General features: G+C 46.1%; 2 protein-coding genes across 4 annotated transcripts; both read left to right on the forward strand.

Annotated features, from left to right (window-relative positions):
- The first annotated feature begins 3527 nt into the window (after window positions 1–3527).
- PRRT3 (proline rich transmembrane protein 3) lies at window positions 3528–80900 on the forward strand. Of its 3 annotated transcripts, none has more exons than XM_040359007.1 (4): window positions 3528–3778; window positions 40020–41518; window positions 48532–48678; window positions 78258–80900. In XM_040359007.1, exons 2-4 carry the CDS (start codon window positions 40105–40107, stop codon window positions 80297–80299), a joined length of 3603 nt encoding a protein of 1200 aa, XP_040214941.1. In that variant the 5' UTR covers window positions 3528–3778; window positions 40020–40104; the 3' UTR covers window positions 80300–80900. The 3 variants fall into 3 exon arrangements, with proteins under 3 accessions (XP_040214941.1, XP_040214943.1, XP_040214942.1); XM_040359009.1 differs by having other exon boundaries at window positions 40020–41389; XM_040359008.1 differs by lacking the exon at window positions 3528–3778 and adding an exon at window positions 23293–23495.
- A 24759-nt stretch (window positions 80901–105659) lies between these two features.
- LOC120945128 lies at window positions 105660–118982 on the forward strand. Its single transcript, XM_040359010.1, has 7 exons — window positions 105660–105741; window positions 107707–107741; window positions 111424–111545; window positions 111789–111916; window positions 113967–114026; window positions 115967–116156; window positions 118675–118982. The coding sequence occupies exons 2-7, from the start codon at window positions 107738–107740 to the stop codon at window positions 118783–118785; spliced, it is 615 nt and encodes a 204-aa protein (XP_040214944.1). The 5' UTR covers window positions 105660–105741; window positions 107707–107737; the 3' UTR covers window positions 118786–118982.
- Window positions 118983–123966: the final 4984 nt, after the last annotated feature.

The following is a 123966-nucleotide window of genomic DNA, read 5'->3' on the forward strand; positions in this document are numbered from 1 at the left end:
TTTTTTTTTATTTTACTACTTTGCTTACTATACTAGGGGTCCAGTAAGTTTTTGATGCATTCAGTGTGTTTTTTATGCGATTTACAGCCTTCCAGTACAGCCCAGTGCAGGAAAAATGCAACGCGTTCTACTTATTTTTTCTGGAACTGACCGCACACAGGGGTCTCTCTCCCGGGGTCCGGTGTAGAGGGGCCCCTATGCTGATCCCTCGGTGTGAACGCATGAATGAAGCGGAATCCCTCTGCTCCAGGTACCAGCGCCAGCCGTGTGTTGTGTGCGCCTCCTTCCCTCCTTCCCTCCCTCCTCCAGTAATCTGAACACTCTGGGGCAGATTCATGTAGATCTGCGGATCTTTAGATCCGCTAGATCTACCTGGTTTACGATCCGCCGGTGCAATTTAGCGAGGCAAGTGCATGATTCATCAAGCACTTACCTCGCAAACTGCACCGTCGGATCCTAACACCCCCCGGCGGAATGCAATTTCCGCGGCTAGGGGGAGTGTACAATTTAAATCAGGCGCGTTCCCGCGCTGATTTAACTGCGCAATGCGCCGGGGCGAAAAAGCCCAGTGCGCATGCTCCAAATGACGTCGCTACGACGTCATTGTTTGCGGCGGGTACGTCGTTTGCGGCCATCGGTATTCCCGATCGCGGTACGCAAACGACGTAGAAAATTTAAAAATCGGCGCGGGAACGTCGGCCATACTTAACATTAGCTACCCCTTATAGAAGCAGGGGTAGCTATCCGCTGGAAAAACCCGAACGCAAACGACGTAGAAAACGAGCGACGGGCGGGCGTACGGACGTGAATCGGCAGTTTTCCTCATTTGCATATGCGACGGGTAAATCGCAACGACACCTAACGGCCGGCGGGAGATTACAGCCTAAGATTCGACTGGTGTAAGTCACTTACACCAGTCGGATCCAAGGGAGATCTATGCGGAACTGATTCTTACGAATCAGTCGCATAGCTCCGACGGTGGGATCTCACAGATCCGACCGTCGGGTCTCACAGATACGACGGCGGATCAGGAGATCCGCCGTCGTATCTATTGATGAATCTGCCCCTCTGAGTAATAAAGCTCAGAGCTGCACCTCCCCATCCAAGCAGAGAAAAGAGAGAAGAGATGTACCTGGTGTGAACTATTCCACTGAAAACCATATAATCTACTTTTCATGCGTTTTTGATGCAGAAAAAAACGCACTGGGTGTGAACTGGCTCCCCCAAAAAAAACAATGCATCCAGAAACGCATGAAAAATGCACAAAAAATGCACATCAACAACACATTAAAAACACGCATGCAGAAACGCATCCGGAACAAATCTGGAGTGCAGTTTTGTGCCCTAAGGACGTGTGCGTTCCGGTGCATTTTGGTGCGTTGTTGATGCGTTTCTGGATGCATTCCGGGTGCTTTTTTTTTTTCTTTTACTACTTTTCTTACTATACTAGGGTCCAGTACGTTTTTGATGCGATTTACAGCCTTCCAGTACAGTCCAGTGCAGGAAAAATGCGGCACGTTCTACTTATTTTTTCTGGAACTGACCGCACTGGTGTGAACTATATCACTGAAAACCATATAACCTACTTTCCATGCGTTTTTGATGCAGAAAAAAAAAAGCACACTGGACTGCATGTGGTGTGAACTGGCCCTAAAAAAAAAAGAAGAGAAAGAGCACCTGGAATGCATCCGGAAACGCACCAGAACGCATTAAAAATGCGTTAAAAACACGCATGCAGAAACGCATCCGGAACGGATCTGGATTGCGTTTTTGTGGCGTGAACTGTGCGTTTTTTTGTGCGTTTTACAGCGTTACAGTGCAGGAAAAATGCAGCACGTTCTACTTTTTATTTCTGGAACTGACCGCACTGGTGTATACCACTGAAAACCATATAACCTACTTTCCATGCGTTTTTGATGCAGAAAAAAAACTAACTGGACTGCATGTTGTCAGGGCCATCTTAATGCAATGTCACTCCTGGGCACTACCCAGGGGCCCCAGCTTCATGGGGGCCCCACAGGGCCGCCATCAGGGGGGTACAGGCAGTACACCTGTAGGGGGCCTGGAGGTCCCCATGGGCCCGGATGGCAACCCCCTTTAAAAAACAAAAAAAAATTTAGGGGTCCGGAGGTCCCCATGGGCCTGGGGGCCCCCAGGGCCGCGGATGACAACCCCCCTTTTTTTATAAAAAAAAAATATTATTTTTTATATTTTATTTATTTTTTTCTATTATTTCTTTATATATATATATATATATATATATATATATATATATTTTTTATTATTAAAGGGCTCAGAGGTCCCCAGGGCCCCATGTGGCAAACCCCCTTTTTTTTTTTTAAATGTTTATTTTTATTTTTTTGTTTATTTATTTATTTTTATTTTTATTAAAGGGCCCTGGGAGGCAATCCCCCTTTTTATAATTTTTTTTATAAATGTTTATTTTTATTTATTTTTTTATTTATTTTTTATTAAAGGGCCCAGAGGTTTCGTTTTTTATTAAAGGGCCCAGAGGTCCCGGATGGCAATTCCCCCTTTTTTTGTAATTTCTTTTTATAATTTTTTTATATATATATATATATATATATATATATATATATATATATATATATATATATATATATATATATATATATATATATATATATATATATATAGTTTTTCTTTTTGTTCTTTATTAAAGGGCCCAGAGGTCCCCAGGGCCCCAGATGGCAACCCCCCCTTTAAAAAAAATATATATATATATTTTTTTTTTATATATATATATTTTTTCTTTCTTTTTTTTCTTTCTATTAAAGGGCTCAGAGGTCCCCAGGGCCCCCGGATGGCTACCCCATTTTTTTATATATATATTTCTTCCCCTCTTCTCAATTCGCGGCAGCCCCCGCTTCTCAATTTCAGGTGGCAGTACCCCCCCCCCCCCCCCGGGTTCCCTGCTCCAGGGGTCCCTTGCCTGAAGCTGTGTAAGGGGCCCCATAATTCCTGATGGCGGCCCCACAATAATCTTGCATTACATCATACTTGCCAACTGTCCCGGATTTGGTGGGACAGTCACGCTTTTTTTACTAAACTGTCCCGACAGGGTCGTGTCCCAGGCAGCGTCCCAGAACCTATACTCTGCCCTCCTGACTCTGCATTACTTTGCCCAGGGGCCCGTGATGCTATTAAGTCAGCCCTGCATGTGGTGTGAAGTGGCCCTTTAGACAATATTGACTTATCCCGAGGCTCGGTGAGAGGTGAAGGGATCAGTAAGTGCCGAAGCTGCTGATCAAACGACAAGAGCGCTGCGATTGCTCCATCGTCTCCCTGAGTCCAACAACACTTCACAAAGGCGACATTGATGCGTTTTCTTTTTTTTGTCACACACAACAAAGGCAGACGAGAAGGAGACGCAGCCGCCGGGTCTCTCTTGTGTTCTGCCAGATCTCTCCATCGCAGGAAGAACTTTTCCCTCTTCCTGGCATAGAAATCGGAGAGGTTGGGAAGTGCGGAGAGGAGTCGGCCCGCCCGCTCGCTTGCTCTTCTCTCTGCTTGGATGGGGAGGTGCAGCTCTGAGCTTTATTACTCAGAGTGTTCAGATTACTGGAGGAGGGAGGGAAGGAGGGAAGGAGGCGCACACAACACACGGCTGCCGCTGGTACCTGGAGCAGAGGGATTCCGCTTCATTCATGCGTTCGCACCGAGGGATCAGCATAGGGGCCCCTCTACACCGGACCCCGGGAGAGAGACCCCTGTGTGCGGGGAAGGAGCCCAAACAACACACACCGTTCCTATAGAGGTGAGTCTGATCTCCAATGGCAGCGCAAAGGAGAAAATGGATCCAAATGTCATGGAAAGTAACAACTTCCTATAATATAAGAATTTCATATTCTGCTGCTTACCGGTCCTTAGATGTGACGGCTGCATTCATTTTATTTTTATTTATTTTTTATTTTTATTAATTTTTACTTTTATTTTTTTATTTTTTTTTACTTTTATTTTTTTTATTTTTTTATTTATGTTTTATTTTTATTTATTTTTTATTTTTATTTATTTTTTATTTTCTTCTAGTGATCCTGCCAGTAACACACTTCCTGTCCTAGGGTGACAACGCTCCCTCACCCTTCTATATATAGAGAAGTGTTGTCAACCTCGTCTGATTTGGACTACAAATAATCTAGAACATTGTTTTATGTATTGGAGATTACCAGTCTTTAGATGTGACGGCTGCATTCATTTTATTTTCATTTATTTTTTATTTTTATTTATTTTTTATTTTCATTTATTTTTTATTTTGTATTTTTATTTATTTTTTATTTTTATTTATTTTTTTATTTTTATTTATTTTTTTTTTTTATTTTTTTTTTATTTTTATTTATTTTTTTATTTTTATTTTCTCCTGGTGGTCCTACCAGTAACACACTTCCTGTCCTCGGGTGACAACGCTCCCTCACCCTTCTATATATAGAGAAGTGTTGTCAACCTCTTCTGAGGTTGGACTACAAATAATCTAGAACATTGTTTTATGTATTGGAGATTACCAGTCCTTAGATGTGACGGCTGCATTCATTTTATTTTCATTTATTTTGTATTTTTATTTATTTTTTTATTTTTATTTTATTTTTATTTTTATTTATTTGTATTTATTTTTTATTTTTATTTATATTTTCTCCTGGTGATCCTGCCAGTAACACACTTCCTGTCCTAGGGTGACAACGCTCGCTCACCCTTCTGTATATAGAGAAGTGTTGTCACCCTCTTCTGCTCTCCTCATTTGGACTATAAATAATCCAGAACGTTGTATTGGAGATTACCAGTCTTTAGATGTGATGGCTGCATTCATTTATTTATTTATTTCATTTATTTTTTTGTATTTTCTCCTGGTGATCCTGCCAGTAACACACTTCCTGTCGTAAGGTGACAACGCTCACTCACTGTACTGTATCTATGGAGAAGTGTTTGATCTAAACCATTCCATTGTAGCTCTGGCTGTATGTTTAGGGTCGTTGTCCTGCTGGAAGGTGAACCCCCCCCCCCCAATCTCAAGTCTTTTGCAGACTCTAACAGGGTTTCTTCTAAGATTGCCCTGTATTTGGCTCCATCCATCTTCCCATCAACTCTGATCAGCTTCCCTGTCCCTGCTGAAGAAAAGCATCCCCACCACATGATGCTGCCACCACCGTGTTTCACAGTGGGGATGGTGCTCAAAATTCATCAATTGTAGCCTCACTGTGCCAATCAATTGTAGCCTCACTGTGTCCATCAATTGTCGCCACTGTGCCCATCAATTGTCGCCACTGTGCCCGTCAATTGTCGCCACTGTGCCCGTCAATTGTCGCCACTGTGCCCATCAATTGTCGCCACTGTGCCATCAATTGTCACCACTGTGCCCATCAATTGTCGCAACTGTGCCAATCAATTGTTGCCACTGTGCCATCAATTGTCACCACTGTGCCAATCAATTGTCGCTACTGTGCCCATCAATTGTCGCCACTGTGCCCATCAATTGTCGCCACTGTGCCCATCAATTGTCACCACTGTGCCCATCAATTGTCGCCACTGTGCCATCAATTGTGGCCACTGTGCCCATCAATTGTGGCCACTGTGCCCATCAATTGTCACCACTGTGCCCATCAATTGTCACCACTGTGCCCATCAATTGTCGCCACTGTGCCCATCAATTGTCGCCACTGTGCCATCAATTGTCACCACTGTGCCATCAATTGTCGCCACTGTGCCATCAATTGTCATCACTGTGCCCATCAATTGTATTCACTGTGCCATCAAACGCAGCCACTGTGCCTATCAATTGCCGCCAGATTTCCCCATCTAATACCGCCAGTTTGCCCCCCCCCCCCTCCCCCGCCCGGCACTTACCGGTAACCAGACCCTGTGAACCTGATTGGCTGAGACGCGGGTCAGTGTTAAACAGGGAACGCACAGCCTGTGCGCCCTCTGGTTAACCATTTGAAAGCCAATTAGCGCCCACAGGCTGTAATCGGGAAGCTGGCTCTGATAGACACTTCCAAAACACACCCACCGCTGTTATTCAGATGGCCGGCGCTCAACAGGGGGCCGGCCATCTGAATAGGGGGTGGCAGCGGCGACAATACATAGATTCATGCAATGCATGAATCTATGTATTGTTTATTGACAGGTGCAGGAAAGAGGGGGTGGTGCTCCTTCACTCACTATGGACGCACCGCCACTGGTCACCACCATGTTTCACGGTGGGTGGGGATGGTGCGTTCAGGGTGATGTGCAGTCTAAAAGACCGCCGATCCCTCCATAAAGAGTACCTGTCACCACCTATTACTGTCACAAGGGAAATTTACATTCCTTATGACAGCAATAAAAGTGATCAGAATTCTTCTAATTATTATTATTATTATTATTATTATTATTATTTTAAAGCGACAATGTAAAAAAAAATAAAAAATTTAAAGCGTCCCTATGAGCTCGAGTAGCAAAGAAAACGCACATGTATGTCGTGCCACCATATGTAAACGTTGTTCAAATCACACATGAGAGGTATCGCCGCGATAGTTAGAGCGAGAGCAATCATTATAGGATAAAAAACTTCTCTGTAACTCTAACCTGGTAACCGTTACATTTTTTTAAAGCATCGCCTATGGAGATTTTTAGCTACCGTAGTTTGCTGCCATTCCACAAGTGTGCGCCATTTCAAAGCGTGACATCATCTTTCACATTATATAAATAAATTGGGCTAACTTTACTGTTTTTTTTTTACTTAATGAAAATGTATCCCCCCAAAAAAATTGCATTCGAAAGACCACTGCGCAAATACCATGTGACATAAAATATTGCAACAACCACCATTTTATTCTCTAGGGCAGTGATGGAAAACCTTGGCACCCCAGATGTTTTGGAACTACATTTCCCATGATGCACCACTACACTGCAGTGTAGTGGTGCATCATGGGAAATGTAGTTCCAAAACATCTGGGGTGCCGAGGTTCACCTTCACTAATCTAGGGTCTCTGCTAAAATATATATATATATAATGTTTGGGGGGTTCTAAGTCATTTTCATGCAAAAAAAAATACAGATTTTAACTTGTAAGCAACAAATGTCAGAAATAGGCACTAAAAGGGTTAATTTGTAGCCAGTTCTTCACATAGAGATCACAGTACCATACCTCCCAACTTTCTGAGATGGGAATGAGAGACACCAATCAGCAAAAGTATGCAGGCATAGGACACACCCCTTGTCACGCCCCCTTAAAGGAGAATTGTACAAAAAAATAAGATTGGTTAAACCCACAAGAGCTTTTTTTACCACTACTGTTCCTTTATATTGGCTTCTGAAATTTACAAATGCAGCAATTTAGAAATCAGATGAAAGGTTTAGCGCTGGGAAACACTTTTTGATAGATAAAAAGTGCATTTTATATACAACTATAGCGATCAGACCGAAATGAAGGACAAATGAGGAGAATGAGGGACAGAGGGACATTGCTCCAAATCAGGGACAGTCCCTCGAATTTCCGGGACAGTTGGGAGCTATGCAGTACTCCCTCTGACAATGCTTAACAGGTTCACACTGGGTACGATTTGGTATGATTTGAGATGCGATTTCACATGTCAAATCGCATCTCAAATCGGCGGCATTTACGGCAATTGTCGGCAATGGCACTGTCTTACTCGGTGCGAAGCCGCATCTGCGGCGCTGCAACGATTTCAAAAAGTAGTTCCTGTACTACTTTTTGCGACTTCGGGCCGCGATTTACATTAAACCCTGCACAGATGTCTCTTAAATCGCGGCCGAAATCGCGGCAAAATCGCAGCCGCGAAATCGCGGTAAAGAACCTAGCCTTCATCTTATTTCCTCTCCAAAAGGACGGCACCGTCTTTGTTCCGGCGTCATTTAGGTTCAGCAGCTACTTCCTAGACTGAGATGACGGCACAGAGATGTCACAACCCTGGTGTCTATGCAGTTCATGATTGTGTATACAAATGTCTGACGCGGATCAGCCCCAGGGCTGGACTGGGACAAAGATTTGGCCCTGGACTTCATCCAGACTGGCCCACTTTGATAGGTCTTTCCCATGGCGGCCGGACAAATCCTGCACCCCCCCCCCCCCGGCCCCCTCTCCCCCTTCACTAGCCACTAGCTGTTCTACTTTATTAGAGTAGAACGGCTGGTACTGGTATTCCTTTAGGCAGTACCAGTGGGGAAGCTAGACATTATTTCACCCGGGGCAAAGAATCAGTTCGGTGCCCCCCCCCTCATGGGACAAGATTAGGCAGAAGTGAGAAACTCCCAGGCCATAGCTGTTGAGTCAGCTGTCTGTCCTCTCCCCCCATGCTCCTCTGCCCCCCCCCTGCTCCTCTGGTCCTCCCCCTGCTTCTTTGTTCCCCCCAGGTGAGCGCTGCGGGAAGGGAGAGACAGAGGAGCGGAGGGGGCGGCGGTCCACTGTCACTGAAGCCGGCCCACTGAGCCATCGGCCCACCGGGAAACTCCCTGTAGTCCCAATGGCCAGTCCATCCCTGCCCCCATGGGACAAGATTAGGCAAAAGTGAGAAACTCCCAGGCCATAGCTGTTGAGTCAGCTGTCTGTCTGTCCCCTCTCCTGTGCTCCTTCTGGTCCCCCCTGCTTCTCTGCCCCCCCAGGTGAGCACTGTGGGCAGGGAGAGGAGGTGAGCGCTGCAGGGAGGTAGAGACAGAGGAGCGGAGGGGGGGCCGCGGTCCGCTGTCACTGAAGCCGGCCCACTGAGCCATCGGCCCACCGGGAAACTCCCTGTAGTCCCAATGGCCAGTCCATCCCTGATCAGCCCCCTTTGCTGCAGCCTCCTACTTTACGACAGAGTTACAAAGCTGCAGTCTGATCACTGAGGGGGGGGGTGGAGATTAAGGAAATGCTTCCTCCTGCCTGCAGCAGACTGGTGACATCATCTCAGTCTAGACAAAGTCACTGGAGTGGAGTGCAAGGCGCGATGTTTAATGATAATGTTGGAGGTTTTCTGAAAACTGACACTGTGCTGATGATATATATGGTGATCTGTCAGGAATTTCTTCCCGCAGACTTGTAGAGTTACTGAAAGTGGAACTGAAATCCATTCACATATTTTACATCATTTTACTCATAGGTCTTCAAACTACGGCCCTCCAGTTGTTCAGGAACTACAATTCCCATCATGCCTAGTCATGTCTGTGAATGTCAGTGTGTTACAATGCCTCATGGGATGTGTAGTTCTACAACAGCTGGAGGGCCATAGTTTGAGGATCCCTGATTTTACTGTTTGCAGTGACAGGTGCACTTTATCAGATTCTGCATTTTTTTTTAGAGGTTGGATGGAAATAAATATGACCGATCGATTAAAGTGATATTGATTCCAAAAGCAAACATTTATTATATTGCAGCTTACCAATTCTTAGATGTGATGGCCGCATTCGTTTTCTTTTTAGGCTTTCTTTCTTCTATTTTCATCTGGTGATCCAGCCAGCAAGTCTGTTGTTTCTCAGAAGCACAGGCTCTCAAGCAGAATGTATCAGTTTACATGGATGAAACAAATCACTTACCACTGCCAGGGGTGCTTATAACAATCAGCTTTTATTTATTTATGCAAAATCTTTATCCCAAAAGGAAAAAAACTGTTTGCTGTAACTGATTATAAAGTGTGAGCAGCCCCTATTAGCTGCTCGGCGAGATGACGTGGATCTACGTGAACTCGCCCAGCAGAGCCGACCTGCCGCCGTATAACTGCGGCGGCTGGTCGGCAAGCGGTTAAATCTACTACTCCTTATAACACTCCCCTCCCCCCCCCCCAGGCTGACAATCTTGACACAATGGGTCCACAATAGTGGTCCAATGACACCAGGAACCAAGAATAGTGGTCTTCCAACACAAGGAGTCCAGAATAGTGGGCCACTGACACCAGGAACCCAGTGGTGCTCTGACACAAGGAGCCCAGAATAGTGGGCCGCTGACACAAGGAGCCCAGAATAGTGGGCCGCTGACACAAGGAGCCCAGAATAGTGGGCCGCTGACACCAGGCACCCTGAATAGGCAGCCCAGATTAAAAGTCCGCTAGCCCAGAAATGTAGTCCACTGACACAGGGAGCCCAGAATAGTGGTCCACTGACACAAGGAGCCCAGAATAGTGGTCCACTGACACAAGGAGCCCAGAATAGTGGGCCACTGACACAAGGAGCCCAGAATAGTGGGCCACTGACACAAGGAGCCCAGAATAGTGGTCCACTGACACAAGGAGCCCAGAATAGTGGTCCACTGACACAAGGAGCCCAGAATAGTGGGCCACTGACACAAGGAGCCCAGAATAGTGGGCCACTGACACAAGGAGCCCAGAATAGTGGTCCACTGACACAAGGAGCCCAGAATAGTGGTATTCTGACATAAGGAGCCCAGAATGGTGGTCCACTGACACCAGGCACCCTGAATAAGCAGCCCAGATTAAAGGTCCGCTGACACAAAGAGAGCAGAATAGTGGTCCTCTGACACAAGGAGCCCAGATTAGTGGTCAACTGAAACAAAGAGATCAAAATAGTGGTATTCTGACACAAGGAGCCCATAATAGTGGTCCACTGATACCAGGAACTCAGAATAGTGGTCCACTGATACCAGGAACTCAGAATAGTGGTCCACTGACACCAGGAACTCAGAATAGTGGTCCACTGATACCAGGAACTCAGAATAGTGGTCCACTGATACCAGGAACTCAGAATAGTGGTCCACTGATACCAGGAACTCAGAATAGTGGTCCACTGATACCAGGAACTCAGAATAGTGGTCCACTGATACCAGGAACTCAGAATAGTGGTCCACTGATACCAGGAACTCAGAATAGTGGTCCACTGACACCAGGAACTCAGAATAGTGGTCCACTGATAACAGGAACTCAGAATAGTGGTCCACTGATACCAGGAACTCAGAATAGTGGTCCACTGATACCAGGAACTCAGAATAGTGGTCCACTGATACCAGGAACTCCGAATAGTGGTCCACTGACACCAGGAACTCAGTATAGTGGTCCACTGACACCAGGAACTCAGAATAGTGGTCCACTGATACCAGGAACTCAGAATAGTGGTCCACTGATACCAGGAACTCAGAATAGTGGTCCACTGATACCAGGAACTCAGAATAGTGGTCCACTGATACCAGGAACTCAGAATAGAGGTCCACTGACACCAGGAACTCAGAATAGTGGTCCACTGATAACAGGAACTCAGAATAGTGGTCCACTGATACCAGGAACTCAGAATAGTGGACCACTGATACCAGGAACTCAGAATAGTGGTCCACTGATACCAGGAACTCAGAATAGTGGTCCACTGATACCAGGAACTCAGAATAGTGGTCCACTGATACCAGGAACTCAGAATAGTGGTCCACTGACATTGATGTGTTACAAAGTTTTGGTAAATCTAAAAAAGGACTGTAGAGAAATTGTATGGCCAGATTTTAATGTGTATGGGGAGCCTAAGAATAGACTTTATGTTCTGTTGATCTTTTATTTGCTCTCAAGTGACCTGTGAAGGGTTCTGTCTGACACATCGCCGTGTCTCCTAACCTGCCGATCAGGAATGATGAGTACACCACATGTCCTTGTTGATGTTGCAGACAGTATAGGTTACATTGTATACACTGTACAGGTGACACCGTATCTCTCCGATCTTCCGGGAAGATCGCTCAGTACACGGGTGACGTTCACAGTCTCACTAAAGCTGCTTATCTGTTCTGAAAAGATCGTGGCTGGCCGTGTTTTCTGTTGCCAAGGCATTATGAGCGCGATAAGATCATGTTACCGGATGTGAGCAGAGCGCGGATGTCTCCGCCGATGACTCTATACGCTTCCCTGGTCACCTTCCAGCAAACTAGAATGTCATTGAACCAATCCACCTTACCGTTTCATGCAGGGCCGTTTGAAGGAATTTGGGGGCCCCAAGCAAAATGGAGGCCCCCAAGCGCCCCCCCCCCCCCCGCACGCAAAGCCTACGTTAGCGCTACACTAATTTTTTACACCCATGTTCTTATTCCTCCCCCCCCTCCCTAGTCCCTATGTTTTTCTATTCTCACCTCCCCTTCTTCCCTGTAGGCAGCCGCTGTAGCATGGCGGAGCACCTCTTCCTCCTGTCAGTCCGGTGTTACGACATTATGGGTCCCCAGTCCCCTCTCAGATAGTACCCGGGCCGGGTACCGCGCAGTACAGGAGATTCAGTTTCCTGTGAGAACTCAGTGTGCACTTCCTGTCAGTCCGGCCGGGAACAGGAAATTGAATCTCCTGTACCACGCACGGTACCCGGCCGGACTGACAGGACTCCAGGAGGAAGGAAGAGGAGCTCGGCCACACTACAGCCTGGGAAGGGGAAGTTGGGGGCCCCAGGCCAGCTCGGGGGCCCCAAGAAATTGTTTGTTTTGCCTGTCCTATAGCGACGGGCCTGGTTTCATGGCCGGGAGCTTCCAAGGTAACCTGTCACCACCGGGCCCATTCAAGTTTCTCAGCAATAAGTCCTAAAGGTGAACATCCCAGTAATCAGACTACAACATTGTAGCTTTGCCTAGGCTCAGATGATGTCATCACTCTGCTGCAGCCAGGGGGAAGCATTTCCTCAGTCACAAAGTGGGGGGGGCTGATCTGTGTCAGACATTTGTGCACGAGGCCAGGATTTGCAATTGTGCTCTGGCTATAGACTATACCCTATCAACCAATTAGATAACGGCCTTTCCGATCAATAAAGGTGATTGGGATGGTTTGCCCTTTTCATAGCCTGTGAGGATTGTGGGAAATGCACCTGAACACCTGGAAATCCCGCCGCTGTCATGTTTATATACATTGCCGTGTGAACAAGAACCCCCGCATGTGGGTTTAAACAGCCCATGCAGTGTTCTGCTCCACATTCCATCAGCCGGTGTGCCCGGGCCGGTCTGAACTTGATCTGACGGAAAAGGTTGAAGTGGGGCCCACATGAAAGGATTCACATGGAGAACATCAGAGGTGGCCGGCTGGTGGAGCAGTGCAGGCGGCAGCCATGTGCCAGATCTGTTCATTGTGAGCAGAGGGAGGGAATTCCTGAATGACTGTCATGGTCCTTGGTCATATAGGAAGCAAGCTCCCAGTGTTGTAGAATAGACTCCAGAGACTGGGCCAGATTCACACAGGTTAGCGGATCTTTAGATCTGATTTACGATCCACCGCCGCAAGTTTTTGAGGCGAGTGCTTAATTCACAAAGCACTTACCTCAAAACTTGCGGCGGCGTATCGTAAATCCCCCGGCGGAATTCAAATTCCGCGGCTAGGGGGAGTGTACTACTCAAATCAGGCGCGTCCCCGCGCCGATCAAACAGCGCATGCGCTGTCTGGAAATTTTCCCAGCGTGCATTGCTCCAAATGACGTCGCAAGGACGTCATTGGTTTCGCCGTTTACGTAAATTACGTCCATCCGTATTCGCGAACGACTTACGCAAACGACGTAAAAAATTCAAATTTTGTCGCGGGAACGACGGCCATACTTAACATTGGCTGCGCCTCATAGACCCAGGGGTAACTATACGCCGGAAAAAGCCGAACGCAAACGACGTAAAAAAAAAAAGTGCGGGCGGTCGTTCGTTTCAGAATCGGCGTAAATGCTCATTAGCATATTCAACGCGTAAAAGACGCGGAAGCGCCACCTAGCGGCCGGCCTGGAATTGCATCCTAAGATCCGACGGTGTAAGTCACTTACACCTGTCGGATCTTAGGCATATCTATGCGTAACCTGATTCTATGAATACGACTGCGTATCAGGAGATACACCGTCGTATCTCTTTGTGAATCTGGCCCACTGATTGTGCTGATCACATCCATACAGCTAATGCCGAGCAATCAGGAGTGGAAAATGAAACGTTTTTGGCAATTTTTGGTTTATTTCTACCACCCTATAGCACATGGGTGCTCAACCTGTGGCCCTCCAGCTGTTGCAGGACTACAAGTCCCATGATGCATTGCAAGTCACTGACAGTTACAAGCATGACTCAAAGGCAGGGGCATGATGGGAATTGTAGTTCTGCAACAGCTGGAGGGCCAAAGGTTGAGTTCCCATGCAGTATAGCAGAAACCTAGAAACTCTGGGCTAGATTCAGAGAGAGTTACGCCGGCGTATCAGTAGATACGCCGTCGTAACTCTGAATCGACGCTGTCGTAAATTTAAGCGTATTCTGGAAACCAGATACGCTTAAATTAGGCTAAGGTACGAGTGGCGTAAGTCTCCTACGCCGTCGTATCTTAGGGTGCATATTTACGCTGGCCGATAGGTGGCTCTTCCGTTAATTTCGGCGTATAATATGCAAATGAGCTGGATACGCCGATTCAGAAACGTACGTGCGCCCGGCGCATTTTTTTACGTCGTTTACGTTAGGCTTTTTCCGGCATAAGGTTACTCCTGCTATATGAGGCGTCTCCAATGTTAAGTATGGACGTCGGGACAGCGTCGAATTGTGCGTCGTTTACGTCGTTTGCGTAAGTCGTTCGCGAATAGGGCTTTGTGTAAATTACGTTCACGTCGAAAGCATTGACTATTTGCGACGTGATTAGGAGCATGCGCACTGGGATATGTTCACGGACGGCGCATGCGCCGTTCGTTAAAAACGTCATTTACGTGGGGTCATGTTTTATTTACATAAAACACGCCCACCTCTTCAGAATTTGAATTCTGCGCGCTTACGCCGGCAGATTTACGCTACGCCGCCGTAACTTAGGGCGCAGGTTCTTTGTGAATCCAGCCCCAGCCTCACTAAGTTACGGCGGCGTAGCGTATCTGAGATACGCTACGCCCGCACAAACTTACGGCGGGCTAGCTGAATTTAGCCCTCTGTATAGTGCCCCAGGGTGGACCCCACTGACCGCTACCCATAATGCATTGTTACATTGTATCAGTAATCTGATGGATAACAGAGGAAGCAGAGGAAATACAGTACTATAAAGCAGCCCATAGAACAGGGATCCTCAAACTACGGCCCTCCAGCTGTTGTAGAACTACACATCCCATGAGGCATTATAACACACTGACAGTCACAGACATGACTAGGCATGATGGGAATTGTAGTTCCTGAACAACTGGAGGGCCGTAGCTTGAAGACCCATGCCATAGATTATGCAATTTTCTTTTTTTCCACCAGGGGTGCCAATTGCCTGATCCCCCCCCATCAACATTGACTGATTGACATTGAATCCCCCCCCCCCCCCCCGCGCAGCCGTTCCCCACCGGCAGAACACAATGGTCACTGCTGGCGGCTATAGCTGCTGACAGTGATTGCCTGCAAAAAGAATCAGACAGGCTGGTTGTACTGAAGTCGATCGATGGATCAGCTTGAGTACAACCAGCAAATGGATCGAATCTCTGCTGAAGAGGCTGAGATTCGATCCATCTACAGCTGGCTTAGGACCAGTCGACGCCAGAATGCAGTGCGGGAAACCTTTGTTGCGTACGCGTTTCCTTGCGTTCTACAGCGGGTGTCAATGTTAACTGACAGCGTGAAGAGAGAAGAAGAAAACCGATAACCGGCTTGCGTTAAAGGGGTTGTAAACTTTTTCCTATTCTATGCATTAGGGTGAAAAACCTTCTGGCAACACCCAAACCAGACCCCCCCCACTGCTTTTTCTTACCTGAACCTGGTCGTTCCAGCAACAGGGACAAGCACAGCAGCTCACACCGCTGTCTCAGGTCCTGATTGGATAGATCGATAGCGGCAGAAGCCATTGGCTCCCGCTGCTGTCAATCAAATCCAGTGCCATGTGGGCGGGGCCGAGTACTGTTGTCTGTGTCAATGGATGCAGCAGCAGCAGGACTCATGAGCGCGCTCGTACGAGTGCCCCCCTAGAATGCGACTCTCCTTGGGGGCACTTGAGAAGAGAAGGAGCACCACTGGGGGACCCCAGAAGAGAAGGATCGGGGATTCTCTGTGCAAAACCATTGCACAGAGGAGAGAAGTATAACAAGTTTGTTATTTAAATAAAATAAAAATAACTTTACAACCCTTTTACAGGGTAATCAGCACTGATAGTCAGTGTTCTGATTATCAGTGAAGTCCCAACAGTGCCCTCTAGTCCTGCCAATCAGTGCCTCATCATCAGTATCACCTATCAGTGCCCTTCGGTGCAGCCTCAGGGCACATCAGTGAAGTAGAAAAATTACCTGTTTGCAAAAAGTTATAACAAACTATGGGGCAGATCCACAAAGATCTGCCCCGGCGCAGCGTATCTGAGATACGCTACGCCGCCGTAACTTACTTTTTTTTGTTTGAATCCTGAAGGAATTCGCGCCGTAACTTACGGCGGTGTAGTGTATCTCTCGCGGCGTAACGGCGCCTAATTCAAATCGGCGAGTAGGGGTCCGTGTTTCATTTAAATGAAGCGCGTCCCCGCGCCGAACGAACTGCGCATGCGCCGTCCCTGAAATTTCCCGCCGTGCATTGCGCTAAATGACGTCGCAAGGACGTCATTGTTTTGACGTGGACGTATTTTACGTCCAGCCCGATTCACGGACGACTTACGCAAACGGATTTTTTTTTTTTTTTAATTATACGCGGGAACGCCGGCCATACTTAACATTGAGTACGCCACCAAACAGCAGCTTTAACTATACGCCGAAAAAAGCCGACTAGAGACGACGTAAAAGAATGCGACGGCCGCACGTACGTTCGTGGATCAAACTGACTGGAAACTGTTAACTCTTTCCTTTGAAGACTGAAGGCTCAGGGAAGCAGCACTGAGAAAGCAGGATCCAGCAGCATTAAAGGTTGTAAACGGCAAGTGCTTTTAATAGTTTAGCGGGCCCCTCAGCGATTCCGCTTGCAATGGTAAATTTTGCATGAAGATAATTATTACCGGTTTCACAATGGATATCTTCTTTGTTATCTATCCACCGAGAGACAAAGGAGCAATTAAATGTGTGACTTGGCCAAACAACGCTCAGTGTCAGTGACTAACTCCCCGAGACAGGGCGGCGGCCCTTTACACTCCCGATCCTCCAATGGAACGCGGCCCTTCACACCCAGATAATACTTAATTGAAGGTATGCAGATTTCTTGCATCTTTACATGTAATTGTTTTGTGGTAAAGTGAGGACGCCTCGCCATCTCGTTGTCTTCATAGGAGGCCGGCTCTTCCCGAAGAACACACAGGGAAAATTATTTAAAGGAGACAAAGCATTTTCTATATTATGTGCAGGGCTACAATGTGCCTTCATTTATGTAGAGGCAGTGCAAAGCTAGACAGTCTCTCATCTGGGGCTAAGACTCAGTCCCCCCCCCCCGGGTTTAGGGGTGCGCTACATACAGAGTGCAGGGTTCAGGGATGCACTAGGTACAGAGTGCAGGATTTAGGAGTTTTCTACTTACAGAGTGCAGGGTTTAGGGATGTGCTGTGTACAGAGTGTAGAGTCTTTGGGCTGTACTATATACAGTGTGCAGGGTGTAGGGGTTTAGGGGTGTGCTACGTACAGAGTTCAGGGTATAGCGGTGTTCTACGTACAGAGTGCAGGGTTCAAGAGTTTGCTGTGTACAGAGTGCAGAGTTTCGGGTGCACTACATACAGAGTGCAGGGTTTAGAAGCGCGCTACATACAGAGTGCAGAGTTTGGGGGTGCCATGTGTACAGAGTTGAGGAGCACACAACGTACAGAGTGCAAAGTTTAGGGGTGCGCTGTGCACAGAGTGAAGAAATTAGGGGTGTGCTACATACAGAGTGCAGAGTTATTGGGTGCACTACATACAGAGTGCAGAGTGAAGCTGTGCGCTACATACAGAATGCAGAGTTTGGGGGTGCCATGTGTACATAGTTGAGGAGCACACAACGTACAGTGTGCAGGGTTTTCGGGGTGTACCATAAACAGTGTACAGCGTGTAGGGGTTTAGGGGTGTTCTACGTACAGAGTGCAGGGTATAGGGGTGTGCTACGTACAGAGTGCAGGGTTCAGGAGTTTGCTGTGTACAGAGTGCAGAGTTTTGGGGTGCACTACATACAGAACACATAGTTTGGGGGTGTCATGTGTACAGAGTTTAGGAGCACACAACGTACAGAGTGCAGAGTTTAGGGGTGCGCTGTGTACAGAGTGAAGAACCAACCCAACCCTTGCAGCCAGGGGGCCAACCCCCCTCCCCCCACCATCCCTCTTAAGCTACAAAGGCAGCCAGACAAGGTTGTACACATTACGTATTACATGGCTGCATCAAAAAATATACCCCTGCCATCTTTGCTGGGCAGTACCACCACAGAATGCAACCCATTCCAGTGAATGGAGCCTTGCCGCAACCAACCTGCAACTACATGCACTTATATGGGCTTTTGAGGGTTAGAAGAGGTGGTGAGAAAACATGATGCCTCCTGCCACCTGTCAATCAACCTCTGAAATACAATCTAATGAAGATCACTTTTCATAGGGGCAGCAATGGGTAAACAAGCCCTTAGGGACTCCTAGGAATTCGGATTTTGGGTCATTCTTGGCTCCCTCCCGAGCCGCGTATCCTAGGAGGCATTTCCACAATGTTAGGATAACCAGATAGACAGCTGTGTGTGAGGTCAGATGATTCGGTGAGGAGTTGGGCATCATTCATGGTAAGATAGTCACCAGAAGACAACCCAGAACAGATCTCAGCACACCTGTCGCAGCCTCGCCCTCCATGATTGGCCCATCAATTCTTCTCTATTCATTGGGCCCCCGGAGCCTCTCTAACCCAGAATCCTGAATGTCCGAAATATTTCATGGTTTGTAGTAATATAATCCTTCCCTGGGCACCGTCCATGCTGAGAGACCAACTATAATCCGGGTGATTCAACCCTTGGCATCACCACCTTCTATTATCATCCTCAGTATAATTATATGTGACACCAAATCACCCCCCCAGACTGCTTACCCAGCCCGATAGAAGACAGAAACTTCTACCCGGCCTTTCCGGGGGGGTCACCATCTTCCTAGAGATCATGAGAGATTATTTCTAATATCTAATGTACTAATCTACATTATTTTACTGCATTTACAGTACAGAGTCATTACAAACATTCACTCCTTTCTATTACCTGATAAAATATTCATCTCATTCATAGTGAGATTCCTTCCAAGAGAACAAGAGAGATAGATAGATAGATAGATAGATAGATAGATAGATAGATAGATAGATAGATAGATAGATAGATAGACAGACAGACAGACAGACAGATAGATAGATAGATAGATAGATAGATAGATACAGACAGACAGACAGATAGATAGATAGATAGATAGATAGATAGATAGATAGATAGATAGATAGATAGATAGATAGATAGATAGATAGATAGATAGATAGATAGATAGATATAGGTAGATATATAGGGATGGATAGATAGAAAGATATAGGTAGATAGATATATAGATAGATAGATAGATAGATAGATAGATAGATAGATAGATAGATAGATAGATATAGGTAGATATATAGAGATAGATAGATAGATAGATAGATAGATAGGTAGATAGATAGATAGATATAGGTAGGTAGATAGATAGATAGAAAGATATAGGTAGATAGATAGATAGATAGATAGATAGATAGATAGATAGATAGATAGATAGATAGATAGATAGATATAGGTAGATAGATAGATAGATAGATATAGATATAGGTAGATATACAGGGATGGATAGATAGATAGAAAGATATATATAGATAGATAGATAGATAGATAGATAGATAGATAGATAGATAGATAGATAGATAGATAGATAAAACATTATGCTGATCTCTCGCAGCCCCTTCCATGCCCCCCAGTGATGACTGCTTGCCATTCCTCCGGGTGGAAGGTGATCCACAGAGGGCGATGCCCGGGTGATGACTTCTGGAACACCCCATGGGGTGACAACGCACAGCTGAGATAGAGGGACACAGCGTTGTCACCTTCATGCAGGAAGTGTCTATATAAGGACCTTCATGGCAGGATCACCAGAGATTATTTATAATAAAAGCTGCAGATTTAAGGGTTCCATTTTTCTTGTGAAATGACGAGAACATGAAGCTCCTATGAGAATGTAGGGATTGGGGGGTTTGCATATAGTTTAGGATTCTGTCGGTCTGACAGCGGCAGGAAGCTCACCAGCCATCTGTTTTTTATTCCCATCAAACTCCTACGTTACTCCGATGTCCTGGATTAAAAATAAAAAAATCTTCCCGGAGTCATTTTTCTCGGTCATAATGGATTGCACAGCCTCCGGGATCCGCAGAATTCTCTCCATTACTCTTTTCATTGTGATTGTCTTCCTATTTATTATCTCTAGAGTTTGAGATAATCCGGGTTGTCTCTGTGTATATCACATGTGATGATCCTGACATTTCATTCTGTGTCCTCCCATGTGATCCAATCATCGCCAAGAAATACACAGAATATATAAAAAAAATAACATTACTTTAGATCAGAAAAAGCTTTTTTAAAAAGTATTTTAGGAGCGTATTGACATTTAGGCACAATGGGCCAGATTCACATAGAAATACTTTACGCTGCGGCGGCGTAACGTATCCCATTTACGTTACACCGCCGCAAGTTTACAGCGTAAGTGCCTGATTCACAAAGCACTTACCTGTAAACTTGCGGCGGCGTAGCGTAAATCCGCCCAGCGCAAGCCCACCTAATTCAAATGGGGCGGGGACCATTTAAATTAGGCGCGTTCCCGCGCCGAACGTACTGCGCATGCTCCGTTCCTAAAATTTCCCGACGTGCATTGCGCTAAATGACGTCGCAAGGACGTCATTGGTTTCGACGTTAACGTAAATGGCGTCCAGCGCCATTCACGGACGACTTACGCAAACGACGTGAAATTTAAAATTTCGACACGGGAACGACGGCCATACTTAACATGGGTTACACCACATAGAGGGCATGCTTAGTTTTACGCGACGCATCTCTACGGAAACAACGTAAATTTAGATCGACGGGCAAAGCGGACGTTCGTGAATCGGCGTAACTAGTCATTTGCATACTCTACGCCGACCGCAATGGAATCGCCACCTAGCGGCTGGCCTAGAATTGCATCCTAAGATCCGACGGTGTAACACAGTTACACCTGTCGGATCTTAGGGCTATCTATGCGTAACTGATTCTATGAATCAGGCGCATAGATACGACAATCATATCTCTTTTGTGAATCTGGCCCCTTGTTCTGACCCATGTTTATGTGTTATATTGAACTGCATAAAGTTATCATTTTTCTGTAGTATGCTGACATCTAGTGGTGATTTTGGGCCACTGCAAATTGCTTACTCTGATTTTGGTATCTTCCCCTGTCCCCCCCCCCTCCTCTTTAGTGCTAGTTAGTTTGGTTAGGAGCTTTAACTGACATAGATCTCTCAGAAGTGAATTCTTTGCAGACCTTGGAATAACGGTCACATGTTTTACTGCTAGTATAAGTCAAATAAACCTCTTGTGCAAGCTGGGGGGGTGTTTTCTTTTCCAGAGAGGGTTAGAATTCAGGAGGATAGAGATGTTTCTGAACCTCCATAAACCAAAACAAACACGGCTCACTTCAAGGGCCGGGGCGCGACGAGTGAAGCCCTAATTATCTTTAGCCAGGGCAGTCATGCGTACGAAGTGCAGACATGGTGGGCCTCATGTATACAGTGCCGGTGTCACAGGGCGGGCATTATCCGACGGGGGACCCATCTCGTCAGGACACCGGCCACACCAACAAGCACACCAAAAATTGAGAGTTTTCACTTTGCTGAAATAAATATGTTTTGAGGGTAAGAAAGCTTTAAGTATCCCAAACCTTCAGCCTTCTTATTAGCTACAAACATGACTGTAGATATTGCAATAAACGTGGCATGTTTGTTGTATGCCCACTTGTTGCCCATGTTTTGTACTATTGCCCATTTCTAGGGATGAGCCGAACACCCCCCCATTCGGTTCGCACCAGAACCTTCGAACGGACCGAACTTTCGTCCGAACATTTAGAACCCCATTGACGTCTATGGGACTCGAAACGTTCGAATTCAAAAGTGCTCATTTTAAAGCCTAATATGCAAGTTATTGTCGTAAAACGTCTTTGAGAACCCGGGTCTTGCCCCAGGGAACATGTATCAATGGAAAAAAAGTTTTAGAAACGGTCGTTTTTTTCAGGACTCCTGAAAAAAACTACAGTTTTTAAAACTTTTTTTCCATTGATACATGTTCCCTCGGGCAAGACCCGGGTTCTCAAAGACGTTTTCACAGGCATACTAGGTGAGGGGGGTGCGGTCCGCACACCATGCCGTTTTTTTTTTTTTAGCTGACATGCCCAGCCTGCCCTGTGCAATCCCAGCCTTCCCTGTACCACCCCAGCCTGCTCTGTGCCATCCCAGCCTGCCCTGTACCACCCCAACCTGCCCTGTATTACCCAGCCAGCCCTGTATCACCCAGCCTGCCCTGTACCACCCAGCCTGCCCTGTGCCACCACAGCCTGCCCTGTACCACCCCAGCCTGCCCTGTACCACCCCAAACTTTCCCATGCCACCCCAACTTGCCCTGTGCCACCCTAACTTGCCCTGTACCACCCCAATCTGCCCTGTGCCACCATAACTTGCCCTATACCACCCCAACCTGCCCAATGCCACCCTAACTTGCCCTGTACCACCCCAACCTTTCCCATGCCATCCCAACTTGCCCTATGCCACCCTAACTTGCACTATACCACCCCAACCTACCCTGTACCACCCTAACTTGCCCTATACCACCCCAACCTGCCCTTTGCAACCCTAACTTGCCCTATACCACCCCAAACTACACTATATCACCCCAACATACCCTATACCACCTTAACCTGTCCTATACCACCCCACTACAGCAACCTGCCACTATACCACTCTATACTACCCTAACCTGCCACTATACTGCCCTATACTATCATTTACAGGGGCTGGTTTGGGGTGCGCCCCGTGCCCGTGCGCTGCCTGCTTGGTGCTGGGCAGCCTAGACAGAGGGGGGGTTGACACCATGTTTTACCGCACCGGGTGACACCAACCCTAGTGACGCCACTGTGTACGGGGCATGAGTGTAGCCAACTATTAAAAAAAAAAGCGAAATCATTCCAACCAACATTATTCGGGTGACGTCAGCAGAAACTTCTCCCGGGGGGGGGGGGGGGGGGGAGTTAAACGGCAGAGCGTGTCACTTGGAATAATTAGCTATAGAAGGGAATAGGACAACTGCCAATAAAAGAATATTAGACAATCCTGCCTTTGTCGGGATCCCAGTTCTGCCCCGGGAAAGGAATGTTGTGTAGGGAATGTTGTGTAGGGAATGTATGTTGAATATAACAAGATGTAGGATCTCCTCAGCTGAATTCTATTAGCTGGGTCTGAACATCCCCCCGCAGCAGAACGCGTGCAGCGCGCAGGAAGATGCTGTGCTGGCGAGGAATTGCAGGGACGTTGCTAAGGTGAACTCAGCATCAGCAGCAGCAGCAGCAGCACCGAGGGCCCCACCGCACACACGTGCCCACCGCAGACAGCTGCGTCCAAACCGCTGCAGCCCAGCGAAGCCCTGCAAAGATGTAAGTGCCGATCCCTCGCTTCCTCCGCCGCGCAATCATTTCACCTTTTTCTTGCATGCAGCGAAGACCGGCGAGACCGGCAGTCTTCACTGTCTAGTTAACTGTCATGACAGCTGGGAAAAACCTAGGGGATGCGTTTCGCGGGCTGTCATGTCCAATATACGGGACGGGAGATTATAAATGGATTGCGTTTAACCCCTGTAGTGCCAGATCTGCAGCAGATGTGCCCGGCAAGGATCAGTGGTTGGAGGATGATCAGGCTCTGTAGTGCTGCATCATGAATGGTATTCTAGGTTGTGGGTGGAAGACGGGAGATTCCGCAGCAGGTCCTGGGTGTCCTGGACCGGCCATGGTGCAGGGAAGGCTGTCATGCAGCGACTGCTCTGCCATGCTGTGGCATGCGTTGGTGCGATCAGCCTGGGGCACTGCAGACCACGTCGGTGTCATTATGCAATCATCAAGGTGACTGCGTCATTTTCGGCCCACCTTGATCTGCAAGCTTGCTAAACTCCGGGCATTTAACCACTTCCATACCGGGCACTTACGCACCTTCCTGCCCAAGCCAATTTTCAGCTTTCAGCGCTGTCGCACTTTATATGACAATTGCGCGGTCGTGCTACACTGTACCCAAATGAAATTTTTATCATTTTGTTTCCACAAATAGAGCTTTCTTTTGGTGGTATTTGATCACCTCTGCGATTTTTATTTTTTGCGCAACAACTAAAAAAAGACCGACATTTTTAAGAAAAATTAAGTTTTTATTTTTTTCTGTTAATTTTTTTGTAAATAAGTACATTTTCTTCTTTAATAATGGGCACTGATATGGCGGCACTGATGGGTACCGATGAGGTGGCACTGATGGGCACCGATGAGGTGGCACTGATGAGCACCGATGAGGTGGCACTGATAGGCACCGATTAGGTGGCACTGATGGGCACCGATGAGGTGGCACTGATGAGCACCGATGAGGTGGCACTGATGGGCACTGATAAAAATGTTTTGAATAAAGACATCGTTTTTTGAGGAGTACGGCGATCCAGGATTTTTCTTTCATCCCAGGCGGCACTGATAGGCAGCACTGGTATGCTGCACTGATGGGCATTCATAGGCGGCACTGTTGGGCACTCATAGGCATCACTGGGCACTCTTTGGCGGCACTAATGGGCACTCATGGGTGGCACTTATGGGTGGCACTGATGGGTACTTATGGGTGGCACAGATATGCAGTTGGCATAGATGGGCACTAAGAGGTGGCACTGATGGACACTGGGCAGCACTGATGGACACTGAGGGGTGGCACTGATGGCATTGCTGGGCATTATTTCAGCCAGTGCCCATGTTGCCAGTCAGTGCCCATCTGTGGGCACTGATTGGCAACGATTGTGTTAATTTTATTTTTTTATTGGTGTTTTTTTTGTTTGTTTTTGTTTCTTGCTCTATTGAGCACCGGGGGGCACTCCCTGGTGGTCCAGTGTTGGCATCCGAGGGGGGGCTGCGCTGATAAATAGTCAGCGCGAACCCCCCCTGTCAGGAGAGCCGCCGATCGTCATTACTCTACTCGCGTCTGTCAGACGCGAGTGAGGAAGAGCCGATCAACAGCTCTTCCTGTTTACATCGTGATCAGCCTCCGCCGGGAGCTCTTTACCGAGATCGGAGATGCAGGGTGTCAGACTGACACCCCGCATCACCGATCGCCACGCTGCGCGCCCCCACGGGCGCGCGCCGGCATGTAATTCTGCAGGACGTCAATAGAGGTCCAGTCAGGATTTCACAACCACTTCCCACACGTCAATTGACTATTGACCGGGCGAGAAGTGGTTAAAGAGCAAACTGATTTTCTTTAATTTTTTTTTGGTGATGGCAACTTTTTACAATCTACAGCAAGAGAGGAACAATGACGTCATTTGTGGCTGTAAAAAAATGTGCTTTGCCTACACATCACCTCCGGAAGATTTACCCCCCTTCATGACCAGGCCATTTTTTTGCGATATGGCACTGCGTTATCAATTTCAAGGGGTATAAATACTTTTTCAAGGCATACATATATACATTTTTTTCTAATACCCAAAGTAATCTGAGCGCTCACGTGACCCTGGGTACTAATACAGCCATTCAGGATGTCCTTATCTTAGGTGTAAGCGGCATGTTGGAGAAGAATAGGAGACACATATTACTTTCCTGCATGAAAGATGAGATGCGCAGTTGACATTTCACGCTTCACATGTGACACATGAGAATTTTCGGATCATTATCTGCCACCTTGTGGGAAAATTTGGGGGCGGGGGGGGGGGGGGTGCACTTTGCAGCGACGGGTTGCAGACTTTTTCCTCCAGGCAGCAAATACAGATCAATGCAGAGACCACGTTCTGTCTGTCCAATGCCGGGAAATTGCGGTTTGTGATGATCAATACACATATAGGATTATTTAATAAAGGGCAATGGTGTTCAGGCCCAGCAGCCAATCAGGAAGCACCTGCAGAGTGGAACAGTGTAGTTGGGATAGTGAAAGTTTATTGATTGTTGCGGATTGCTATCTACTATGCTCTACTTACAATATTTAATTAAAGGAAGTCTGTTAGGGCAGCAGTTACCTATCATACAGTGGGGATCAAAAGTTTGGGCACCCCAGGTAAAAATTTGTATTAATGTGCATAACGAAGCCAAGGAAAGATGGAAAAACCTCCAAAAGGCATCAAATTACAGATTAGACAATCTTATAATATGTCAAAAAAAGTTAGATTTTATTTCCATCATTTACACTTTCAAAATGACAGAAAACAAAAAAAAGGCGTCTGCAAAAGTTTGGGCACCCTGCAGAATTTCTAGCATGCACCGCCCCCTTTGCAAAGCTGAGACCTGCCAGTGTCATGGATTGTTCTCAATCATCGTCTGGGAAGACCAGGTGATGCCAATCTCAAAGGTTTTAAATGCCCAGACTCATCTGACCTTGCCCCAACAATCATGGGTTCTTCTAAGCAGTTGTCTAGAAAACTGAAAGTGAAAATAGTTGTCGCTCACAAAGCTGGAGAAGGCTATAAGAAGATAGCAAAGCGTTTTCAGATGTCAATATCCTCTGTTCGGAATGTAATTAAGAAATGGCAGTCATCAGGAACAGTGGAAGTTAAAGCAAGATCTGGAAGACCAAGAAAAATATCAGACAAAACAGCTCGCAGGATTGTGAGAAAAGCAATTCAGAACCCACGTTTGACTGCACGATCCCTCCAGAAAGATCTGGCAGACACTGGAGTTGTGGTACACTATTCCACTATAAAGAGATACTTGTACAAATATGGTCTTCATGGAAGAGTCATCAGAAGAAAACCTCTTCTACATCCTCACCACAAAAATCAGCGTTTGAACTTTGCAAATGAACATATAGACAAGCCTGGCGCATTTTGGAAACAAGTTCTGTGGACCGATGAGGTTAAAATATAACTTTTTGTCGGGAATGAGCAAAGGTACGTTTGGAGAAGAAAGGGCACAGAATTTAATGAAAAGAACCTCTGTCCAACTGTGAAGCATGGGGGTGGATCAATCATGCTTTGGGGTTGTATTGCAGCCAGTGGCACAGGGAACGTTTCACGAGTAGAAGGAAAAATGGATTCAATAAAATTTCAGCAAATTTTGGATGGTAACTTGATGCCATCTGTGAAAAAGCTGAAGTTAAAGAGAGGATGGCTTCTACAAATGGATAATGATCCTAAACACACCTCAAAATCCACGGGGGATTACATCAAGAGGCGTAAACTGAAGGTTTTGCCATGGCCTTCACAATCTCCTGACCTCAACATAACTGAAAATCTATGGAGAGACCTTAAAAGAGCAGTGCGTGACAGACAGCCCAGAAATCTCAAAGAACTGGAAGACTTTTGTAAGGAAGAATGCGCAAAGATACCTCAAACAAGAATTGAAAGACTCTTGGCTGTCTACAAAAAACGTTTACAAGCTGTGATACTTGCCAAAGGGGGCAGTACAAGATATTACCTCTGCAGGGTGCCCAAACTTTTGCAGATGCCATTTTTTTGTTTTCTGGAATTTTGAAAGTGTAAATGATGGCAATAAAATCTAACTTTTTTTTTACATATTATAAGAATGTCTAATCTGTAATTTGATGCCTTTTGGAGATTTTTCCATCTTTCCTTGGCTTCGTTATGCACATTAATACAAATGTTTACTTGGGGTGCCCAAACTTTCGATCCCCACTGTAGCTGGTCTGGATGCTACGATTACCCATGGACTATTACCCATTGACAGATAATACGTTCGTGAATCGCCGTATTTCCCTCATTTGCATATTTGAATCGCAAATCAATGGGCGCGCCACATTCGTCCAGCCTAAATGTGCGCCCACGCTACGCCGGGCGTAGGCAAGTTACGTCGGCGAAGCCTATTTTTAGGCGCATCTTAGTTTGTGGGTCAGGCGCACAGATACGACGGTGCACATTTGCACTTACGTCGGCGTATCTTGTTCTACGTCGGCGTAAGTGCTTTGTGAATCCGGGCCATGATGTTTGGGTGTTTTAACTACTTGCCGACCGCCCACCGTCGTTATACGTCCTCACTTTAGAGATGAATATCTCGGTAACGGCCGTGTTAACGATAATGGCGGTCTCCGCGGCGGATTCGCCGCGAGATCGCCGTTATCGGTGGCGGGAGAGGGCCGCTCTCCCGCGCCCTCCGCCGCTTACCGTAGCCGTCGGTAGCGGCGGAGGAGATCGCGACCATCCGGCAGCTGAGCGGGGACGAGACTGAAGGAAAAATCTCCTTCGCCCGTCCCCATAGGTCTGCTGGGCGGAAGTGACGTCAAAACATCAGTCCCGCCCAGCGTCTTTAAGCCCAAATATGAGATCTGAGGTCTTTTTGACCCCAGATCTCATATTTAAGAGGACCTGTCATGCTTTTTTCTATTACAAGGGATGTTTACATTCCTTGTAATAGGAATAAAAGTGATAATTTTTTTTTTTTTTTTCAGTGTTAAAAATTCTAAAATAAATAAAAATAAATGCGAAAAGCAAAAAAATTTTTTTTTAAAACGCCCCGTCCCGACGAGCTTGCGCGTAGAAGCGAACGTATACGCGAGTAGCGCCGACATATGAAAACGGTATTCAAACCACACAAGTGAGGTATCGCCGCGATCGTTAGAGCGAGAGCAATAATTTTAGCCTTAGGCCTACTCTGTAACTCAAAAAATGCAACCTGTAGAATTTTTTAAACGTCGCCTATCAAGATTTTTAAGGGTAAAAGTTTGACGCCATGCCACGAGCGGGCGAAATTTTTAAGCGTGACATGTTGGGTATCATTTTACTCGGCGTAACATTATCTTTCACAATATATAAAAAAATTGGGCCAAATTTATTGTTGTCTTATTTTTTAATTTAAAAAAGTGAATTTTTTCCAAAAAAAGTGCGCTTGTAAGACCGCTGCGCAAATACGGTGTGACAAAAAGTATTGCAATGACTGCCATTTTATTCTCTAGGGTGTTAGAAAAAAAATATATAATGTTTGGGGGTTTAAGTAATTTTCTAGCAAAAAAAATGGTTTTGTCTCGTAAACACCGACTCTGAAAAACAGGCCCGGGGCTAAAGTGGTTAACTAATCTTCAGGCCTAAAATGTTTTTAAAAAAAACCTGCAAAAATGTCACTGGCAGTGAAAGTGTTAAAGGCGTCAGCCTCAAGCATACTGCCGCATGTACGTTCTGCATAATTGAACTGCCGTGTTGTGGAACGGCACAACTGTCTTTCTGTCCAAATTCTTACTTTGAACTGACAACCGCAATGTTGTCCTATTTACTCTTCATTAAAATAACAAGGGAATTCCTAGAAGGCGTTGTCACGCCCGGTCCCTTAAAAATGATACAAAAATGTATTCTGTTTGTTGCTGTTGAGGAGTTCCCCTCACTTCCTGTCTGATCAAACGTTGTTAGCATGACAGGAAGTGAGGGGAAATCTCTCCACCAAGTAAAACCCAACAGGGGTTCTAACACCTCCACCACTCTATCCAAAACCAATAACAGTTAAAAATGTTTGTTACCCCAGCATTTCAATTTCCTGATGGGCAAGATTCAAAAAAATGCGCGCATCTTTCTGTGGGCGTAACGTATCTCCGATACGTTACGCCGCTGTAACTTTGGGCGCACGTTCTGTATTCAGAAAGAACTTGCGCCCTTAGTTACGGCGGCGTAACGTATGTGTGGTGGCGTAAGCCCGCCTAATTCAAATGGGGATGTTGGGGGGCGTGCTTTATTTAAATTTTACTTGACCCCGCGTTTTTGAATTTTTTTTTGAACGGCGCATGCGCCGTCCGTAAAATATCCCAGTGTGCATTTCTCCAAATTACGCCGCAAGGACGTATTGGATTCGACGTGAACGTGAATGACGTACAGCCCTATTCGCGAACGACTTACGCAAACGACGTAAAAATTTCAAAACTCGGCGCGGGAACGACGGCCATACTTAACATTAGCTACGCCTCATATAGCAGGGGTAACTATACGCCGAAAAAAGCCTAACGTAAACAACGTAAAAAAAATGGGCCGGCGGGACGTACGTTTCTGAATTGGCGTATCTAGCTCATTTGCATATTCCTCGCGTAACTATACGGAAGCGCCACCTAGCGGCCAGCGTGAATATGCAGCCTAAGATACGACGGTGTAAGACACCTACACCAGTCGGATCTTAGGGAAATCTATGCGTAACTGATTCTCTGAATCAGGCGCACAGATACGACCGGCCGGACTCAGAGATACGACGGCGTATCAGAATATACGCCGTCGTATCTCCTATCTGAATCCAGCCCCTTATGCGCCTGCTGTACCTTGTACTTGTATGAGAAAGCTTTCTGCCAGCCCCTCTGCTTTCCTATTAAAAGCTGACCACACTTAGCAGGGCAGCACACCATTGTCAGTTTTCTAGCTGTGCTGGGAGCTCAGTGGACTCTCCTCCAATGATCAGACGTATCCTGACACGCCTCCTCTGCACAGCCGTTCACTGGGAAGATCAGTGTGCTGTTGCTTCTCCTCCCCCAGCTCTTTATGCAGCTGAGAACAGAGGGAATGTGATCACCTATAAAAAAGGAGGAAAAAGAGATTTATAATTATAATTTTTTTTTATCTATACACAAATGTTTTTGTACTTAATTTCAGTTTTAAACCGAATGGGTTGTTTTACAAGGTAATCGTTTACAACCACATGTTTTTGCACATTTATTTTAAAGACGTAGTGAGAATTCCCTTCGTTCTTGTATGTTATCATTGGAATAAATTGTGAGGATAGAATGAACAAGGAGCAACCGCCAGCCCCCCCCCCTTTCTCCTAAAATGTTTCCCTCCATCCAGTTCTTGTAAAGAAGCCGCAGATAGCAAAACATGAAATAACTTTGGTGTCCCGGGAATCTGAGCCATCCGTCACCCGCCTATCATAACATCCTCCCCATTATTACCCGGAACAGCGCAGCTAATGACCCGATAATACGCCCGTGTCCCCGGACTGAACTGCTGCAAGTTGGTGGTCGCCGCAGTCCAGGTCTGCGCCGACTGTTATTTCTGCCCCGGCTCCGGGCCTGCCTGTTAGAACAACATGGACTGTTAGAGACAAACCGCGCACCAGATGGTACAGTCTGTGTAAGCTGAGATGTGAATGGAGCGCCTTACCTTTGTGTGACTTCCAAAAGGCCGACACCTACAGCTAAACCTCACAAATCATCTTCACATTGCGGCACGGTTTACGTTGATAGTTCTTGCTAGATGTTGGAAAGTAATTCTACAGGACTGTTTTCTTTGTCCCCCCCTGGGACTCTACTTCTGATTCACATCTTGTCTCCACCCCCTACCCCCCTCTGAGCAACATCCCTTGGTTCCACCCCCTACTCACCTCTGAGCAACATCCCTTGGCTCCACCCTCTACCCACCTCTGAGCAACATCCCTTGGTTCCACCCCCTACTCACCTCTGAGCAACATCCCTTGGTTCCACCCCCTACCCACCTCTTAGAAAAATACCTTGGTTCCACCCCCTCCCCAACTCTGAGCAACATCCCTTGGTTCCACCCCCTCCCCAACTCTGAGCAACATCCCTTGGTTCCACCCCCTACTCACCTCTGAGCAACATCCCTTGGTTCCACCCCCTACCCACCTCTTAGAAACATACCTTGGTTCCACCCCCTACCCACCTCTGAGCAACATCCCTTGGTTCCACCCCCTACCCACCTCTAAGCAACATCCCTTGGTTCCACCCCCTCCCCAACTCTGAGCAACATCCCATGGTTTCACCCCCTACCAAACTCCTAGTAACATTCCTTGGTTCCACCCTCTACCCACCTCTGAGCAACATCCCTTGGTTCCACTCCCTACCCACCTCTAAGCAACATTCCTTGGTTCCACCCTCTACCCGCCTCTGAGCAACATCACTTGGTTCCACCCCCTACCCACCTCTGAGCAACATCCCTTGGCTCCATCCCCTACCCACCTCTGAGCAACATCCTTTGGTTCCACCCCCTACCCACCTCTGATCAACATCCTTTGGTTCCACCTCTGAGCAACATCCCTTGGTTCCACCCTATACCCACCTCTGAGCAACATCCCTTGGTTCCACTCCCTACCCGCCTCTGAGCAACATCCCTTGGTTCCACCCCCTACCCACCTCTGAGCAACATCCCTTGGTTCCATCCCCTACCCACCTCTGAGCAACATCCTTTGGTACCACCTCCTACCCACCTCTTTGCAACATCCCTTGGTTCCACTCCCTACCCACCTCTAAGCAACATCCCTTGGTTCCACCACCTATCCACCTGTGAGCAACATCCCTTGGTTCCACCCCTACCCACCTCTAAGCAACATTCCTTGGTTCCACCCTCTACCCACCTCTAAGCAATATCCCTTGGTTCCACCCTCTACCCACCTCTAAGCAACATCCCTTGGTTCCACCCCCTACCCACCTCTGAGCAACATCCCTTGGTTCCACCCTCTACCAACCTCTAAGCAACATCCCTTGGTTCCACCCCCTACCCACCTCTGAGCAACATCCCTTGGTTCCACCTTGCAGGTTACTTCAGTTCCTGAGTTCCCTACACCAGCGTTGAGCCCATAATGAGGGGTTTCTACCATCCTTGCCCTGAATTCCCGGGTCTTTTACATATGCTGTGCTCATTATGAGAAGCTCACCATCCTTGCACTTAGTTCCTGAGTCTGTCCACCTTTTGTGCCCATTATGAGGGGCACCTACCATCCCTGCATGGTGTTTCTAGGTCTGTACACCAGTTGTGCCCATTATGAGGGGCACCCACCATCCCTGCATTGAGGTCCTCGGGTCTGTACACCTGTTGTGCCCATTACGGGGGTTTCTTACCATTTCTGCACTGAGTTCTTTTATTTTTTTATATCCGCCTGAATTTCGGCTTTTAAGTGTCCTGGATGGGCAAAGCACAGATTCCCTTTAAGTGCTGTGTAATGAGTCAGCAGTAGCGCCATTAAACTTCCAACAAGGAACTGAACGTGACATACTGTAATCTTGTTAGTTAGCTCGGGGTAAATTGTTCTGTGTACTTTCTATTTTCAGCCCTGCCTGGCTTCCTATGGCTTTCAACAACCGCACAGACGCACGCACGCAAAAACCGACATCAAAACACTTGTGTGCATTCAGTGCTCTGCCTGCCTACAATCACATCCTTATTATTCCAAATATTTGACTATTAAAGACTTTCTGATCATTTTGCATGACTGACATCCGCTAATCAAATCTGTAAGCGTAATCAGGAGAGGGCAGCGCGGGCAGCGACAGTTGGCAGTGACAGTGCTGCAATTTATATTCCGTCATGGTAAACAACATTATACTGATTTTGTGTTTTAAAAGCGTTCTAAACGGAAAAAAAAAAGCATTTACTTATTTAACCACTTCCTTACTGGGCACATACACCCCCTTCCTGCCCAGACAAAATTTTAGCTTCCGGCACTGCGTCGCTTTAACTGACAATTGCACAGTTGTGCGACGTGGCTCCCAAACAAAATTGGCGTCCTTTTTTTCCCACAAATAGAGCTTTCTTTTGGTGGTATTTGATCGCCTGTGCGGTTTTTATTTTTTGGGCTATAAACAAAAAAAGAGCGTCAATTTTGAAAAAAAAAAACACACAATATTTTTTACTTTTTGCTATAATAAATATCCCATTTTTTTTTTACCTCAGTTTAGGACAATACGTATTCTTCTACATATTTTTGGTTAAAAAAAAATCGCAATAACCGTATAGTGACTGGTTTGCGCAAAAGTTATATTGCCTACAAAATAGGGGACATAATTATGATTTTTTTTTTTTTTTTTTACTAGGAATGGCGGCGATCTGCGATTTTTTTCGGGACTGCAACATTATAGCGGACACATCGGACACTTTTGACACATTTTTGGGACCATTCACATTTATACAGTGAACAGTGCTATAAATATGCATTGATTACTGTATGAATGTGACTGTCAGGAAAGGGGTTAACCACTAGGGGGCGGGGAAGGGGTTAAATATGTAGCCTAGTCAGTGTTCTAACTGTAGGGGGAGGGGGGTGACTGGGGGAGGTGACCGATCTGTGTCCCTATGTACAAGGGACACAGCATCGGTCTCCTCTCCCTGACAGGAAGTGGAGCTTTGTGTTTACACACAGAGCTCCACGTCCCTGCTCAGTGACTGGGCAATCGCGGGTGCCCGGCGGCCATCGCGCAATGTGTTCCCAGTAACGCGAAGGGTGCGCGTGCCCCCTAGCGGCTTTAAATGACAGGATGTCATATGACAGCCTGTCAGAACAACAGAGTATTCCGCCCACCGTCATTTGACGGTGGGCGGGTGTTAAGTGGTTAATACAGGTACTTACATAGTGCCGTCAATTTACACAGCACTTTACATACATATTGCACATTCACATCAGTCCCCACCCTCAAGGAGAGTGCAATCTAAGGTCCCTAACTCACAGTTATACATACACATACAAGGGCCAATTTAGACAGAAGCCAATTAACCTACCAGCATGTCTCAGGAATGTTGGAGGAAACCGGAGTACCTGGAAGAAACCCACACAGGCACAGGGAGAACATGCAAACTCCAGGCAGGTATTGCCGTGGTTGGGATTCAAACCAATGACTCTAATGCATCCACTTAAAGCAGAGTTCCACCCAAAAATGGAACTTCCGCTTTTCAGAACCCTCCCCCCCTCCGGTGACACATTTGGCACCTTTCAGGGGGGAGGACGGTGCAGATACCGGTCTAAGAGGTACCAGGTATTTGCACCCACTTCCGGGCATAGACTCCCCGGATTTCATTTTAAAAATCTGGTCACCTTACTGTACAGAGTCCTGACCTCAACCCGATAAAACACCTTCGGGATGCATTAGAGTGGAGACTGTGAGCCAGGCCTTATTGTCCAACATCAGTGCCTGACCTCACAAATGCGCTTCTGGAAGAATGGTCAAACATTCCCATAGACACACTCCTAAACCTTGTGGACGGCCTTCCCAGAAGGGTGGGCCAACTCAATATTGAACCCTACGGACTAAGACTGGGATGCCATTAAAGTTCATGTGCGTGTATAGTAGGGTTGCCACCTGTCCAGGATTCACCCGGACAGTTCGGGTTTGGAATCATGTGTCCGGGTTTCAGAAAGCCTGAAACCCGGACACATTATTTAGCCTGGACTATGGCTTGCCAGCGGGGTTTATGGCTGCAGTTGTCTCTTTCACACTGCCTGAGAGAGGGCTCGATCTATACCTATTCCCCCCCCCCACCCCCACCCTGTCCTCTCTGTGTCTGCCCACACTCCAATCCTCAGTGCTGTGCCTCAGAAAAGGAAAGTTGGGGCTGGAAATTTGAAGTCCAGCAGCCTCAGATACATCTGGATGAGAGGTGCTGACTGCCAGGGGGTAAGTGAGCTCACCATCCATCCCTGTCTGTGAATGTCTCCCTTGTCTCTCCTGCCTCTGATTGAGTACACAAAGGTGAATCAGGGTTCTCAGAGCACCCCTTACATCGGAGTTCCCCTTTACACCAGAGGCCACAGCTTTCCCCCTTACATCAGAGTCTTCTCCGTACATCAGAGTTCTCAGTGTTCCCCCTTACATCGGAGTTCCCCTCTACACCAGAGGCCACAGTGTTCCCCCTTACATTAGAGTTTTCTCCATACATCAGAATTCTCAGTGTTCCCCCTTACGTCAGAGTTCCCCCTTACATCAGAGTCCTCCTGTAAATCAGTGTTCCCCCTTAGATCATGGTTTCCAGAGCATCCCTTATGTTAGAGCTCCCAGAGTTCCCCCTTACATCAGAGTCTGCAGAGTCCCCCCCTCACAGTGAAAGGGAACTCTGAGGACTCTGATGTAAAGGGGAACTCTTGGTATTAACTTCATATGATCCGAAATGGTGTTTAATAGCAAAATATATGTATAGGTTATACTATAAAAAAAATTGCCATGGGCCGCTAAAGTGTTCGGGTTTGACTTGAAGAAAAGGTGGCAACCCTAGTGTATAGGCAGGCGTCCCAATACTTTTGGTAATATAGTGTATGTATTTCATCTGCATATTTAGTTGTTTTCTGGGAGTTAAGTGGGCGGCTGGTTTTCCCTGTTTAAATCTACAAGTCCTAGTAGCAGTGGGTGCATACATAGAGCAAAGTTGCTACTATTGGCTGTGTATTCTGGCAGCAATACAACCAGAGGGACACACAATGGAGGCCTTTATCTCTCTCCAGCTCCAGTCCTCGTAGTTAAAAAGAAAAAAAAAAAACTGTCGGCCGGTCTTTTGGAAAGCTGCAGTTTCACTTAACCGTAAGTTCAATAGAAGATGACTGATGTGAAGAAAAATGATATTGTCTATTCCTCCCGTCTAAGTTACTTTGCACCACCCTGCATCTCTAACCGACCGAGTCGCTGGCGTGCAATTAACCTTGCTTTTATAGAAAGGCCTTCTCAAGGTCAAGTGCGTTTACTGAGCCTCAGAAGGCTTTTGTGACTGTGCGCAATAGCATTGATTGTTACTTTGAAGCTTGTCTTTTTTTTTGTGTGTGTGTGTGTTAAAGAGACACTGAATTTCCTTCTCCCCGCGCCGAATGAACTGCGCATGCGTCGTCCCGAAATTTCCCGCCGTGCATTGCGCTAAATGACGTCGCTAGGACGTCATTTTTTTAACTTGGACGTGAGTTACGTCCATCCCAATTCACGGACGGCCATACTTAACATGGCAACTTGGACGTGAGTTACGTCCATCCCAATTCACGACGGCCATACTTAACATGGCAAGTCTATCTATATCTTTTTTTTGTGTGTGTGTTAAAGAGACACTGAATTTCCTTCTCCCCGCGCCGAATGAACTGCGCATGCGTCGTCCCAAAATACCAGCTTTAACTATACACCGGAAAAAGCCGACTAGAGACGACGTAAGAGGAATGCGACGGCCGCGCGTACGTTCGTGGATCGTCGGAAATAGCTAATTTGCATACCCGACGCGGAAAACGACGAGAACGCCACACAGCGGACGCCGAAGTATTGCATCTAAGATCCGAAGGCGTACGAAGCCGTACGCCTGTCGGATCGAACCCAGATGCCGTCGTATCTTGGTTTGAGGATTCAAACTAAAGATACGACGCGGGTAATTTGAAAGTACGCCGGCGTATCAGTAGATACGCCGGCGTACTGGCTCTGAGGATCTGGCCCTTAGATGCAATACTTCGGCGTCCGCTGGGTGGAGTTTGCGTCGTTTTCCGCGTCGGGTATGCAAATTAGCGATTTACGACGATCCACGAACGTACGCGCGGCCGTCGCATTCTGTAACGTCGTCTCTAGTCGGCTTTTTCCGGCGTATAGTTAAAGCTGGTATTTTGTGGCGTATAGATAGACTTGCCATGTTAAGTATGGCCGTCGTTCCCGCGTCGAAATTTTAATTTTTTTTATTTTTTGCGTACGTCGTCCGTGAATCGGGATGGACGTAACTCACGTCTAAGTTAAAAAAATGACGTCCTAGCGACGTCATTTAGCGCAACGCACGGTGGGAAATTTCGGGACGACGCATGCGCAGTTCATTCGGCGCGGGGACTCGCTTCATTTAAATGAAACCCGCCCCCTAATCGCCGATTTGAATTCCGCCGCCAGAAATACACTACGCCGCCGTAACTTACGGCGCTAAATCGTTGAGGATTCGAAATTCCGCCAGGTAAGGTACGGCGGCGTAGCGTATCTCTGATACGCTGCGCGGATCTAAATCTATGTGGATCTGGCCCTCTGTGTCCAGCTTCCCCGGCCCTATTATGTGTACATCACCCTGTGCCGGGTTCATCACAGGTCTTTTATAATGATATTTCTCACAGCAGCTGAGCAGACACTCTCAGTTTTTTAAGCTTAGATTAAAAAAATACAAAAATAAATGATTATACTGTATCTGTCTATTTGGACACGCAGGAATGCGAAAAGAAATTCACTTATTTCCTAAAAGACAAAAATAGCTGCCAATGCAGTAGATGAAAAGGGATGGACTCGGAACAGCCCTTTCCTTCAGAATGTATGTTTATTAATATTACAATTCCCAGAAATAGGAAAGGCTTTCAACAAAAACGAAGGAGAGGAAATGTCCAAGGATCTTGATGGGGTTCCAAATTAATAGACAGCTCGCTGGCCCCGGGTTGTTGGAAATCTTATCTGACGTGAGTTTACTTTCCCAGTCACATACTGGGATCAACCATTGAATTGTCTCATGGAAAAAATTATGCTAAACACATAAATGGGTTTTACATCTGCTTTGTCTTTCTTCGGAAAAAAGTTCTATTTTTTTATACATACAATTTTAAAGTGATTCTAAAGGCAAACTTTTTATTTAAAAAAAAATAGTATGTTATACTTACCCTCTGTGTATAGAGCAGCCCCAATCCTCCACTCCTTAGGTCCTCATGGGGCGCTCATGGCCCCTTCCCTCTGCTGTGTGCCCCCATAGCAAGCCACTTCCTATGGGGGTGTGTTTGCTACCCGAGCTAGCTTTTTATGTCCTTAAGACACACAGAGCACCCCCCAGTCCCTCCTTGCTGGCTTTGATTGACAGCAGCAGGAGCCAATGGCTCCTACTGCTGTGTCTGAGCCAATGAGGAGAGAGGGAGCCAAGAGAGCCTCTGCTCTTGTGCACATTACTGGACTGAGATCGGGCACAGGTAAGTGTTTAGGGGGGGCTGGGGGGAGCTGCTTGCAGAAGGCTTTTTTACGTTAATGGGTGGTATGAATATTAAGGCCCCGTACACACGACCGGATCGATCCGCTGGGATTGATCCACTGATCAGTTCCAGCAGATAGATCTGGTCGTGTGTACGTCCGAGCGGACATTTCCCAGCGGATAAAAATCCAGCCGACGGATTCCCAGCAGATAAAAATTTCTTAGCATGCTAAGAAATCTATCCGCTGGAATCCAGTCCAGCGGACTGATCCGGTCGTCTGTACAGACTCACCGGATCAGTCCGTCCGCTCCCATCCCTCGCATGCGTCGTAATGATTGCATGCGTGGAAGTATTTACCTTCCAGGGTCGCGCACGTCGCCGCGTCATCGGCGCGGCACGTCACCGCCGGGATTTTGATCCGATGGTGTGTACAGCCATCAGATCAAAATCCGCCACAGGATTTATCCGCTGGAAACGGTCCGGCGGATCGTTTCCAGCGGAAATCCTCTCGTGTGTACAAGGCCTAAGGGGAACAAAAATGTAAAGAAAAAATTGTGGGGGTCCCCCCAAATTCCATACCAGGCCCTTCAGGTCTGGTATGGAAATTAAGGGGAACCCTGCGCCAATTATTTTTAAAAAGATGGCGTAGGGGTCCCCCTCAATAGCCATACCAGACCCTTCAGGTCTCCATACAAGACCCTTCAGGCTCGATTCCCCCCATCAATGCAATCAGTGTTGATAGGGGAATCCCTTCTACAGAGCTATTGTGTTCTCCTGTTGGGTGGCCTGGGGAGCCGTCTCGGGAGAACACAATGATTACTACTAGGGGCTATAGCCACTGTCAATAATGGCATGCTAAAAATCAGACATGCTGGTTGTACCCAAGTTGATTCATAGATCAACTTGGGTATAATCAGCCTGCCCATAGATGGATTGAATCTTGGCCAGTCCCTTCTGGAGCGGTAGAGATTTGATCCATCTATGGCCGGTTTTAGTTCTACCTTAAAGCGGAAGTAAACCCATCCATAAAACATTTTCATTTCCGGCACGTCCGGGAAATGTAACACTCCCATTGGTTGTGCTCTCAACCAAACTGTCAAACCATCCAATAGCTGGTGTTATAACGGATCACATGTGCAGCATCATGGCCGTTGTAGATTAAACAGAGGCAAAGATGGCAGCTTCCTTGGCTGAAAACGATAGGGGGAGTTTACTTGCACTTTAACATAGAATCTGTGGTTTTCAGTGAGCTTTATTCAGCCTAAACAATGTTAATGTTTTCATCCTTGTGACAAGTTCCATAGCCTTCTCAAATGGCTTTGTGTTTATATAATCATTGCTATAAATAGTCCTCTTCTTTTTTTTTTGTTACAGGTTTCCTGGGTGTTTTCTTCTACACGTAGCAAGCTACATTTGCAAAGCAAAGAAATAGATACATTCTAGCACACCTGGAAAAAAAATGGCTGATCGTTTACATCTACGAGTTGTGGCATTGCTTGCCATTTTGGTCGTCGTTGAGCCTACAACATCTTTATTTGAAGTGGATGCCGATGACTCGAAAGATATTCATAAACTTGACCAGGGAAACTCATTTAAGAATACTTCTGATGGGATTTCAGAGAGTGAGTTGGAAGTCCAAAATCTTCATAACCCAAATGTTTTCTCCAAGGAGGAAAGGAATCACGAAGATGTATATCATCCCAAACTGCCTGGGAGAAGGGTTGGCGGCTTGACTTCAACAGCTGCGTCAATTCCGGGAGAAAGATCTGAAGAAAATATAGAGGAGTCTTTTGAAAATATCTCAAATGAATTTCCACCAAAGGAAAGCAAAAAAATGCTGGACTCTGATGAACATAAACACAACAAAATGCTTTCACGGACCACAGCTGGGAAAAGTTCGGAAAAATCTGGACATATTCTTTCCAAAATACAGCCTACCATTTCGAAAACGGTTGAATCTGATTTGGAGACAAAAGACAGCAAAGTCCTATTGAAACAAGACAAAATGGTGGAGATGCCGTCTTCTCAGTTAGAAGAACAATCCCTACCAAAGGGAAACGATGTTGAATCTGATAACATTGGACTTGTGGACTCGTTGACCACTCTTCGCCCAGTGGTCTCCACCATAGCATTGTTGACCGGAGTGCTGAATGGCATGCACACTAATGATAATGAACCATTCACTCAACTTCAAAAGCTTCAGATAGAGAGCGCAGATGAACATGAGAAAAAAGCAATACTAAGAAATGCTGTAGAATCCCAAGAAAACTTTATAAGAGCAGAAGACAACTTTCTTGATGAAAATGTAAATCCGAAGGTTAACATGCCGCAGCCTACAGAACAATATCAGGCTGCCGTAAGGGTCACAGACCACTCAACTTTACGAGAAGCAGGACCCGAGGGGAATGAGGTTATATCGGCAGACGTAGAGTTTCTTCATGCAGATGGGTTGCATTATCAAAAAGATGGAAACATAATCCCAGAAGGAGCAACAGCAGCTGAAAATGAAACGGACAACACACACATTTTATCGTTTAGTGAGCCGAGAAAAACATTGGATGCAGTTGTTCAAATAAACTACCCAGAAGCCAACACCCAACCCTACCCTTCAACTCCACTGCCTACAATGTGGCCTCATTTTGTAGAGTCTGACCTTCCACATGGTACTGCGGTTATCAAGGATTATGTAACCCTGGAAGCAAAGGCCAGAACAGAAACAGAGAGGATATTAATGGCTGGTGGAGGTAAGGATGGGGAGGCATCAGGTGGTACCATTCCAATCTCTACTAGTAAGACAAGTCCTTCAGAAGTTTTATCAAGGTCTCCACAAGCTCATGAGACCCCAAAGCCAGCAATGCAAGTTCAGGGAAAAAGTGAGTATGTGTGTTCCAGACTAGTATAGTATTCTGAAGACCATAGCCAGTTTATTTAGTAGACATGTGCACACTGAAATATTTTGTTTCGGAATCTCGTTTTCGTCCAAAAAATACAGTTATTTCGTTACTCACGAAATTCGTTTTTATTTATTTTGTTTCGTTAAAAAATGCATTCGTCCGAAAATCTGAATTATTGAAGTGGAGGTTCACCCAAAAAGTTAATTTTTAACATTAGATTGATGCTCGTTTTGTCAAGGGGAATCGGGTGTTTTTTTTTATATTGAAGCAGTACTTACCGTTTTAGAGATAGATCTTCTCCGCCGCTTCCGGGTATGGTCTTCGGGACTGGGCGTTCCTATTTGATTGACAGGCTTCCGACGGTCGCATACATCGCATCACGATTTTCCAAAAGTAGCCGAACGTCGGTGCACAGGCGCCGTATAGAGCCGTACCGACGTTCGGCTACTCGTGACGCGATGTATGCGACCGTCGGAAGCCTGTCGATCAAATAGGAACGCCCAGTCCCGAAGACCATACCCGGAAGCGGCGGAGAAGATCTATCTCTAAAACGGTAAGTACGGCTTCGATTTTAAAAAAAACACCCGATAACCGTTGACAAAATGAGCATCAATCTAATGTTAAACATTTTTTAAGTTTGAATCTGTCATTGAAGGCTTATGGTGTCCGTTAAATGTTCTAAGAAGATTAAACAAAGCAACTAAACCAGGGGTCGCCAAACTTTCTAAGCAAAGGGCCAGTTAACTGCCCTTCAGGCTTTAGGGGGGCCGGTGGGAGTAGAAAGGGCCCCGGCAACAGTGCTCCATCATTGGTTTTAATGGGAGAAGTAGTGCCCCATTGTTCGTATGAATGGAAGAATAGTGCCCCATTGATGGTGTCGGTAGAGGGAAAGGGAGAATGGTGCCCCTTCATTGGTGTCAGTGGATGGAAGAGTGCCCCAAGGGCCAGATAAAAGCAAGCAAAGGGCCACATCCGGCCCTCGGGCCGCAGTTTGGAGACCACTGAGCTAAACTGTATGATGCCGTGATCGTACATTTATGGTCGAATGCTCCGCCATCAAGCTATAGAAGAATTCTAATGTTGTATGACTAGTAATAATTATATTTATTAATTATTATTACTAGTCAACCAACATTAGAATTCTTCTATAGCCTATGGGCGTAGCATTTGACCATGAATGTCCGTTTGTGGCGATCGTATGTTTTTAGCTGCTTCATCGAATCTTCATGTCTCTATAATGTCGAATCTTTTCTCTCTATGTCGAATCTTTTCTCTCTATGTCGAATCTTTTCTCTCTATGTCGAATATTCTTCGACTGATAGAGTTAGGTTAGGCACATTCGACCGCAGGTTCGATACACACAGATCGCTATTGTCACCGTCATGTCGAATCTTCTATCTATATTGAACTGTTGTCGCAACGAAAATAAAATAAAGCATTTTTTATGTCGGACCTTTCGGATTTCCGATTCTGCGCGTTCGTTATCGTTTGTTAAAACGAACATGAAAATCCATGAAATTCGGACAAAAACTAATGCACATGTCTATTATTTAGTAGAAACTATTGAAGCATATCTAAAGCCAGTTTTGAAAGAAGAGAAGAGTGAACATCTCTACCATTTAAAGTAGAACTATAGGCAAAACTTTTTATTTTTCATTTTAGATTTAGGGTAATGGAGGGCTCCTGTCAGATTTTTTTTTGTTTGCCATCTGTGTGCCATAATGGAAATTTACCTTCACTTCCTGTCCCATAGCCAAAACAGGAAGTGAGAGGAAATCCCTGCACATTATGTGAAAAATGTCCCCTCTATTACTTTTCTGGGGGCAACCCAAAATGTAGGATTTTCTTTTACTTTCACCTTCAATATTAACGGTAAACAGGACAAAGAGGGAGGACGAGCCTCGCTAACTGGGACACAGACAGCAATAAAAACATGACAGTGGTTCTAATGCATCTCCAGTCTATCCAGTTTTACCTTTAGTTATACTTTATTGCTGTAAAAAAGAAAAAACATTAAGAACTCACTGCAAAAGGGGAGAAAATCCTCACTCTCTTCCTGGATATTTGCATCTCCCACCATGCACAGTGGTTCCACTTGCCAACCACTGAATCACTATGCTGGTGACAACTCTTTGGGACAAGATTTCCACCTTTCCCTTCCTGGACTGTGTCCAGCGTATCTCTGTAACCTAACTCCCAGTAATAGAATGGGGCTCTTTCCTTCACAATCCTTGTGACCAGGCCATGGGTCTTCGTAACGTGGGTTCAGATCCGGTTGCTTTTGATTTCCCGACTGCTAGGAAGGGATCCAGACATCAACCCCCTCACTACCGGAGGACCTGTCACTCTTACCAGGAATCACGCCTAACGACTGGTTGCTTTGTGTCTCAAACTCGTACTTTGTTACTCTTAGCAACTGCATTACTCTTCCTTGTCCTGCCAACCCTTTTGTAGTGGTGTTACTACGTACCCCGTTGTGCTTTTACAGACCCTGGTTCTTTAGATATGCCAAACCAACATGCACCCCTCTAAGTAACTTCAGACCAGGTTCAGAATACTTAATGTAACTTTACTGAACAAGTTGTAGCATAACAGTTCAATATGAACAGCGTCCCTTTTCCTGAACTAACTACTGTAGTGTGGCTGCCCAGGCATACCTCCATGAGGTGAGAGTCCATCTTGGTATTCTCCATGGCTTGGATGTATGCAAGAGTCCTTGTGCCTTAGCAGGCTGCAAGAATCAGCAGTCCCAGTACCTTTTAGTGGGAACAGAACCGAAACTGAAACAACTACCAAAAGGCTCCTGGGCCTCAGTTCTCCCCCTCTTTATAACACAGGTGGGCGGGCTACGACCAAAAAGCCTGCGAACTGAGGTTACGACAGTTAACTCTTTCCCCCAGTCTGGGCCAGCCGCTAACTCGCTAGAAAAAACACATTTCAACCTGAATACTTGTAGACCTTCGCTAAATGAACTATTCAACTACCTAAAGCGTTTAATTACAAGACGTTTTACCCAACATCTATATTATTGCTTTTGTTATTTAGAAAAGTCAGTTTGGAGGAAAAGCAGTGGTGAATAAAGCAGTGGCTACTGGGGGCAAATGTACAGGGGTCGCCATTGCGACCCAGCCCCATGCTCCAGGGAGCCCGTGCGGCCCCCCTGTGTACCTGGATAGGAAGGCAGGGCATGTAGAGGAACCAATCCGATAGGGTCCGGTAAATGTGTAATTTACTGGCCCCTTCTTTGTTCTAATGAATAGTCAGTGATTGGTATCGATCACTGACTTTTTTTTTAATGAATTCATTGCTGAGGCATAGTAAACTGTATATACTATGCTTCAGTTTAAGAATGAACAGGAAGCTCTGTACAGAGCTATTCCCGTTCGTTCATTTATTACAGCTGAGGCTGCAGAGAAAGGGACTGATTAATCTGTCTTCAGTCCCTTTCTCTGTCTCAAAAGTGAGACATCAGGGGGTCTGTTTAGACCCCTGATATTTCATCAAAGCCCCCAACAGGGTCCTAAACAATAATAAAAAATGTAATTGTAAACAAAAAAATAAATAGACACCAGTGGCTGAACTGTGACCCCACAATAGATTAGTGTGCTGCTCAGGCTCAATCAGCATGTAGAGTAACACAAGTTGCTCTGCATCCATTGTGGGAGCGAAGGGAAGGGATGGAGTTTCTGTAATCACTGAGGGAAAAGGAGATAAATGGCTCCAATGCCGCACATCCACGGAGTCCTGTAGTGGTGGTAGTGAGAGTGGCAACCACAGCCTTGGCTCCCGCCAGGCCACGTCCCCAATGCGTTTCGCCCCCACCCCCTGGAGCTTAGTCATGGGCGGAACTACCAGGGTCACAAAGGTCACACTGTGCTCTGGCATTCCGCCTCCACGGGGGACCCCAAGACAGCAGGAAGGTGTCCCACGATGGGAGTAAAGGACCCTTGGATTAATGGGAAGGGCCCCTGTCAGGGGCCAGGGGGGGGGGGTGACCACATTTCCAAACTACCATTCAGGGACACCCTCCCTTCCCAAAAATCAGCTTGTGCTGTAACGAATCACAACACAGTGATTGGACACAAGAGGCGGGATTTATGATTTCTCCAATCACAAGCAGGGGGCGGGATTGTGCTCCTCCAGACATTCCCGGCCAGGACAAGTACTGTCAGTGAGTAAAGCGGTGATGTGGCAGCCTTTTTTGGGGGCATCAGATTGGCCTGGGGGGGTGGCTGTGTCAGTTTCTTTCCAGGACACTGTGTTGTCCTGGAATGAATGTGCCCGGGACAGACCTGCAAAATGCGGGACTGTCCCGGGCAATCCGGGACACGTGGTCACCCTAGCCAAGGGGGCCCTTTATGGTTTCTTGCACCGGGGCCCTAAAGGTTTTAGTTACACCTCTGTCTTGAACTTTAATGTAGGGCAAAGTGACACAAATCTGCGCCCCTTCCTGTTGTGCTCTACACAATGTTACCCTCTGGGTCACGGTTCGTAAAATGACCGAGATGTACAGGTAAGGAAAGTGTAGGAACCATTATTATTCTTACAAGACAGGAACAGCAGTTGATTTACAGTACAGTATGTGCCAGATGACTTTTTTTTTCTGGAGGGTGAGCAAAAACAAAAAAATAATTAGATCCAGGTGAATAGATTTTCACTTTCCATGTTGTGTATTGATTGATGTGTTAATGATGGAGTCTCAGGTATGGTGACTCACTCTTTTCTATGGCATGAGCAATCCACTCCAGACATGGGAGCATTTAGAGTGCTTTGTCCTCCTGCATGCCCTGTGATGGAGGGGGTGAATCATACTGAGACCCATCTACATGTGTACTGAGCTGCTGTTAGATTTGTGTAACTCAGGCAAAATAAATACAATAAAATTTGAATTTCTTGGCCATTTTACAAAAGCATAGAACAAGGGGGTGGGCAACATTAGACTCTCTGGGAGTCATCTCTGGGGTTGGCAGAGTCTTGCAATGCCTCATGGGACTTAAAGTTCCACAACGGTTGGAGTGTCGAGGTTGGCTATCCTGTCACAGCTACCACAGATTGACATTCAAAAGTTTATTGACCTTTGGAAGATTTACCCCCCCTTCATGACTAGGCCATTTTTTGTGATACGGCACTGACATTAACTGATAATTATGCGGTCGTGCGACGCTGTACCCAAATAAAATGTATGTCCTTTTATTCCCCACTAATAGAGCTTTCTTTTGGCTGTATTTGATCACCTCTGCGGTTTTAGACCCCTTTAACACTAAGCCGCCCATAGCGTCGGCGGTAAAATGCCGCTATTTTTACAGCCGACGCTATGGGCGGATTTGTGACGCATTTTGTCCGCTAGCGGGGTGCATTTAACCCCCCACTAGCGGCCAAGCAGCGCATTGCGGGCGGTATAGCTGCGCTGTCCCATTGATTCCAATGGGCAGAGCGGTGGAGGAGCTCCTTCACCGCTCCAAAGATGCGGCTAAAAGGACTTTTTTTACCGTCCTGCTAGCGCAACGCTCCAGTGTGAAAGCCCTCGGGCTTTCACACTGGAGACAATAGAGCAGCACTTTAAGGGCGGATTGCAGCTGCTATTTTTAACACTATAGCGTTTGCAATACGCCCTCAATGCGAAAGGGGTCTTAATGTTTTTGCGCTATAAACATAAAAAGACTGATAATTTTGATTTAAAAAAAAAATTGTTTTTACTATATACTGTATTTACTATACGCAATGATGTCACTCCCACGTATGCATGTGGGAACCGCTGGTTACAGCACCAGCCCTGAAGAAACAGCACGAGCAGGCTGCTGGGTGACATCAATTGGCGGGCATTGGAACTACAACTTTCCACTCTGGGAAGCACAGTGCCTCCAGCAGTTGACCCAAGTCCTGACAATGTTTTACCACAAATGCGGGACAGCTGATTGGCTGCTAGCGCCGGCCACTCAGTATCTGCCACTCAGTATCTGGCAGCAAGCAAATCAAAATAATGGACAAGGTGTATTAGCAGAAGAGGGACTAAGTACCCCCCAGCAGCCAGCATCAGGTAGAGACTGATTCCTGGGATCTACTGGCTGCTGGGTGACATCTACTGGTGGACACTGGAACTACAACTTTCCACTCTGGGAAGCTCAGTGCCACCAGCAGTTGACCCAAGTCCTGACAATATTTCACCACAAATGCGGGACAGGTGATTGGCTGCTGGCGCCAGCCACTCAGTATCTGGCAGCAAGCAAAGCAAAATACTGGACAAGGTGTATTAGCAGAAGAGGAACTAAGTACCCCCCCAGCAGCCAGCACCAGGTAGAGTCTGATTCCTGGGATCTGATGGCTGCTGGGTGACAACTACTGGTGGACACTGGAACTACAACTTTCCACTCTGGGAAGCACAGTGCCACCAGCAGGTAACCCAAGTCCTGACAATATTTCACCACAAATGCGGGACACCTGATTGGCTGCTAGCGCCGGCCATTCCTCTCAGTTTAAGAACTGCTTGACTACAAGAGGATGATATCTAGATAGATTCATGTACTTTCGCTAGCTATATTTAAAAATACATGTCATGATGTTTTAATGAATACCTAAGTGCATTCGATATGAGCAACTATGCTGTTATTTAAAAACAAAAGGTTGCAAAATGCCTGCCTGTTTCTCTGCCTGCACTGCAGACCTTCTCTCTCCTGCAGACCTAAGCATGCTCCGTATCTGACACATTTCTGGGGTTGTCAGGTTCTGGACCCCCCTGTTGTGAGCCGCATGCAGCTCTTCCACCAGCCTGTACATCACTATTGTGTCCTGTAGTGATGTGGGGCCGATGGATGAAAGCAATGCATACAGTGGGGGGTCAGGAACCCAACACTCACAAAAGTGTGTCAGATGCTGAAGATTATTCAGCAAGCCTATCTTTGCAGCAGAGCTAAGATCAGCAGGATGGGCAGTTGGACAGGTGAGAATACCTCCTTTTTTGTTTTTAAAAAAGCGTACCATTTTTTTGTTGACAGGTATAAAACAGACTAATGATCAAGAAAGACCATCTGCACAGCCAGGGAAAGGTCCATCCATCACTCAGAAGAACGCCATCATTGGAAGTGCTCCACCGGGGCTGGTAATGTCAACAACGGTGAGGGCACCAGTGACCAAGCCACAAGGTAGGACTTGATGCTTCTCCAGTGTGGATACGTATACCCAATCTGAATAGGGTGGTCAACTGTGTTTATCAAAAAGTATGAAAGAAGGACTCGCTGGCAAATTCAAAAATGTGTCCTCTGCAACCCTTTGGGTCAGAGAAAGGGCTGCTGAGCCAAACAATGGCACGGAGAGCGGCACAGAGGGGGACAAGAACGCACAGGGGGAGAGCGGCACGGAGGGGGACAAGAACACACAGGGTGAGAGCGGCACGGAGGGGGACAAGAACGAACGGGGGGAGAGCGGCAATGAGAGGGAGAAGACAGCATGGGGGGAGAGCGGCACGGAGAAGACTTGTAACTCCCCCCACCACCCGATACCTGACTGCCCAGGTATCAGGTGAAGCATCTGAGCATTTCAGCCGAGTACAAGTACTCGGGAAATGCTCGGTATCGGTACCGATACTAGTATCGGTATCGGGACATCCCTACTATAGACATTTTGTAGCTTTTCCAAGCCATTCCTTAAGTTCTAATGAGTGTCAGGAAGATACCCCAGAATTTATATCCACACAGGTAGAACCAACACGTTTATACAATATCCATGTATTGTGTCAAGGCAGATGTTGATTGTCAAAGAACAGGATGGGAAGTGTGAATGTTATGGAACCATGCCAACCTGGGGCAGCCATCCCTGTACAGGGGCGACGGCCTTCAACACCATCTGTCTTTCACATATAATGCTTTTTTAACATCTCTACTTCAACATTTGACAGTTCACACCTTTAGCCATGTAAATTGAGGAATTATCACCTGAACAGGCTTCCTGACACCAAGGATTGGATTATGTAACCAGAACAGTGGGGTTCCACCACTTTGCGCATGTATGAAGATTAACCTGCAGTGAATCTTTGTTGAATGTCACTGCTTTATAAAAATGTCCTTAATTGCCTCTAGTCCATCAGCATTGCCTATACCAGCCAATCAAAATTAGATTTTTCTAATGCCAAGAATTGCACATGTGGGACTAGTGTGCCTTACTTCTGGCGAATCCTCATCGGAATAGAGTGGCTGGATAACCATGTCCATTTTGGATGGATAACCAGATCCAATTCTGGCTAGACAACAGTGTTCAACTTTGGCTGGATAACCATATCCTATTTTGGCTGGATAACCATAAACAATTCTGGGTGGAAAACCATGTCCAATTCTGGCTGGAAAACTTAGCTATGACTAAGCATTGTATAACAATGTGAAACGCGTCAACTTTATTATCCCACCGTTTGCTGTTTCTCTGTTTGTGCAGTGTTTTTTTACTGGATTAAAGGCTTTTATTGTTTTTTTACATTTATCGGAGTGCGGCTGTCCATACCTTTTTGCTTCTATTTATGCTTCGTGCATTGCCTGCACCCATTGGATCTCTCTGAGTTCAGACTCACCACCGAAGTGCACTTATCTGGAGCTGCGGTCTCTTTCCCCTACATTTCTGTCTGGATAACCTTGTCCAATTCCGGATGGATAACCTTGTCCAAATCCAGCTGGATAACCTTGTCCTATTCCGGCTGAATAACCTTGTCCAATTCTGGCTGAATAACCATGGCCAGTTTCTAGTGGATACCGTGTCCAATTCCGTCTGGATAACCATGTCCAATTCCGGTTGGATAACCTTGTCCAGGTCAGGCTGGATAACCATGTCCAATTCCGGCTGGATAACCTTGTACAATTCTGTCTGGATAACCTTGTCCAATTCAGGCTGTATAACCTTGTCCAATTCCGGCTGTATAACCTTGTCCAATTCTAGCTGGATAACCTTGTCCAATTCCGGCTGTATAACCTTGTCCAATTCCAGTTGGATAACCTTGTCCAATTCCGGCTGAATAACCTTGTCCAATTCCGGCTGAATAACCTTGTCCAATTCCGGCTGGATAACCTTGTCCAATTCTGGCTGGATAACCTTGTCCAAATCCGGCTGGATAACCATGTCCAATGCTGGCTGGATAACCTTGTCCAATTCCGGCTGGATAAACTTGTCCAATTCTGGCTGGATAACCTTGTCCAATTCTGGCTGGATAACCTTGTCCAATTCCAGCTGGATAACCTTGTCCAATTCCAGCTGGATAACCTTGTCCAATTCCGGCTGGATAAACTTGTCCAATTCTGGCTGGATAACCTTGTCCAATTCCGGCTGGATAACCTTGTCCAATTCCGGCTGGATAAACTTGTCCAATTCTGGCTGGATAACCTTGTCCAATTCCGGCTGGATAACCTTGTCTAATTCCGGCTGGATAACCTTGTCCAATTCTAGCTGGATAACCTTGTCCAATTCTAGCTGGATAACCTTGTCCAATTGCAGTTGGATAACCTTGTCCAATTCCGGCTGAATAACCTTGTCCAATTCCGGCTGAATAACCTTGTCCAATTCCGGCTGGATAACCTTGTCCAATTCTAGCTGGATAACCTTGTCCAATTCCGGCTGTATAACCTTGTCCAATTCCAGTTGGATAACCTTGTCCAATTCTGGCTGGATAACCTTGTCCAAAATTCCGGCTGGATAACCATGTCCAATGCTGGCTGGATAACCTTGTCCAATTCCGGCTGGATAAACTTGTCCAATTCTAGCTGGATAACCTTGTCCAATTCTGGCTGGATAACCTTGTCCAATTCCAGCTGGATAACCTTGTCCAATTCCAGCTGGATAACCTTGTCCAATTCCAGCTGGATAACCTTGTCCAATTCCGGCTGGATAAACTTGTCCAATTCTGGCTGGATTACCTTGTCCAATTCCGGCTGGATAAACTTGTCCAATTCTGGCTGGATAACCTTGTCCAATTCCGGCTGGATAACCTTGTCTAATTCCGGCTGGATAACCTTGTCCAATTCTAGCTGGATAACCTTGTCCAATTCTAGCTGGATAACCTTGTCCAAATCCGGCTGGGTAACCATGTCCAATGCCGGCTGGATAACCTTGTCCAATTCCGGCTGGATAACCTTGTCCAATTTCGGCTGGATAACCTTGTCCAATTCCAGCTGGATAACCTTGTCCAATTCCGGCTGGATAAGCTTGTCCTATTCTGGCTGGATAACCTCGTCCAATTCTGGCTGAATAACCTTGTCCAATTATGGCTCAATAAACCATGTCCAGTTTCGGATTGATATCACGTCCAATTCCGGTTGTATAACATTGTCCAATTTTGACTGGATGACCATGTCCAACTCTGGCTGGATAACCATGTCTAATTCTGGCTGGATAACCATGTCCAGTTTTAGCTAGATAACCATGTCCAATTATGTCTGGATAAACCATGTCCAGTTTCGGATAGATATAATGTCCAGTTCCCGGCTTGATAACCTTGTCCGATTCTGGCTGGATAACCTTGTCTAATTCTGTCTGGATAACCATGTCCAGTTTTAGCTGGATACCCATGTCCAATTCCGGCTGAATAACCACGACCAATTCTGCCATGATAATTTAAAAATATCCATACTGATCTGTTTAAAATCCATTGACTTACTGTTTTTCCTGCAGATCTGACATCTGCGTTATATATGAATCCACCTTCCATTGATGCATGGAGGTTTGTGGCTCATAGCCTGAAATCCAGACGCACTGCTGCATTAGCTTTCTCTATATGGGCAGCTTTTACGTTTCTTCATGACCAGCGGCTGTACAGGGAGTGCCGGCACAAACCAGTAACAAGAACCAGATGGAAGAGAGGGAGCCTAGAGTTGGGGAGGAGAGGGACTTAACCCTTTAAAAAAGAGCTGGGAACCTTTAAAAATCACATAGGCCGCCTTTAGATCTGTGCATTGCAGTAATGGCCCAACAGTAAAACGCATTATGTGATAAAGCATTTTAAATCTAGGGCGGCCTTTCTCAACCTTTTTTAATATGGGGGAACCCTTGAAACAACCTTTAGGTCTCAGGGAACCCCCAAAAATAATTACTATATCTACAACTCATTGTGTACATTAGTGTAGTGGTCAGTGGGAAGAATACTCCTTACATTGGTGGTCAGTGTCAAGAATTCTTCTTAAATTGGTGGTCAGTGGAAATAATACTCCTTTCATTGGTGGTCAGTAAGAAGAAGGCCCCTTACCATTGGTGGTCAGTGCAAAGTATATATGTGCATTGGTGGTCAGTAAAAATAATGCTGCTTACTTTGCTGGTGAGTGAAAATAATGCTTCCTACATTGGTGGTTACTGGAAAGAATGTTTCTTAGATTGATGGTCATTGGGAAGAATGCTTCTTATATTGGTGGTTACTGGGAAGAATGCGCCTTACATTGGTGGTCAGTGGAAATAATGATTCTTACAATGCTGGTCAGTAGGAAGAATGCCCCCAATATTGGTAGTCAGTGGAAATACCCATGTAATTCCTTTTACATTAGTAGTTACTGTGAAGAATGCTCTTTACTATGGTGGTTGCATTCTACATTGGTGGTCAGGGGGAAGAATTTCCTTCACATTGGTGGTCAGTGGGAAGAATGCTTCTTAGATTGGTGGTCAGTGGGATGAATGTCACAGATAGCTAAACAGATCATTGGTGTCAGAGGTTAACCGATGGTCCCATAGGCTTCACCCCCATCTAGTTCTAGTTATGACAACCAGTCCCCCAAAGCCAATGCTGTTGCTGGTCTCTGACCCGTCTTATCATTCCCCTCTCCCAAATGACATATTCACATACATTGCAGGGACAGTAGCCACATCCTGCATTGTACATGATGACATAGGAGTGGCTGACAACATTCCAGAGCTGGACACAGGAGGACTGGACCACTGGCTGTCACGGGACCATGGTAAGTAAGGCAAGTCCTCCAGCCAGGATATGAGGAAGGTTTTATCTGAATCACGGCAGCTTCTAATGCACAGAATTACTCAGATATGGTAAGGCCTTCTTTCTCTAGTTGGCAGAAGACTGTCACCTGGAGGCATAGGGCCAGATTCAGAGAGAGAGTACACCGGCGTATCTACTGATACGCCGGCGTACTTTCAAATTACCCGCGTCGTATCTTTAGTTTGTATCCTCAAACCAAGATACGACGGTATCTGGGTAAGATCCGACAGGCGTGCGGCTTGGTACGCCTTCGGATCGTAGATGCAATACTTCGGCGCCCGCTGGGTGGAGTTCTTGTCGTTTTCGCCGTCGGGTATGCAAATTAGCTTTTTCCGTCGATCCACGAACGTACGCGCGGCCGTCGCATTCTCTTACGTCGTCTGTAGTCGTCTTTTTCCGGCGTAAAGTTAAAGCTGGTATTTTGCGGCGTATAGATAGACTTTCCATGTTAAGTATGGCCGTCGTTCTCGCGTCGAAATTTGAATTTTTTTTATTTTTTTCGCAAGTCGTCAGTGAATCGGGATGAACGTAACTCACGTCTAAGTTAAAAAAAATGACGTCCTAGCGACGTCATTTAGCGCAATGCACGGCGGGAAATTTCAGGACGATGCATGTGCAGTTCATTCGGCGCGGGGACGCGCTTCATTTAAATGAAACCCGCCCCCAACCCGCCCAATTTGAAATCCGCCGCCAGAAAAACACTACGCCGCCGTAACTTACGGCGCGAACTCGCTGAGGATTCAAAAATACGCCAGGTAAGGTACGGCGGCGTAGTGTATCTCTGATACGCTGCGCCGATCTAAATCTATGTGAATCTGCCCCATAGTGTCTATAAAACATTGATGATTTTGATATCTTCTATGTACTGAAAATTCTGTTCTTGCAAATAGGACCTCAGAAAAGTTTTGAGTTCTTTACCTTTTGGTTGTGCTGGCCATTTGGGTGCCTTAGGTTTTGCTGTATCACCGTTGACCATGCAACCTACCAAAGGCCATTAAAGGAATGGTGTGGGATCAATGTATGCTCACGTTTGTAGGTCCTTATGTAATTTTACAATTTTGCTTTCTAAGATGTAGTTTGCAGTCATGATGATAAGGTAAGCAAATGAGGCCCATAATATATAAATGAGAGCCATCTGGAGATACCTAAGTCACACCAAATATCCATCAGCATTTCGCATTCCATATTCAGCAATGGAGACTGCTATGTGTGCAGAAGAAAGTCCTTTTAAAAATGTCAAACAGAATTATGAAAGGAGTTAAACTTCATTTTCTGAACGCTGTCCCAGATTTGCCGTCTAGGGAGCTGAGAAAGGGGAGTTATGGAAACTTAAAACAGACAATTGAAAGAACACAGAAGGACTGTGTAGACGCCGGGCAGGTGTTAGCTAGCTGCAGTTCCAACGTCTCTTCAATAGGAAATGACTCACAGAGTCTGGACGGAGGGGTAAGGCCCAGGGGGGGGTGGAGGCCCAGCTGTAGTTGAAAAGGGGTCCACTGTTTACGGAGTAGGTAAACCTTGTTCATTCCGCTTGCCGTTTCACCTTGGACTGTGGCCAAATATCACCTTCAAGGAATTATATGAAAATAGATATTGTGTTTATATTATCTACACGCACCCTTTGTTTTTACTAGTCGGAGATATGAAGCGGTTCCACATGTACACAAGGAACTGGGGGCCCACAGATAGAAAGGGGCAGCTGGACTTTACGCAGAATGATAGGCAGGGCTGGACTGGGACAAAAAGTTGGCCCTGGACTTCATCCATTAAGTAAATAAATAGTGCAGCGCAAAAACATAAAATCTATAACAAAATTAATCACAATTAATAACAATGAATAAAAGTCCATAAAGTGCAAGGTGATAAAAGGTGCTCCAAAAAACAAATAGTGACGAGTCCCATAATAGTTGAGGCAGACAGCCAGAATAGAATAAAATCACACTCCAAACAGGGATGGACTGGGACAGAAATTTGGCCCTGGACTTCATCCAGACTGGACCACTTTGACAGGTCTCTCCCATGGCGGCCGGACAAATCAGTCTTTTAAAAATTTTTTAACAAAAAATAAAAACCCCAGAGGTGATCAAATACCACCAAAAGATTCTATTTGTGGGAAAAGTGTTTGGGTACAGTGTTGTATGACCGCGCAATTGTCATTCAAAGTGCGACAGCGCTGAAAGCTGAAAATTGGTGGGCAGGAGGGGGGTTTAAGTGCCCAGTAAGCAAGTGGTTAATCCACCACTGCTTAACCCCCTGAAGAAGACCTTACGAGTTGAAACACATTGGGGCTCATTTTTACTAAATAGGCGCTGAAGATGGTTCTTGCTGGCGGTTTTGCTCATTTTAAAAGTCGGCGTGTATATGTGAACAGGTATCATAATGATTAGAACCCTTTGGGTTTCTTTTTAATGTTAGTATAACAATAAAATATAGTTGATTGTATACAGATTTTTTGCATTTTCAAACTTTTATGCCTCAAAAATCCAAGGGCCAGATCTGCTGGCGTAACATATGTCATTTATGTTACGCAGCCGCAAGTTTTTCAGGCAAATGCTTTATTCACAAAGCACTTGCCTGTAAAGTTGCGGCGGCGTAGCGTAAATCACGCGGCGGAATTCAAATTCGGCGGGTAAGGGGCATGTATCATTTAAATGAAGCGCGTCCCTGTGCCGAACGAGCGGCGCATGCCCCGTTCGTAAAATATCCCAGTGTGCATTGCTCCAAATGACGTCGCAAGGACGTCATTGCTTTCGACGTGAACGTAAATTACGTCCAGCCCCATTCACGGACGACTTACGCAAACGACGTAAAATTTCAAAATTTCGACGCGGGAACGACGGCCATACTTAACATAGGATACGCCACCTAGGGGCCAGCTTTATCTTTACGCCGGCATACCTCTTACGGAAACGGCGTATCTTTACTGCGACGGGCAAGCGTACATTCGTTATTGGGGGAAACTACTAATTTGCATATTCTACGCCAAACTCAATGGAAGCGCCACCTAGCGGCCAGCGGAAATATTGCACCCTAAGATACGACGGCGCAGTTTGAGCATACACTTAAACATGCGACGGCCTTAGATTGCGAGTTAAGTTGGTGTATCTACTGATACGCCGGCGTAACTCTTTGTGAATCTGGCCCCAAGTCCATATGTACCATATTTTCTTAATCAAAGCCAATAAACAATGGGCCGGATTCAAAGAGATTTGCGCATTTATTACAGAGGCGCAGGGCAACGATTTTGCCCTGCGCCCCCGCAATTTTTTTGTGCTGCCCTCGATTCACAGAGCATAAGCTCCGTAAATTGCGTGGGCGCGCCGGCAAAATGCCCGGCGCAAGAGCACACAATTTAAATGATCTCATAGGGGGCGGGAATCATTTAAATTAGGCGCGTTCCCGCGCCGAGCGTAGGGCGCATGCTCCGTCGGGAAAGTTTCCCGACGTGCATTGCGGCAAATGACGTCGCAAGGACGTCATTTGCTTCAAAGTGAACGTGAATGGCGTCCAGCGCCATTCACGATTCACTTACGCAAACTACGTAAAATTCAAATTTTGCGAGGCGGGAACGACGGGTATACGTAACATGGGCTGCCCCTGCTAATAGCAGGGGCAGCCTTGCGCGAAAACCGCCGTACGTAAACGACGTAAATTGCGTACGCAGGGCTCGCGCAACGTTGTGAATCGGTGTTAGTATGCAATTTGCATACTATACACTGAGCACAACGGGAACGCCACCTAGCGGCCATCGCTAAAATGCAGCCTAAGATATGCGGGCATAAGAGCCTTATGCCGCGCAGATCTTAGGCTGCAGTCGGCGTAACGAGGTTCCTGAATCAGGAGCATTCGTTACGCCGGGGCAAGTAAGCAATTGCGCTGTGTAACCTATGGTTACACAGGCGCAATTGCTTCTTGAATCCACCCCAATGAGTATCTGAGACCACATACCTGTTGGATTACCCACATTGGGGATAGATTTCTGATGATTGTATATCTTTATCCCGTGAGACCTTTGGAGTACATACTTATCTGGCAGACATCGCTTGTTTTTGAATGCGGCTTCTTTGTTGTGTGATCTGAATGTTTGTGGCAGCTTATGGAAATGTTTTTATGGAAAAATGAATAAACTTATGAATTTTTATGTATTAGTGGGTTTCTTTTCTCACTATCTGAAAGCCCTATGTTGGTATACTGTTGTACTTTAAAGCAGAGCATGGACCTAAATAGGATTTCCCCAATATGATGGCTTTGTGGCTCGGAACACCCAGCTTTAATGGGTAACTGGGAAGAACAATGACATCATCCTTTGGCCCAATGTTTGTCCGCGACTGGTTTAGATCAGCGCATTTGATGGATGTTAACCTCGCCAGCCAAATAAACGCTTGTCAGATCTATGAAGCCTTCATGGAGCTTTTCCCAAATATGAAGCAGATGCTGGAGGAAGGGGGTTTTCCATCCCTGCAGGCCGTTTCATGAGCTCCCGTATCCCAGAATCCTCTGCTTCCCGACCTCTGTGTCAGCAGAGCCAATTATATGGACTGTAACCCTCCAGGTTGGATATTTCATTTCCTAAACAAATATAAAAATAACGCTCTTCCTTAGCCTGGGATTTGGTCGGGAAGTACGGCTTCCAGGAGCAAATCTTCCATCTGAAGATAGTGTAATACTTTCCAACAGATTATATAACGTAGGTAAGATTAAGAGCAGGTTCAAGTTTTTCATTTTCATATTTGCTGGACTTTTAGGGCCAGATTCTCATAGAATCGGCGGCAGCGTAGTATAAGCCATTTACACCACGCCACCCCAACTTACTGGAGCAAGTGCCGTATTCTCCAAGCACTTGCTCCGTAATTTGCGGCGGCGTAGTGTAAATGGCCCAGCGTATGGCCGCGTAATTCAAAGGGGGCGGCTTGTATTCAAATTAAGCGCGCCCCCGCGCCGATCGAACTGCGCATGCGCCAGGTGGAAAAATAGCCCAGTGCGCATGCTCCAGCTCACGACGGAAAACGTCAATAAACCGACGTGAGCGTCATTGACCTAAAGTCGTATTCGCGGAGTAAGACGACGAAAAAGACAACGCTGACCCGACGCCATACTTAACATGGCATACGGCGGACTGGCGTAAGGTTACCCCTCATATAGCAGGGGTAACCTTACGCTTACGGAAACGACGTAAACGATGACGCCGCGGCGCAAATTCGTTTGGGAATCGGCGTATCAGGCTCATTTGCATAGTCAAATGAGAACTGAACGTAAACGCCACCTAGCGGCCAGCGTCGAATTACATCTAAGATCCGACGGTGTTAGTGACTCACACCTGTCGGATCTACGCTGTATCTATGCGAAAATGATTATAGGAATCATACGCATAGATACCTGGGGCCAAAAACAGAGATACAACGGTGTTTCCTGAGATACACCGTCGTATCTCTTCTGAGAATCTGGCCCACTGTTTCCAAATAAAGGTGGTAAGTGGGCTTCGAGGCTTGAGCTAAACATAGACATTAGCATGAGTCAAGAGGAGAATAGGGGACTACCAAGCCCCGTACACACGCATGTTTTTTTTCGGCAAGAAAACTGCTGGCAGAACTTTCTCGCCGAGTAAACCGCGCGTGTGTACGAGGCTTTGAGGCTTCTCGTAGAGAAAACTGCCCAGAATAGGATTTTTTTTTCGTCTGAAAATTTGAGAACCAGCTCTCAATCTTTTGTTGGCGGAAATTCCGACAGCAAAAGTCCGATGGAGCCTACACACGGTCAGAATTTCCGTTCAAAAGCTCACATCTGACTTTTGCTGTCGGAATTTTCAATCGTGTGTATGGGGCATAGGTTCCTCCAGAGGTTACTTGGGGTTCCTTGGGCTGTGACTGAATATCCTCCCATCTGATGGTGCCTGCGTAATTCTAGGGCAAACATAATTTGTCAGGGTTAACTGCATGACATCAATAAACCTTTTAGCTGCATGACATCAATAAACCTTTTAGCCATCTGGCCACCACTCTAAGGGTTGCATTCTTCCTACTAACTCCAGTACCCTCCCTAGCGCAGGATGATAGGTACATTTTGTTTTTGGTTCCTTCCGTAATCAATGGATCAGAGATTGTTTGCTTTGGTCTGTTCAGGGTTTTATAGGCTGGGAGTTTGATTGCTACCCCCTGCCTCTAGAAGACATTTCTGGAGCCTGGGAGGAAGAATTACAATAACCAGCCTGAATATTGATCAGGGCTTAGCCAATCCCTGAGGAGGTGTGCCCAGATGGTGGCTGAGAAACTGGTAAATAATCTGGAAAACTGGAGAGATTGTCTTTCCCCAGGAAGGAGAGTTCCAAGCCTCCAGGGGCTCTTGCCCCTGAGGCAGCCTGTGGACTGTGTTGCTGTTCTGTGAGGTCTCAGTGGTGGCAGAGTTGGGACTTGGACATGCAGGACTTCACTAAAGGGGGAAGGGTAACTTCCTGGGGACCCTGAGACTTGCCTCATGGTCCCCAGTTGTGAGGCCTTAGACTGTCTATTATTCACAGTGTGAAAGTAGGGTGACCACATTTCCAAACTTCCATTCAGGGACACCCCGTCCTCCTCACCTTCCCCAAAAAAAGATAAGGGGGGGACGGGGGAAATGTAGTCTCGGGGTTGATGGGGAATTTGCCAGCTGAATGTGCCACTTGCCATCAGATGCAGTGCCGCTTGCCACCCATAGCCTGCCGCCGGATGCAGTACTGCTGTCACTCCCTTTGCATGAGCCCCGTGCATTACAGGAAAGGAGTGGAGTCACTATCTGGAGAGTGAAGATCACACCAGTCCCTGCTGCTTGCCGCTAGGTGCCGGAGAAGGAGGAGGTGCGGAGGTGGGTGGGGATAGTAGCGCTGCACTAGGCGCAGGCCTCGCTCCCGGCCTCACTGTCTGAAAGTAAATTGTCACTGGTTGCAAGATGCCAGGCAGCTTCAGCCCTAGGAACCAGTTCCGGAAATGTAGTTATTAGTTAGTAGGGGGTAACTGTGTCCTCTATTTCATTTCGAAGGAGATTGTGGCGCTGAGAATTAGTGACACATGGGTAAAGAAAGAGTCCGCTGTATGGGTAATGAGTCCTTGTTACAAAAAATAAGGAGAATTCAGAGAATAAAAAAATAGATAAAAAATGACAAAAATAAAATAAGAAAAATCCGATGGCGCCAGCTTTGAAACGTCGTCGCATTTGGTGACGTCACCGCGGCCTACGCTGAGCTCCGGGCCTCGTTTCCACTATCCCTCCGGACCAGCTGTTTTCACAGCAAAAGGACTGACTGGCTTAGGAGAGCTACCAGAGAGCAAAACAGCATATCAACTAGCCCGGATCGACGTCCCTTCTACCCGCCCCCCCCAGCATTGATCGAGTAAACTTCCATACTGGATTTTAAGATTTTACTATGTAAGTTAACACTGTTGTCTGTGTATTAAACAAGCTTTTTAAACGTTTAACCTGGAGGCGCCCTCTGTTTTTTATTTTTCCTTATCCTGTATCTATTTCATTCCGGGACACTGTATTGTCCCGGAATGAAGGTGCCCGGGACCAGGGACAGACATGTCAATTGCGGGACAGTCCCGGGCAATCCGGAGCACGTGGGCACCCTAGTGAAAGGGGCCTAACATTAAGAAAGTTTGGTATAGCGTGTCACTTGATTGACAGCTCTGCGCCTGCAGGGGTTACTTACACTACATCCAAGATGGCCGAACCCTGCAGCAGTCTCCGGGCTTTTTAGATGTCTACACAAGGGAGGTTTTTACTGGTAAATAAATCGTATAAAATGTGTTCAATGCACATACCATGTTATGGGGAGATTACTGTTGAAACGAATGGTCTAGTGACAGGTTCCCTTTAATCAGGACAATCCTGCATACTCCATTCATTTTCCTGGACAGATAATCGCATTTCATTATAGATCCTCGCAGTTTTGTCTCACCAGACTGCCTGTTTTTCTCCGGTTTCACGTTTCTTATAAACAACGTCTGTTTTTTCCTTTTTTCTTTCGGTGACTCATTGCAAGTATTGAACGTCTCCATATGTTTATAAAAATGATTTTTGAATGATTGCCATGGCTGCAGTGTGATTATGTCAGGCTTAAATGGAAAACAGCTTTGTAAAGCCACAGAATAAAAACAGAGCCACATTTGTGTTATGAATTCTAATATTAGACGGGTCCCAATCAAGTCAAACAAAGAATTGCTATTAATAATTGTTCTATTTTACCATGGAAGGGGGTCTGTACATTTTGGGGTCTATAATAAAACATTTGCTGTGGGAATGCCGCAGCATATTAATCCCCATAATGTGCCCAATTTGTACAGTGCATCCAGAAAGTATTCACAATGCTTCGCTTTTTCCACATTTCGTTATTTTTGAGCAAGGGTGTCAAACTCAATTTCATTGTGGGCCGTATCGGCATTATGATTGCCCTCAAAAGGGCTGCTTGTATCTGTAAGATTAGATGTCCAGTGCCCCCCCCCCCCCTTAAAGCGGATGTCCACTGAAAAAAAAAATATTAAAAGTCAGCAGCTACAAATACTGCAGCTGCTGACTTTTAATATCGGCACACTTACCTGTCCTGGAGTCCAGCGCCGTCCGCAGCAGAGGACGAGCGATCGCTCATCACTCTGCTGCCCCCCCGCCATCCTCGGTGAGGGAACCAGGAAAGTGAAGCGCTCCGGCTTCACTGCCCGGTTCCCTACGGCGCACGCCCGAGTTGCACTGCGCCTGCTGATTGGCTCCCGCTGTGCTCTGGGAGGTCCTGCCAGCAGTCTGCCCCGCAGAAGCCGAACGTCGGTGCGCAGGCACCGTATAGAGCCGACTCGCAGTCCGGCTTCTTTCGGCAACTCGTGACGCGCCGTATGCGCCGGTAGGAAGCTTTTGTCATACGTCAATCACTAAGCCTGTGAATAGGAACGCCCACTCCCGCGGGATTCACTACCCGGAAGCCGGGGGGTAAAATAGCGAAAAACGTTATGTACGAAAAAAAAAGATCAGCTTACAGGCAGTCTCAGAAGTCAGCTCAATGTAATGTTAGAATTTTTTTTTAGGGTGAACCCCCACTTTAATAGGAAGACGGTTCTATTGTCTCTTTCTCCAAGTGGAAGCTCAGGCTTTTGATCTGTGTAAAGGGAAAATAGCTCATAGTACCATGCCGCTCCGTGTTTACACAAGTGGTAATTCATTCAGCCTCTGTTGTTCTTCTGCTTTACCAAAAATCTGTTCCAACTTGCCCGGGGCCCCCCGTAGCTGAGCGCATTTTGTTCGATCAGAAGAGCGGAGCATGAATTGACAATTACAGTCTGTAGGCTTGGAATGTCCCAGCCCGTCGGCGGCCTTGTGGGACGCTGCTTGCAGGGTAGCTCAGGCTACTTAAAATGGATAGGCCACATAATTCTTCTATTTATTTTTTTCGTTTTCAGCCCTGAGGACTGACTGAGGACTAGTACGGTTCACTTTAACTGATCTAGCTAATGTACTGTAAGTCGACATCAACAACAAGTTACTGGCACAGCCAAGTTTTTACTGGCATTTCCAAAAGTTACAAAATTGCAGTTTTAAGTGCAAATTTCAGTATTTAGGCTACAAAAAGTACAACAGGCCATATTTTTTACTGGCAACCTTTTCCCTCTTACTGGCTTTTACGGGCAGGAGAAAAGTGCAATTTTTTTTACTGGCTGCCAGTAAAAATACTGAAGGCTGGCAGCACTGTCTGGTACCAGTATATCTTTTTTTCTGATAATTATACAATTTCCATGAATATTCCTTTCTATGAAGCTATGAATCTTAAAACAAAGGCAATCTGGTATAGCATCACGCTATTTTGCCCATCTGTCCCCAAAATACTCTACCATGGTACAAGAGGGACCTAAAGGAGAACGTCTCTCCAACCTTTTAATTTGTTGTTTGCCCCTCTTATCTTGACAGCTGAGTTGCCCATAAAAAAATAAGCTCAGCCCCGTTCAGCTCAGCAAATCTAGTTGCCGTTTCATCCCAGCAATCCGGGTCCCTTGCCACCATCCGGCCCTCTGATCACACACAACAGCACATGTGCAGTATGGTGTTGTAGATTGACTCAAAGCCTCCTGAGATGCATGGTGTCAGTATCCCAGGAGGCTTAAATAAAGGACAGGGTGGGGGGTACATCATCTCGGCTAGGCGAGAAACCCAGGAGTCAAATCATGGAGATTCATAGATGTGGTTGATCGTCCAGTTTAAATTTACAAGCACTTTTGCAGCCAAATTTGGGTAACGGCTACCTAGCTTTCCCCTCCCAGATAGCAAGCACTTGTGCTGCAAGTTTGAAAATGACTTGCTAAGCTATTGTTAGACTTGCCAGGCTTCCCCAATTTGTTGTACAATATCAGCAAGTACACATTGCATGACTCCATATTTTTTACTGGCAACCTTTTCCCTCTTACTGGCTTTTACGGGCAAGAGAAAAGTGCAATTTTTTTACTGGCTGGCAGCACTGTCTGGTACCAGTATATCTTTTTTTCTGATAATTATACAATTTCCATGAATATTCCTTTCCTCCACAATGACCAGTATACCGTACACCGTCAGCGCGTTGTCTGTTTGGACTAAAGCTGGTTTATCAATCCTCAACATTAAACATCGCCTCTTATTTCTGTACCACTTTGTATTAGGATAGGTGACAAGTACATTGTTTGGAGGACACTGCAGACCTTGTGGTGCAAATTGCTGAGAGCGTTGGCATTCTTCCTACCGCTCTTCCATGGTAGATGTAACACTGGATCTGGAAGTTGCTGTAGATCTTGACACAAGGCAGTAGGCTACAGCATTCCTTTACTCTATATTACAATTGGATTACAGATTATATTATTGAGCAGATGGCTGTGTAGAAATCTGAAGTTAGCTGTTTAAGCTTAGACGTGACGACTTGTAGCTTTACAATTACCGGACACTATCTGCAAGCTGTTCCCATCAGTTCATTAGAACGGATAGGATCCACCCAATCGCGGGGGAAGAGAAGAAAAAATTGATTCCTGCAAAAGTCTTGGGAATGATCAGGAAATATTTGAGGTGATGACCATGTATAAGAAGATATTATAGTAGTGTAGTTTACCAAGGTCACCAACCAAGATGGTTGCAACAAAATATTATGGATTAGAAGAGGCGTAGCTTCTTTCTTCTGCTGAACAAAGTATGGAACACATATGAGGACCTTACTGTGGGCTGTGATAACGCCTTATAAAAGGTTTTCCATCTGTACTAAATATGGAAAATCGAGGGCGCTAGACCACCCAGTGAAAAATCAATAAATCATTGGTATAAGTGATCATAATAAAAAACTAAAAATAAATAATATAAATATAATCCAATAATAATAGTGTCTCTGTGTCATGAAGTGCTCAATGACAACAAGTCCCAATAATAAATAGGTGAAATGTCACAAATAGATGATAATAAATCTTCTTAATTTGCTGTATCTTCTTATGTGAAAGTAAAATACCACCACAAAACTTCAATCTTCTTTAACACCCAAAGATGTGCTGATGAAAAATGGATGCGCTTACCAGATTAAATGGACTACTTTAGTTAAAAAGTTAGTCATAAAGGCTTATGCAGGATTGTGCCTGCACACATAACGACAGGATAAATTTGATGTATGCCTCATCACCAGGAGTCCCAAACAAGGATATGCAAAAAATCAATAGAGAAGCCAATAGCGTAATATTGCTTTAATAAAAATTGATTAAAAACAACGGAAAAGCCAAATGGCCTCTTACTGTATTGGTGCCTACCCGGCACTGGGGCTGCAGACGTTTCACCGCTTGTTGCGGTACGAATGTTTGGGTCGTCCGGGATCTCTGCTACCGCCGTAGCACAGCCTCACGTTCCCAGCTGTCAGCTCCACGAGTCGGGGGGCACGTCACGTGACCGGGTACCGCCTCCGACGTACGTTTCGTTGTATTGAACGTTATCATCTATTTGTGACATTTCACCTATTTATTATTGGGACTTGTTGTCACTGAGCACTTCTTGACACAGAGACACTATAATTATGGGATTATATTTATATTATTTATTTATTGATACCAATGATTTATTGATTTTTCACTGGGTGGTCTAGCACCCTCTATTTTCCATATTCACTCATTACAATCAGCATTGTTTAAGAGGAGCAGCTTTATATAATTTAATTAATTTCTTTGTATTGTTGGCGCTGAATTCACTGTTTTCACTTTCCATCTGTACTGCTTTGACCACTTGTCTACCTGAGAATTTTTTCGCCGGAACTCCACTTTAATCGGGCAGCGCTTCAACATAAAACCCTATTGCAGGCTAAACAAATTTAAACACAATCCATGTTCAGGCACTTCCTGTTATAGGGTGACGTCGGTGTCTCTGTCTCCAAACTATCCTCTTGCATTGTCAACCTATCACATGAACAACCAGCATAGACTACAAGTGGCCATGCTGACACAGATGCCCGGAGACAAGTATGCAGATTAGGACTTTTGGTTTTCCTGATCTGCATACATTTCCAAGGCCAGTGATTGAGAGTACTGAGGCCAGTGGGAAGAAAAACAGTCAGGAAACAAGCATTTTCAAAAGCAATTGTGGCATTGGCAGCCATTTTTCTTTTATATCGTCACCTTAAAAGTGATCTCCTTATCCATCAGTCAGTTTGACATTTCGATGTTTTCTAAAATACTTTGCTTGTCAAAAATGGCTATTTTCCAGGTTTCCATGGAAACTGTTGGCATGGCTCTCGCTGAGGGTCCATTTTAGGACATCCTTCCAAGATTGCTCAATTCTGCATCAGCCTCCCTTCTTACAGTCACATTCTCCCAGCTATGAATCTTAAAACAAAGGCAACCTGGTATAGCATCACCCTATTTTGCCCATCTCTCCCCAAAATACTCTACCATGGTACAAGAGGGGCCTAAAGGAGAACGTCTCTCCAACCTTTTAATTTGTTTTTTTGCCCCTCTTACCTTGACAGCTGAGTTGCCCATAAAAAAATAAGCTCAGCCCCGTTCAGCTCAGCAAATCTAGTCGCCGTTTCATCCCAGCAATCCGGGTCCCTTGCCGCCATCCAGCCCTCTGATCACACACAACAGCGCATGTGCAGTATGGTGTAGATTGACTCAAAGCCTCCTGAGATGCATGGTGTCAGTATCCCAGGAGGCTTAAATAAAGGGTGGGGGGGGGGGGGACATCATCTTGGCTAGGCAAGAAACCCAGGAGTCAAATCATGGAGATTCATAGATTTGATAGTCCACTTTAAATTTACAAGCACTTTTGAAGCCAAATTTGGATAACGGCTACCTAGATTTCCCCTCCCAGATAGCAAGCACTTGTGGTGCAAGTTTGAAAATGACTTGCTAAGCTATTGTTAGACTTGCCAGGCTTCACAAGTTTGTTGCACAATATCAGCAAGTACACATTGCATGACTTCAGATCAACTTGCTTTGCAAACATTCTGCAAGTCTGCTGCAAGTGCTGGTTCAGTTATGGTGTGCAATAGTCATCCCACCACATGGGGTCACTGTGGCTGAATTTTTCATGCTGTAGCCTTGCAGAGCTCTTGCTATAGACTCACCACTGCAACTTTGCTCTTGCTAGAGACTTGCCACGCAAATTTGCTTCAAATTGAAAAAGTGTCAACAAAACTTGTGCTTCAAGTGCCCTGCAAGTGTACAACTTACAAGTAAAAATGTGCAGCAAGTTAACAGACTTACAATTCAATACTGCCACAAATTTAGCATATACACAGTAGTAAAATACACTCCCGTCCCTCCCTCCTCCTCTATGTCCTCCCTCCTCCTCAAAGTCCTTCCTCTTCCTCCATGTCCTCCCTCCTCCTCCAAGTCCTCCCTCTTCCTCCATGTCCTCCCTCCTCCTCCAAGTCCTCCCTCTTCCTCCATGTCCTCCCTCCTCCTCCAAGTCCTCCCTCTTCCTCCATGTCCTCCCTCCTCCTCCAAGTCCTCCCTCTTCCTCCATGTCCTCCCTCCTCCTCCAAGTGCTCCCTCTTCCTCAATGTCCTCCCTCCTCCTCCAAGTCCTCCCTCTTCCTCCATGTCCTCCCTCGTCCTCCCTCCTCCTCAGGGCCGCCATCAGGAATTATGGGGCCCCTTACCACAGCATCAGGCATGGGCCCCCTGGAGCAGAGAACTGGGGGGGGGGGGTTGCTGCCGCCGCCTGAAATTGAGAAGCGAGGGGGCTGCCGCGGATTGAGAAGCGGGTGGGGGCCCTTTACAAAAAAAAAGAAGAAATAAAGAAAAATATATATAAAAAAAAGGGGGGGTAGCCATCCGGGGCCTTAAATAAAAAGAAAAAAATAAATAAAAAATATATATTGATTTAAAAAAAATATATATATATATATATATATATATATATATATATATATATATATATATATATATATATATATATATATATATATAAAAAAGAAAAAGAAAAAAAATAAATAAAATAATATAAAAAAAATGTTTTTTTTGTGGAGCCCTAATTATCAGTGAAAAAACATACAAGACTTTAGTTCCTGGTGATACACATCCTGATTGGCTCCTTACAACTTGACTGTGAGGACTCCACCGGTACTCATATTTTTAAATTGAACCCTGGGTGGCCCCGTATTTTGTCTGCAATATAGAGCCCCTTCCTCTCTTTGGCTGACTATAAACTCCTCCTTTCCCTTTGGTATGGTGAACTGGGCACACCATGTTTTCCATCATGATTGTGGCATTACCAACAGGATTCCCTGAAGAAGCCTTTGGCGAAACGCGTAGTGATCTATTGGTGCTATAACAGTGACTCTGGAGTTGGCCCCCCACATCCATGTGTAGGATTTACACACATGCCTTATAGTACGTGAGATTGACGTGTGGGCCAATCCACATAGGGGTCTCTGTGTAGCCTTGTGATCCATACATATGGGGAAGATACATTTAGACAGCACTTGCACATTTCATTGTTTTAATATGTAATGTTATATTTGTCAAATAAAATGTAAATTTTATACATACATATGTGAGCAGTTTCTTTTTTTTTTTTTTTTCAATTCAGGACTATAGTGGCACCTTTAAAGTCCATTTTTTACATCCTCCCCTTCTTTTTGCAATTAGTCTTGGATGTGGTGCCACACATAGTAAATCACATCTGAACATTTTTGCATCTTGTGGGAAATTTCTTTTGCAAGTGCAATACAGCCAAGAGTTGTGCAATACAGCCAGGAGTTGTACAGTGCAACCAGCCAGAAGTTTGTGATTTGCAGCCAGAGGTTGTGCAATACAGCCAGATGTTTATGCATTCCAGCCAAAAGTTAAAGGGACACTAGTGCCCCGTACACACGATCGGGATTTCCGTCGGGATAAACTCCGACGGATTTTTCTGACGGAATTCCATTCAAGCTGTCTTGCATACACACTGTCACACCAAATTCTGAGCGTCCAAAACGCGGTGACGTAAAACACTACGACGAGCCGAGAAAAATGAAGTGCAATGTTTCCAAGCATGCGTCGACTTGATTCTGCGTGTTTTTTTCTCCATCAGAGTCCCATACTGAATTTCCGATAGAAATTTTTTTCATCTGAAAAAAAGAGAACATGTTCTCTTTCTAAGTCCGTCGGAATTTCCGATAAAAAAACTCAGATGGGGCACTCACACGGTTGGAATATTCAATAAAATCTTTCCATCGGAAATTCCAATCGTGTGTACAAGGCATAAAGGTTCCCTTTTTTTTCTTATTATAAAAAACATGTCATACTTACCCCCACAGTGCAGCTCGTTTTGCACAGAGTGGCCCCGATCCTCGTCTTCTGGAGTCCCTCGGCGGCTGTCTCGGCTCCTCCCCACATCAGCTAACCCCCTTCATGGGAAGCTCTCTCCCAAGGAGGTTAGCTTGCGTGCGCGCTCCCGTGATACAGCCGGCGGCTATAGTCAGGTAAGTAAACGGGGGAGCTGGAGGGCCGCTAATCCTCAAAAGTTTTTTCACTTTAATGCATATAATGCATTAAGGTGAAATAACAAGAACCTTTACATCCCCTTTAACTGCTTGCCGACCAGCCGCCGCAGTCATACTGCGGCAGGTCGGCTCTGCTGGGTGAGAGCACGTAGCTATACGTCACCTCTCCCAGCAGCCAATAGGGGCGCGTGCGAGCAGCCAGAGGCGCGCACTCTCGCCCCTGACGCCGATGCACTGCCCGGCGGTCGCAATCACAGTCGGCTGAAACATTGCGTATACAGAGGCTCAACGCGTTTCGTGGAGTATTGAAATCCACTCTTCAGGAGCAGCAATGTCTGGTCTGAAATAAGACATGAAATGTCTGTGTCACTATGGTGGGGGAACAGCGGGTACCTACTGTAAATGAGGATGGCATATATCATAAGAAGATCTTCATCTAATCTAACCAGTTATGGTCAAATCGGAAATGCAGAGTTCCCTGTATCCAAGATTGTTCATAAGAGTAAGCTCTTTCTCTGATTCAGACTCCCTTGCATGCACTCTCTCCTCCCCATTGCAGTAGCTTTGAGCTCAGAGATCGTGGGACAGTTGAGATCGTGGACCACGCATGTGCGCACGCCTATTCGCAACACCCACTGTTCGCCTCCCTGTTACTTTGTGCAGGGGCCCATGATGCCGTTAAGGTGGCACTGATCAGGAGACTGGCTGATCAAAGGATTATTTGCATGGCTAAAGAGGTGGGGGGGTTGTTGTCGATTTTCAATTTTTATGTTTCAATAATGTTTATTGAAATTTCTTCAAAATTTTAACAAAACAAGGTGGAAAATTCAATTTACAATTTTTATACGTAAAAAGTCCTAGCAAAATTTGCAAGAGAAGCTCTAAAACAATAACTGGGAATATGCGCTCGTTATACTTTTCCTTTTCGGTAGAGTTGAGAAGGATTAATTGACTATGAATGGCCCTCAGTAAAATAACGGCATTATTGTTTGCCACCCAGACAGTCCTAATCCCAGTTAGATAAAGTTTTCTCTTCTGGTGGCCTAGACATTGGATCACAATGCCCTTGAATAAAACCGATGACCTCATCCCTCCGCGTTTGATGTGCTTCTTATAAACATTTGTAACAGACCCAGCGACCTGTGATCTCCCGCTTCACCATGGCTGGTCGGTTACCTTCGCTACACTGAACTCCCAACAAACAATATGGAGACAATGTGCAGCCAGCAGGAAAAGCAAAAGCCTGCAGCCATTCCGATACAGCGGATGAGAGTGCACTGATAATGTGATCATCAACACATGCTTGGAATGCTGAAGAATGAACTCCAGCCAGAGAAACATAGTGGAGCTCTATATGTATTAATGCATAAGTGTTTTTTTTTTTTTTACATGCAAGCTGAGCAAATATCCAAATTAAATTTGGTATCAGACTCTTGCACCCCCTGTACAGCAGAGCTAAGATATTAACCACTTGACAACCGGGCCTAATTTGGCACTTCTCTCCTTCATGTAAAAATCACAATTTTTTTGCTAGAAAATTAATCAGAACCCCCAAACATTATATATTTTTTTAGCAGACATCCTAGGGAATAAAATGGCAGTCATTGCAATAGTTTTTGTCACACCGTATTTGCGCAGCGGTCTTACAAGCGCACTTTTTTGGGGAAAAAATCATTTTTTTGAATTAAAAAATAAGACAACAATAATTTTTGCCCAATTTTTTTATATATTGTGAAAGATAATGTTACGCCGAGTAAAATGATACCCAACATGACACGCTTAAAAATTGCACCCGCTCGTGGCATGGCGTCAAACTTTTACCCTTAAAAATCTCGATAGGCGACGTTTAAAAAATTCTACAGGTTGCATTTTTTGAGCTACAGAGTAGGTCTAGGGCTAGAATTATTGCTCTCGCTCTAACGATCGCGGTGATACCTCACTTGTGTGGTTTGAACACCGTTTTCATATGCGGGCGCTACTCACGTATGCGTTCGCTTCTGTGCGCGAGCTCGTCGGGACGGGGGGTTTTTAAAAAATATTTTTTTGTTTTCTTATTTATTTTTATTTATTTTTATAATTTTTTACACTGAAATAAAAAAATAAAAAAAATATCACTTTTATTCCTATTACAAGGAATGTAAACATCCCTTGTAATAGAAAAAAGCATGACAGGTCCTCTTAAATATGAGATCTGGGGTCAAAAAGACATCAGATCTCATAATTAGGCTTAAATGCAAAAAAAGAAAAAAAAAATTAAACTGTCATTTTTTCAAATGACAGAAAAAAAAATGTTGCTTTAAGACGCTGGGCGGGACTGATGTTTTGACGTCACTTCCGCCCAGCAGAGATATGGGGACGGGTGGGGGCGATTTTTCCCTCAGTCGCATCCCCACACAGGTGCCGAACGGACCCGATTGCCTCCGCCGCTACCGACGGCTCCGGTAAGCGGCGGAGGGCGCAGGAGAGCGGCGGGAGGGGGGGAGGCCCTCTCCCGCCACCGATAACGGCGATCTCGCGGCGAATCCGCCGCGGAGACCGCCGTTATCGTTTACAGGACCGTTGGCACTAAAGATGGATACCTCGGTTGTGGCAGCAGCTGCTGCCGTTACCGAGATATCCATCTTTAAAGTGCCGCCGTTAAATTACGTAAGGCGGTCGGCAAGTGGTTAAAAGTGAAAAGCAGCACAAGGAACCAATCTGCTGTGCTGTAGTGCAACGTGCATGCTGATAGGAGGAGAGCCCAGAGTGATGGAGAGATGAGTTGATCAGTCTGCTGCTTCTCCTTTCACTGTCTGGTCACAGGCTGAGGGAGGCACAAGACCTGAAAGTGTTACTTAAAGCGGAGCGCCGCTGAAAAATAAATATTAAAAGCCAGCAGCTACAAATACTGCAGCTGCTGACTTTTAATATCAGGACACTTACCTGTCCTGGAGTCCAGCGTCGTCCGCAGCAGAGGACGAGCAATCGCTCGTCACTCTGCTGCCCCCCCGCCATCTTTGGTGAGGGAACCAGGAAGTGAAGCGCTCCGGCTTCACTGCCCGGTTCCCTACGGCGCATGCGCGAGTCGCGCTATGCCTGCCAATTGGCTCCCACTGTGTACTGGGAGCCGACAACGGGGGGGATGGGAGGTGACGTCATGCCCGCAGTCTGCCCGAGACTGTGTGGCCGGAAGTGGGTGCAAATACCTGTCTTTAGACAGGTATCTGCACCCCCCTCCCCCCTGAAAGGTGTCAAATGAGACACCGGAGGGGGGAGGGTTCCGATCATGGAGGGTTCCACTATAGGGTGGAACCCCTGCTTTAATAAAGTGTTACTGAACCCACAACGGTAAAATCGTTCTGTATATGCAGTAAAGCATGCTTGTTATACTCACTGTGGAACCTAAGGGGTTAATCCTCTGCATTGTGTAAAAAGGTTGTTTGATCCAGTCTAGAAATGTGCAATTAATTATGTTCCAAATTCGTTTTTTAAGCAATTTTAACAAATTCGTTAATTTGGAAATATCTGAATTAACGAAAACCCATTACATTTTTTCCAAATATCCTTAAATTTGAAAATAAGAATGGAAATTCAAAAAAATGAAAATCCGAAATAATAACTAACTTATAATAACTTAACTATTACCAACTATTAAATTATTAGGTATTGGAATTTCCTTTTAAATTTGGCTGTTAGAGAACGTAACTAATGCAAATTTTAACCCGAAGTTACAAATTATCCAAAATAACGAATGCTGTATCTAAATGAATAGAACATAACAAATTAATAATAAATAATAATAAAAACATTTTATTATTATTATTATTATTATTAATTAATTCCGTTCCATTTGTTTGGATGCGGCATTTGCTATTTCGGATAATTTCGTAACTTTGGATATGTTAGTATTCGCTACGTTCACTAACAGCCAAATTTGAAAGGAAAATCCAATACCGGGCTTGATGTCTGGTTATGGATTTTATATAAAGTTTGGTTTAAAGCCCAACTCTGGGATAAATCTTTATTTTTTTTAAATAGCTCCCATGATAGTGTAAAAAAACATTAATCCATAGGTTTTCACGCAGTATATCTTCTTCGCAACAAGATGTCCTCAGTGTTCCAGGTTGAATGACGTGTCACTCAATATATAATGGGAGTGCAGGGTGTCATGGCCCCACCCTCTGTGGAGGGCAACACTCAGAGGCGTTGCTAGGGGGGTGCAGGGGGTGTGGTCTGCACCCCCCTAGAGGGGTGACACCATCCCGTTTTTTTGGGGTTTTTTTTGCCTGCCCTGTGCAATCCCAGCCTGCCCTGTAACACACCAGCCTGCTCTGTGCCACCCCAGCCTGCCCTGTACCACCCCAGCCTGCCCTGTACCACCCCAAACAGCCCTATACCACCCAAGCCTGCCCTATACCCCCCCAAACAGCCCTGTACCACCCCAGCCTGCCCTGTACCACCCCAGCCTGCCCAATACCACCCTAACTTGCCCTGTACCACCCCAACCTTTCCCATGCCATCCCAACTTGCCCTATGCCACCCTAACTTGCACTATACCACCCCAACCTGCCCTGTACCACCCTAACTTGCCCTATACCACCCCAACCTGCCCTATGCAACCCTAACTTGCCCTATACCACCCCAAACTACCCTATATCACCCCAACATGCCCTATACCACCTTAACCTGTCCTATACCACCCCAATAAACCAACCTGCCACTATTACACTCTATACTACCCTAACCTGCCACTATACTGCCCTATACTATCATTTACAGGGGCTGGTTTGGGGTGCGCCCCATGCCCGTGCGCTGCCTGCTTGGTGCTGGGCAGCCTAGACAGAGGGGGGGGGTGACACCATGTTTTACCGCACCGGGTGACACCAACCCTAGTGACGCCACTGGCAACACAGCAGCACCCTTCATTCACCCTACATCAAGTCATATGACTGGCCTGAGGACTTTAGAAAAGGCCACAATCTCAGGGGATTGTGGAGTCCAGAGCTGAGTTTTAAAGGGGTTGTAAAGGCATCCTATGCAATGAGGTGAAAAAACACCTGGCAGTCACCGGCCCCCCAGCCCCCACGTTTTACTTACCTGAGTCCTGGAATTTCCCTCTGTCCGAGGTTCTCGGCTCTTGATTGGATAGACTGATAGCAGCGCAGCCATTGGCTCCCGCTGTCAATCAAATCCAATGACGTGGCCACCGGGGGGGCGGGGCCGAGTCCGGCATTCGTGTCTATGGACGCAAATGCTGGACTCGGGAGCACGCCCGCAAGGTAACCCCCCCGGGAGAGCGCTTCTCCTGGGGGGTTATCTGATGCGGGGAGGAGCCGCGAGAGCTGCCGAGGGACCCCAGAAGACAGTGTTCGGGGCCACTCTGTGCAAAATGAGCTGCACAGTGGAGGTAAGTATGATATGTTTGTTAATACTCAAACCTTTACTACCCCTTTAAGGTACCGTATTTATCGGGGTATTGCTCGCACCTGCGTATAGCGCGCACCCCCATCCTGGAAGGGAAATTTCAGAAAAAAAAAATACTTACAGTTTGAATGCCCCTCGTCGGTGTCTTGCCCGGCGTCCATCGGCGGCCTTGTCCAGTCCGGCGTCCGTCTGCGGCCTCGGTGGTGTCCTCCAGCGCTGTCTCTGAGTCGAATCCCCGCTTCCCGCGATGTGTTTGAACACTCGGGCACGCTCGACTTCTCACGCATTAAGGCTAGGAGGCGTCACAGTGCGTGACCACGAGCGAAGCCGAGCCTGGCCGAATGTACCCGAGTGTACTGCGCTCGGTATATGTCGGCGGCGCAGTTCAAACTCAGGGGAAAAAAGTGCGCGGTATACGCCGATAAATACGGTATTTACAAATCCATAGTGGTGACCTGTACTACCATATCAACATATCCTTTTCATCAGGAGACTGTTTGGTCTTGACCAATCAGCCCTAGAGCACAACATAGAATTAAGTTACATTATGTCAACAGCAATACCATGACCTGTCCCATGAATGTGTCTCATTGTAGTGTAAGCCGGTGACTAGAATGTTCAGGAATGCAGACATTCCATAAGTACATTAGAACCGTCTCAGAGCTTTAGGGATCTGATTGATCACGGCTAGGATGAATATACAATTCCTGATCATTAAAACATCTAAAAGATTTCTCGTCACTTACAGTCACAAAACCTTTTGATCATGGCAGGAGCAATCGTCTGTCTGCTGCTAATGCCACAATTTACAGTTCTGTGTCATCATAGCGCCAATCTATTATACACAAAGCATACAAATGGAACCTATATGCATTTTTGGATGAGGTTAGAAAAATGAACTTTCGCTCTTTTATGTCTAAAAATAATTATTGAATGTGAAAAGTTTTTCTTCAGTTTATTCTTTATTGAAACTGGTGCCTGTGAAAAGTTTGCGGCATGTTAATGGAGGATGTAGATATAGGGCTAGATTCAGAAAGCCCGCCGTAAGTTTGTGCGGGCGTAGCGTATCTCAGATACGATAAGCCGCCGTAACTTAGTGAGGCTGGGGCTGGATTCACAAAGAACCCGCGCCCTAAGTTACGGCGGCGTAGCATACATCTGCCGGCGTAAGCGCGCCAAATTCAAATTGTCAAGAGGTGGGCGTGTTTTATGTAAATAAAACATGACCCCACGTAAATGACGATTCTCACGAACGGCGCATGCGCCGGCCATGAACGTATCCCAGTGCGCATGCTCCTAAAAATTTGACGTGGGAACGACGTCCATACTTAACATTGGCTATGCCTCATAGAGCAGGAGTAACGTTACGCCGGAAAAAGCCTTACGCAAACGACGTAAAAAATCCGACGGGCGCGCGTACGTTTCTGAATCGACGTATCCAGCTCATTTGCATATTCTACGCTGAAATGTCACCTAGCGGCCAGCGTAAATATGCACCCTAAGATACGACGGCGAAGGAGACTTACGCCGCTCGTATCTTAGCCTAATTTAAGCGTATCTGGTTTCCAGAATACGCTTAAATTTACGACGGCGCAGATTCAGAGTTACGACGGCGTATCTACTGATACGCCGGCGTAACTGTCTCTGAATCTAGCCCATTTTGGATATATTTTTTCTTTATAGGTTCAGGGCTAAAAAAGTATTTTAAAAAAAGTGTTTTCTTTATGTCCAGTAAATAGGAAATATTAAAATTCATAACAGCCAGTAGATGGAGTTTTAGCGTCTCTTTTAAAAAAAATCTTTCCTAGGCTGATCTTAGCTGCTTTGTTTAAAAATTACCGTATATACTCGAGTATAAGCCGACTTTTTCAGCACTTTTTTTATGCTGAAAAAGCCCCTCTCAGCTTATACTCGAGTCTCCCGATGTGTCATGCAGTCTTAGCTGCAGTCGGTGGCCGCCCACTGTAACAAAGCCCCGCCTCCTCCTCGTCCGTGATAGACGGAACACTTAACAATGCTGGGAAACTGAATCAGTGTTCCGTCTATCATGGACAAGGAGGAGGCAGGGCTTTGTTACAGTGGATGGCCGCCGACTGCCACTGCATGACACAGCGGTAGATCAAAGGTACCTAAGGCTGCAGATGGGCACAGTGAGGCTGCAGATAGGCACTAATGAGACAGGTAGGCACAGTAAGGCTGCAGATGGGCACAGTGAGGCTGCAAATGGGCACAGTGAGGCTACAGATGGGCACAGTGAGGCTGCAAATGGGCACAGTGAGGCTGCTGATGGGCACAGTGAGGCTGCTGGTGGGCACAGTAATGCCGCGTACACACGATCGATCAAACCGATGAGAACGGTCTGATGGACCATTTTCATCGGACCAAACCGTTCATGTGTGGGCCCCATCGGTTATTTATCCATAGGTTAAAAAAAAGCAATCTTGTTTTAAATTTAACCGATGGATACCTAACCGATAGAAAAAAAACGATCTTTTTTATTCACGTCCATCGGTTAAAAATCCACGCATGCTCAGAATCAAGTCGACGCATGCTCGGAAGCATTTTTTTCAGCACGTCGTTGTGTTTTACGTCACCGCGTTCTGACACGATCGTTTTTTTAACCGATGGTGTGTAGGCACGACTGATCATCAGTCAGCTTCATCGGTTAAACGGTGAAAACGGTCCATCAGACCGTTTTCATCGGATGGACCGATCGTGTGTACAGGGCTTTAGGCTGCAAATGGGCACAGGGAACCTGCAAATGGGCACAGTGAGGCTGCTGATGGGCACAGTGAGGTTGCAGATGGGCATTGTTGACCCTCTTTTCCACATTTCCCACCCTAGGCTTATACTCGAGTCAATAAGTTTTCCCAGTTTTTTGGTAAAATTAGGTGCCTCGGCTTATTCTCGCATACCTCCCAACTGTCCCTGATTTCGAGGGACTGTCCCTGATTTGGAGCAATGTCCCTCTGTCCCTCATTCTCCTCATTTGTCCCTCATTTTGGTCTGATCTATAGAGTTGTATATAAAATGCACTTTTTATCTATCAAAAAGTGTTTCCCAGCGCTAAACCTTTCATCTGATTTCTAAATTGCTGCATTTGTAAATTCCAAAAGCCAATATAAAGAAATAGTGGCGGGAAAAAAAGCCCTTGTGGGTTTAACCAATCTTATTTTTTTTGTACAATTCTCCTTTAAGGGGGCGCGGCAGGGGTGTGTCCTATGCCTGCATACTTTTGCGGATAGGTGTCCCTCATTCCCATCTCAGAAAGTTGGGGGGTATGTACTTATAGGGACTGTAATTTGAGGATTTCCTCCCCTTTTCTGTTCCAGGGACAACTGTCCTTTTAAAAATCACTGTTTAGATGTAATCTTAATGGGCGTGTTTATTAAATCAAGACTCCTAATTATTACTATCAATTTTGTTTTTCAGACCCTGTGGCAGAAACTCAACATCCACAACTAGCAGAGTCTGCAACAATCAGAGTCTTCCCAAATGGGTCCAAAAAGAACGGGCGCCGTGGGGAAATTAGGGTCACAACCCAAAGGGCATTTCGCCGGCCACAGCTGATTGATGTCCCAACCAGCTTCACCTCTATGAGATCGACACTAGAGACTCCGATCTGCAACAAGAACGGTGGCACGTGTGAATTTGTTGGCACCAATAAGACACTTCTAAAGTGGGATGACCTTCGGCACACTCTAAGTTTTGCTTGGGATATGCACGTTTATGGCACAGGTTCCCTTTTTCTTCTTTTATCTTTAATTGCGCTTGTCAACCTTATCGGATCTCCCATCCTACAAGTGACCTACCTCCCGTATGTTATTGTTGCAAATGGCCTCTTGTTTGCGATTGGAATCCTCAGAGGTGTATTTTTCCTCCTGGATCCTTACGGAACAAAAGGGAAGATTTCGCGGCCTATTGCTCTTGTCCTTTGCAATGTCACCTTCCCACTTATGATCTCCACATTCGCGACCTTGGTTCTTTTGGTTTTGAAGATTGCCCGTCTACAGCTGCTGCCTCCAAAGTTTCAGAGCCTGGCATTGCTGGCTGTTATAGCAGTTATCCACTTTATTGTTCTCCTGAGCGCTGATCTTCTAACCCATCTCCTGAACCCTTCCGTAAACATGGTCTTGCAGATCCTCTCCATCTCCTGGGGCATATTTCTCATGGTGGGTAACTTTGTGGCCTATTATCGCCTGAGAAAAAGCAGCAAAGATATTGTAAATGAAACGCAAAGAGTATCTCCTGTTGAAGACATAGCAGTGGTTCAAACCCAAGGACGAAGTATAAAGTGTATGTTTACATCCTCCAGAGTGTTATTAGTCAGCAGTGTTTTTGGACTCCTTTGCTGTGGCATGCAAGTGTATGCCATATTATGGCTTTATGGGCTACTTGGTCAGAAAAATGAATTTTTCTGGTCTTGGTGGTTCCTCCAGTTCTGGTACAGGATCTTTGAATTAGTTCTGTGTTTCTCCATGATATTTGTAGCCTCACACAGCTTCTGTCTACAGTGCAGTAGCAGCGATCACACGTGCTGGTCCAAGATCATCAGCTACTTTTGCACCTACAAAAAAACAGAGGCACCAGAGTATCCGAACAACTGCTACGATTGGACAAACGGCCTCCAGGACAAGATGTCCAACAACAACATAAGTAAAAGCATCATCAGAAACCAGGCTGAGAACGTTCCTCTTAGAATCATCAAAGAGAACAACGAGACAAAAGGTCCCGGTATCGGTAACAATAGTCGTTCTTCCTCACCTCTTTTCAGACCTAAGCCAGACGTGGTGTTTGCTGCGAAATCTCAAAACGTAACTATGGGTCGCTCTTACACAAGTATTTGTTTTGAAAAAGAGTCTATGCTGTCGCTGGCTGATTTGGAGTTTCGACCTCCATCGCCCATCAATCTGAGCAGAAGCATCGATGAGGCTTTGTTTAGAGAGCATTTGGTCCGAGACAGCATATTTTTGGATTCCAGTCTACAGTACCCAAGTTACTTAACAAGACAAGACTCATGCTCTTCACTGAAAGAATGTTCCGCCATGAACCAAACTATAGACCCTTTGATTTCCGCAGACCTGAAGATGAGAAGATGCAGCAATCCAGACTACCTGTACAGCTTGGCTGATGGTAGTTCAACGACAGAGTTGGACTCCCAGAGTGAAAGTACACAGCAGAGCAAAGAGCTTCCTCGAGATGTCACAACAGAACCTGTGGCTTCGGTTAGCTCCATAGACAGCATTTCCAAAGGGTCCATCAAAATCAGCTGGAATCCTTGGCGCCATGGCCTATCTTCAGTGGAAAGTCTTCCTCTCGAAGACTCGCCTTCGTCTCAACTTCTAAAGCAAGGATCCCAACCTAGCATCATGTCAAAAAGCAGCGAGCCTGAGAAATCCTTTGGCAGGAGGTTTATGGAAAAAAGTCAGACCACAGATTCTAACAGCATTGCTAGCGAGACCATCGAACTGTGATATGCCGAAAAAGTGTTAACAAGCATAGACATGTTACAAAGAAAAAGTTTGCCATGTTTTAAAAACTTTCATTACTAGGGGGATTAATAAAAAAAAAAAAAAACATTTGAGGAAAAACGGATTTTGGGAAACCGACAAAGATTATACACATACCAAGAACCCTCTGTTTGGTTACTATATATAGTAAATCTCTATAATAAGCACATTGCCTATCCGTGTTTATAGGCAACAACATTGCTTTACTTTTTTTTTATTTACTGATTTTTTTTTTAAGTATTTATTTTGAACTGTCAAGGTGGTTTTCTTCAAAGGCCAAATACAAAGGCTTAAGCCATTACCTAAAAGGACGACGAAAAGTATATTTGTTATTTTATCTAAAACACAATTGTATGGACAGGGTTTTTGTCCCTGATGGATGTTAACAAGTGGAATATCATTATACGGAAATCTAAAACTTATTAGGAATGATATGTAAAATGTGGTACTACAAGGTACGTGTCAAGCAAGCCAAGCAGAGCCAAGACATTGGATGTGCACCAGAGGTCTCCATGGAAACTGTCTGAAGTCTACACTTTTGTACTGGAATAAAAATCCCAATCTAGACCGCGAAGGTGTTAAATCCTTCCGTTGACTGTGTTTAATGACAATCAGACACATCCTTTTGAAGAAACATTTAGAGCGATGTGTTGAAACACACGGGTAATGGGCACCACAAAGTCCAAGATGTAGTCACTATGCCTGTGTCTACTGTACAGACAAATCGAGTCTGATATGTAAAAACTTAAGGGAAGAAATGTATTGCCACAACAGCCAATAGATGCACTTGAAAACCAACCAGCACTAGAAAAATTACAGCTGAAATGTAATTGATTGCTAATGTACCACAAAGGCACTTTTAGGGCAGCCCAACTGTAAATTTCAACTTTCGGTCTATAACATATCTGATAACAATTCAAGGGTTTCTGTAAAAAAGAGTCAGGCCCCGTACACACGGCCGAGAAACTCGACGGGCAAAACACATCGTTTTGCTCGTCGAGTTCCTTGTGAAGCCGCCGAGGATCTCGGCGAGCCAAATTTTCCCATTGCCGTCAAGGAGATGGAGAACATGTTCTCTTTTTGGCCCGACGAGATCCTTGGCGGTTTCCTCGTTGAAAAGTGTACACACCACCGGTTTCCTCTGCAAAAAAAACAAACCAGCAAGCTTCTTGCTGGTTTTTGCCAAGAAACTCGGCCGTGTGTACGAGGCCTGAGTCCATCTAAAACGATTAAATCAGTTTTAGGACTTGTGTAGATTGGCATTTCTTCTTTGGTTTGAAGTGCACTTGAAGGCCACTTCAAACCAAGGAAAGCAGATTGCTAATGGTGCAGTATGGATACAAGTTCCGTGGTTGTGTTTGACCTGCTGTGCATTGCATTTCTTTGGATGCAGCATGTCCTATTGAGATACATTCACGTAAAGCAGGTCACTTGCAGCCCTTTGCTGTGTTTTTGCTTTCAAAAACATTTATTTGACCAGCACTGCTAAGGCAAAAGGGCAAAAGGCCCGTCTTCATGAGACATTAGACAGATGATGGCATTGTAATGAACCCTTGTCCTCAAACAAAACTTGGTCCGCCGTCAATGCTTCCTCTGTCCAGAACCAGCACTATCCAGGACTCTTTAGCCCCCCCCCCCCCCAGTCACCAGCCGTACTTCAGTGTAGGGTAAAAACCAGCAGACTACTTTATTCGAGCACATGTACTCTTCAAAACACTTCCCCAACCCTTCGGAAAACATGGCAGGTTAAACTGTCCAATGACAATGGACACACAGGTCAGGTGTGTTCAAACTTCTCATCAGTAAACAGTCTGGGGGCTGCTGGAGGAGTCCCCCTCCCTCTTTCCTCACAGCAAGACACTTACACATCCCATAATAGTCAAACGATCTCAGCCAAGGAGTCCACAACAGCATGAGACAACACACAATGGGGTAGATTCACAAAGAATGGCATTTCTTTGTGCGGGCGTAACCTATCCTATTTACGTTACGCCTCCGCAACTTTTACAGGCAAGTGCCGTATTCTTAAAAGAAAGTTGCGACGGCGTAGCGTAAATAGGCCGGCGTAAGCCCGCCTAATTCAAATTGTGAAGAGGTGGGCGTGTGTTATGTAAATCAACCCTGACCCAACGTGATTGATGTTTTTCACGAACGGCGCATGCGCCGTCCGTGGAATTTCCCAGTGTGCATTGCTCCAAAGTACGCCGCAAGGACGTCATTGGTTTCGACGTGAACGTAAATGATGTCCAGCCCCATTCACGGACGACTTACGCAAACAACGTCAATTTTTCACATCTCCTATGCCGAACGCCGAAGCCGCCTGAAAAAAAAGGGTCCGGGACTTGTTTTGAGCTTCAGGCGTTCGGCGTTTCGGCGTTCGGCGTGGAGATGTGAACCATCTCCATAGAGGGCAATGGTATTTCTCCCCTCCAGCGTATCGAGCGTCGGGCGTCGGGCATAAATACTTACTGCTGCCGCACCATGCTGCACATCCCCGCACGGTGACTCAAGAAGCTGTGAACCTGTTAGTCCAGGATATCTTTAGAAAACATTTTGTAGCAAAGAATGGCCAATTTTTTTTGTCAATAAAACTTCGTTGTTGTGTCCAAGTGCATGAGAAAAACTGTGAAAAGTCAATAGTTTAGGAAAAAAGTGAAAAAGTTGAAAAACCCCATAGAATGCAAACTGTAAAAAGAGAATTTGTTTTGATAGATATTTCAGCTGTCATTTTTCAGAGCAGTTAGAAAATTTAAGGGAGCCAACATTTTTACTGCTTGAACTTTAGAAAGAATCATTGGGACTGCCATTGCTGACAGATTTTTATTGGTACAAAGAGGTAAGAACTCTCGAAAACCCTAATTGCTTGTTCATAGTCAGCGATGCTCTAAACATTGAAAAAAGAATGAGCATACCGGCACCATCAAAAACAAATTAACAATGGCAGTTCATTTACTTTTAACCAAGTTCCCTTTATTGCCCTTTTAGAGTGACCATGTAAGGTTCTTCCAAAAAGGCAGCTGTGGTCTAACCGAGAGAAAAGGTCTTCTACTCTTGTCTTCTACTTTTCCTCCATTCCAGCACTGCAGCCTCCTTCATTCTCTTAAGTATTTGGCATTTCCCGGCAGTGTTGGATGCCAGTGTCCAGAGGCGTTGCTAGGGGGTGCGGGGGGTGCGGTCCGCACCGGGTGACACCCGCTAGAGGGGTGACACCATCCCGTTTTTTTTTTTAGCTGACATGCCCAGCCTGCCCTGTGCAATCCCAGCCTGCCCTGTACCACCCCAGCCTGCTCTGTGCCACCCCAGCCTGCCCTGTACCACCCCAGCCTGCCATGTATCACCCAGCCTGCCCTGTACCACCCCAAACAGCCCTATACCACCCCAGCCTGCCCTGTACCCCCCCAAACAGCCCTGTACCACCCCAGCCTGCCCTGTGCCACCACAGCCTGCCCTGTACCACCCCAGCCTGCCCTGTACCACCCCAAACTTTCCCATGCCACCCCAACTTGCCCTGTGCAACCCTAACTTGCCCTGTACCACCCCAATCTGCCCTATGCCACCATAACTTGCCCTATACCACCCTAACCTGCCCAATGCCACCCTAACTTGCCCTGTACCACCCCAACCTTTCCCATGCCATCCCAACTTGCCTCATGCCACCCTAACTTGCACTATACCACCCCAACCTGCGGTGTACCACCCTAACTTGCCCTATACCACCCCAACCTGTCCTATGCAACCCTAACTTGCCCTATACCACCCCAAACTACCCTATATCACCCCAACATGCCCTATACCACCTTAACATGTCCTATACCACCCCACTACACCAACCTGCCACTATACTACTCTATACTACCCTAACCTGCCACTATACTGCCATATACTATCATTTACAGGGGCTGGTTTGGGGTGCGCCCCGTGCCCGTGCGCTGCCTGCTTGGTGCTGGGCAGCCTAGACAGAGGGGGGGGGTGACACCATGTTTTACCGCACCGGGTGACACCAACCCTAGTGACGCCACTGCCAGTGTCTGCCATCATGTGCTACAGTTCCTTACTCCAACTCCTACATCAGTACAGGGACTTAAAGTGGAGTTCCACCCAAAAGTGGAACTTCCGCTCATCGGATTCCTCCCCCCCCTCCAGTGGGACACAATTGGCACCTTTCAGGGGGAGGGGGGACAGGGTACCTGTCTTTGACAGGTATCCTTTTCCACTTCCTGGAGTCCAGGCCGCGGCCCATGACATCAGCGCGGGGCTCCCTCCTCCTCCCTCCCCCCGGCCGCTGGGCCAGTAGGAGAGAGGAGCGGGCCTCGCGCATGCGCAGTAGGGTTCCCGGCGTGAAGCAGCTGTAACCCTAAAAAAAAAAAAAAAAAAAGATCCTGTTCCTTTAAGGCATGATCTAAAGCACAGTGCTTGTGTTTTGTAATTTGTCCCTTTCTATGTTGTAAAATGCCTGGTTGATCCTGCCTGTTCGTGTGTCCCCCTGTGTGGCTGCTGATACCATGATACCGTGGTCAGTTCACTTGCCTCTGTTATCCCACTTTGTGTTATGAGTCTCTCCCCTCTCCCCTTCCCTCCCTGGCTGTCAGTGTAAGATCCAATCTCCTCCCCGCCCCTCCTGCCACTATTCTGCTGCAAAATGCAGCAAAAATACTTGTATCCCCTCTGGTTTATATAGTCATAAACGACAGTGTGTGTGTTTTTTTTTTTTTGATAATGTTACCACAGGCGGTGGTCTCAGCGGGGGGCATCGATAGTTTCAAAAAACGATTAGATAAGCACCTGATCGACCACAACATACAGAGATTTACAATGTAATACTGACATATAATCACACACAGAGGTTGGACTTGATGGACTTGTGTCTTTTTTCAACCCCAACTATGTAACTATGTAAATACCTTTTCTCACACCGCAGCTGTGCGGTCACATGACCTCCCTCTGCTGGATGGCTGATATCAGAGGGGGATCACTTGAGAAAAGGTATTTAGCATTATCATTTAAAAAAAACACACTATAGTTTATGGGCCAGATTCACAAAGAGATACGATGGTGTATCTACAGATACACCATTGTATCTCTGACTTACACTGGTCCTATCTATGCGCCTGATTCATAGAATCAGATACGCATAGATAGGGCTAGATCCGACAGTGTTACAATGTGTTACACTGTCGGATCTTATTTTCGATTTAAAAATGGCGCCGGGGGCGTTCCCGCTGATTTACCTCGAATAATAAGTAAATTAGCGAGATACGCAAATTCACGAACGTACGCGGACCCGACGCAGTCTTCTTACGACGTTTCCGTAGCGGCTTTCCCGTCGTATACTTACCCCTGCTTTTATCAGGCGCAGCCAATGTTAAGTATAGCCGGCGTTCCCGCGTCGAATTTGAATTTTCTAACGTCGTTTGCGTACGCCGATTCACAAACACGCGCGTCGCAAGTCACGCTCACGTCGAAACCACTGACGTCCTAGTGACGTCAGTGGGAGCAATGCACTCCGGGAAATTCCCCGGACGGCGCATGCGCATTTAAATCGGCGCGGGAACGCGCCTGATTTAAATAGTACACTCCCCCTAGCCGCGGAATTTGAATTCCGCCGGGGGATTTAGGATCCGCCGCCGCAAGTTTGGAGGTAAGTGGTTTGTGAATTACCCACTTGCCTCCCAAACTTGCGGGAGCGGATCTTAAATCACGTAGATCGAGCGGATCTATAGATCCGCTGATCTACGTGAATCTGGCCCAGAGGTTCTACTTGATGGACTTGTGTCTTTTTTCAACCTCACCTACTATGTAACTATGTAAATACCTTTTCTCACACCGCAGCTGTGCGGTCACATGACCTCCCTCTGCTGGATGGCTGATAACAGAGGGGGATCACGTGAGAAAAGGTATTTAGCATTATCATTTTAAAAAAACACACACTATAGTTTATGACTGTATAAACCATACTGCATAGAAGCAAAGTCACAATGTGACTCTACAAACACTTTAACTGTCACCAGAGTGCCGACACTTGCCAATGAGTACCAATGGAAAACAGGCCACGCCCTGGACTAAACCCCACCTTTTAATAAAATATTTCTCAGACTGATAAACCACTCCCATTTCTTGTGAAGTCTTATGACACAGTCGGAATTTCCGACAAGAAAAGTTCGGTGTGAGCTTTTGGTCGGAAATTCCGACCATGCGTAGGCTCCATCTGACTTTTCGGAATTTCCGACAGCAAAAAATTGAGAGCTGGTTCTCAATTTTTTCCGACAAGAAAAGGTATTTTTGTCGGGAATTCCGATCGTCTGTACGCGCAAAAAACCACGCATTCTCGGAATCAAGTCGATGCATGCTCGGAAGCATTGAACTTCATTCTTCTCGGCTCGTCGTAGTGTTGTACGTCACCGCGTTCTTGATGGTCGGAATTTTGTGTGACCGCGTGTATGCAACACAAGTTTGAGCCACTATTCCGTCAGAAAAAAAATCCACGGTTTTCTTGTCGGAATTTCCGATCGTGTGTACGTGGCATTAGTCATTGAAATATATTTGAGAATTGTTGGCAAGTATGTAAAAAATGTACCATTTATATGTCTATACAACAATATATCCTTGTACAGAAGAATGTGAGAGATTGAGACTATCCAATGGGAAGTTCTACTCAAAGTTCTAAGCTTCACCTCCTTCATTTATCCACTGGTGTCCACCAAGACTTTCATGTAGCTTTCAGACCACAGTGGCTCATATATGTGCAGGGCTGGACTGGGACAAAAATTTGGCCCTGGACTTCATCCAGACTGGCCCACTTTGACAGGTATCTCCCATGGCGGCCGGACAACTTCCGCCCCCCCGGCCACCCAAGTCCCCCTCTCCCTCTTCACTAGCCACTAGCCATTCTACTTTATTAGAGTAGAACGGCTGGTACTGGTACTTTTATAGGCAGTACCAGTGGGGAAGCTAGACATTATTTCACCGGGGGGCAAAGAATCAGTTTGGTGCCCCCCCCCCCCTTATGGGACAAGATTGGGCAGAAAAGAGAATCTCCCAGGCCATAGCTGTTGAGTCAGCTGTCTGTCCCCTCCCCCATGCTCTTCTGTCGTCCCCCCTGCTCCTCTGGTCCTCCCCCTGCTTGTCTGTTTCCCCCAGGGGAGGGAGAGGAGGTGAGCACTGCGGGAAGGGAGAGACAGAGGAGCGGAGGGGGGGCGGCAGTCCACTGTCACTGAAGCCAGCCCACTGAGCCATCGGCCCACCGGGAAACTCCCTGTAGTTCCAATGGCCAGTCCATCCCTGTATAGGTGTAGTCATCAAAGCCTCCACCAGCAGAGGAACTACCTCTGACACGAGCTTGAATTTTAGGGGAAGAGCTGGTCGAAACTTTCTTGGCGTAATAAATTACAGGAATTTTTGTAGGTATGTGAGTGAAGTTTTGGACGTGGAGAGACACAATTGTCCTGATTCATCAAGCTGCATTAGCAGTTTAGGAATGCTAACTAGCACTCAAGGCATGCCAACATGGCATACAATGATACTGTCTGAATGGCCACTTTAGCATGCCTTAAGCTAATTTAAAGTGCTGCTTGAGCCTTGATTAATCGGGGCCAGTGTGTCCCTCTTAGAATGTAAGCCCTCAACGAATCAATATGGGTCACAATTAATGCGAGATCCGGCCTTACTTGGCTGACCTCTCTATTACACAAGTGTCAGTATTTGCAGAGATGTTTTATAGTTCGTATTTAAAGGGTCACTCCACCTCCTATTTCAGTTTTTTCTAGATGCTTGTGCGTTAGATCACCCTTCTCCAGAGCTGGAGTTCCTGCATTTCATTTATCAGATCTTCCGACCTAAATGTGGTGTATCAAAAACCGGGGCTTGTGTATATAAACCTTATGAAGTGAAAAGCACCAACTAATTTTACTATGAGATATTTATCATACTTAAAACAATGTAAACCAGTTGTGTTACGCTAATATAAAAAAAAAAACATATATCTTGTCATAATCGTGAAAAAAGAGGGCCAGATTCACGTACTTGCGCTTTGGCGTAACGTATCCCCTTTACGTTACTCCGCCGCAAGTTTTCATCGTAAGTGCTTGATTCACAAAGCACTTGCGGCAGCGTAGCGTAAAGCCGTCCGGCGCAAGCCCGCCTAATTCAAATGGGGCGGGGACCATTTAAATTAGGCGCAATCCCGAGACGAACGTACTGCGCATTCTCCGTTTTGAAATTTCCCGCCGTGCTTCGCGCGAAATGACGTCGCCCCGACGTAATGTTTTGAATGGCGACGTGCGTAACGTACTTTCGTATTCCCGGAACGACTTACGCAAAAAAAATTGAAATTCGACGCAGGGACGACGGCCATACTTTAACATGGGCTGTCTATTGTTACACCACCTAAATAGCAGCCGTAACTTTGCGACGCGAAAAGCCGACTAGCGACGACATAAGAGAATGCGACGAACGCGCGTACCTTCGTGGATCTCCGTAAACAGCTAATTGGCATACCCGACGTGGAAAACGACGCGATCTCCACCCAGCGGCCGCCGAAGTGTTCCATCCTAAGATCTGAAGGCGTACGAAGCCGTACGCCTGTCGGATCTTAGCCAAATGCCGTCGTATCTTGTTTGTGAATTACAAATTAAGATACGACGCGGCAAATTTGAAAGTACGCCGGAGTATCAGCAGATACTCCGGCGTACTTATTCTGTGAATCTGGCCCAGAATGTCCCAAATTACAGTGGAATCTCGGTTAGCGAGAGTTTCGCAATACCGAGCGCTGTATTTTAAAATATCCTAACTCGGTTTGCGAGTGTTGTCTCGCAAAACGAGCAGGATTCAAGCCAAAGCTCTGACAAAGCTTTGACATTCAAGTACTTTGGATTACGAGCACTCTCCTGGAATGGATTATGCTCGTAATCCAAGGTTCCACTGTATAGTGCAAAAGTCCACACTGTGAAAATGTTCCACCATAGCAGAATCACTAAATGTCCACAAATGCAGGCCCACCAAACTTATGTGACTCTCTTATTATACAGAAGTCATAAATAGAGTGTGATGTAAGGGTCCATGCAAGCCACGTTTCCTACACTCTTCACCAGATTCAAACATTGTCTGGAGAAGATAAAACTCATATAGACCCTTTCGAGATATGAAAAATGTGTTGCGCAGTATTCAAAACAGTTCCGGCCAGCACATAGATACCCTTCCCGGTCACTTGTGATAATGTGGTGACGTCAGCATGTAGCTCCATCCTATGTGTCTTCCGGGGCACATATATCAACATATGACGAAACACGTAGGGAGGAGCTACATGCTTAAATCACCATGTTACCGGAAATGGGCCTTTCAGCCTATCCAGCTACCAACACAGGGTCCCTCCGAAGCAATTTAGGGGAAGGAGATTAACAACACAATGGGGAGATCCCACTAATGAAGTCCCCTTAGAAAATGGTCCCCGTTGGTAATGACTAAGATTCAGCCAGGGCCGGACTGGCCTACCGGGATCCCGGGAAATATCCCGGTAGGCCGCCTGCACTCAGTGCCCTGTGGCCGCTATTGGCTTGGAGCTTCTCCGTTGCCTGTCAGTCGGTAAAACAAAGAGCAGCGGCGCCCGCCGCAATGCCTATTCTGATCCGGCGCCGCCCACTGAACTGCCTCCTCTCCTGCGTCCCTCAGCTCCTGTTGACTTCAGTGGGGTTTGGATTTGAATGTCAGTAAAGTTCACCAAACCTACCTTGAACCGAGCCCAGATACATTTGGCTCAATGCTATCGGTGATTTAGCTCACTGGCATCTAACCAAAACTGATGCGCCGCTTTCAGGTGGAGTGACCTTTCAATGTGTGAAAGTAATTTTATATGTATATCTGTCTTTATACTAGTGTATATATGTACACATGCTGTTTTTATTGCACCAGCAACCGATGAAAGTGAAGAGTTCCTAAATATGAGTGCTCCCTCCCCGATCGGTGGAGGTTGCCTATGGCAGCTGAACCAGGAGACCGGTGGTCTGCACGTCGGTGTGAAGTGTACAAATAAAGCTGTGACAATCTGGAGAGAGACGATCACATGACTCGGTGTGATACGTCTCTCTATCACTGCACAGGAGCCTCCATATTTGTACCTGTATATTACTTAGTACCAAGGCTTGTGTGCCAGTCATGCTGTGTGCCAAATTACCCTTGTAAATAAAATATGTCTTTAAAAACAGGATACATGTATGAGTTTTTATTGTTATTCCTTGGATTAGAGAACCCTGTACACTACATTACCAAAAGTATTGGGACGCCTCCCTTTACACGCACATGAAGTTTAACCACTTAAGACCCGGACCTTTAGGCAGCTAAAGGACCCGGCCAGGTTTTGCGATTCGGCACTGCGTCGCTTTAACTGACAATTGCGTGGTCCTTCGACGTGGCTCCCAAACAAAATTGGCGTCCTTTTTTTCCCCACAAATAGAGCTTTCTTTTGGTGGTAGTTGATCGCCTCTGCGTTTTTTATTTTTTGCGCTATAAACAAAAATAGAGCGACAAAAAATGCATTGTTTACTGTGAAAATGACAATTGCAGTTTGGGAGTTAACCACAAGGGGCGCTGAAGGGGTAAAGTGTGACCTCATTTGTGTTTACAACTGTAGGGGGTGTGGCTGTAGGTGTGACGTCATCGATTGTGATTCCCTATATAAGGGAACATACGATCGATGACAGCGCCACAGTGAAGAAAGGGGTAGCTGTGTTTCCTCACAGCTCTCCCCGTTCTTCAGCTCCGGGGACCGATCGCGGGACTCCAGCAGGGATCGGATCCGCGAGTCCCGCGGTCACGGAGCTTCGGACCAGGTCGCGGGTGCGCGCCTGCAACCCACGGCTGGGCATTATACAGTCACGTACAGGTACGTGATTGTGCCCAGCCGTGCCATTCTGCCAACGTATATCAGCGTTAGGCGGTCCTTAAGTGGTTAATGGCATCCCAGTCTTAGTCCGTAGGGTTCAATATTGAGTTGGCCCCACCCTTTGCAGCTATAACGGCTTTAACTCTTCTGGGAAGGCTGTCCACAAGGTTTAGGAGTGTCTATGGGAATGTTTGACCATTCTTCCAGAAGAGCATTTGTGAGGTCAGGCACTGATGTTGGAGGAGAAGGCCTGGCTGGCAGTCTCCGCTCTAATTCATCCCAAAGGTGTTTTGTCGGGTCTCCTTCTTTAGGGACCTGTGTTAAGGCTTAGTGAAGACTAACATCATCTGGCGGCACTCAGCCGGCTGCATTTAATGCTGTCAGGAGGCGATAGTCTTCATCAAACCCAGTGCCGGCCCAAGACATTGTGCTGCCTGTCCCCCCCCCCAAAAAATCACGTCATGGCTCTATACATGTATAAAGAGGACCTGTCATGGCTCTATTCATGTGATAAAGACAAAATTGCTTAAGGAAAGCAACCAATGGCCGGACTTTATAGGCAACACAGACAGGAATAGTAAAAAATATATAAATTTATTACAAAGTAGTTACATAAAACAACATTAAAAAGAAAACCATACAAGATGTCAGGTATGTATGTTGCCTATAAATGTCCCCTGTGCGTCTACGCGTTTCGCCATGAGGCTTCTTCAGGACAGACAAAAGAGGAAAATAGTCAAAGTCATCTGAACCACATAGGCATAGGCATAGATATATCCTGTACACAGGCTGTCTCCGGGGGGCAAACGCTGCTATCCAATCTGCCATAATGAGTAATAACATTGTACCGGGGACACGCACGGGGACGGGGCGGTATTAGGATCATAAGAATTTGTGGCTGGAGTATGAGAGAGCGGCAATGCAAAGGGCTGGAGAAGCGGAGTTCCGATCGGAGCCGAGAGCTAGGCGGAACAGATTCCGACAGGCAACCATTCTCGGCACAACAGGTTCCTCAGAGGGAGCGGCGCCTGCCTTTCTCACTCGCAGACTGCTCCCCTCCGGCTGTGAGTGTCATCACAGGCAGAGGAGTGGGCTGTCTTGCAGGCGGCAGAATGCTGCCCCCCTAAAAGTGCTGCCTGGTACCCATGGTACCACCCGATCCCATCATAGGGCCGGCCCTGATCAAACCTGTATATATGCCTCACTGTGCCCATGACTAGACTGACGTTTAACATGGGAGTCTATGGAAGGGGTTTGAAAAATCGGTGCTCCTCAGCCGTAGGTACCCCAGACAAAAAACTTTGCACACTTGTAGAGGAGAAATGGGGCTACACGTGTGCCAAGTTCCGGGTCCAGGGGACCTACGAACGGCAATCAAACCTCAAAGAGGAAGTAAACCCTCTTGTTTTTAATGACCAATTAAAAAAATTGCATTTTTCTCCTCATGAAAAACGATCGCGCGTACGCGGCGTAACTCTACCATTTGTAAAACTGCTCTATGCAAAACTGATGGTGGGTGTAGAAGAAACTCAGCTAAGCCACAGTGTCACCATGTGGTTCGAAACTGTATAGCACTAAATTAAATGTACAATCGCTTTAATGCGTTTTACATGGGAGCAAGTATATGCTTATGCACTATATTACCAAAAGTATTGGGACGCCTGCTTTTACACACACATGACATTTAATGGCATCCCAGTCTTAGTCCGTAGGGTTTAATATTGAGTTGGCCCACCCTTTGCAGCTATAACAGCTTCAACTCTTCTGGGAAGGCCGTCCACAAGGTTTAGGAGTGTGTCTATGGGAATGTTTGACCATTCTTCCAGAAGCGCATTTGTGAGGTCAGACACATCATACATACGTTTGTTATTTCATCTCACAATGGTTTTCACACCACAGGGCCAGATCCACAAAGCGTTTACGCTGGCGTATCTATCGTTTCCGTAAGGCTTTTTTCGGCGTATAGTTACCCCTGCTATATGAGGCGTACTCAATGTTAAAGCGGTTCTCCACCCTAAAGTGGAGTCCCGCTGATCGGAACCCTCCCCCCCTCCGGTGTCACATTTGACACCTTTCAGGGGGGAGGGGGGTGCAGATACCTGTCTAAAGACAGGTATTTGCACCCACTTCCGGCCCGGCATTCACGGGCAAAAGACGGGCATTCCGTCACATCCTGTCTGTCCCCTGTTGTGTGCTGGGAACACTCGGCTCCCAGCACACAGCGGGAGCCAATCGGCGGGCGCGGCGCGACTCGCGCATGCGCCGTAGGGAACCGGGCAGTGAAGCCGCAGCGCTTCACTTCCTGGTTCCCTCAGCGTGGATGGCGGGGGGAGCAGCAGAGAGACGAGCGATCGGTCGTCCTCTGCTGCGATCGGCGCTGGACTCCAGGACAGGTAAGTGTCCTAATATTAAAAGTCAGCAGCTGCAGTATTTGTAGCTGCTGGCTTTTAATATTATTTTCCCATGGCACATCCGCTTTAAGTATGGCCGTTGTTTGCGTAAGTCATTCGCGAATAGGGCTTTGCGTAGAATGACGTTGACGTCGTAAGCATTGGCTTGTTGCAGGTTAATTTCGAGCATGCGCACTGGGATACCTCCACGGACGGCGCATGCGCCGTTCAGAAAAAACGTCATTTACGTCGGGTCAAGACGTATTACCATAAAACACGCCCCCCATCTCATCCATTTGAATTGCGCGCCCTTACTCCGACACAGTTACACTACGCCGCCGTAACTTACGGCGCAAATTCTTTGAGAATACGGGAAATACGCTGTAAGTTACGGCGGCGTAGTGTATCTGAGATACACTACGCCGGCCGTAAAGAAGCGCCGCGCTTCGTGGATCTGGCCCACAGTGTTTAATTCACAAAAATAAATATCACTCTGGTATTTAATCACCACTGGGGTTTTTTTCATTCTTGCTAAAAAAACTAAAAAAAGACTGAATATTTTGAAAAAAACAAAACAAAAAGTTTTTTTTAGTTTGTGTTGTATAATTTTGCAAATGAGTTGTTTTTCTTCTTCACTGATGTGCGCAGATGAAAAAGAGGAATCTCCGCTCTAGGAAACTAATCAGAATGTCTCCTCACCTGGTCCAAAGCCACTGGTGCTGGCAATGCATGGAATGATGCAAAATGAAGGGAAAACGTTCTGGACAGCCGCTAGGCATGTGCATTTCGTTTCGTTCCGAATCGAAATTCGGACGAATTTTTCATTATTCGGACATTCGGATGCATACGAATTCCCGAATTGCAATATTAATGAATTTACCGAATCCGAACGTTTTCGATTCCGAATCGAAAACCCGCGGACGAAATTCGATTTTTTTTTTTTTTTTTTTTTTCGAATTCCGATCGAATTTCGTCCGCGGGTTTTCGATTTGGAATTCGAAAAAAAATTTTTTTTTGAATTCCGATCGAATTTCGTCCGCGGGTTTTCGATTTGGAATTCGAAATTTTTTTTTTTTTCGAATTCCGATCGAATTTCGTCCGCGGGTTTTCGATTTGGAATTCGAATTTTTTTTTTTTTTCGAATTCCGATCGAATTTCGTCCACAGGTTTTCGATTTGGAATTCGAATTTTTTTTTTTTTTTTTTTTTTCGAATTCCGATCGAATTTCGAAATTATATTCGAAAAGAGAATTTTCGAATTCGACCGGATTTTTCGAAATTCGGTCGAAAACGAACGAGTTCCGAAAACGAATTTAACACATGTAACGAACCTAACTTAACGAAATTAATTAAATAACGAATTAAAACGAAACTAAACGAAACGAAATTTTCCCTTTTGCACATGCCTAACAGCCGCACTCCAAAAATAAATTGCTTTTATTTTAAAATAAAAAAAACACACAAAAAGCATGCCACAGCAGACGGGGTAAAAATCTGACGCGTTTCACACCAAACTTTAGTGCTTATTCATAGCTTACTAAGCTGTGAATAAGCACTAAAGTTTTGTGTGAAACGCGTCAGCTTTTTACCCCGTCTGCTGTGGCATGCTTTTTGTGTGTTTTTTTTATTTTAAAATAAAAGCAATTTATTTTTGGAGTGCGGCTGTCCAGAACGTTTTCTCTTCATTTTGCGATGTGCGCAGATGAGACTGCACTGATAGGCAGCACTGATGGGCACTGATAAGGCTGCACTGATGGGCATTGATGAGGCTGCACTGATAGGCTGCACTGAAGGGCACTAATGAGGCATCACTGATGGGCACTAATGAGGCTGCACTGATGAGGCTGAACTGATGATTGGCCCTTTACATTGATCTGTAATCAGGTGTGTCCAAAGGACAAAGCAGTCACAGAGCACACCCAATGCATGCCCCAGGGGGCGCACAGGGGGTGGGGTTCGGGGAGGTTGTCCATTGATGCCCTTCTACAACTGGATGGCTGCGCTGTAGCAGTCTTTTGGCTATAGCAAGTAATTAAGCACATTCAATTACTATATAACTTTATTCTCAATACACTATTAGCTGGATTCACGTAGATGTGCCTAACTTTAGGCGGGCGTAGCGCATCTCATATACGCTACGTCGCCGTAAGTTAGAGAGGCAAGTACAGTATTCACAAAGAAGTTGCGTCCTAAGTTGCGGCGGCGTAGTGTAAATGGGCCGGCGTAAGCCCGCCTAATTCAAAATAGGCTGGTTGGGGGCGTGTTCTATGCTAAATACTCGTGACCCCACGTATTTGACATTTCTAACGAACGACGAATGCGCCGTCCGTGAAAGTATCCCAGTGCGCATGCTCAAAATTACGCCGCAAATAATCCATGCTATCGACGTGAGCGTAAATTACGTCCAGCCCCATTCACGGACGGCTTACGCGAACGACGTAAAACGTGAAAAATTTGACGCGGTTCCGACGCCCGTACTTAACATTGGCTGCGCCATCTTTTTGGTGGTTTATCTTTACGCCTGAAAGCGCCTTGCGTAAACAACGTATCTTTACTGCGACGGGCGTGCGTACGTTCGTGAATAGGCGTATCTCGCTGATTTACATATTCTAGGCGTAAATCAGCGTACACGCCCCTAGCAGCTAAGATACGATGGCGTAGGAAGACTTACGCCGCTCGTATCTTAGCAACATTTAAGGGTATCTCAGTTTGAGAATACGCTTAATGTTACGACGGCGCGGATTCGGAGTTACGACGGCGTATCTGCTGATACGCCGTCGTAACTGTACCTGAATCCGGCTATATATATATATATTTTGCTATTTTATTTCCCCCACGAAAAAGGAGTTACCCTTTAAGGCCAATGTAGACTTTTTTTGCCTCCTCTGTGATGGTGGTCAGTTGTATGATCTACTCACATCAACAGGCGGACCTCACGATGCGCCTTGGTTTGATTTACTTAAGGTCAGGGGCGATCGTGTGCCGCGTCTATGAGCTACAATCAAAGAAGGAGACCAAAAGGAGCCGATCTGTTTCACATTTCCTCTATTTATTTAACTATGGAGCAACAAGGACGAGAGGGGTGGCCATTTACTCGGGTGGTCTTGGCAAGGCGTCAGCAAGGGCTTGTATGGAATATCGCACACAATTCATCAAGGAGCCAGGTGATGCCAGACAAACAACACAAGCCGGGGACGGTGGGCCCCGCGCCATCTCTTCCTATAGAAAGACGCGTGTTGTTAATACGGCGGATTGAACAATGGCTTTATGTCTCAGGCCGCGTTCTTCATGTGGTTCCAAGTCTTGTTTCACCAGAAAATCTTGTTGAGCGCACGCACATGTTTAAGTTAAATAAATCTGTTCACACCAGCTTAGCTTAGGGTAGCAGACACATGTCAGTAAATATTAGGCCACCCCTTATCGTGGGCAAATTAAAGAGAACCTGTCGTGAGAACAATACCCAAGCTGTTGTCTGTCTTCAGATATTGGGCTTGATTTAGTAAAGCTGGAGGGTGCAAAATCTGGTGCAGCTCCGCATAGAAACCAATCAGCTTCCAGGTTTTATTGTCAAAGATTCATTGAACAAGCTGAAGTTAGAAGCTGATTGGCTACCATGCACAGCTGCACCAGATTTTGCACTCTCCAGTTTTAGTAAATCAACCCCATTGTGACTTTCCTGGCTGCTGCTCTTCCACATTCGCCACTTGAGGCAGAGCAAGAATACGACAAATGAGGGTCCTTCACGCTATAACAAACCATGGTGTAGGTCAGGGTTTGACAAATTTGCTTGGAATCTAATGCCTCGTTTCCACTGAGCGGATCGGTTCGGTACGGTTCGGTTCGGTACGCTATTTTGGGTGTTTCCACTACGAAAGTGTGCCATTAAACCGAACCGTACCGGACCATTCTGGGTCCTGCTTCAGATGTGGGGCCATAGGAAATGGAACGGTTCCATTAGGGGAGGAGATGCAATACATTCCACTGATTGGTGGATGTGCTAGGCATTTTTTCTAAATCCTGAATGGTCCCCGACGGTCCGATTTGCAGTGGAAACGCTCATGAGAATAGACCGGTCCATTCTAAACCGCTCCATTCTTACTGACCCGAACCGTTCCGTGCAGTGGAAACAAGGCATAAGAGCCAGCTAAAAAAGTAAGGAGCCAGTAAAAGGGCCCCCCTTCCCGCCGAGCTCGCACGCAGAAGTGAATTTTTTTTTAACATTAGATTGAGGCTCATTTTGTGAAGGGGAATCGGGTGTTTTTTTTTAAATCGAAGCAGTACATACCGTTTTAGAGAGCGACCTTCTCCGCCGCTTCCGGGTATGGTCTTCGGGACTGTTCCTATTTAAATGACAGGCTTCCGAAAGAAGCCGAACGTCTGAGCAGCTCTATACGGCGCTGCGCACCGACGTTCGGCTACTTTCGGAAAATCGTGACGCGATGTATGCGACCGTCAGAAGCCTGTCGGAAGCCTGTCAATCAAATAGGAACGCCCAGTCCTGAAGACCATAGCCGGAAGCGGCGGAGAAGATCTATCTCTAAAACGGTAAGTACTGCTTCGTTTTAAAAAAAAAACACCCGAATCCCCTTCACAAAATGAGCCTCAATCTAATGTTAAAAATTTACACAGATTGGTGTTCTGTGTGTTTGTAAACACAAAACTCTGTGTTGTGATTGGTCACAGCGGGTCAGCAGGTATACAGCCAAAATTATTGGCTGTAACCTGCTGGGCAAACTCATTCTGTGTCCAATCACACCACAGGTCAGTAGGGTGTGCCAACGGTTTTTAGCGTTTTTAGCGTTTTTACCCGCCGAAAAACGGCACTTTGAACGCAAATTTTCAGGCGTTCAGAAAAGAGCCAATAAACTCCAAAGCTCATTAACACTAAAAAACGCCCAGGTGTGCATAGAGTTCAGTTTATGGGCTTTAAAAAAAAAAAAGCCAAAACGCCAATAAACTACAGTTTATCAGCTTCAGTGTGCATGGAGCCTAAGGCTCTGTTCACACCTAGGCGTATATACGCCTGTAGTGCGACGCCGCAGCAGCCCCTGAGACGCTGGAGGGATGATTTCACATTGCCCTCTATGGAGATGTTTCACATCTCCACGCCGAATGCCGAACGCCGTACGCCTGCCGCCTGAAAACAAGTCCCGGACCTTTTTTTCAGGCAGCTTTTGGCGTTCGGCATAGGAGATGTGAACCATCTCCATAGAGGGGGTACAGCTGCATTCACAATTGCAGCGTTTTGTCGCCGCAAATCGCGGTAAAAAACGCAGCAATTTGTCGCCGCAATTCGCGGGACAAAACGCCGCGATTTGGTATGCCAAGGTGTGAATGCAGCCTTAATGTTTGGTCGGAGTTCCTCTTTACGACACGTTGATAAACAGATGAATAATTTTTCTCCAGCACTCCGCAGTCCTCCGTCGTTTACTTTCATTCGTATAAAGCTTTCAGCAAACAGAGCGCGAGGTCACACAGACCAGACGGGGAAAGTGACGTCTCCCATTGAAAGGCAGAATGTTGTTTGACATCGCACCCGGATCAAACACGGGAGGTCACAGCGACTTGAATGGAGAAGTCAACAAAGTAAAACTTTATAGACGTGACAGGCCCCAGCCTGCCCGGAGAGCCGTTCACTGGCAGGCCACAGACGGGGAGATTTACCCCTGAGATTGAGGAGTGGGGAGCCATCCCGCCGGGGGGGTCCTTGTGGGCGTATCCACCGCCGGGACACCACCCTCCTTGTGGTCATACTAAGAAAAAAAACGAAATCAACATTTTTTTTTTCATTTATATAAGACTCAGCACGTTGCTGGCAAAGCAACTATTTTAGTATTTACTGTATTTATCTCTAGAGAAAACACAATGGAGTAGTAAATATAACGATGGCCGTGCTCTTCTATTATATTCTGTTTCCAATGCTGCTTTATGCCTTGACACTTCTCCATAGACCCAGTCTGTCTGGACTGTATGATCACCTGCTGACTTGGCAACATTCACAGGCAGCTTAACTCTTCAATAGACAAAAAATAACAAGTACCCCCCGGTACTAGTGGCACTTTAAAGGCAACGATGAGGACACAGATAAATAAAAAGGGCCAGATTCACATAGAGATACGACGGTGTATCTCCTGATATGCCGTCGTATCTCTGAGTTCGGCCAGTCGTATCTATGCGACCGATTCATAGAATCAGTTACGCATTGATATGCCTAAGATCCAACAGGTGTAACTGTGTTACACCGTCGGATCTTAGGCTGCAATTCCAGGCCGGCCGCTAGGTGGCGTTTCGGTTTATTTACGCGACGAATATGCAAATGTGGATATACGCCGATTCAGAAACGAACGACCACTCAGCGTTTTTTTTTACGTACTTTGCGTTCGGCTTTTTCCGGCGGATAGTTACCCCTTGGTCTATGAGGCGCAGCCAATGTTAAGTATGGCCGTCGTTCCCGCGTCGAAATTTGAATTTTTTTACGTCGTTTGCGTAAGTCGTTCGCGCATACGGATGGACGTAATTTACGTAAACGTCTAAACCAATGACGTCCTTGCGACGTCATTTGGAGCAATGCACGCTGGGAAAATTTCCGGACGGCGCATGCGCTGTTCGATCAGCGCGAGAACGTGCCTGATTTGAATAGTACACTCCCCCTAGCCGCGGAATTCCGCCAGGGGATTTACGATACGCCGCCGCAAGTTTTGAGGTAAGTGTTTTGTGAATTACCCACTTGCCTCAAAAACTTGCGGCGGCGGATCTTAAATTAGATAGGTTACGCGGATCGAAAGATCCGCTAACCTATGTGAATCTGGCCCAAATTGTCAAATTTTATTACAAACATAAAAAAGTTGTATACATCACCAATTAAAACATATACAGAGGAACCTTGGATTACAAGTATAATCCGTTCCAAGAGAATGCTTGTAATCCAAAGCATTTGCATATCAAAGCGAGTTTTCCCATAGAAGTCAATGGAAACAAAGATAATTTGTTCCACGTTGACTTCTATGGCATGCAATACATGTGGCCAGTGGTGGGGGGCGCCGGAGAGCCTCGGAAATACTCGGGGACAACTCGGCTGATCTCGGAAATCCTCTCAAAGGCTCGCAAACACCCATTCCGAGTACAGTGGAACCTCGGATTGCGAGTAATGCAGTTAACGAGCGTTTTGCAATACGAGCGCTGTATTTGAAAAAATCCTAACTCGGTTTGCGAGTGTTGTCTCACAAAACGAGCAGGATTCAGACCAAAGTGGTGTGCTGTACCGCGTTTGGCCTTGGGTTTGGGGGGGGGCGCCGGAGCAAAACGGCGCCGATTGTGGCCGATCGGCACCGTTGGGAAATGCACGGAAAGGCCCGAGGACAGTTCGGCTGAACTCGGCAAACCTCAGAAAGGCTCATGAACGGAGTCTTTCCGAGGTTTGCCGAGGTCAGCCGAACTGTCCTCTGGCTTTTCCGGCCGTTTTCGAGGCTCACTGTAGTAAATACACATAGAAGAGATGACTGTTGTGGCATCCTTGGTGATATTCCTATGCACCCAATGCGTTTCAGGACAAGATGAATCTCTTTATCAGGGGTATTTATACATAGAAGGTCACAAAGAGTATTAGATTCCATAAGAGAGCAATCATATTAGTCAGGACATATTACAGGGAGACAGACATCATAGCAAAGCCATCAAAATAACATTGGGGTGGATTCAGGTAGGGGCGCACAAAACTGCGGCGGCGTAACGTATGACATTTACGTTACGCGGCCGCAAGTTTTACGGGCAAGTGCTTGATTCACAAAGCACTTGCCTGTAAAGTTGCGGCGGCGTAGCGTAAAAGGGGCCGGCGTAAGCGCGCGTAATTCAAATGATCCCGTAGGGGGCGTGGATCATTTAAATTAGGCGCGTTCCCGCGCCGAACGTACTGCGCATGCGCCGTCCCTAAAATTTCCCGACGTGCATTGCGGTAAATGACGTCGCAAGGACGTCATTGGTTTCGACGTGAACGTAAATGGCGTCCAGCGCCATTCACGGAGGATTTACGCAAACGACGTAAAATTTTCAAATCGCGACGCGGGAACGACGTCCATACTTAACATTGGCTGCGCCACCTGAAAGCAGGAGCAACGTTACGACGAAAACAACGTAAAAAAACTACCGTCGGGCGCACGTACGTTTGTGAATCGGCGTAAGTATGTAATTTGCATACTCTACGCTGAAAACTACGAGAGCGCCACCTAGCGGCCGGCGTCAGAATGCACCCTAAGATACGACGGCGTAAGAGACTTATGCCAGTCGGATCTTAGGCAAATGTCGGCGTATCTAGCTTTCTGAATACAGAAAGTAGATACGCCGGCGCAGATTTGAATTTACGCGGCGTATCTATGGATACGCCGGCGTAAATTCTACCTGAATCTACCCCATAGTTGTTTTTTTTTTTTTTTTAATTTGTCAGGGTTTTGTTTTTGTTTATGGAGCAAAAAAAAAAAAGAAACCCGCAGAGGTGATCAATTACCATCAAAGGAAATCTCTATTTGTGGGGAAAAAAGGACATCAATTTTATTTGGGTACAACGTCGCACGACCGTGCAATTATCAGTTAAAGAGTAACGCAGTGCCGTATCTCAAAAAATAATCAGGAAGGGGGGTAAATCTTCCAGAGGTCAAGTGGTTATTCACCTGGTAAACCTTTCTGTGAAATGTAATCTAATTAGTGTAGAAACACAAAATCCATCACAAGAGGTGGGAGGAGCCAGTGAAAGTTGCAGCGCCGGTCTTGCTGCTTTCCCTGAACAATGGGCAGAGTATAATGAGCTCAGGAGTGACGTCAGCCGACGAGTCAACCGGCCCGGCACCGCACAATGTATTCTTTTATCAGGATACAATGTACAGTGTATTGGATCTTGCTGGTTGGTTACACTTGTCTATGGGACCTTTCACACGGGGTGGTCCAATCAGGTCCTCCTGCCAGATCTCCATATAAGGCCCCTTTCACACTTGTGCGACTTATCCTGCGACTTGGGACTGCAAAGTCGCATGGCAAGTCTTACCCTGTGATTTCTTATGAGTACCGTTCATATCTGTGCGACTTCAAGTCTCAGCGACTTCAAAGTACTCCCTGCACTACATTGGTCTGACTTTAGACCTCATAATTACACAGGCATTGCTTCAAGTCGTGTCAAAGTCCCGGCAAAATGGCGTGACTTTGAGGACTGTAATGGCCCCTACACACGCTCCGAAAGATCGACTTTTTTCACTTAACCACTTAAGGACCGCCTCCTGCACATATACGTCGGCAGAATGGCACGGCTGGGCACAAGCACGTACATGTACGTCCTCTTTAAGTGCCCAGCCGTGGGTCGCGGCCGCACGCCTGTGACCTGGTCCGAAGCTCCGTGACCGCGGAACCCGCGGACCCGATCGCCGCTGGAGTCCCGCGATCGGTCCCCAGAGCTGAAGAACGGGGAGAGCTGTGTGTAACCTACTAAAAAAAAACGCACTGGACTGCATGTGGTGTGAACGGGCCCTTCTTGTGCATTCTTGATGTGTTTTTTGATGCGTTTTGCGCGATTTTTCCACCCAACGACAAATTGGCCAAAAAAAAAAGCAAAAAAACAAAAAGCATCAAAAACGTGTTAAAAATGGGTGTCCAAAAACGCGGAAAGCACTGCAAAAACGCTCAAAAGCAAACTACATAGGTGTGAATGGAGCCCTAGGGTCATAGACTTCAATGTTAAACCCTCAAAAGTTCCAGCAAAGTCGCACCGGAATGTTCTACAGTTGTCCATTATCACTGGTCAAAGCCAAAAGTCGTGTCCAAGTCGCACCCATCTAAAGTCGCACTCCAAAGTCGGCGCAACTTTTGCATCGTACAAGTGTGAACGGAGCCTTAAAGCGGAGCTACTCTGCATCTGAGGACCATAAACCGAAAACGCAATTTAAATATTTCGGGCTAGATTCAGCATTTATTTACTGCCGGCGTATCTATAGATACGCCGCGTAAATTCAAAGCTTGCGCCGGCGTATCTTCTTTCTGTATTCATAAAACAAGATACGCCGAAATTAGCTTAAGATACGACTAGCGTAAGTCTCTTACACCGTCGTATCTTAGGGTGCATATTTACGCTGGCCGCTAGGTGGCACTTCCGTCGTTTTCGGCGTAGAATATGCAAATGACCTAGATACGCCGATTCACAAATGTACGTGCACCCGGCGAAATTTTTTACGTCGTTTGCGTAAGGCTTTTCTGGCGTAACGTTGCTCCTGCTTCTATAAGGTGTACGCAATGTTAAGTATGGACGTCGTTCCCGGGTCAAATTTTTAATTTTTTACGTCGTTTGCGTAAGTCGTTCGCGAATAGGGCTTTGCGTAAATTATGTCCACGTCGAAAGCATTGACGATTTGCGGCGGAATTTCGAGCATGCGCACTGGGATTCTTTCGTTAAAGACGTCATTTACGTGGGGTCATGTTTTATTTGCATAAAACACGCCCACCTCTAGCAAATTTGAATTTGGCGCGCTTACGCCGGCTGATTTACGCTACGCCGCCGCAACTCCGTAGAGCAAGTGCTTTGTGAATACTGCACTTGCCCGTGTAAGTTGCGGCGGCGTAGCGTAAATAACATACGCTACGCTCGCACAAACTTACGGCGGGCTACTTGAATCTAGCCCATTTTTTTTTATATTCAAGGCAATCTCCGCCATCCATCCGTGTCTCCATGCTTTGAAGCCCCTCCCCCCCACCCCTTCCCCTAACATTTCTGGCCATTTTGAGTAAGGGCAGATGATTGATGTAGCATTTAATTCCTGTATTCCAACTGCCCTTAGCTCAGGCATGCCTAGCTGGAAAAAAAGCCTCCTCCTCTCCTGAAGACTCATGGGATGTATGACATCATGTGCCTAGGCAAGAAACCAGGAAGTGATTGAAGAAATGTAAAAAAAAAAAATCAAACAAGAAAACCTTATCTATTTTCCTATCTATTTACTAATGTGATCAGCATGAGGATTACAAATAGTCAAGGGGGTAGATTCAGAGAGAATTTACGCCGGCGTATCCATAGATACGCCGCGTAAATTCAAATCTGCGCCGGCGTATCTACTTTCTGTATTGAGAAAGCTCGATACGCCGACATTAGCCTAAGATACGACTGACATAAGTCTCTTACGCCGTCGTATCTTAGGGTGCATTCTGACGCTGGCCGTTAGGTGGCGCTCCCGTAGTTTTCAGCGTAGAGTATGCAAATTAGCCACTTACGCCGATTCACAAACGTACGTGCGCCCGGCGGTAGTTTTTTACATCGTTTGCGTAAGTCGTTTTCGTCGTAACGTTGCTCCTGCTATTAGGAGGCGCAGCCAATGTTAAGTAGGGACGTCGTTCCCGCGCCGAGTTTTGAATTTTTACGTTGTTTGCGTAAGTCGGTCGCGAATACGGATGGACGTAAATTTACGTTCACACCGAAACCGATGACGTCCTAGCGACGCCATTTGGAGCAATGCACGCTGGGAAATTTAGCCGGCGGCGCATGCGCATTTAAATCGCCGCAGGGACGCGCCTGATTTAAATAGTACACTCCCCCTAGCTGCGGAATTTGAATTCCGCCGGGGGATTTACGATACGCCGCCGCAAGTTTTGAGGTAAGTGCTTTCTGAATACAGCACTTGCCTAAAGATCCGCTAACCTATCTGAATCTACCCCAATGTTGATTGGAAGAGTGAAGTTCCCCTTGAACTCCTCTATGGAGTGTTTAGTCTTTCTATATACTTTGTGATGTTACATTGTAGCCGCCGGCTGATACCTTTTGCAGCCAAGAGATTAGTTAACCATTTCTCTGCCAGATGATGAAGGTTTTGCTGCAGATCTGATAATGACAGGGTTGTGTACAATGAATTCCTTAGTCCCCTCTGTGGGAGTCCCCGGACCTGCCCTGCCACTTGCCGGGCCTATTGTCCGCAGGATTTCGGTTTCCCATAGAAGCAGGCGGTCACATGATGCAAACAGTCCTCCGGAGAGCAAAGAGAGAGGCGAGAGAGAGAGAGGTGAGAGAGAGAGAGAGAGAGAGAGAGAGATATAGAGTTACAGAGGAGACGTCCATCTATTCCATCTCCTAAGAGGATCTCATCACCGCGTCTCTCCAGTAATCAGAGGATTCCGGGACGCGAGGTGAGTGCGCCCGCAATGACCGGGGCTCAACGCGTCTACGCTTCTGTGCGTTTTCACGCGCTACATTCATTCAGAATGGCGCCCCAATGAACTTTTCAGTATTAGGGCCACACAGTATATTTTATAAATATTTGCGGGCTGAAAAAAAAGTTTTATAAATGAATGAATTCCCCTTTACATCAGGATCCCTATCAGAGTCCCCCCTTACATCAGGATCCCTATCAGAGTCACCCCTTACATCAGGATCTCCATCAGATCCCCCCTTACATCAGGATCCCCATCAGAGTCCCCCCTTACATCAGGATCCCCATCAGAGTCCCCCTCTTACATCAGGATCCCCATCAGAATCCAACCCCTTACATCAGGATCCCTATCAGATTCCCCCCCTTACATCAGAATCCCCATCAGACCCCCCCCCCTTACATCAGAATCCCCATCAGAGTTCTCTTTTGCATCAGGAGCCCCCTCAAAGTCCTCCCTTACATCAGGATCCCCATCAGGGTCCCCCCTTACATCAGGATCCCCATCAGATTCTCCCCCTTACATCAGGATCCCCATCAGAACCCCCCCTTACATCAGGATGCCCATCAGAGTCCCCACTTATAAAAGGGTTCCCATCAGAGTGCCCCCTCACATCAGGATCCCCATCAGAGTCCACCTTTACATCAGCATCCCCATCAGAGCCCCCCCCCCTTACATCAGGATCCCCATCAGAGTCCCCACTTATAAAATGGTTCCCATCAGAGTCCCCCCTTACATCAGGATCCCCATCAGAATCCACCTTTACATCAGGATCCCCATCAGAGCCCCCCCTTACATCAGTTCCGACTTATAAAAGGGTCCCCATTAGTGTCTCCCCTTCCATCACACCCCCCTCCCTTATATCAGGGTCCCCATTACAGTTCACCCTTATATCAGGGTTCCCATCAGAGCCCCTCCTGACATTGGAGTGCCCCCCCTTACATCAGAATCCCCCTTACACCAAGGTTCCCATCAGAGTTTCCCCTTATAACAAGGTCCCCATAGGAATCCCCCTTACGTCATGATTCCCATCAGAGTCCCCTTTACATCGTGGTCCCCATCAGAGTCCCCTTTACAATAGGGTCCCAATCAGTGTCCCCCCTACTTCAAAATCCCCATTAAAATCCCCCTTACGTCATGATCCCTGTCCGAGTCCCCTTTACATGGGGTTGAAGCAGAGACCATAGGCAGCCTCTGCGGACCTGAATCCTCAATCAGCGCACATAGAGGAGACGGCATTGATCCTGGCCGTGGGTTGGGTACAATTTTGGGCTCCACCTATAACTAAAATCTCGCTTTTGGGAAGACGATCGTCCATTTTCCTGAAATTGTTGTCTTGGGGTTTTAAGCATCAACACGATACAGAACTGTCTTATATTAAAGCGGAGTTCCGGCCACAATTTCACTTTTTAAATATAAATACCCCTGTAATACACAAGCTTAATGTAGTCTAGTAAAGTTAGTCTGTAAACTAAGGTCCGTTTTGTTAGGTTGTTACAGCATTTAGACACTTTATAAAATAGAAATTGACTGGGGCCATCTTAAGTGTGGGCATCATGAAGCCAGACTGTATGACTTCCTGGATTTCAGCCTTGCAAATCTCGCACATGCTCAGTGCTGCACAAGCAGTGTCAGATCAGGTTTCAGCACCTGTGCTGTCCAAGTCACATGATTCTTTGAGACTGGGGAATGCACAGACTCCTGGAAAGTTACACCCACTACATTCCCAGGAGTCTGTGCGGTGTAGGTTAGGCAGCATTAAGCACCTAGGTGCAGGAAGTGGGAAGATTAACTATTCTGCCTAGCAACAACACTTTGAAGGCATCTAAAAAAAAAAAAAAAAATTCGTAAAGGACTAATGACATTTTTTTAAAACTACTGATGTAATGTTATATTTATGGGTGGAACTCCACTTTAACAGTAGAAATGTCTCTGTCATTGCAGGTCATCATCTGACCCCCGGCAAGGCCAAAGAATGAGTGAGTAGGCAAGCCCTGAATTCCTAGCAATCCCTCCAATGTTCAGTCTGCTGTATTCCAGGTATAACTAAAGGCAAAACCCTTTTCTTTAGCTTTGGATATATTGGAGTCGGGACCCTGTCAGGTTTTTATTGCTCTCTGTGCCCCCCTTAGGAAGATTCATCCTCTCTATTGATCCTGGTGACTGTTATCAAAAGTGAAAGAAAATCCCAAATTTTGGGTTGTCATCAGAACAGGAATAGAGGAAAATCTTCCAATGGGGACACTAGTTCTGGATTCCCGCACCTGGAGAGATTTCCTCTCACTTCCTGTTGTGGCTTTGGGACAGGAAGTGAAGGGAAATTTCCCCAATGGTGACACAGATGGCCAAATAACTGACAGGGGGCCAGATTCTCAGAAGAGTTACGACGGTGTATCTCAGGAAACACCATCGTATCTCTGTTTTTTGGCCCCGGGTATCTATGCGTATGATTCCTATCATCATTTTCGCATAGATACAGCGTAGATCCGACAGGTGTAAGTCACTTACACCGTCGGATCTTAGATGTAATTCGACGCTGGCCGCTAGGTGGCTTTTACGTTCAGTTCTCATTTGACTATGCAAATGAGCCTGATACGCCGATTCCCAAACGAATTTGCTCCGCGCCGTCGTCGTTTACGTCGTTTGCGTAAGCGTAAGGTTACCCCTGCTATATGAGGGGTAACCTTAAGCCAGTCCGCCGTATGCCATGTTAAGTATGGCGTCGGGTCCGCGTCGTCTTTTCCCGTCGGGTACGTCGTTTTCCTAAGTCGTTCTTGAATACGACTTTACGTCAATGACGCACACGTCGGCGTCATTGACGTTTTCCGTCGAGAACTGGAGCATGCGCACTGGGCTATTTTAAGCCCGGCGCATGCGCAGTTCGATCGGCACGGGGGCGCGCTTAATTTAAATACAAGCCGCCCCCTTGGAATTACGCGGGGATACGCCGGGCCAATTACACTACGCCGCCGCAAATTACGGAGCAAGTGTTTGGGGAATACGGCACTTGCTCCTGTAAGTTGGGGCGGCATAGTGTAAATAGCTTACGCGACGCCGCCGCAGGATCTACCAGAATCTGGCCCAGGGTTTATAACCCTCCCTTACTCTATCAAAGAAAAAAAAGGTTTTGCCTGTAGTTCTACCATAACAATGATTTGCTACATTTGGGTCTGTTAAATATAAAAGTGTTTTGTTACATATGTTCAATAAGTGCAAAATATGAACTGATCCTGCCAGAAATCTGGTGAGTTTGAGACTTCCTGTGCACGCCGCTGCACCGAAATCCTCAGCAGTATTATCAGCCCTGCCCAGTTCACTCTGTGGACTACAGAACCCCCCCATTTTAGGATTATGCAGAGATGGGGAGGTGTTCTCTAGTTTAAATCAGAAGAAAGTACATGCAGTACAGTGAGTGGGCGCTGTCACCCTAGGACAAGAAGTGTGTCACTGGCAGGATCACCAGGTAAGAAAAAAGGGGAAAAACGCAATTGCAAAGCATTAAAAGTCATCATTGGCCATTGTAGGCAAGTAAAAACAACAACAAGCATATCTCACAGGCTAGGTTTAGATGTGTGTCTAAACCAGGTGCTCCTCTGAAAATCAATTCACATTTAGATCACTTTTTATAGAGGGCTCCTTCATACTAATTCTTGGGGGGCAATAAAACCCTGCAGTTGAGTCAGGCTTTTACAATCCCCACTTCCTTTATTCAAGCAAACAGGGCTGCTCTGCAAGCACCCCACAAACATGTGCAATACTTGCAGTTGCTGTGTGCTAGTGCATGGTTGAAGGGGTTAAATCAGGCAGTGAGAAGGCGATACAACCCCTCCTCACCGCCTGTGAAATGCTCTCTGAAGAGCAATCCGAATGCTCATTCTTCAGACAGCAAAACTAGAGTGAACAAGCCTTAGACGAAATACTTTTTATGAGAATCTAGAACAGTTTTTCTCAACCAGCGTTCCTCCTAAGGTAAAAAACAAAACAAGGGTTCCTTCTAAGGTTATAAAAACCAAGGGTTCCTTCTAAGGTTATAAATACCAAGAGTTCCTTTTAAGGTTAAAAAAAACAACAAGGGTTCCTCCCAAGGTTATAAAAAACCAAGGGTTTCTTGTAAGGTTAAAAAAACAGGGGTTCCTCCTAAGGTTAAAAAAAAACAAGGGTTCCTTCTAAGGTTATAAAAACTAAGGGTTGCTCCTTAGGTTATAAAAAACAAGGGTTCCTCCTAAGGTTAAAAAAAAAACAAGGGTTCCTTCTAAGGTTAAAAACAAACCAAGGGTTCCTTCTAAGGTTATAAAAACAAGGGTTCCTCCCAAGGTTATAAAAAATCAAGGGTTCCTTCTAAGGTTAAAATAACCAAGGGTTCTTCCTAAGGTTAAAAAAAGCCAAGGGTTCCTTCTAAGGTTATAAAAAACAAGGGTTCCTCCGAAGATTTAAAAAAAAAAACAAGGGTGTCTCCTAAGGTTATAAAAACCAAGGGTTCCTTCAAAGGTTAAAAAAAAAACAAGGGTTCCTCCTAAGGTTAAAAAAAAAACAAGGGTTTCTCCCAAGGTTATAAAACATCAAGGGTTCCTCCTAAGGTTAAAAAAAGCCAAGGGTTCCTTCTAAGGTTATAAAAACCAAGGGTTCCTCCGAAGATTAAAAAAAAAAAACAAGGGTGTCTCCTAAGGTTATAAAAATCAAGGGTTCCTTCAAAGGTTAAAAAAAAACAAGGGTTCCTCCTAAGGTTAAAAAAAAAACAAGGGTTTCTCCCAAGGTTATAAAACATCAAGGGTTCCTCCTAAGGTTAAAAAAAGCTAAGGGTTCCTTCTAAGGTTAAAATAACCAAGGGTTCCTCCTAAGGTTAAAAAAAGCCAAGGGTTCCTCCTAAGGTTATAAAAACCAAGGGTTGCTCCTTAGGTTAAAAAAAAAACAAAATAATTGTTCCTCTTAAGGTTATAAAAAAACCAAGGGTTCCTTCTAAGGTTATAAAAACCAAGGGATCCCCCTAAGGTTAAAAAAACAAGGGTTCCTCCCAAGGTTATACAAAATTAAGGGTTCCTTCTAAGGTTATAAAAGCCAAGGGATCCCCCTAAGGTTAAAAAAACAAGGGTTCCTCCCAAGGTTATAAAAAATCAAGGGTTCCTTCTAAGGTTAAAATAACCAAGGGTTCCTTCTAAGATTAAAAAAAAACCAAGGGTTCCTCCTAAGATAAAAAAAAAAACAAGGGTTCCTCCTAAGGTTAAAAAAAAACAAGGGTGTCTTCTAAGGTTAAAAAAACCAAGGGTTCCTCCTGAGGTTATAAAAACCAAGGGTTCCTCCTGAGGTTATAAAAACCAAGGGTTCCTCCTGAGGTTGCCAGGGGTTCCTTGAGCTTTGAGCAATGGTGGATCGATCTCCCAACTTTACTGATCACCAATGCAAGGGGGTCATTTTCCTACTTCTAAACTAACCACTAATGTTAGTGTGGGCACTACATTACTTATTCTTATATTTACAACTTTCTTTGATGTATTAATTATGCTAATGTATCACGAGCTGTAGACATAATTTAGCAGGGGTTCCCCAAGAAGTTGAAATTACTTCAAGGGTTCCTCGGGGTAATAAGGTTGAGGAAGGCTGATCTAGAAGGATGTCATTTATCAAAGTCTTATCACATGGTCACCTTTTTTTTTTCTCCAAAAGGGGTGTCATTGCCAAGTACACCGATCGTCACCTGGGGGGATTACTTCACTCCTAGGAGAAAATGTTCCACCACCCCCCTGTGTCTGCCCGCTGTGCCAGTGTCACGTACCACCAGCATGGTAGTAAGTATAAAGCCATTATTCTGTTATATGGAGCCTCCCTCCCATAGACATCAATGGAACCCCATTAGTGTAGAAAATAAACTTAATTTTTATAATGGGAAACTATAATGCATCATTTATGGTAAAGCCCATTGGGTGAAACATGTTAGGGGGTGTTTCTGGGGGAGTGACCATGTGCTGATGCTTTTCGCCTGATTAAAGTTTTACCCGTGAAAAGTAACCACTGTGTTTGTTTTGCTCCAGTTCCCTCCTCGTGTCAACCCCCTCCATCCCCCGGGAGTGAAGAGGAGGATGGTGAGCCTGGAGACCGTGCCCACACACCAGCACAATCACCAGAGGGTCATCTGCATGCAGCAAAGAGAATACAGCCGGTGAGTACCTAACAAGAAATCACCATAGCAACAGCATTATATAGCTGGGGAAACTCCTATCAGGCCTCATGTATGATTATGTCTGTGTTGTCCATAGCAACCTATCAGACTAGGGTTGCCATCAATGTTTTGGCAAATTGAAGGCTATTGGGCGGAGTAGGGCGTAGAAAAGTTGACAAATTAGAGGCGGGGCTACTAGTGGCCAAACCGTATTTAATGGGTTGAAGGACATCGACATCTGCACTGAAAGATGACATCACCCTCTCTTTGTCATCGCAGGGGCAGGGCTGGTGCTACCACAAGGCAAACTAGGGCCGCCCCCCCCCCCCCCTCCTGTAGTCACAAAAAAAAAACGGGCCCTTTAATAATTTTTATTTTGCTTAAAATTTAATTTTTACTTTTTACTAACTGCAGTGATGGCGGCCGTCTATAGAGGGCGCTGCAGCGCCACCCCCTCTCGCAAATAACATACATTCATGTATTGCATTGCACGAATGTATGTTATTGTTGCCAGCTGCCTGGTCTATTCAGATAGCCGGACATTGGGCGCGGGTTATCTGAATAACGGCAGCTGGTTGGCTGTGTGGAAGTGCCTATCAGAGCCAGAGGCTCTGATAGGCTTTCCGAGTACAGCCCCTCGGCTCCCGGATGCCTTATCCTCGGAACGTAGGGGGGCTGCGTCCCTTGGATAAGACTGACGGCCGTCTCAGCCAATCAGGTTCACCGATTCTGGTTATCGGTAACCTGATTGGCTGAAGCATCATCGAGGGTGGGGAGGACATCGAGGGACAAGGAAGCAGAAAGGTAAGTGCATTTTACAGGGCACACCGGCGACAATGGGCACAGAAGCGACAAATGGCACAGTAGCATCAATGGGTACAGTGGCGACAAAGGGCACAGTGGCATCAATTAAAGGGCACAGTGACATTCACAGTGGCAACAATGGGCACAGTGGTGACAAAGGGCACAGTGGTGACAATGGGCACAGTGGCAACAATTAAAGGGCACAGTGACATGCACAGTGGCAACAATGGGCACAGTGGCGACAATTAAAGGGCACAGTGGCGACAATTGAGGGGCACAGTGGCTGCGTTTGATGGCATGGCACAGTGGTGACAATTGATGGCACAGTGGCTGTGTGTGATGGCATGGCACAGTGACTGCGTTTGATGGCATGGCACAGTGGCTGCGTTTGATGGCATGGCACAGTGACTGCGTTTGATGGAATGGCACAGTGGTGCGAATGGATGGCATAGTGACTGCATTTGATGGCATGGCACAGTGGTGACAATTGATGGCACAGTGGCTGCGTTTGATGGCATGGCACAGTGGTGACAATTGATGGCACAGTGACTGCGTTTGATGGCATGGCACAGTGGCTGCGTTTGATGGCATGGCACAGTGACTGCGTTTGATGGCATGGCACAGTGGTGCGAATTGATGGCATAGTGACTGCATTTGATGGCATGGCACAGTGGTGATAATTGATGCCACAGTGGCTGCGTTTGATGGCATGGCACCGTGGTGACAATTGATGGCACAGTGGCTGCATTTGATGGCATGGCACAGTGGTGCGAATTGATGGCACAGCGACTTCATTTGATGGCATGGCACAATGGTGATAATTAATGGCACAGTGACTGCGTTTGATGGCATGGCACAGTGGTCACAATTGATGGCACAGTGGCTGCATTTGATGGGCACAGTGAGGCTGCAATTTTTTTTTGTTTTTTGTTTGCGCCCCCCCCAAAAATTTTGAGCACCAGCCGCCACGGGTCCCAAAACCTCTATACAGCCGCCAAGTGGGTCTTATAGGTTTGAAGTGTGCCTGCTGAAGTGCCCTCCAATGTATATTCAGAGGAACAAGGTAAAGGAGGGGTAAGAAGTACAGCTTTTCACAAAACACCAGAAGCAGATGAAACAAAAAAAAAAAAAGTAAGGCTGGAGTTCTGCTTTAAATAAGTGTAAAAACTCCTGTTACATTTTCCACTCTGGGTTTAAAGGGAAGACAATTCACCATTATCATGTAACAAATCCTTTATTTTCCCAGGTTCCACACGGGCTGGAGGCGACCCTTTTATGGCACAGCGGTAGAAAAAGAGGAATACAGGCAAGTGATTTCTGATAATAAGACTTCTCCTGACTTTCTTATTGGAATATCCTTTCATTTTCCATTGAGCACTCTTTAACCTTGGAAAATGTAAAAACTTCACTTTTAATTTCTGAAAAGTGTGGCGTGTATTTGTATGGCGCCCCCCGGAGTCAATACTTTGTAGAACCTCCTTTCACTGCAATTACAGCTGCAAGGCTTTTTGGGGAGGTCTCTACCAGCTTTGCACATCTAGAGAGGGACATTTCTGCCCATTCTTCTTTGCAAAATATCTCAAGCTCTGTCAGATTGGATGGAGAGCGTCTGTGATCAGCAATTTTCAAGTCTTGCCACAGATTCTCAATGGGATTTAGGTCTGGACTTTGAATAGGCCATTCTGACACATGAATATGCTTTGATCTAAACCAGGAATGTCCAAAATCCGTCCCGTGGGCCAAATGCGGCCCCCTGTTGATTTAATATGGCCCCCCTGGGGATTTGGATATATATATTGTTTGTGGCCCCCAGGGCCACAAAAGATATATACCATATTTATCGGTGTTGCCTAGGGGGGGACAGGAAGGGGGCAAGACGAGCGCCGTCAGATTACATAAAGAGAATCTCCTGTTTACTCAGCAGTGTCTCTATTGGAAGTCCCGTCTCCTGGTATGCCATTGGATGACCGTTCTGTCTATCATAGGAGGCGGGACTTTGTATTAACTAGTTGCCGACCAGCCGCCGTCATTTTACGGCGGCAGGTCGGCTCTCCTGGGCGAGAGCCCGTAGCTATACGTTGGCTCTTTTAGTGGCCAATAGGGGCGCGTCCGTGACTCCAGTGCGGGTGCCTGGGGGGCGCGATCGCCGCCGGGCACCCGCGATTGCTCGTTACCGAGCTCCCGGTCCTGTCAGGGGGGGAAACGCTGATCCTCTGTTCATACAACGTATGAACAGAAGATCAGTGTTTCCCCCTAGTAAGGCCACCCCCCCCCCCCCCACACAGTAAGAAAACACCCAGGGAACATACTTAACCCCTTCCCCGCCCCCTAGTGTTAACCCCTTCACTGCCAGTGGCATTTTTATAGTAATCCAATGCATTTTTATAGCACTGATCGCTATAAAAATGGCAATGGTCCTAAAAATGTGTCAAAAGTGTCAGCCATAATGTCGCAGTACCGAAAAAAATCGCTGATCGCCGCCATTACTAGTAAAAAATATATATTAATAAAAATGACATAAAAATACCCCCTATTTTGTAAACGCTATAACTTTTGCGCAAACCAATCAATAAACGCTTATTGCGATTTTTTTTAATGAAAAATATGTAGAAGAATACGTATCGGCCAAAACCGAGGAAAAAAAATGCTTTTTTATATATTTTTGGGGGATATTTATTACAGCAAAAAGTAAAAAATATTATTTTTTTTCAAAATTGTCGCTCTATTTTTGTTTATAGCACAAAAAATAAAAACCGCAGAGGTGATCAAATACCACCAAAACAAAGATCTATTTGTGGGGAAAAAAGGGCGTCAATTTTGTTTGGGAGCCACGTCGCACGACCGCGCAATTGTCATTCAAAGTGCGACAGCGCTGAAAACTAAAAATTGGTCTGGGCAGGAAGGGAATGCCCGGTATTGAAGTGGTTAAAAAAAAAAAAAAAAAGTTGAAAACCATTTATCATTTTTCTTCCACTTCACAATTATGTGTCACTTTGTGTTGTTCCATCACATAAAATCCCAATAAACTACTTTATGTTTTTGGCTGTAACATGACAAAAATGTAGAAAATTTCAAGGGGTATGAATACTTTTTCAAGGCACTGTATGCAGCCTGTGCTCTTAACAGCCACCTCGTGGTCTTTATCAGTAAGATCACATACAGCAGATTTCCATATATCTGACAGATTTCCATGACAGATGTGCGATATGATTAAATAAAGCGTTTTTTTGATCACGTATTTTCCAGAAAGGAGACCAGACATGTGCTGAAGAAGCAGATGAGTGACAAGTGGGCTCTTCAGAGGGAGTCCCTAGCCAGCCAGAGCAAGGAACTGGAGACTCTCAAGGAAGCGGACCGGCTCGCCATTGTCCAGGACCTGGAGCAGGAACGAGCCAAAGCCTTATTCCTGAGGAAATACAGGGATGAGAATAAACGGGTGAGGCAATGATTTTTTATTTTTACGGTTGATTGTCACCAGTTTTAAAGTTGCTTATGCATTGAAATGTACTGATCGCCATTTCTCCTCCTTAAAGCCTAACCCTAGATAAAAAATAAATGATCGATGTCTCTGCAAGTATTTGGGAATTAAAACAAAAATGCTGCTTTTGCTGCAATACTGACCTTCAAACCTGAGCTGTCCTCCATAGTACTTTTCCCATAAGATGTCCATCCAGTGTGATTCCACCTGGAGACCGAGGACATACTATGGGCCAGATCCGCGCAGCGCATTCCTACGTCCGGCGTAGCGTATCTCTGATACACTACGCCGCTGCAACTTACAGCGCATTTTCCTTATGCTCAAAGAATTTGCGGCGTAAGTTACGGCGGCGTAGTATAACTTTGGCGGCGTAAGGGCGCGCAATTCAAATGTATGTGATGGGGGCGTGTTTTATGTTAATACGTCGTGACCCGACGTAAATGACGTTTTTTTTTAACGGCGCATGTGCCGTCCGTGGGGGTATCCCAGTGCGCATGCTCGAAAATAAACCGGAACAAGCCAATGTTTACGACGATGACGTCATTCTACGCAAATCCCTATTCACGAACGACATACGCAAACGACGTAAAAAATTAAAAATTCCACGCGGGAACGACGGCCATACTTAACATAGGATACGCCTCATATAGCAGGGGTAACTATACGCCGAAAAAAGCCTTACGGAAACTACATAAAAAAAAATGCACCGGCCGGACGTACGTTCGTGGATCGCCGTATCTAGCTAATTTGCATACTCGACACGGAATTCGACGGAAACGCCACCTAGTGGCCGGCGGAAAAATGCACCTTAGATCCGACGGAGTACTAAGACATACGCCTGTCGGATCGATCCGAGATGCCGTCGTATCTTGTTTTGTAGATACAAAACAAAGATACGACGCGGGAACTTTGAAATTACGCAGCGTATCAATAGATACGCCGGCGTAATTCTTCTGTGGATCTGGCCCTATGAGTGCAGGACATCACATACCTTGGCGTCACCTTGGTATATTTCACTCACAGTGGCCCTGGCGTAATTGCCACTCTTTGCGTCATCTATTGCCCAATGCCATAGAACAGGGGTCCAAACTGCATTCCAAATGTTCAACCTCTGCTTGTCTTTATCTGGCCTGCGGGGTACTGTTTTTCCCACTGATACTAGGCACTATTCTCCCTACTGACATCAATGATCAGGAACCATTTCTTCCACTGACACCAACAGCAGGGCATAATTCTTTCCACTGACACCAATGATGGGGCACTATTCTTTCTACAAACGCCAACAATGGAGCACTATTCCTCCCACTGATACCGACGATGGGGCATTATTCCTCCTACAAACACCAACAATGGGTGCTATTCCTCCCAATGACACCAATGACGGAGCACTACTCCTCCTACTGATACCAACGATGGGGCACTATTTCTCCTACTGACACTAACGCTGGAGAATTGTTCCTCCCACTGACACCAAGGATGGGGCTCTATTACCCCTAACACACAAATGATGGGGCACTATTCCTCACACTAACACCAATGATGGGACACTATTCCATTCACTGATCCCAACGATGGGGCATTAATCCTCCCACTGACACACTATTCCTCCCACTAATAGAGCCCCCAATGATGGGGCTCTATTACCCCTAACATGCAAATGATGGGCTACTATTCCTCACACTGGCACCAATGATGGGACACTATTCCTCCCACTGACACCAATGATGGGACACTATTCCTCCCACTGACACCAATGATGGGACACTATTCCTCCCACTAACAGTAAAACTCTATTCCTCTATACCAACATTATGGCACTGTTCCTTCCACTGACAGCAACAATGGGGCACTATTCCTCCCACTGACACCAACGATAGGGCAATATTCCAACAGACACCAACAATGGGGTATTATTACTCCCACTGAGACCAACAATGAAGCCCTATACCTCCCACTGTTACCAACGATGAGGCACTATTCCTTCCACTGACACCGACAATGGGGCACTTATTTATTGCACTGAAACCAACGATGGGACATTACTACTCCCACTGACAAAATTGGTGGAGTACTATTCCTTCCACTGACACCAACAATGGGGCACTAGGTAATTTTTTTTACTCCCAATAATCACCAAGGCCACAGTCCAGGCCCTCTAAAGTCTGAAGGACAGTTATCTGGCCCTTTATTTAAAAAGTATGGAGACCCCTGCGATAGGCGATTTGGAGGAAAAGAGGATCCCAGTTGACTGGCCTGAAGACAGGAAAAAAGTCTTAACAACAAAAAATAGAATAAAATACATGCCACGGCAGTCCTCCAGGGGGCGATTGGGAACTGGAGATGGGTTTTAATCTTTTAGAGTATTAGAATAAAAAGGAATATTGGGGGGTAATAAATCTCAACCGCTTAGATCACCTAATAAATCAGCCGAAAGAATTTGGTGTATAAATGCTTTCTTTTTTTTCAATATTTGCAGTTAATGGAAAGCAGATGGCAAGAAAACCGGCTGACCCGATCCTTGGAGACGCTGAAGGAGAGAGAACTTCTACAATATAACCCAATTAACTGGAGCGGAACTCTGAAATAATTTTTTTTTAAGTGTTTGCTGCGTTCATTAAAAAGGCCCCCATTATAGAGACATTCTTAAAAAAAATCTCCTTTAAAAAAAGGGCACCACGGCTTTATTCCAGGTATGGATATTGGACCAGCTTAGACCAATATTACTATGTATATACCACACCTCTGGATCCTTTAGAACAGTGATGGCGAACCTTGGCACCCCGGATGTTTTGGAACTACATTTCCCACAATGCTCAGCAGTGTAGTGCAGGCCTCAAAATTTCAAGTCCTGAGCTACTAGCCAGGCCTCAAGGCGTACTCGCCACCAGTTGCCCCGCCCAACCCCTACCATGTCCCGCCCCCAATCCCGTCCCCATAAATCTCATGAAATGTATTAACAACAACTTTAGCCGTGCCCAAAAATGCAGCCTGCCCATGTCTACCAATGCAGCAAAATGTCCCCATTTTGCAGCCAGAGTTCCCCCACAATTGCAGCCACGAGTCCCCCCACATTTGCAGCCACGAGTCCCCCCACATTTGCAGCCACGAGTCCCCCCACATTTGCAGCCACGAGTCCCCCCCACATTGCAGCCACGAGTCCCCCCCACATTGCAGCCACGAGTCCCCCCCACATTGCAGCCACGAGTCCCCCCCACATTGCAGCCACGAGTCCCCCCACATTGCAGCCACGAGTCCCCCCACATTGCAGCCACGAGTCCCCCCACATTGCAGCCTACCTGTGCCGAGTAGGGTAGGAGAGGAGCCGGAGCCGCTGCCTTGTTCAAACCGCGGGGAACATTACAGCTTTCAAATCAATAGCTGCCGCCACCGCGAGCGTCATATACAACCCCTCCCCCTTGTCTGGGAAACTTTGATAGACAGATCACCCATCTAATCCTGGGATGGGTGATCGGTCTATGAAAAAAGTGCCCGGAAAAGGGGGAGGCGCTGAATATGATGCTCGCGGTGGCGGCAGCTATTGATTTGAAAGATGTAATGTTCCCTGCGCTATTAACAAACAGGCGGCGACGCAACTCTCCTTGCTCACCCCCCCTGCTCCCAGGCAGCCCACACTCGCCAGCCCTCAAAATTTACTCGCAAAATGCGAGCAGGCGAGTGAAATTTTGAGGTCTGGTGTAGAGGAGCATCATGGGAAATGTAGTTCCAAAACATCCGGGGTGCCAAGGTTCGCCATCACTGCTCTAGAAGCTGAAAATCACTGTATTAGACACCGCTACTCCAGTGATCTTTACTGGCTTTGGGGGATCCCATGCCAAGCAGCAGCCCTGTTGCATTGCTAACCACTTCAGCCCCAGAAGATTTGGCTGCTCAATGTCCGGGGCCATTTTTTTTTGCAATTCAGCACTGCGTCAATTTAACGGACAACTGCGCGGTCACGCAATGTTGTACCCAAACAAAATTGACGTCCTTTTTTTCCCCAAAAATAGAGCTTTATTCTGGTGGTATTTGATTACCTCTGCTATTTTTATTTTTTGCGCTATAAACAAAACAAAAAAAAAAATAAAAAGCGACAATTTCGAAAAAAACACAATATTTTGTATTTTTTGCTATAATAAATATCCCCAATTTTTTTTTTTTTTTAAAAAGCAAATTCTTTCTCAGTTTAGGCCGATACGTATTCTTCTACATATTTTTGGTAATAAAAATTGTGAAAAAAAGAGGGCGCTAATAGGTGATAAATCATGTGTAGTAAACAGCTTGTCATACAAATGAAAACATTACAATAAATAATGATATATTAGCATAGGTGAAAAATTGGTGATGAGTCCAACATCAATTAGTAACACCACAGCATACTTGTTGTATACTAATAAATAGTCCCAATATATATGTAGATTGCAATCTCTCCAATGCACCAAACACTTGAAAAATAGTGACGTGAATCTTGCTTTAAAGTGAAATGCTCCTTCACCAAAACGATACTTTCCGATCACCCAAAAGTGCTCAAATTAGTTGCTGCGCTTACCAGATGTATTGGACTTCTTTAGTGAAAAAGAAAGTCAAATAAAGCTTATGCAGGATAACTCCCTGGTGGTCCAGTGTTGGCATCAGAGGGGGGGCTGCGCTGACAAACAATCAGCGGAACCCCCCCTGTCAGGAGAGCCGCCGATCGCCTCTCCTCTACTCACGTCTGTCAGACGCGAGTGAGGAAGAGCCGATCAACGGCTCTTCCTGTTTACAACGTGACCAGTCGTGGTTGGACACAGCCGGAGGCTCTTTACCGAGATCGGAGATGCAGGGTATCAGATTGACACCCCGCATCACCGATCGCCGGCATGAAATCCTGCAGGACGTCAATAGACGTCCAGTCAGGATTTCACAACTACTTCCCGGATGTCAATTGGCTATTGACCGGACGGTAAGTGGTAAAAAAAAAAAAAAAAAAAAAAAAAAAAATACAGGTTACCAGTTTAGAGTTCAAAAACGTTGCCCATGGAGGTTTATTTAAATACCGAAGTTTGGCGCCATTTCACGAGTATTCCATGGTCGGTTGGCAGACAAATGACCGCCACCTATAACTGGCCTTCATAGCAAGGAGCACATGGAAGGGCAAACACATGAAAGAAACATTGGCCCAGATTCAAAGAGATTTGCTCTATTTTTGCGGAGGCACAGGGCAACGATTTTGCCCTGCGCCCCCGCAAATTTGCGCCGCTGCCCTCGATTCACGGAGCAGTAGCTCCGTAAATTGCGAGGGCGCGCCGGCAAAATTGCCCGGCGTAAGCGCGCGCAATGTAAATGATCCCGCCGGGGGCGGGAATCATTTAAATTAGGCGCGTTCCTGCACCGATCGTAAAGCGCATGCTCCGTCGGGAAACTTTCCCGACATGCATTGCGGCAAATGACGTCGCAAAGACGTAATTTGCTTCAAAGTGAACGTGAATGGCGTCCAGCGCCATTCACTTACGCAAACGACGTAAAATTCGAACATCGCGACGCGGCAACGACGGGTATCCTTAGCATTGGCTGCGCCTGCTATTAGCGGGAGCAGCCTTACGCTAAGCACGCCGTACGGAAACTACGTAACTTGCGTACGCAGGGCCCGCGCAACAATTGTGAATCGGTGTTAGTATGCAATTTGCATACTATACGCTGAGCACAATGGGAGCGCCCCCTAGCGGTCAACGCAAGAATGCAGCCTAAAATCTGCGTGGCATAAGAGCCTTATGCCACGCAGATTTTAGGCTGCAGTCGGCATTACGATGTTCCCGAATCAGGAGCATTCGTAACGCCGGAGCAAGTAAGCAATCGCGCTGCGTAACCTATGGTTACACAGGCGCAATTGCTTCTTGAATCTGGGCCACTGTTGAGCGATGGAATGTTCCGTTTTTGTCTTTCATGTGTTTGCCCTTCCATGTGCTCCTTGCTGTGAAGGCCAGTTATAGGTGGGGGTGGGGGACATTTGTTTGTTCCTTGTTAAACAGACAGGAAACGATTAAACCTTTGTCACGTTTTTTTATTACCGTTTATGTCCCCGGGTTGCTTGGATAGAGTCACTCCATCTTGGTGACCATTATCACCAAAACAAAAAAAAAGGGGCTGGCATCCCAAATTGTAACAAGAAGACATTTTCCACTCAATTAACCAATTGCTTACTGGGGCACATATACCCCCCTCCTGCCCAGGTGAAATTTCAGCTTCCGGCACTGCGTCGCTTTAACTAACAATTGCGCGATCGTGCGACGTGGCTCCCAAACAAAATTGGCGTCCTTTTTTCCCCCCACAAATAGAGCTTTCTTTTGGTGGTATTTGATCGCCTCTGTGGGTTTTTATTATTTGCGCTATAAACAAAAAAAAAAAAAATTCTTTACTTGTTGCCTTTAATAAATAGCTATTTTTTTTTTTTTTTAAATATGTTTTCTCAGTCTAGGCAGGCCGATACGTATTCTTCTACATATTTTTGGTAAAAAAAAAAAAAAATCGTAATAAGCGAATGGTTTGCGCAAAAGTTATAGCGCCTACAAAATAAAGGACAGAATAATTTTTTTTTTTTTTTTACTAGTAATGGCGGCGATCTGTGATTTTTATCGGCACTGCGACATTATGGCGGACATATCGGACACTTTTGACACAATTCACATTTATACAGCGATCAGTGCTATAAATATGCACAGATTACTGTATAAATGTGACTGGCATTCACTAGGGGATGAGGAGGGGGTTAAATGTGTGCCCTGCATAGCGTTTCTAACTGTGGGGAAAGGGGACTGACTGGGGGAGGTGACCGATCTGTGTCCCTATGTACAAGGGGCACAGATCGGTCTCCTCTCTCCCTGACAGGACGTGGATCTGTGTGTTTACACAGAGATCCACGTCCTTGTCTCTGTAACCGCCGATCGCGGGTTCCTGGCGGACATCGCGGCTGCCAGGCACGCGCATCGGCATCTCAGTGATTCGGCGGGCACGCATGCACCCCCCAGTGGCTGGAGGCCGTATATAGACGGCCTCCCGGAAATTAAGATCCACACTGCGGCTGTATAAAGTCGTACGGCCGTCAGGAAGTGGCCAACGATGAATTAATAAGACAAAATCACAAACGTTTAAAAGGCTTAAATATGTTTATTATCCTGAGATGAATAAATAAGAGACAAAACCGTTCTAAAAAGGTAACCGAGTCAAATAAAACAGGCTTGGAACATGCACAAGCTCATTGTCTTTCGAGTCCTTTTTACCGACAGTCCACAGGAGCTGCGAGGGATTTCCTCCCAAAAAACTGATTTTGTGGTTGCAGAACATCAAAGTGCAACTCCGCTTTTGTGGGAAAAACACAGCAAATAAAAAAAAAAAAAAAAAAAAAAAAATACAATTATTAACTCAAACAATGATGTATTTTAATGTTTAATTACCTATTTTTCCAATCTGCAGCTGCTGTACAATTCTGACAAATGCAATATGGCAACCTGGAAGAGTTCTGTATACCGTCAGTGTACAGATGCTCTCAGAAATGGCATTTCCTGTTGGCTCTCTGATATTAGGCACCCCCTGCAATAGGAATTTCAGTTTTCATAAAATACTCCCCCAGGGGTTAGATACTTCTAAAAAGGGATCCAGAACCTGCCACTTTTCTCACTAGAACACTGTGTGCACCAGATGATTATAATGAACCAAAGCCTCCCATTCGGATTCAGCCTACATAGGACAGGGCTCGACAAATCCCGGTCGCCATGGCGACTAGAAATAGTGTCCT

The sequence above is a fragment of the Rana temporaria genome, chromosome 7 (assembly GCF_905171775.1).
Source record: "Rana temporaria chromosome 7, aRanTem1.1, whole genome shotgun sequence".
In the NCBI taxonomy this organism is placed as follows: domain Eukaryota; kingdom Metazoa; phylum Chordata; class Amphibia; order Anura; family Ranidae; genus Rana; species Rana temporaria.

What these genes read in the sequence shown, in the direction of transcription:
- PRRT3 (XM_040359007.1), top strand. Translation starts at nt 40,105, where the DNA reads ATGGCTGATCGTTTACATCTACGAGTTGTGGCATTGCTTGCCATTTTG. An exon ending in AATGCAAGTTCAGGGAAAAA is followed by an intron (nt 41,519 to 48,531) that starts GTGAGTATGTGT and finishes TTTTGTTGACAG; the next exon opens with GTATAAAACAGACTAATGAT. An exon ending in ACCAGTGACCAAGCCACAAG is followed by an intron (nt 48,679 to 78,257) that starts GTAGGACTTGAT and finishes TTTGTTTTTCAG; the next exon opens with ACCCTGTGGCAGAAACTCAA.
- LOC120945128 (XM_040359010.1), top strand. An exon ending in CACGTACCACCAGCATGGTA is followed by an intron (nt 111,546 to 111,788) that starts GTAAGTATAAAG and finishes GTTTTGCTCCAG; the next exon opens with TTCCCTCCTCGTGTCAACCC. An exon ending in ACAGGGATGAGAATAAACGG is followed by an intron (nt 116,157 to 118,674) that starts GTGAGGCAATGA and finishes CAATATTTGCAG; the next exon opens with TTAATGGAAAGCAGATGGCA.